The sequence below is a fragment of the Aquarana catesbeiana genome, linkage group LG05 (genome assembly GCF_042186555.1).
Source record: "Aquarana catesbeiana isolate 2022-GZ linkage group LG05, ASM4218655v1, whole genome shotgun sequence".
NCBI lineage: Eukaryota > Metazoa > Chordata > Amphibia > Anura > Ranidae > Aquarana > Aquarana catesbeiana.
In genome coordinates, this window is record NC_133328.1 from 353,819,542 (window position 1) to 353,963,720 (window position 144,179).

Genomic DNA, 144,179 nt, shown 5'->3' on the forward strand with positions numbered 1-144,179 from the left:
GGATGCTCCTTACATCTGCACAACTGCTCCCGCATGAGACCTGGCCGCCAAAACTTCCATAGGGTAGGAACATTTCAAACAAAATTGATCCTATGAATGAGGAGGACAAAAAAAAAAACTCTGCCTCTGGCTCAGCCTCAAAGTTTATGGGAGTGAGGTCCTATAGCATAGGAGCAAGGACAGAGCTACCCAAACATATGCTGACATGGAGACTGCCAGGAAACCATAGTTTTAAATTAGATGTCTTGAAAGTTAACAACTCGAAAAGCCTAGTAAATAAAGTACCTCCTGCACATAGATTAACCTGCGAGATGAGGGGATGTCCTGCTTAATTCAATCATATCTAGGGGGGCTGGGATTAGTGCACTACCCCTGTATAATTTCCTCCTCTATGCAGAAGTGACTTCCACTTTATGCCTACAGTTGCTTTGCATTTGTTTTTATAACCCAATGTAAAAAATTACTGACACTGTATTGGTTTGAAACAAACCATGTTATTTGTTAGCAACCCTTATTATCTCTACAAGCTGTGTATATGCACGGTACTGCTGTTTATTGGTTACTGTTTATGTTCCACATTATAGTACCTTGCTACTAAAAAAGAAAAAAAATCTAAATCTGTATATTTCAGTAAATAACTCTGCTACACGCCTGCCTGCTTAACTCAATATTTTCACTATAAAAATATTGTGAAACAAGCCCCTGTGTGACTGTAAAAAAAAAACATATCTCCACTTTATACATACAGGAATACCAAAAGTACATAAATGCATGAGTAATACTCCTAGCAGCCCAATTGGTTTCACCATTGTTAGCTTTGTGAAACTTCAGTGATTAAAATGTTACATCAGTTGGAGACAGCATTTCAATTCTTTGTACTACACACTGGAGATGTAATGTGAAAAATCCACAGGTTGAGATGTCCTGAGTATTGCTTTCTTGTGGTGGTTGACATTGAGTCTTTACATAGATCCATACCATATAAGGTATGCATTAAGGCCATTAGATATTCCCCCTAGCAGATGCGCATAAGGAATTTACCATTATTAGAGTTTGTACTGTATAACTACTTTGTCTTAAAGAAACTGTCACCAGTGCAGTACAGTGTCATCATATGACTGGTGTGGTGGTGATCAGGGATATTGACTGATGACAGTATGTAAAAAAAAAAAAAACATAATATATATATATATATATATATATATATATATATATATATATATATATAAATACATTTTTTTAAAAAGTACTTTTTTAAAAATGTTTTATTTTTTTACTTTTTTTGTTCACATCCTGTCATCAGAGTAGTTAATTGTCACCAGAGTGACATTTTACTACTGGGGGGGGGGGATGATCAGGGATTTTTGTTTTACACTGTTATTGCTTATTCAGTGATGATCACTGTATAAGCAATAGCTTTAGCTGCCATGAATGGGTTCCCCCATTCATGAACAGCTTGCTTTTGATTGTGATCTGTAATTGGCTAATCACATGGTACAGGTAGCCAGGTACTTTACAGGTACCTGTACTTTACAGGTGCTTTGGTCCAATCACAGACCACAATAATAAGCAAGCTGTTCATGAATGGAAAATCATTCATGACATGTTGTTTACATTGTGATTATGTGATCGCTATGACAAATCATAGCGATCACATGATATTTGGTCACCGGGTTTCGGTAACTGCTGTGATCTGCTGTGTTTGGTGGACACAGCGGCCACAGGAGGGAAGCGCTGAATGTCCCAGCGGGCACGCAGCACACTCCTAAACCTCAGCAGGCTCAATCACATACATATACGAGACCAAGCATGCACATGCCACCCCACCTAAATATATCTGCAGGAGCAGGGCAGCAAGTGGTACGCTAAAATTGGTTTGATACATTGATGATGCACTAGTGAGTGGAGAGGTATCCTGGAAAAGTTGGTTGAATATATAGATGAACTGAGCATTAACAACATTTTTTTCAAAGAGTGACTAAAAAATTGATGTTTTGGTCTTAAAAATATAAAAACAGGGAACTATAACCTTTCAGAAGCCAATAGCCAGAAAAAGACCCTGTTCTATTTCACTAGTCCATCATACAAGGGCCCTCAGTAAGTAAATTGAAAGTAGGTTCAGATCAATGGGTTATCGTCATAGGGCTGTGTTATTAAGATGAAGGCACTGGAAAAAACCAACAGGACATATTGGATCCCCCTAGAAGGATTGAAAGTAAGTATCAACTAGGTATGATATCAAAGGTTGGCATGCATTGGGGAAACGTTGGGCACTGTTATCAAAGTTGTGGCATATTCTCTTGTTGGTCAATAAAATTGCAAAAATGGTGGGCCCATATCCAAATTTGATAGCCAGGCAGACTACCAATCTTCAGAGCATGTCCACAGTAAATGCTTCCATAAAAATGGGAGAGCTCAAAAGCTACCTAACCGTATGCTTAGATGTCACCATTGTCATATTTGTATATACAATAATTATATATACAGTATATACATACTGTCATCCGAGATTCCAAGATTTTTCTCTATGGTCATATAGCTTGGAAATTAGCCCATGTTTGAGCATACAGTGGGGACGGAAAGTATTCAGACCCCCTTACATTTTTCACTCTTTGTTATATTGCAGCCATTTGCTAATATCGTTTAAGTTCATTTCTTTTCCTCATTAATGTACACACAGCACCCCATATTGACAGAAAAACACAGAATTGTTGACATTTTTGCAGATTTCATAAAAAAAGAAAAACTGAAATATCACATGGTCCTAAGTATTCAGACCCTTTGCTCAGTGTTTAGTAGAAGCACCCTTTTGATCTAATACAGCCATGAGTCTTTTTGGGAAAGATGCAACAAATTTTTCACACCTGGATTTGGGGATCCTCTGCCATTCCTCCTTGCAGATCCTCTCCAGTTCTGTCAGGTTGGATGGTAAACATTGGTGGACAGCCATTTTTAGGTCTCTCCAGAGATAGTCAATTGTCATTGTCTTGTTGGAAGGTAAACCTTCGGCCCAGTCTGAGGTCCTGAGCACTCTGGAGAAGGTTTTCATCCAGGATATCCCTATACTTGGCTGCATTCATCTTTCCCTCAATTGCAAACAGTCGTCCTGTCCCTGCAGCAGAAAAACACCCCCACAGCATGATGCTGCCACCACCATGCTTCACTGTTGGGACTGTATTGGACAGGTGAAGAGCAGTGCCTGGTTTTCTCAACACATACCGCTTAGAATTAAGGCCAAAAAGTTCTATCTTGGTCTCATCAGACCAGAGAATCTTATTTCTCACCATCTTGGAGTCCTTCAGGTGATTTTTAGCAAACTCCATGTGGGCTTTCATGTGTCTTGCACTGAGGAGAGGCTTCCGTCGGGCCACTCTGCAATAAAGCCCCGATTGGTGGACAGCCATTTTTAGGTCTCTCCAGAGATGGTCAATTGGGTTTAAGTCAGGGCTCTGGCTGGGCCATTCAAGAACAGTCACGGAGTTGTTGTGAAGCCACTCCTTCATTATTTTAGCTGTGTGCTTAGGGGCATTGTCTTGTTGGAAGGTAAACCTTCTGCCCAGTCTGAGCTCCTGAGCACTCTGGAGAAGGTTTTCATCCAGGATATCCTTGTACTTGGCCGCATTCATCTTTCCCTCGATTGCAACCAGTCGTCCTGTCCCTGCAGCTGAAAAACACCCCCACAGCATGATGCTGCCACCACCATGCTTCACTGTTGGGACTGTATTGGACAGGTGAAGAGCAGTGCCTGGTTTTCTCAACACATACCACTTAGAATTAAGGCCAAAAAGTTCTATCTTGGTCTCATCAGACCAGAGAATCTTATTTCTCACCATCTTGGAGTCCTTCAGGTGATTTTTAGCAAACTCCATGCGGGCTTTCATGTGTCTTGCACTGAGGAGAGGCTTCCGTCGGGCCACTCTGCCATAAAGCCCCGACTGGTGGAGGGCTGCAGTGATGGTTGACTTTCTACAACTTTCTCCCGTCTCCCGACAGCATCTCTGGAGCTCAGCCACAGTGATCCTTGTTTTCTTCTTTACCTCTCTCCCCAAGGCTCTTCTCCCTTGATAGCTCAGTTTGGGCAGACAGCCAGCTCTAGGAAGGGTTCTGGTCATCCCAAACATCTTCCATTTAAGGATTATGGAGGCCACTGTGCTCTTAGGAACCTTACGTGCAGGTTTTTGTAACCTTGGCCAGATCTGTGCCTTGCCACGATTCTGTCTCTGAGCTCTTCAGGCAGTTCCTTTGACCTCATGATTCTCATTTGCTCTGACATGCACTGTGAGCTGTAAGGTCTTATATAGACAGGTGTGTGGCTTTCCTAATCAAGTCCAATCAGTATAATCAAACACAGCTGGACTGGACAGAAGAAATGGACAGCACCTGAGTTAAATATTTTTGAGTGTCACAGCAAAGGGTCTGAATACTTAGGGCCATGTGATATTTCAGTTTTTCTTTTTTAATAAATCTGCAAAAATGTCAACAATTCTGTGTTTTTCTGCCAATATGGGGTGCTGTGTGTACATGTAAAAGAAAGCAAGAAGCGCCAATCTAAGTGCAGTATACCCAAAAAATGTACACACAGCACCCCATATTGACAGAAAAACACAGAATTGTTGACATTTTTGCAGATTTCATAAAAAAAGAAAAACTGAAATATCACATGGTCCTAAGTATTCAGACCCTTTGCTCAGTGTTTAGTAGAAGCACCCTTTTGATCTAATACAGCCATGAGTCTTTTTGGGAAAGATGCAACAAATTTTTCACACCTGGATTTTGGGATCCTCTGCCATTCCTCCTTGCAGATCCTCTCCAGTTCTGTCAGGTTGGATGGTAAACATTGGTGGACAGCCATTTTTAGATCTCTCCAGAGATAGTCAATTGTCATTGTCTTGTTGGAAGGTAAACCTTCGGCCCAGTCTGAGGTCCTGAGCACTCTGGAGAAGGTTTTCATCCAGGATATCCCTATACTTGGCCGCATTCATCTTTCCCTCAATTGCAACCAGTCGTCCTGTCCCTGCAGCAGAAAAACACCCCCACAGCATGATGCTGCCACCACCATGCTTCACTGTTGGGACTGTATTGGACAGGTGAAGAGCAGTGCCTGGTTTTCTCAACACATACCGCTTAGAATTAAGGCCAAAAAGTTCTATCTTGGTCTCATCAGACCAGAGAATCTTATTTCTCACCATCTTGGAGTCCTTCAGGTGATTTTTAGCAAACTCCATGCGGGCTTTCATGTGTCTTGCACTGAGGAGAGGCTTCCGTCGGGCCACTCTGCAATAAAGCCCCGATTGGTGGACAGCCATTTTTAGGTCTCTCCAGAGATGGTCAATTGGGTTTAAGTCAGGGCTCTGTCTGGGCCATTCAAGAACAGTCACGGAGTTGTTGTGAAGCCACTCCTTCATTATTTTAGCTGTGTGCTTAGGGGCATTGTCTTGTTGGAAGGTAAACCTTCTGCCCAGTCTGAGCTCCTGAGCACTCTGGAGAAGGTTTTCATCCAGGATATCCTTGTACTTGGCCACATTCATCTTTCCCTCGATTGCAACCAGTCGTCCTGTCCCTGCAGCTGAAAAACACCCCCACAGCATGATGCTGCCACCACCATGCTTCACTGTTGGGACTGTATTGGACAGGTGAAGAGCAGTGCCTGGTTTTCTCAACACATACCACTTAGAATTAAGGCCAAAAAGTTCTATCTTGGTCTCATCAGACCAGAGAATCTTATTTCTCACCATCTTGGAGTCCTTCAGGTGATTTTTAGCAAACTCCATGCGGGCTTTCATGTGTCTTGCACTGAGGAGAGGCTTCCGTCGGGCCACTCTGCCATAAAGCCCCGACTGGTGGAGGGCTGCAGTGATGGTTGACTTTCTACAACTTTCTCCCGTCTCCCGACAGCATCTCTGGAGCTCAGCCACAGTGATCCTTGTTTTCTTCTTTACCTCTCTCCCCAAGGCTCTTCTCCCCTGATAGCTCAGTTTGGGCAGACAGCCAGCTCTAGGAAGGGTTCTGGTCATCCCAAACATCTTCCATTTAAGGATTATGGAGGCCACTGTGCTCTTAGGAACCTTACGTGCAGGTTTTTGTAACCTTGGCCAGATCTGTGCCTTGCCACGATTCTGTCTCTGAGCTCTTCAGGCAGTTCCTTTGACCTCATGATTCTCATTTGCTCTGACATGCACTGTGAGCTGTAAGGTCTTATATAGACAGGTGTGTGGCTTTCCTAATCAAGTCCAATCAGTATAATCAAACACAGCTGGACTGGACAGAAGAAATGGACAGCACCTGAGTTAAATATTTTTGAGTGTCACAGCAAAGGGTCTGAATACTTAGGGCCATGTGATATTTCAGTTTTTCTTTTTTAATAAATCTGCAAAAATGTCAACAATTCTGTGTTTTTCTGCCAATATGGGGTGCTGTGTGTACATGTAAAAGAAAGCAAGAAGCGCCAATCTAAGTGCAGTATACCCAAAAAATGAGAATTCTCATTTTTTGGGTTCACTATATCCATTTATATGCATGTATTTATGTAATAATTTTTATATATATATGTTTCTTATACCTATACGTTTCTAAATAATCAATAACTCACACTTTTCCTTTTTTCTATATCTATCTTTAGGTTTTTTCTTTCTTTTTTCATCATTATTTACTTTATTACTATATTTTATTTATTTATTTTATTTTATATTATTCACAATTTATCTTTTTATATATATTTTATATATATTTTTCTTATTATTTTCTTATTATTATTTTCCTTAACATTTACTACTTATTATTTTTCTTATTATTTACTCAATTTTTCCCGTTATCATTTAACTTATTTTATTTTATATATATTATTTTTTATTTTATTTTATTATTATTATTTTTATTATTATTTTTTTTCTCATTTTTTCATTTTTCATATTTTTTTATTTATTCAATTTTTTTCTTCTATATATTTTTCATCTTTTTCTTTATTATAAACCATTCATCATTTACCATTTATTATTTTTCACCACTTTTTATTCATTCATATTTCTTTTTCCCTTCATATATTTTTATCTCCTTCAACATTAACTTTTTCTTCATTCTATTCTTATATTTGCTCAGTGTACCTAATTCTTATACTCCATTTTACCTTTTCATTGTACTCAGTATGTTTGTGCTCGGTTCAATTTGTTGCCTAGCAACCGACTCCTCAGTTCTCATATAAAGGACACTTGCTCCACTAGCTTGTTAGATCTGAAGAAAATGCAGAAGCATTGAAACGCGTCATCTGACACGTCCATACGTCACTTCCGCCCTTTGGTTCCTGGAACATTGTTTGCGCTCCACGCCAGTCTCCATCCGGTTCCTGTTTCCTGCTACGGCCCTGGCTCTCCATGTCCCATTAGATGCCGGCTCTCTTTGCGGACACCCGGACCCCTCCATCTTCCTTGCAGCCCAGCACCCATAGCAGAGACCTCACAGACCACCTGCACACTACAGCGCTGACAGCTTCTTCACCGGAACCTGCACTATGCACCTTTATAACATCTGAGGAGGACTTCCCTGGACCTATTATATGTCCTTGCCTGTATTTATCCTGTCCTTGTGAGTAGCCATTTGGCTGTTGTTTTTATATATTTTAATTAAAGTCTTTATGATACTGCACTTAGATTGGCGCTTCTTGCTTTCTTTTACATTATCTTTCAGAACTGTTTGCTTCCACTCTCAAGTAAGCTGCCGCTGGTGCACAGTATCAGATTCCTTTGAACTAATTTTTTCATGGATTTTATATTTTTTCATTGACTATTATTTTTGTCTCTCTCTGGACGCTTTGGCTGAGTTTATATATATACTTTTACAGTTTTGATTTTGCATATTCAGGAGATTTAGTTACACCGCCCCTTTTATCCTGGATTTGTTTTTATGTTCATGTATATTATTTTTTATTATTCATGTTTGATGTGTGTTTTTGCGCCACTTATCTCTTTTGTCTGCTGTGTGTACATTAATGAGGAAAAAAAATGAACTTAAATGATTTTAGCAAATGGCTGCAATATAACAAAGAGTGAAAAATGTAAGGGGGTCTGAATACTTTCCATCCCCACTGTATATAGAGTTGAACATCTACATCAGATTATTTGCATTAGAATACTTACATTGACATACACAGAACTGTATAAAGGACAACTTTTTCATATGAATAGAGATCACATAAAAGGGCGTTATCTACCTTTATATTTATAAGATACTTTGAGTGGAATGCAAGTTCAAATACAAATATAAGTACAAATTATTATATATAAGTACAAATTTATTATATTACAAATAATGCAGCTCAGTTTCCAGTCAGAAATTATAAGGCTGAATCAGCACAGATGGGGAGATGGACAACCCTGTCTGTTTTTAATATTGATGGAAATGATGGAGAACAATTTTAATATTTATTGGATTTACAAGCAAAAAGTACACACACCCCATAGTGTCTTCTTGGCAGAAACAGAAAGCAAGAAATGGAACAATTTTGAAGGAATAATTGAGGGAGATATTTCTTAGGAAGTATGCAAGTAGAATCTGTCTTTTTAAACCTTACATGTCTAGGGTCTTATGTTCTCAAAGGCATTCAGAAAGAAGGCTGTGGATGCCTACTAGTCTCTAAAGAGATTTCAAAAGATCACCAAATTATTTCACTGTAAGCAAAATAACCTACATGTGGCATAGAATTAAAATGTCTGCTAATTTGTGCAGGAATGGCTGGCCCAGAAAATTCAGCTTAAGAGCTGACTGTTTGATGCTAAAAAAAACTCAGAGAACATTAACATTTAATTGCAGCATTTTTAGGTAACTCTTTAAATGAAGGTGATGTCAAAATCCATACATCTATAATTCAGACAGAAATTGCACCAATTTAAAGGGGTTGTAAAGGTTTGGATTTTTCTTCATGAAAATAACAAACATGTTATACTTACCTGTTCCATGCAAGGGTTTTGCACAGAGCAGCCCCGATCCTCCTCTTCTGGGGTGCCCCACTGGCACTCCTGGCTCCTCCCCTTCTTAGGGTGCCCCCCAGAGAGCCGCTTTCCATGAGGGCACCCATGCAGGCACGCCCCCGAGTCCCGCTGCTGCGTCCATTGACACAGACAGCAGCACTCGACCATTACATCTATTGATATTTCTGTTGGATAAATGATTGAAAGGGCAATTTTTGTCTTGTGTTTTATTCAAGTAGGTCACTTTTATCTGTAGGTGCTGTGTAAAAAAAGATCAAATTTTTGCCTGTCCAAATATGTTAAAAAGTCAACATTTTCCATGGTGTGTACTTACTTTTTCACATGACTGTACTGTGTTTTTGATATAATAAAATTGAAGTTGTAAAGGGGATAGCTTAAAGCATTTTATTTCTTCAGTATTTCTTTCCTTTGTAGTTATATATTTTCTCAGCTAACTTTATGGAAATGTTTCTGTGGCTGGGTGTTTAAAATATTTTATTTACAGTACAACTAAAGGCAAAACGTTTTTAGTTTGAGCAGAGTGGCAAGGGATTAGAGCACCTATTGTCCCGTTTACCATTATCAGTGGATGAAAGTAAAAAATCACTAATTTTGGGTTTTCCCAAGAAAAGTAATAAATGGGAAATCTTCCAATGGGGACACTAGTTCTGTTGACCTGGGGAGAGTGATTCCTTTAAGTTGCATGGATTTCAACTCATTTCCTGTTTTGGCTATGAGACAGGAAGTGAAGGTGAATGTTCCCAATGGGACACAGAAAAAAGTAGTATTTGATACAATTTTCTATTTTCCTGATGTCAGTATGACAGCATACATGTGATAAATAACAAGCTAAAATATATAAGCAAACTTTATTAAAATAGACGTGGAAGCTTGAACTGTCAATCCAGCTAAGTCCATTGACGTACGAACCCCTAGATCTTTCTTGTAGTACCTGGGGCAGGTGCACTGCAGCAAACAGCCTGCTGCTTTGCAGATGGTCTCCATAGACATTTTGCATGCGCTGCCCTGATTTTAGAGACATAGAGATGGACCTAGCTTAATGAGTCTCTACCACTTCCGGAGGATCTTGACTGGCCACACTGTATGTTTTCTGGATGACCTTGATACTCTAAGATGACAAGGTTTTGCTGTAGCTTCCTTCTCTGAATTTGCCTGTGACACTTGCCATATCCAGCTTGTGTAGGTAAGGTACCGTGTCTTCCAGGAAAGGGATGGAAGCACCACTTTGTAAGATGAAAAAAGATTGGGACAAAGGTGCTTGAAGGGCATAGGCCCTAACTTGTCCAGAAGGAATAAGATGTAGGACTCTGTAGCCCCAAGTGCAGATCCAATACTCTCACCCCTGAAGTTATCGAGTGAAATTGCCTCTTGAGTGATGTCCCACTGAGTTAGGTTGTCTGTTTGGCAAACAAACTCCTAGAAAGGAAATCCTGGACCAGAATGAGATCGCCCTGGGGAACATTATTTCACCTCAGGGCAAAGTCTCAGGACTGACCTCCTGAAGAGGTCCCCTGGCAGCTCACAATTCCATTTTTCCTTGTGAAAGGTGAAAAAGGATCAAATTTGAGCCCTTACAGAACTAGGCTGAGCTCTAAATCCAGATCTGTGTAAAGAAATGATAGCAATTGGGCAACCTCCGAGCTGCTAGTATCAAAATTCTGCTCAGCTGCGAAGGCTGTGAACCTGTTCCAGACCTTGGAGTTCCAGACCCGTTCCAGCACTTGTTGATGTCTTTTCTGGAACCATGCCTGTATTTACTGCTGCTGGAGGATGGCCCAAGTCCTCCAATCCTTCCCTTTCAATTTCCAGTCCATCCTGGTACAGTTGTTGCAGAAACACTGGTAGCTAAAGTGATTGGTCCGGACTGAGCTCCATGGCTAGGATAAACCCAAGGCCTGCAGGCCAGTTAGCCATGCTTCTTATCACAGTGAGACTCTCACACAACAGTCTCCGCTAGAACTCCTTGACTAAAGGCAGTAAAGGAAAGACATCTGCCAGGTGAGGCACCTTGTGAATGGATGGGGATGCAAACAGGTTCAGCTGAGGGAGGCCCCATACTTGAGTGATATGGGCAAGATTTTCAAATTAAAGACCCATTCATTGGGAACCAAAAATACCACTACAGTCCCTTTTAATAACCTGGGTGGCCAAAAGGTACACCACCCATAGCTCCTAAAGATTACCTTTGATCAGGGATATGATAGTTTTATTTCTCTCTGGAACCTGCCGTCAGTTCCCCTTTGATTCTGAATGTATGGCACTGCTGCTGCGTTGACCCCATGCAGAATAACCAATCAAGCCCAAATGTAAGGGGACAGAGCAGACAGTACTATCCCAACTGTTTGGATTTTCTGTACATTAGAGACTCCCCTGCATTGGAAACTCCACCTGCCTTGCATTCTAAGATGACTTCAGGTGCAATCCACCCTGTAACACTGACATCATGGTGACAATGGTCCAGGATAATGCGCCTACAGGGCTGGATTGAATGAGGGTTCTAGTAACTAGTCGGGTCTGTACTAACCGTCTTCACACTTCCTATCCAGCCAAAACTTCTCAGGCTGGCCAGAAGAATTCTCTTTTGAACTAGTAGGTGATCTAGACTCTGGGCCAGTAGTACAATGCCATCCAAGTAATGATGAATCCAAAGTACCCCCACTTCCTCAGAGGGACTACACAGAGATTAGAACCTCTATAAAGGTCATCGGTGAGGTGGAAAACCCTGAAAGGAAGGAACATGAATTGGAAATGTCCATCTCCCATGAGTTTCTTTAAATTCAATAATGGTCTCCATTCTCCGGTATTCTTTGTACAGGATGCTGAGGAGGATAAAAGCCTGTAAATTTCTCTAAAGGAGGACTTAGAACCATTGTCCTTTGCAGTCACATAATATTGATGTACTGAGAAAGGACATCCACCTCCTGAGTGGAATGTGCTACTCTGTTCAGTTTGAAAAAAAAATTCTGGAGGGTGTTGTCAGAACCAGGTAAATCGAGTTTTACCGTAGAAGCCCCCCACAGATCCAAAAAGTGGGCTTTACCTTCTGTGTGCACAATTGGCAACCCTGGCCCCCACTCCACTAGCCTGGGGGGAGGTCTTCTGTCAACAAGAATCCTGCAGGGGATGAAGGTACCAAAAAGGACCATGGCTGTGCGGCCTTCTAAAAGTTGCCCTTGCACACCCTCACATCTGCTTTTGAAGTTTTCCATTCTGGCAAAAGCATCTTGAGTCCTGGAATATAGAGTGGGCCAAACTAGCAGAGAGAACTCACCGGAGACTTGACCTCCTATGAGGAGGAAGGCAAGACTAACTACCATTTTTTCTTGAAATAGTGCTTAACGTGGCAACGTACATGTAACTTTTGATTGTAATCAATAAAGAACATTCAAGATTCCAAGAATGTGTGCCACTCTATGAAACTTAAACATTGTTATACGGCAATCAGGAGCCATATCCGTCAATCTGCACTGAAAACTGAGGACATACAGGGTTGAGTAGCAGTGAGTTTTTTGGAACAGTCACAACCAACTTTTGGTCAGAGTGAAAAACTTGTCATCATACAGGCACTTACAACCACCCTGTCTGAGGACAGGTATGTTGACCAAGGACTGGTCCTTATAGCCCTCTGCATTGTCACTGAATGCATCACTGCCTTAGGAGAACAACAATACCAACAAATGCTACTACATCCACGAAATCCACTGAGCACTTGAGTTCACCAAGAGCATTAATAACCTGCTTTTTGGCAATGGTGATGGTGACTTCGAGATTGTGGAATCCAACTGTATTGTGCTTGCCACAAAGTCCTGCCATCACTGGCTTACAAGGGTTCCCTGCCTCTCGACATGAGTCTCCTAGATCTCTGTGAATTCATCTATCAGGGACACAACCAACAGAAAGAAATCTGCCCTAGGAAGAATAATGCTCCTGACAAAATGCATAATGTTAACTTACAGTAGTGGGATACAATGCTGTAATGTACTGTATGTGTTAGTGCAACGCATGTTAAGTATGTTAGCACATTGCAGTGCCATTCTTTTGACCTGAGAAGTGGCATTTTCTTCCAGGGTAGGGTATCATTTTGTCACTGCTTACTTATGTAAAACTTCATACCATTACTGCCACTCCTCTTGAATCAATCTCTTCACCCTTTCTTTCGTCGGGAAGAATGGAAGGCATTGTCTTGAAATCGTGAAGTATGTTATGACTTTGAAGGCAGCTATCTTGGTCATCCCATTCCGGGCCTGCTTAACCACCCTAATGAAAGACTGTACCTGAGAGACACTCAAAACCTCTTTGAGGAGGATGGTTGACCCTCTTCTGCCTCTGGTGAAGCCAGGTGTAAGGCAGGGGTGAATGGCTTGCATAAAGGTACCCTCAGAGCCGGGAATAAAGATGGCTGTGATGGGATCGGGCACTCCTTGGTTAGGAGGGCTAACTGTGATGCCCAGAACACATCTGCAGTGCTGCATCCTTGACATTGTGCTCAGAGTCTGTTGGCATTAGGGGCTAGAGAACTCAGTTAGAGACTCATTAACTACTTGGCTATGAAGGGCCATGACACTGCTTTGCCCTTATAGATGTCTAGGTGGTAAATCCACAGACATGTTAGTCTGGTAAAAGATCCACGCTGCAGGCACTTTTTACACTTTTGTTGCTGTTAGCCCTCAGCGGAGGAGGAATGCCAACACTGGGAACATTATGTTTATCCTGGACGAGACCTACGGGGCTGGATAAGTCTCTGTCCACAACAGAATCTTCATGACATGGCGATGCTCTTTTAGCTTGACCCTAATCAAAGGCCACGCTCATGGAACCCCACTTTTTTTTTCTTCTTAATTACCACACTGATGGTTCCTACCTGAGCATATGGCACTTTTGGTTATGAGGCAGAAGGTTCATATTGAAGCAGAATGCCAGCCCTGCATAGAAATTAAAATGAAGAAACTCAGAGGAAGGAACTGACAGATCATAGACAGGTGCTCCAATCACCTCCTTCCTCCTCTATTACCATTCACTTGCAGCATAAGAAAGGTAAAGCAGAAGATATTTCCAGTGCCAATCAGGAAGCCAAATGGTGCCAAATTTTGAACCTCAGGGCTCTAAAAGGTTTCAGGAATACCTTTTGACACACCCCCATGTGCCTCCAAAGCTGCCCCTAACTCAGAGCGATGCTCTCATGTTTTTACCTCGTGCATGTGTGATCTTTGACATGCTATAGCAAACATGGCCATTACACTAGGTCCTTTTAAAGGTGCATATGTAGACACCATAGCCAGGCTTGAGTCCCGAAACAGCCACAAAACCATCACCGGATCATGCACAAATGTCAGGTCACAGGGAATGCTACAGGTCAAAGGAAAAAAATGCAGACAAAAAAAATCACTTCCATAAAGGAAAAATGACAAAGCCTAACAAAGGTAGAGGCCAGGGAGAAACAACAAAAAGGGATAGCACAAATCTGTGGGACAAAAGAAAAAGCAGCACTAACTCCAACACCAGGATTCAGCTAAGGTGTTGAAAGAAACACATGCAGCATGGATTCCAGCATCCAAACACCAGCTCAGGTGTGCTACATAAGGTTCTCACATCTCTAGTTGAAGAACTCCTTAGCCCCAAAAGATCATCAGAAGGGGCTCCCCACCTTGTTGGTGCATTTAACAACCTAAGATTCTTGACTGTACCAATGAGATGCTGAACCCAGATGGACTCCGACTCTTGAGGACAAAAAGCAGAATGGGGGAGGTTGTTCTAGCTTTCCTTTTATAGATTTAAACAGGTCCTGTGGGTGGAGCAGGAAAAAAAAAGGTTTCTATAGTTCTACTTTAATTACCTAACAATGTTATTAACATTTTTTCTTGACTTTCCCTTACCCCTTTCAGAAGAAGTTTACAAGTCAGTGGGTTTGTTTTAAATACATTCAAATATTCAACTGAGGACCAAACATAATGCTATATTTATATTTTGGCAGTCCCATCACCAAGTGATGGTGTTATGTTTGTGAAATCTGTGTGCCAATCGAGCAGCTACATTACTGAAATATAACACCTTTCTGTATTCCAATATATCTTGGTTACATACAATACTGGGTAATCCATCACCATTATCCCTGGAGAAAAATAGAACAAATGGTTTACAGACTTCATGATTCTTTCTTGTAACTTGCAATGGTGGTTACTTGGTTAGCATTCCAAAATGCAGCCCTGGGTCCAGTTACCATCAGGGTCACAATCTGCATGCAGTTTCAATGTTTTTGTGTGATTTTTTTTTCAGGTGCTCTGGTTTCCTTTCAAAAAATCTTATTGGTTACAGCATTTCTAAAACCAACTATTAAAATCTCATATAAGCCGTAACATGTTAATGTAATTTAAAAAGTGAGTTTCTATAATTTTAAACTGAGATATAGAATATATATATATAGATATATAGATATATATATCTATATATTTATATATAGATATATATATCTATATATATCGATATATATATATATATATAGATATATATAGATAGATAGATATCTATCTATATATATCTATATATATATAGATAGATATATAGATATATATATATCTATATATATATATATATATATATATATATATATATATATATATATATATATATGGGACGGAAAGTATTCAGACCCCCTTAATTTTTTCACTCTTTGTTATATTGCAGCCATCTGCTAAAATCATTTAAGTTAATTTTTTTTCCTCATCAATGTACACACAGCACCCCATATTGACAGAAAAACACAGAATTGTTGACATTTTTGCAGATTTATTAAAAAAAAAAAAAAAACTGAAATGTCACATGGTCCTAAGTACTCAGACCCTTTGCTCAGTATTTAGTAGAAGCACCCTTTTGATCTAATACAGCCATGAGTCTTTTTGGGAAAGATGCAACAAGTTTTTAACATCTGGATTTGGGGGATCCCCTGCCATTCCTCCTTGCAGATCCTCTCCAGTTCTGTCAGGTTGGATGGTAAACATTGGTGGACAGCCATTTTTAGGTCTCTCCAGAGATGCTCAATTGGGTTTAAGTCAGGGCTCTGGCTGGGCCATTCAAGAACAGTCACTGAGTTGTTGTGAAACCACTCCTTCGTTATTTTAGCTGTGTGCTTAGGATCATTGTCTTGTTGGAAGGTAAACCTTCGGCCCAGTCTGAGGTCCTGAGCACTCTGAAGAAGGTTTTCGTCCAGCATATCCCTGTACTTGGCCACATTCATCTTTCCCTCGATTGCAACCAGTCGTCCTGTCCCTGCAGCTGAAAAACACCCCCACAGCATGATACTGCCACCACCATGCTTCACTGTTGGGACTGTATTCGATAGGTGATGAGCAGTGCCTGGTTTTCTCCACACATACCGCTTAGAATTAAGGCCAAAAAGTTCTATCTTGGTCTCATCAGACCAGAGAATCTTATTTCTCATCATCTTGGAGTCCTTCAGGTGTTTTTTAGCAAACTCCATGCGAGCTTTCATGTGTCTTGCACTGAGGAGAGGCTTCTGTCGGGCCACTCTGCCATAAAGCCCCGACTGGTGGAGGGCTGCAGTGATGGTTGACATTTCTACAACTTTCTCCCATCTCCCGACTGCATCTGTGGAGCTCAGCCACAGTGATCTTTGGGTTCTTCTTTACCTCTCTCACCAAGGCTCTTCTCCCCCAATAGCTCAGTTTGGCCAGCTCTAGTAAGGGTTCTGGTTATCCCAAACATCTTCCATTTAAGGATTATGGAGGCCACTGTGCTCTTAGGTACCTTAAGTGCAGAAGAATTTTTTTGTAACCTTGGCCAGATCTGTGCCTTGCCACAATTCTGTCTCTGAGCTCTTCAGGCAGTTCCTTTCGACCTCATGATTCTCATTTGCTCTGACATGCACTGTGAGCTGTAAGGTCTTATATAGACAGGTGTGTGGCTTTCCTTATCAAGTCCAATCAGTATAATCAAACACAGCTGGACTCAAATGAAGGTTTAGAACCATCTCAAGGATGATCAGAAAAAATGGACAGCACCTGAGGTAAATATATGAGTGTCACAGCAAAGGCTCTGAATACTTAGGACCATGTGATATTTCAGTTTTTCTTTTTAATAAATCTGCAAAAATGTCAACATTTCTGTGTTTTTCTGTCAATATGGGGTGTTGTGTGTACATTAATGAGGAAAAAATGAACTTAAATGATTTTAGCAAATGGCTGCAATATAACAAAGAGTGAAAAATTTAAGGGGGTCTGAATACTTTCCGTCCCCACTGTGTATAATATATAGATATATATATATATATATATATATATATATATATATATATATAGAGAGAGAGAGAGAGAGAGAGAGAGAGAGAGAGAGAGAGAGAGAGAGAGAGAGAGAGAGCCTTGCAGTTACTTGCAGTTTTAGGGCATTTCTGTACATGAAGTTGGGAATTTGATGAGAATTAATGATCTCTACAATATTTAAAATGTACATGTAGATACATATCCATCATTCAATCAGAGAGGCATCTGATTGATTCCACATTCATTTTTCAGCAGGACAATGAGCCTAAATATACAGCCAAAGTCTAAAATAATTATCTTCAGTGAGAAGAACAAAGCGTCCTGGAAAAGATGGTATGGCCTTCACAAAGCTCTGATCTCATTATCAGAAAGTCTGACTGAGATTATGCAAGGAGACAAAAACAACTGAGAAAGCCTAAGACATTGGCCCCCAAACTCCCATTGGGGTGAATGCAGCCCCTTGCTTGCCTTTAACCAACTCTTGTAGCAATATTCCTCCCACTGACACCAACAACTGGGAATTATTCCTCCCACCAACACCAGTGTTGGGGCACTACTCCTCTCACTGACACCAACAATAGGGCATTGACCACACTGACTTAATCACAAGTACTAGCTATTTTTTTACCCTTACTGTTTAACACCCTAAGGCATTTTTTACTCCCAATGGCCACAATCCAGCTCCACAGAGTCTTAAAGTGATACTAAACACACACTGTTTAATTTATGATGTCCCTTCTATTTCTGTATGTGGATGATGGCATTGTAATTATTTTAATAAATAAAATCTAAGTACCTTTTTCATAATTGATATACAGCTGTCACATGACCCAGATCTTTCCAAGTCTGTCTGCAGGGAAACATAAGCAGGAGAAGCTTTTAGTCCTCTGCTGCTGGTCACATGTTCAAAATAAAAAAACAGCATTTGTGTCAGGAAAAGCCTTCCTGCAAGCATTCTAGCAATAGAAAGATTAAAAGGATGCCTGTGCACAGAAGTGTCGTCTGGCGCACGCGCATCCGCAATAGCGCTAAAAAAGGCGCACGGGCGTGCGCACGGGTGCGCGCAGGAGCATGCGCGCGCCCCCTATGACAGCACTTGGCGCCAAAGATGTACTATAAAAAGGGGACTGTTCCATTGCTGCCTTGCTGTCCGGTCTACAGAGTTCCTGAAGACCCCTGCTGCTTAATTACTTGTGATCTTTACCCTGAAACCTGTTACCTGTTTGGACTGTTCCTGACTACCCTGTTTGCTGCCTGCCCCAATCTCGGCTTTGGACTTTGACTACTCTTCTGGATTGCCCTTCTGTACCTGATCTGCCCGCCTGTGTTTTGATCCGGTCTGCCTGTACCCTGCTGTCTACATCCTGTTGCTGGACTACAAGACTCCTCCCTGCTGTCTGCATCCTGCTGCCAGTCTACAAGACACCTCCCTGCTGTCTGCATCCTGCTGTTGGACTACAAGACACCTCCCTGCTGTCTGCATCCTGCTGCTGGACTACAAGACACCTCCCTGCTGTCTGCATCCTGCTGCTGGTCTACAAGACACCTCCCTGCTGTCTGCATCCAGCTGCTGGACTACAAGACACCTCCCTGCTGTCTGCATCCTGCTGCCGGTCTACAAGACACCTCCCTACTGTCTGCATCCTGCTGCCGGTCTAAAAGGCTCCTCCCTGCTGTCTGCATCCTGCTGCTGAGCTACAGAGCACCTTCCTGCTGTCTGCATCCTGCTGCCGGACTACAGGACACCTCCCAGCTGACTACAGAACCCAGCCCTCTGCTCCAGTTTTCCAGTCAGGCACTTGTGCCCCTTTGTACTCTCGAGCCCCTGTCATCACTACCAGGGGTTCCCGAGTCGGAGGTATACGAGAGGCCGTTCCCCGCATTCCGGGCTCTACCTACCAGGTACGTGACAATTTGGAATACAGCATAAAAATAAATAAATAATATCAATAAACTGTTTTAAACTGTCATACAATCATATATTTGAAATTAAATCTGTATTATTTTCTGGCAATAACTTGGTGTGGGTGGATATCTGCCAGTCACGGGTTGTGTCATGCCTCTGCAGCCTGTATCTTAGAATAATAGAGAGTTGAAGCTTCCATTAATCTACATCTAATACCCCCCCATTGTATTTATCTGCTTAGTGGGCATGGAGGAGAAGGTAGGGAGTGGAAAGTCATTTACCACTGTGGGCTGCTCAGATGTGATGGGGGGGGGGATGCTCAGCATAGAAACTCACTGAAAACTGAGCATGTGCAGAGTTGCTACCACAGCTGCAAAATCCCTAGCTGAATTGGGGACGTGAACAGAAGGTGGAGAAAGAGAGCAGCAGGCTCAACCATGTGTTTTCCAGAATACAGAAAAGGATGAACAGCATTAATGCAGTATTTATTGACAGTTTTTTATTATGTGGGTTTAATGACACTTTAAGAACAGTGAACTTGCCATTTGTTTAAAAAACAAAAACAAAAACAAAAACAAAAAAACACTGGCCTAAATATATAAAACTGTCATGAATAAATGTTGTGTAAGTGTACCTTGTAGAATTGACCCTGTTTAAAGTCATAGGGTGGATGCACACATACACACAAATTTAAATATTTCATAACTGAGATAAAAAGCAGCCACTTCTTTTGAAAATTCTGCTTGTGTTGGGTGAATGATTTTTCTTTGAATCCTTCACCCAGCACTAGTGTGTAGATCAGAAACAATAAAGATAAATCAAAAGTCCTTATATGCATACATGTTCCAGCTCATTAGTAGGGATGAGCTTCGTGTTCGAGTCGAACCCATGTTCGACTCGAACATCGTCTGTTCGCCCGTTCGCCGAATTGCGAACGATATGGGCCGTTCGCGCCAAATTCGTATGGCGCGTCATGGCCCATAATTCACTGCGGCATCGCAGTGCATTGCTGGCTGATGATTGGCCAAGCATGCACTATGACCCGCATGCTTGGCCAATCACAGCGCGGTCTGAACAGAGAGTCGTAATTGGCCAAAGCCAAGTAGGTTTTGGCCAATTATGGCTCAGGGGATTTAGTACACGCCCCACACTATATAAGGCCGCCTGCATGGCGGCCCTGTGTAGTGTGTATTCCGGCGTTGAAAGAGATAGACAGAGAGACAGTGTCATTTGATTTGAGTTAGATAGATTAGGCAGAACAGTCAGTCAGTTTAGCTGCACTTACAGTGTATTGTGTATATATATGCATCCCAGGTGTTGCATATATATATATACACTGTATTCAGTTTAGCTAGATCCGTTCTTGTTATCTTCCTACTGACAGGCAGGCTTGTCTTGTTACAGTATTTACAGCTACCCGAAGAAAATTGCTAGTGTTCTTTTGATCCTATTAGTACCACAGTCAGGCAGCTAGACTATTTACAGTTAGTGCAGTGCGTCCTGCTCACAGTGTTCAGCTAGATCTGTTCCTGTTATCTTCCTACTGACAGGCAGGCTTGTCTTGTTACAGTATATACAGCTACCTGAAGAAAATTACTGGTGTTATTTTGATCCTATTAGTACCACAGTCAGGCAGCTAGACTATTTACATTTAGTGCAGTGCATCCTGCTGACAGTGTTCAGCTAAACCTACAAGTTAGTGGGGTGCGTCCTGCTCACAGTGTTCAGCTAAACCTACAAGTTAGTGTGGTGCATCCACCTCACAGTGTTCAGCTAAACCTACAAGTTAGTGCGGTGCGTCCTGCTCACAGTGTTCAGCTAAAACTACACGTTAGTGGGGTGCGTCCTGCTCGCAGTGTTCAGCTAAACCTACAAGTTAGTGGGGTGCGTCCTGCTCACAGTGTTCAGCTAAACCTACAAGTTAGTGGGGTGCGTCCTGCTCACAGTGTTCAGCTAAACCTACAAGTTGGTGTAGTGAGACCTCTGCACAGTGTTCATCTAAAGCTACAAGTTAGTGCAGTGCGTCCTGCTCACAGTGTTCAGCTAAAACTACAAGTTAGTGCTGTGCGTCCTGCTCACAGTGTTCAGCTAAACCTACAAGTTGGTGTAGTGAGACCTCTACACAGTGTTCATCTCAAGCTACAAGTTAGTGCAGTGCGTCCTGCTCACAGTGTTTAGCTAAAACTATAAGTTAGTGCTGTGCGTCCTGCTCACAGTGTTCAGCTAAAACTACAAGTTAGTGCAGTGCGTCCTGCTCACAGTGTTCAGCTAAACCTACAAATTCAGCTAGATCCGTTCCTGTTATCTTCTTACTGACAGGCAGCCTTGTCTTGTTACAGTATTTACAGCTACCTGATTAAAATTGCTGGTGTTATTTTGATCCTATTAGTACCACAGTCAGGCAGCTAGACTATTTACAGTTAGTGCAGTGCGTCCTGCTCACAGTGTTCAGCTAAACTTACAAGTTAGTGGGGTGCGTCCTGCTCACAGTGTTCAGCTAAAACTACAAGTTAGTGCTGTGCGTCCTGCTCACAGTGTTCAGCTAAAACTACAAGTTAGTGTGATGCGTCCACCTCACAGTGTTCAGCTAAACCTACAAGTTAGTTTTTTGCGAGCTCTGCACAGTGTTCAGCTAAAGCTACCTGTAGAAGGTTGGTGGTGTTCTCATACTACAGGCAGGCAGTTGATTTTGCTAGCTGCAGTATCAGTACATATATATATATGTATATATATCCCAGCTTAGTGCAGCTACAGGCCATTAGTATGTCTGGAAGGCCAAGAAGGAGAGGCAGACAGTCACAAGCCAATAAGAGAGGGCAAGCAGGCTCTGTGTCTAGTGCTGGTCGTGGAGACGGTGCATGCTCATCAGCACGTGGCCGTGGGACACGCTTGGCCTTTTTTTCGGCAGCTGGCCATGTTGAGCCACAACATGCGGAAGACTTGGTCGAGTGGATGACCAAGCCGTCCTCATCCTCCTCATCCTCTCTCACCCATGCCCAGGGTACTTTGTCTGGTAAAGCAGCGGCCTCTTCCCTCGGCTCAATGTCATCAGTGACTCCTTCCCTAGCCCCACCATGTCCTCCTGAGGAGTCCCTCGAACTGTTTGACCACAGTGTTGGGTACATGCTCCAGGAGGATGCCCAGCGTTTGGAAGGCTCTGATGATGATACTGAGCTCGATGAAGGCAGTAACATGAGCACGGACAGAGGGGGTGCCCAAGAAGGACAGCAATCTGGCAGTCATGCTCCCCCTGCTGCAGCATACTGCCAGGTTTGCTCCAGTGATGAGGAGGGAGGGGATGATGAGGTCACTGACTCAACGTGGGTGCCTGATAGGAGAGAGGAAGAGGAGGAGGAGGAGGAGGCAGCACATCACCAATGAGGCAGGATGCCCTCCAGGGGCCAGCCTAAGGGCAGCACATTGACTGCATCACACCCCAAAGCTCCACATGTGCAGGGCGCTGCAGTCTCTGCGCGTTATTCAAAAAGTTCTTTAGTGTGGGCCTTTTTTGAGACGAGTGCATCAGATTGCACCGCTGCTATTTGCAACATATGTCTCAAGCGTATCTCTCGTGGCCAAAACATCTCCCGCTTGGGTACCACATGCTTGACCAGACATATGTTGACCTGTCATGCAGTTCGTTGGCAAGCGTATCTAAAAGACCCACACCAAAGAACAAAGAGGACCTCTCCTTGCTCCTCATCAGCTGAGATCTCCAACCCCACTATACCTTCAGTCCTCTCTGAGACCTGCACTGAGAGGAATGAAGGTGTAGAATTAGGTGTGTCACAGCCAAGTACTTGTGGGCAATCTGCTTTCGGTACACCGACGTCAGATTGTACCAGGCAAATTTTCCTGCCCCAGCTGCTGCACCACCGAAAGAAGTTTGCTCCCAGCCATCCACATGCGCAGCGGTTGAATGCTAGCTTGGCAAAATTGCTAGCACTTCAACTGCTGCCTTTTCAGTTGGTAGACTCTGCCCCCTTCCGTGAGTTTGTGGAATGTGCGGTTCCTCAGTGGCAGGTACCCAAATGCCACTTTTTCTCACGGAAGGCGATTCTGGCTCTCTACCACCATGTGGAAGGCAATGTCCATGCCTGGCTGGACAGGGCGGTCAGCGCTAAAGTGCATATTACCGCTGACTCATGGTCCAGCAGGCATGGACAGGGACGTTACCTAAGTTTCACGGCGCATTGGGTGACTCTGCTGGCAGCTGGGAAGGATGCAGGACAAGGTGCAGTAGTGTTGGAGGTTGTTCCGCCACTACACCTCCAAAATGCTAATGATTGTGACACACCTCTCTCCTCCACCCCCTCCTCTTCTTCTTCCTCCATGGCCTCTTCCTGTGCTTTGTCCTTGGAACCAGCGGTGCTCCATAGCCGTTCAAGGGGCTACGCAAGTACGCAGGCCAAAAGATGCCATGCGGTGCTTGAGCTGGTGTGCTTGGGGGACAGGAGTCACACTGGGGCAGAGGTTCTGTCAGCTCTGCAGGGGCAGGTTCAGAGGTGGTTGACGCCACGCCAATTTAAGGCAGGAATGGTGGTTTGCGACAATGGCACCAACCTCCTCTCTGCCCTCCGACAGGAACAAATGACCCATGTGCCCTGTTTGGCTCATGTTCTTAACTTGATGGTGCAGCGGTTCTTGGGCAGGTCCCCGGCTTACAGGATGTCCAGAGGCAGGCCAGGAAAGTCTGTGTGCATTTCCGCCGGTCATATAATGCCAATGCTCGGCTGACGGACCTCCAAAAGGAGTTTAACCTGCCCAAGAACCGCCTAATCTGTGACATGCCCACCAGGTGGAACTCAACGTTGGCCATGCTGCAGCGGCTGCACATGCAGCAGAGGGCCATCAATGAGTACCTGTGCGTCTATGGCACCAGGACAGGGTCAGGGGGGCTTGTTTTTTTTTCCCCACGCCAGTGGGCCATGATCAGGGATGCATGCACTGTCCTGTCACCATTTGAGGAGGCCACGAGGATGGTGAGCAGTGACAGTGCATGCATCAGTGACACTGTCCCCCTTGTCCACCTGTTGGAGCACACACTACGTGGAATAATGGACAGGGCACTTGAGGCAGAACAGAGGCAGGAAGAGGAGGACTTCCTTAGCTCTCAAGGCCCCCTTTATCCAGACAGTGTTCCTGCGTGCCCACCGATCACGCAGGAAGAGGAGGAGGAGGAGGAGGAGGAGGAAGATTGTGTCAGTATGGAGGTGGAGCCTGGCACTCAGCATCAGCAGCAGTCTTTAAGGGATCAGTCCCAAGAAACACATGGACTTGTACGTGGCTGGGAGGAGGTGGCTGTGGACCATGTCGTCCTTAGTAACCAGAGGACTCCGGACCAAATGCCTCAGCAAACCTACGCTGCATGGCCTCCCTGATCCTGCAAAGCCTGCGTAAGGATCCTCATATTCGTGGTATCAAGGAGAAGGACCAATACTGGCTGGCAACCCTCCTTGATCCACGTTACAAGGGCAAGGTTGCAGACCTTATCTTGCCATCGCAGAGGGAGCAGAGGATAAAACATCTTCGGGAGGCCTTGCAGAAAGGTCTGTGCAACGCGTTCCCAGAGACTGGGAGGTTACAAACTCCTGTTTCTGGACAACGTGTTGCTGAGGCTTCGGTCAGTCAAAGAAGGAGCGGTGGAGAAGGTGGCCGTCTGACCGATGCGTTCAGACAATTTTTTGGTCCGCAGCCCCAAGGTATGATCGGTTCCAGCAACCATCGCCAGCGTCTGTTTTACATGGTGCAGGAATACCTAGGGGCAAGATCTGACTTGGACACCTTTCCCACCGAAAATCCTCTGGGTTACTGGGTCTTGAGGATGGATCACTGGCCAGAGCTTGCACAGTATGCAATTGAGCTACTGGCCTGTCCTGCATCCAGCGTTCTTTCGGAACGCACATTCAGTGCTGCTGGAGGCTTTGTAACCGATCACAGGGTGCGTCTGTCCGCCGACTCGGTCGATCGACTGACCTTCATAAAAATGAATCAGTCTTGGATCACCACCAGCTACCAAGCACCTTATGCTGATGTAACCGAATAATTTTTTTGGAAATCTCAGATCCCTTCAAAGACTGCCTATACTGATGCTGAGTGACTATCCCTGAGAAATTATCCTCTTCCTCCTCAATCATCATGCTGATAGCTTGTAAGAACATTTTTGGTTCTGGGCGCCACCTACCAGTGCCTAAGGCACAATTTTTCAGCCCCTGTTTAACAGGGGCGTGTAATTACAATTTTTGATGCAATACCTTGCAGCAGGGCTCGTTTCTGCGTTACAACTAGAGTATCTGTGAGGGGTTGCAGTGTTGTTGCACCAGTGCCTAAGGCCCGATTTTTCAGCCCTTGTTTAACATGGGCATGTAATTACAATTTTTGATGCAATACTTTGCAGCAGGGCTCGTTTCTGCGTTACAACTAGAGTATCTGTGAGGGGTTGCAGTGTTGTTGCACCAGCACCAGTGCCTAAGGCCCAATTTTTCAGCCCTTGTTTAACAGGGGAGTGTAATTACAATTTTTGATGCAATACTTTGCAGCAGGGCTCATTTCAGCATTCCAACTAGAGTATCTGTGAGGGGTTTCAGTGTTGTGGCACCAGCACCAGTGCCTAAGGCCCAATTTTTCTGCCCGTTTAACAGGGGCGTGTAATTACAATTTTTGATGCAATACTTTGCAGCAGGGCTCATTTCAGCATTCCAACTAGAGAATCTGTGAGGGGTTGCAGTGTTGTGGCACCAGCACCAGTGCCTAAGGCCCAATTTTTATGCCCCTGTTTAACAAGGGCGTGTAATTACAATTTTTGATGCAATACTTTGCAGCAGGGCTCGTTCCTGCGTTCCAACTAAAGTGTCTGTGAGGGGTTGCAGTGTTGTGGCACCAGCACCAGTGCCTAAGGCCTAATTTTTTAGCCCCTGTTCAACAGGGGCATGTAATTACAATTCTTGATCTAATATTTCACAGCAGGGCCCATTTCTGCACCCACCAAGAGCGAGTGAGGACTTACAGTGTTGTGGCACCAGCACCACCACCACCACCACCAAAGGCCCAATTTTTCTGCCCCTGTTCAACAGGGGCATGTAATTACAATTCTTGATCTAATATTTCACAGCAGGGCCCTGTGAGGGCTTACAGTGTTGTGGCCACAACAACACCTAAGGCCCAAATTTCTGCTGATTATATAGGGCAGGCCCCTACTTTCACACATCTAACTTACAAACGACTCCTACTTGCAAACGGAAGGAGACAACAGGAAGTGAGATGAAATCTACCCCTAGGAAGGGAAATTCTCTCCTGTAAGAGTTAATATGGGAAAAACATTTCTCATTTCCACTGATGCTTTCCAATCCATGTTCCACAAAAAAAACCAAATTTTCAAAAAACATTTGTCATTGGGACAAAAAGTGAGGTGAAATCTTCTGAAGAGGAGGAAAGACAGCAAAACAAATGTCACAGGGGTGATAACCCTTCCCTATGTTTTCCAAAAAGCTTAAAAAAAATTTTTTGGCTGGAGCTAAACACGTTAAAAATGTACCCGTTCAAAATTACAAACAGATTCTACTTAACAACAAACCTACAGTCCCTGTCTTGTTTGCACCGCCTGTATACTGCTGTTCAGAGTATATAGGGCCTGGTGGCCCCACACCTTTCCTTATTTTAATTTGGGTGCGGGGTTTAAGACCCAAAGGGCCTGGTAAGGGACTGGGGGGTACCCATGCCGTTTGTCTCACTGATTTTCATCCATATTGCCAGGACCGGACATTATATTAAACCCGCAAGCAGTTTTAAATGAGATTTTTTCCTTTAAAAATGACATTTGGTGCAGGGACTGTTCTAAACACGGGAAACATGCGCCACTTTACAGGCATACTATAGACACCCCCCAGGTACGATATTTAAAGGAATATTTCACTTTTTTTTTTTACTTTAAGCATCATTAAAATCACTGTTTCCGAAAAACGGCCATTTTTAAAAGTTTTTTTTGCATTGATACATGTCCCCTGGGGAAGGACCCGGGTCCCCAAACCCTTTTTAGGACAATACCATGCAAATTAGCCTTTAAAATGAGCACTTTCGATTTCGAACGTTCGAGTCCCATAGACGTCAATGGGGTTCTAACGTTCGTGCCAATTTTCGGTCCGTTCGCAGGTTCTGGTGCGAACCGAACCGGGGGGTGTTCGGCTCATCCCTACTCATTAGCTATACATGTTGAAACTGTGTTAGCATGACAGCCAGGTAGTTAGCATTTCAACGGGAGAGGTTTTGTTTCTCTCATAGCAGTTCTTTTAACCACTTGCTTACTGGGCACTTAAACCCCTCTCCTATCCAGACCAATTTTCAGCTTTCAGTGCTCTCACACTTTGAATGACAATTACTCAGTCATGCATCACTGTATCCAAATGATTTTTTTGTCCTTTTTTTAATACAAATTGAGCTTTCTTTTGGTGGTATTTGATCACCTCTGGGTTTTTTATTTTTTGCGCTATAAATGAAAAAAGACCGAAAGTTTTGAAAAAAAACAAATTTTTCTTCATTTCTGTGATAAAATTTTGCAAATCAGTAATTTTTCTTCATAAATTTTGGCCACAATTTATAATGCTACATATCTTTGGTAAAAATAACCAAAAATTAGTGGAAATTATTTGGTCTGTGTGAAAGTTTTAGAGTCTACAAGCTATGGTGCAAATCATAAAAAATTATCACATCTGATGTACTGGTGGCCTATCTCACTTCTTGAGACCCTAACAAGACAGGAAAGTACAAATGCCCCCCAAATAACCCATTTTTGGAAAGTAGACATTTCAATGTATCTAGTTAGAGGCATGGTGAGTTATTTGAAGTTGTAATTTTTTCCCACAATTCTTTGCAAAATTGAGATTTTTTTTCCCACAAAATTGTCATTGTAATTGCTTATTTCTCTCACATGGCATGTGTATACCACAAATGAAACCCCAAAATACATTCTGCTACTCCTGCTGAGTATAGCGATACCACATGTGTGGGACTTTTTCACTGCCTGGCCACATACAGAGGCCCAACATGCAGGGAGCACAAATTACACATCACATTTCTCAACCACCTATTACACTTTTGAAGGCTCTGGAGCACCAGGACAATGGAAACACCCACAAAATGAGCCCATTTTGGAAAGCTAACACCCCAACGTATAATATATGAGGCCTAATGAGTCTTTTGAACAGTTCATTTTTTCCAGAAGTTTTTGGAAAATGTGGAAAAAAAAATGAAACCGCATTTTTTTACACAAAGTTGTCCGTTTATAAGATATTTCCAACACATAGCATTTAGATAGCAAAAATGACACCCCAAAATACATTCTGCTACTACTCCTGGGTATTATGATACCACATGTGTGTGACTTTTTCACTGCCTGGCCACATACAGAAGCCCAACATGCAGGGAGCACCATCAGGTGTTCTAGGAGCATAAATTACACATCACATTTCTCAACCACCTATTACAGTTTTGAAGGCCCTGGAGCACCAGGACAATGGAAACACCCACAAAATGACCCCATTTTGGAAAGCTAACACCCCTACGTATAATATATGAGGCATAATGAGTCTTTTGAACAGTTCATTTTTTTCCAGAAGTTTTTGGAAAATGTGGAAAAAAAAATGAAACCGCATTTTTTTTATACAAAGTTGTCTGTTTATAAGATATTTCCAACACATAGCATTTAGACAGCAAAAATGACACCCCAAAATACATTCTGCTACTCCTCCTGAGTATTACGATACCACATGTGTGAGACTTTTTCACTGCCTGGCCACATACAGAAGCCCAACATGCAGGGAGCACCATCAGGTGTTCTAGGAGCATAAATTACACATCACATTTCTCAACCATCTATTACACTTTTGAAGGCCCTGGAGCACCAGGACAATGGAAACACCCACAAAATGACCCATTTTGGAAAGCTAACACCCCAACATATAATCTATGAGGCATAATGAGTCTTTTGAACGGTTCATTTTTTTCCAGAAGTTTTTGGAAAATGTGAAAAAAAAATAAAATCACATTTTTTTTACACAAAGTTGTCCGTTAATAAGATATCTCCAACACATAGCATTTAGATAGCAAAAATGACACCCCAAAATACATTCTGCTACTCCTCCTGAGTATGGCGATACCACGTGTGAGACTTCTACACAGCTTGGCCACATACAGAGATCCAACATGCAAGGAACACCGCCAGGTGTTCCAGGGACACATAACATGTACATACCAAGAATTACACCTCAAAATACATTATGCTGAGCAAAGCGTAAACAAAAGATTACCTGTGGTTGTAGTAGCGCAGTTGTACACAGAAGGATAGCACTGGTCCAGGCAGCAGGCAGGGACTTGGTCAGCAATGGCGAACACAATTGTCCAGGCAGCAGACAGGGTTACTGTCCATATAAAGTCCAGGGTCAGTGCAGGCAGAGATATTGTCAGCAGTGCCAAAAATATTGGTCCTGGTAGTAGGCAGGTCCATGTGGTGTGGTCAGTGCGACAGGCAGAGGCATGACGGCAGTAAGTCCTACAGGCAGAAGTAGGGCCTCGTTCAGGACAGAATGGGGACAGGGATAGAGGCTTCTCCCACCCAAATCTCTTTGAAGCCTCCGAGTCTCCAGACCCTAATCTAGGATTGAGAAAACAAAAAAAATTGTTTTCTTCATCCAGAAAAACAATTCTGGAGCCCCTCACATATGTGAGACCCCTGTGTTGAATCCCACTAGTCCAGTAGCAGGGTACAAGATCAGTCCATGAGGCAGGCAAAAAACATGGTCAAACAGTTCAAGGTCAGTTCCAGATCAGGCAGAGGTATGTACAGAATCGTTAGGCAGAAGCATGGTCGAATAACAGTCCAGTGTCAGTTCCAGATCAGGCAGAGGTATGTGCAGAATCGTTAGGCAGAAGCATGGTCGAATAACAGTCCAGGGTCAGTTCCAGATCAGGCAGAGGTATGTACAGAATCGGCAGACAGAAGCATGGTCGAATAACAAGCCAGGGTCAGTTACAGAGCAGGCAGTGGCATAAGGGGTGTGAGGGTAAATTGCAGGAACTGAGGCTTATGTTTACCATACTTCACTAATAATTTACTGAAGTATGGTAACGGCGAAAACATTCACCTATGCAGAGACCTGGTTCGGAAAGGACATTGTGCACAATAAAAAGATGTGTCTCTTATGAATCCTGCTCTGGTACACACTTTACCTTTTTTTTGCCGTCGTTGGCCTGTTGGTTTGGGAGGGATTTTATTGGGAAAGTGGCGTTCGGTGAGTCGACTTAGAACATCTAATCGGATATTTTCTGGTGGGCCGTTCGGGAATATAAGGGCAGTGAAAACTTCCTCCTGGTAGCCAAGGAAGCGTTTGGGGTTTTGGGTGGAGTTACGATAAATTACATATGAATTGTATATGGCCAATTGAAAAAAATAAATTGCAACTTTTTTATACCAATGGTATGTCCGTCTTGTGGCAAGGTATGGTTCCAGCATTTGGTCATTGAAGTCGACTCCCCCATAAACAAATTATAATCATAGATGCATTTAGGTTTTTGTATGGGGCCATTCCTTCCGGGGATTTCCATGAAGGTATCATTGTGGATTGAAGACAACATGTAGACATCTCTTTTGTCCCTCCACTTCACTGCCAAAATCTTGTTGTTTTGTAGACTTGCCGTTTCTCCTTTTCTCAATTTCTTATTGACAAAACTTTGAGGAAAGCCCTTACGGTTCTTTTTTACGGTGCCACATGCTGGCATCTTCTTCTGGTGAAGGTTGTGGAACAGGGGCAGAGACGTGTAGAAGATGATTACGTATAAATTATAGCCTTTTTCCAGTAGGGGGGTATATGAGGTCCCAAACAAGTTTCCCGCTTGATCCCAAGTAGTCTGGGCAATTAGGGGGTTGCAGCTGGGTGTCCTTCCCTTCGTACACTTTGAAGTCATACATGTACCCTGTGGATCGGTCACATAATTTGTATACCTTCACCCCATAGCGGGTCCTTTTACTGGGAATAAATTGTTTTATTCTAAGCCTGCCACTAAATTTAACAAGGGACTCTTCCACACATATGTTTTTGTCCGGGGTAAACAGCTGGGGGAATACTTCAGAAAAATAATTTAGAAGCGGACGAATTTTGAAAAGCCTGTCATAATTTGGATCATTTCGGGGAGGGCACTGGGTATTGTCATTGAAATGAAGGAACCTCATTATCATGAGGTATCTGTTTCTGGGCATTACCTTGGAGAATACTGGCATGTGGTGGATGGGGTGGGTTGACCAATAGGACATCAAAGTGTTTTTTTTTTGGTGAGTCCCATATTAAATGTGAGGCCTAAAAAAACCTTCAACTCCTCCACCATTAGGTCTCTCCATTCGTAGGGACGGGCATGGTAGGACGTTGGATTATTTAAAATAAATTGCTGTGCATAAAGGTTGCACTGGGCCACAATATTTGATAGCATGTCTTCGGTAAAAATTAAATTAAAAAAATGTATTGGGGAAAAATTCTCTGTGTCCACCTGGGCTCCTGTCTGGGCAGTGAAAGGGGGAATGTTGGCTTCTCCTGAATTAGGAGGAAGCCACAAGGGGTTCTGCAGGGCATAGGGAAGGCTGGCATGGGTCCTTGGCCTTTCTTGCCGAGGTACTGCGGTGCTGGTGGATGGCACTGCTGTGCTGGTGGATGGCACTGCTGTGCTGGTGGATGGCATTGCGGTGCTGGTGGATGCCACTGCCTCCTCACCAGAACGCCTTTGTTTGGCAGGCCGAATATCTTCCTCCTCTGAGTCACTCTGTGTTCCACTACTGAGGACTGGCTCATAATTTATGTCCGACTTAGAATCGGAGTCTGAAAGGGAATGTGAAAAAGAGAGCTCCCTGTTGCTCTCGTCGGCCTGGGAAAGTATTTGGAATGCCTCCTCGGCGGAAAAGCATCTTTTGGACATGGTTGCTGGTGGTGATGCGACTACACAGGTGTGTGCTAAGCCTGCACTGATGGGCACTGATGAGGCGGCACTGATGAGCACAGGTGGGCAATGATGAGGCGGCACAGGTGGGCACTGATGAGGCTGCACTGGTGGGCACTGATGAGGCGGAACAGATGTGCACTGATGAGGTGGAACAGATGTACACTGATGAGGTGGAACAGATGTGCACTGATAAGGCGGCAGAGATGGGCACTGATGAGGCAGCACAGATGGGCACTGATTGGCACAGGTGGGCACTGATGAGGTGGCACAGATGTGCACTGATGAGGTGGAACAGATGGGCACTGATTGGCACAGATGGGCACTGATGAGGTGGCACAGGTGCTCACTGATGAGGTGGCACAGGTGGGCACTGATGAGGTGGCACAGGTGGGCACTGAGGCGGAACAGATGTGCACTGAGATGGCACAGATGTGCACTGATGAGGTGGCACAGATAAGGTGGCACAGCTGGGCACAGATGAGGTGGCACAGATGGGGTGGCACAGATGGAGCGGCACAGATGGGCACTGATGAGGTGGCACAGATGGGCACTGATGAGGTAGCACAGATGTGCACTGATTGATTGCACAGATGTGCACTGAGGCAGCACAGATGGGCACTGATTGGCACAGGTAGGCACTGATGAGGTGGCACAGGTAGGCACTGATGAGGTGGCACAGGTGGGCACTGATGAGGTGGAACAGGTGGGCACTGATTGCGAAGATGTGCAAATGGACACTGATCACCGATGTGCACTGATGAGGTGGAACAGATGTGCACTGATGAGGCGGCAGAGATGGGCACTGATGAGGCGGCACAGATGGGCACTGATTGGCACAGGTGGGCACCAATTGGCACAGGTGGGCACTGATTGGCACAGGTGGGCACCTATTTGCACAGTTGGGCACTGTACTGATGGAGCACTGCACTGATGGAGCACTGTACTGATGGGGCACTGTACTGATTGGCACTGTACTGATTGGCACTGTAAAAAGGTTTTTGGAAACTCACAGATCACTGACAGATTCTCTCTCTCCTCACACGCTGTCTCTGTGTGAGGAGAGAGAGCCGGCAATGAGAGATGATCTCAATTGTTTACATTTGAGATCATCGCTCATTGGCCATCGCGCTGTAAATGGCCACTGTGATTGGCCATTTACAGCGATCTTGGACACAGCCAACACAGAATTTCCCCGATGCGCGCTCGTGAGCGCGCACGGGGAGCGAGAAAAGGGGAGGCTGTCATATGACGGCCTCCCGGGAATTGACATCCGCGATGTAGCCTTTATTCGGCTATGGCTGGATGTCAAGTGGTTAATGGAGGCTACAATGATTTGGGATGAAAGGTGTTTTCATGTTTTAACCACTTCAGCTCTGGAAGGTTTTCCCCCCTTCCTGACCAGGCCATTTTTTGCGATACGGCACTGCGTTACTTTAACTGACAATTGCGCGGTCGTGTGGTGATGTACCCAAATAAAATGAATGTCCTTTTTTTCCCACAAATAGAGCTTTCTTTTTGTGGTATTTGATCACCTCTGCGGTTTTAATTATTTGCGCTATAAACAAACAAAGAGCGACAATTTTGAAAAAAAAAATATATGTTTTACTTTCTGCTATAATACATATCCAATTGAAAAAAATCTAATTTCTTCATCAGTTTAGGCCAATATGTATTCTGCTACATATTTTTGGTAAAAAAAATCCCAATTAGCGTATATTTATTGGTTTGCGCAAAAGTTATAGCGTCTACAAAATAGGGCATAGATTTATGGCATTTTTATTTATTTTTAATTTTTTACTAGTAATGGGGCGCGATCAGCGATTTTTAGCAGGACTGCGACATTGCAGCGGACAAATTGGACACTAAGTGACACTTTTTGGGGACCGCTGACACCAATACAGTGATCAGTGCTAAATAAATGCACTGAAACTATATAAATGACACTGGCAGGGAACATCAGGGGCAATCAAAGGGTTAAGTGTGTCCCTAGGAGGTGCTTATTAACTGTGTGGGGGACGGATAAACTGGAGGAAAAGAGAGATCTGTGTTTCAGCTAAGCTGACACACAGGATTTCTCTTTTGTTCCCTGACAGATCAGCGGCCTGCCTTGTTTACATAGGCAGACAGCTGCTCCGTCTCTCCTCTGAACAATTGGCAGTGACAAATGACAGTGGGAACGGTGCTCTGGCAGCACGTGCGCGCCCCCTACACCGCATGCACAAAATCACGTACCCTACTGCAGTATATATGCGTTGGGTGGTCCAGAAGCAGTTAAACTGATGATGATAACATATACAAATGTGCGTATGTATTTGGTTTATACTTAACAAAAAATCAATAAGGTGCATGTGGTACACTAGTTTTGCAGCGCACTTGGTTTTTCTACACAGCTTACGAGCATTTGTTACCTTGAATGTACTGTATATGACCAGAAATGAGTAAAGCATGTAGGGTGGGTTGATGAGTTATTCCTCTGACACATTCTCTTGTGTGTAATTTTAGCTTCAGTTACTAACCTCTTTTATAATCGTGATTGATTGAATGATTGCTTGATTGCTATAACTGAATTGTGATCAAAGAATTTTGGCACATTGAGAATGGTGGACAGGTCTTTATTAGTTAACTACTCTATAATAACTACTCTATATAACATTGTAACTGTTTCATGTTAATTTTAGACAGTATTTTGTACTCTCCACTTTTTTTTTTTTTTACATATATTATGTTTGACAATGAAGGTATTTTGTTTTTCCATTGCTGTTACATTTGAATAAGTTCACATATAAACACAAAAGCAATCCACTAGGTGTCACTATGATGTACAAACTTAATAATGATGATTTGAAGGTACAGGTATACTGAATGGAGTCTGTGCTATTGAACATTTAAGAAAAAGAAAGCTTTTTTATACACGAAGAATCTAGAAGTTAACACGCAAAGTATTAGTAAAAAAATCCATAAATTACCATTATCCTTCTAGGATATATAATAAAAATAACTATCTGTGAATATACTGAAAACTATCAGTGTATAATTTAAAGCTATAAGCCAAATATGTAACCAATATGCAGGGCTTTTTCTCTGGCGGAAGGCACCGGAACGCCTTTCAACCACCTTTGCCAGAGCATTCCTTCCTCCCCTCCAAATTGTATAGCCTGTGCCCTGCCCTGTTGCCCGTGGAGGGATCAAACACAGGGGCACCTCCGACAGAGCACTCCCCCTGTATCCTGTTTGTAGCCCCGGCTCCTTCTCCTCCTATGTAGCCTGCTGCAACTGCCCTGAGGGGTCGAATGGCTGCAGCTTGTGAGAGCGGAGGACAGAGTGATCTGTCCTCCGCAGCTCTGCCTCGCCTCTCAGTGCTGTCTGGGAGATCGGTTTGGCGCCATGTGTCACGGTATCTGATCAAGTGAACGTGGATAGTGGTAGGTAGCCAGGCGTTCCTTCTACTCCTCACTAGCCTCATGTAAACTGGACTGGTCTGTTCCTGTTGTGAGCAAAATGCTACTGAATGGGGTTGTGCTGTGGACTGGTCTGGGTAGTCTCCTGACTGGGCTGGGTGGTCTGCGAACTGTGCTGGGTGGTCTGCAAACTGTGCTGGGCGGTCTCTTTGCTGAGCTAGGCAGTCTCTTTGCTGGGCTAGGCGGTCTCTTTGCTGGGTGGTCTCTTTGCTGGCAGTCTATTTTCTGGGCTGGGCGGTCTCTTTACTGGGCGGTCTCTTTGCTGGGTGGTCTCTTTGCTGGCTGGTTTCTTTGCTGGGCTGGGCGGTCTCTTTGCTGGTGGTCTCTTTGCTGGGCGGTCTCTTTGCTGTGTGGTCTCTTTGCTGGGTGGTCTCTTTGCTGGGCGGCCTCTTTGCTGGGCTGGGTGGTCTCTTTGCTGGGCAGTCTCTTTACTGGTGGTCTCTTTGCTGGGCTGGGCAGTATCTTTGCTGGGCTGGGTGGTCTCTTTGCTGTGCTGGCGGTCTCTTTGCTGGGCTGGGCAGTCTCTTTGCTGGGCAGTCTCTTTTCTGGGATGGGCAGTCTTTTTGCTGGGCTGGGCAGTCTCTTTGCTGGGCTGGGCGGTCTCTTTGCTGGACTGGGTGGTCTCTTTGCTGGGTGGTCTCTTTGCTGGTGGCCTCTTTGCTGGGTGGGCGCTCTCTTTGCTGGGTGGTCTCTTTACTGTGCTGGGCAGTCTTTTTACCGGCGGTCTCTTTGCTGGACTAGGCTGGGCGGTCTCTTTGCTGGATGAAGCTGGACAGTCTCTTTGCTGGACTGAGCTGGGCTGTCTCTTTGCTGGACTGGGCTGGGCTGTCTCTTTGCTGGACTGGGCTGTCTCTTTGCTGGACTGGACTGGGCTGTCTCTTTGATGGATGGGGCTGCGGCTGTCTCTTTGATGTACTGGGCTGCAGCTGTCTCTTTGCTGCACTGTGCTGCGCTGCGCTGCTCTGCGCTGCGACTGCTTCTTTGATGTACTCGTTTCCCTGTTCTCTAAAGGGGTGGTTCTAGGGGGCGGTTCTAGGGCTGGGTAGGGGCGTGACCTAGGAGGGGGCGGGTGAGTTCATGCACCTTTTCTCTGAGAAAAAAGCCCTGCCATTATGTATGTAATCAGTGACCAACTGCAACTAACTGACTATCATTGCTTGCACATCTTGTAGATGTTATGTGATTAGCTGACATGGATTATTGTACTTTGTACTTTTTTTATTCCTATTTGCACTACTTTAAAAAATATACCCACTTATAACACACAAAATAGTATCTCTTAATAAGTCAAAGAGAACATTTTTAAATGGGTAGAGTTCAGTAACACCTAATAAATTATAAACACGTTCTAATGGCGCTATATATATAAATACTGTATAATAATAATCTGGCTGCTCCATAGGTGAAATCTGCTTGGTTGCTATTTCCCTTTGTGCTGCTGTAAGTGCATTTAACCTTTAAGAAAATATGTATTTCTTATGTATTTCGCAAACAATTTTATCTGTTATGTATAATGGAAATTCTGAATATTTGATTGTTTTTTTGCATAATAAAATATTGATGATTTTATGATGATGATTGATTTTCTGAAAATATACATTTTTAAACATTTTATAAATTTCATAATCTATACTAGTGTTCTTCAACCTTTTTTCAGTCAAGGCACCCTTTAGAATCATGCACAATCCCGGGGCACACTGGTGTGAGGGCTCGTTCACACCAGGAGGTGCATCTGAGCGCACTTTTTTTTTTTTGCATTTTCACATGTTGCATTCTTTTTATTAATGAGCTGCTCTATTTATGTGAAACACACAAAAGGGTGTCTGCATGTTTTGTTTTTTTTTTTATTGCACAGCACCAAACACTAGACTTAATGGAAAAATATGTTTTGTTTTGGATAGATTCGTTATGTTACTCGTTTTGTTTAGATGATTTGTTTCATTTCATTTCATTTCATTTTGTTTATTCATTTTGTAACAAATTTCAAATTTTTGGAACAATTCAAATTCAGATCTGTCGAAAAATGATCGACCGATTTGAATTCTGTGTGAAGAATAGCTGGTTGTTAAACCAGTAGAAGAAACGCTGTTTTTTTGTGCAAGGCAATGCTATAATGTGCTAGTATTTATTAAGTGACTCCACCCCTAACCTATTTAAGAAATGTCAGATGGAGAAGCAAGCAATTGGAGGGGAGCCTTCAATGAGGTGTTTTTTTCTTTTTTCGGGTCTGGTGGTGCAGCAGGCAGCATGATTGATGATGGCTCTATATCTGGGAGGGCATTGTTTTTAACCTCTTAACTTTTTAAAAAGGAATAAAGAATATTTTTTTAAGAAATGAATTGTCAAAAGCTTGTGTACTGTCACCGCTGATCACAATGTAAACAGGAAGAGCCATTGATCAGCTTTTCCTCTCTCGCATCTGACAGACGCGAGTAGAGGAGAGCCAATCGGATCCCGCCCAGGACCACCAGTTTGCCCCCGCAGACCACCAGGGAAATGGAAATCTGTGCCAAGGCAGCTGCCAATCAATACCCAGGCAGCTGCCAATCAGTGCCCACTCACAATGCCTACCACTGCCAGTGCCACCAGGGATGCCTATCATTGCCGCATATCAGTGCTGTGTATCAGTGCCCATCAGTGCCATGTATCAATGCCCATCAGTGCCCATCAGTGCTCAGCAGTGCCGCCTATCAGTGCCACCCATAAGTACCCATCTTTGCAGCTTTTCAGTGCCCATCAGTGTCGCCTATCAGTGCTCATCAGTGCCCACCAGTGCCACCCATGAATGCCCATCAGTGCCGCCTATCAATGCCCATCAGTGCTGCATATAAGTGCCACCCATCAGTGCCACATATCAGTGCCCATCAGTGCCGCATATCAGTGCCCATCGTCGGTGCCTGTCAGTGCCCGTCACTGCCTGCTCATTGGTGCCACCTCATCGGTGCCACCTTATCAGTGCCCATCAGAGCCACCTTACCAGTGCCCATTAGTGAAGGAGAAAAACTTACTTATTTACAAAATTTTATAACAGAAACAAAAGCAAAACTTTCAAAATTTTCATTCTTTTTTATTTGTTTAGCAAAAAATAAAAACCGCAGAGGTGATCAAATACCACCAAAAGAAAGCTCTATTTGTGGGAACAAAATGATAAAAATCCTGTTTGGGTGCAGTGTAGCATGACCGCGCAATTGTCATTTAAGCAGCGCAGAAAGCTAAAAATTGGCTTGGGCAGGAAGGTGTATAAGTGCTCTGTATTGAAGTGGTTAATTTTGCCGTGGGGTTCCCCTTAGAATCTATACCAGACCAAAAGGGCCTGGTATGGATTGGTGGGGAACCCACGCCGTTTTTTTTTTTTCTGACTTTTCTAAGGCATTCTATTGTTTACGTTTCAGCATTCAGCAGGGAAGTTCATCGACAGCTAATGCATCACCAGTTGTTAAGGACGCGGTCAGCTTCCTTGCCCGCTCCTTAACAACCAGCTATTCTTCACACAGAATTCAAATTCACGCGTGTCTGCAAAAGGCAGCACATTTATGTGCGGTACGGGAAGACAAACAATTTCACATCTGCTACCGTACTGCACCTGGTGTGAACAAGCCCTAAAATGTACTCTGTGAGGCAGAGTTCAGTGGTCTGTAGGTTGTAAACCCCCTCCCCTTCCCCCCAATTCCACTACTCCCTCCTAGCACAACTCCACTAAATCCCCCTCCTAGTACAACCCTTCCACCCAAATCACCCTCCCTTCCTAGCACAAATTCTGTCCCTACAATAATGGCAGCAGCCGAGAGGGGGAGAGAGCCAGGAGGAGGTGTGGGTGGTGCTCTCTATCACCCCCCCAGCTCCCCTCCTTCTTGTACATTTGGATCTGAAAGATCCCCTGGTAACTGTTAACTCCTGTGTACAGAGGAGGCAGAGAGCTGTGCCCCACTGCTGCTCCTCTTTGTAATCTTGCTGGCAAGTCCTTAGTAACCGATGATGTCATTTTTTGGTAGGACGTGATCGGGCGGCCAGCTCAGCTTCCTCTTTTGCCGGCAAGAGTACAGAGAGGAGCAGAGAGCAGGGGAAGGTGCAGGCACAGCCCTGTAGCTCTGGAGTTAGCCATGCTCTGCCCCTCCTGTGGCACAAGGGCTAACAGTGGATCGCTCAGATCGGGCTGTTGCTGCGGAACCCCTCATGGTACCCCAATGCACTTTTTCTTAACTTGTTTATTATTTAAGATATTATTTTTATTATATAAAATATTAGTAGGGCTTCATCTCAAACATGCAGTTCAGTTAGGCTATTTTCACACTGGGGCGTTGGGGGCGTCGGCGGTAAAGCATTACCATCATTTTTGCGGAGGTTTTCAGCCGCTAGCGGGGCACTTTTAACCCCCGCTAGCAGCTGAAAAAGGGTTAAAACCGCCTGCAAAGCTAGCGGTTTGGCGGCACTGCCCATTGATTTCATTGGGCAGGGGCGCTGTAGGAGCGGTGTATACACCGCTCCTACAGCGCCCCTGCCCAATGAAATCAATGGGCAGTGCCGCCAAGATGTGGCTTGCAGGACTTTTTTTGGCATCCTGCCAGTGCACCACTCCAGTGTGAAAGCACTCTGGCTTTCACACTGGAGAGACAGGAGAGGCTCTTTACAGGCGCTATGCAGGCGCTACTTTTAGCACTATAGTGCCTGTAAAGCGCCTTAGTGTGAAAGCAGCCTTATGGTCGACCATTTCAGCACAGGATGTCTTTGAAAAGGGCAGCTAAATTAGTGGTAATCTGAGCATCAGAGTAATCACATGTTAAAATTTTACTGAAAGGCTGAAAAACTTTAAAGACATTGCAAATAACACACAAGGGTTTAGTCAACAAAGGCAAAAAGGATGTTCACTTTGCAATGGAATTTGCACTTTACAAGTGAATTTTCCCTTATCTTGGTGAATGAGGGGAAGCTCTGCTGACTTCCATCACCCAATGTGCAAGCAAAAAATACAGTTGTTTTTCCTGCACATGATAGGGTAATATTTGCAGAGTGAATTTTTACCAAATTCACCAAGCTAAGGCAAAATTGACTTGCAAAGCATACATCTTATGTGCCTCTGGTACAACAACCCAAAGGTTTGCTCTTCAGCTGCTAAAAAGATTTATTTTAAACAAAAGTTGTAAAATATTGATCAGACAGCGAACAGAGTGATTAACAATTATAAAAACTGTTGGAATACAATGTTCATGTATTTTGTGCAACAATGACATCAGCCAGTAGATGGCAGTGTTTATAAGCTTTTAGCTTCATCTAAGATTAAACACTATATGTCTTCTTCCTGGATAAAAAGGTTCCTGTTTCCTATCTGCAGTTAAGCAGTAAAGCTCATGTGGACTGTGCACTGTCTGTTTGTTCTGTAGGGCTCTGTCATGGTCCCTGCCTGCCCATCCTATGCCCCTGCATCCCAGAGATCTGCCCTCCTTCCCTGGCCTAGCACTCCCCACTGCTGTTCACTACATTGCCGCCCGCCACCCGCACATAGCTCCCATCGCCTGTGTGCTGGGCACCAGGAAGCTGCTCCCCCGGGCAGTCTGCCTCAAGCTGGACCTGCATGTGGATTCCCCACATGCAGGACAGATGGCCGGAACCTCATGCTCTCCCCACGGGCACAGCGTGGTACCGCTCTCCCCCTGCTCAATGTCTGCTGGGGACAAAGGCTATGCTCCCTGTGTGGGTCCAGAGTGGAGGGGCAGACATTGTTGCCAGGGTGACCCGACGCCAAGCTGGGGGTTGCCTGGACACCAGCAGGCACCCCAGCTCTGGAGATAAATACCAGAGTGGGGCCCTGGGCAGCCAGATCCCTCCTGGTCCCTGCTCTCTTTCTCCCCTCTTGGTCAGTCTGTGTGGTCCTGGGCTGCGGCCAGAGACGACAGACTGCCCCCTTTGCCTCACTGGTTACCAGTGTTCATTTTGGCAGTAAATTTCAATTTAGTTTTAGTCTTAAAACTAAAATGGCATTTTAGTTTTAGTCCCATTTTAGTCTTTGGACTAAAATGCCATTTTAGTTTTAGTTGTATTTTAGGCATCTCAGTTGTTTTAGTTTTAGTCGTATTTTAGTCGACTAAAATAATATTAATTTAGTCGACTAAAATGTTTTAGTCGTTTTAGTCAACAAAATTAACACTGCTGGTTACTCCACCAAGCCTGCCAGTCCTTTGCACCCAACCCTGAAAGCAGGTTAACCCTGTGCCTGCCAGCCCTGCTGTGTGTCCTCTTGCAAACAAATTAACCCTATGCCTGCCAGCCATGTTGTGTGCCCATCAGCGAATGAATTAATCATGTGCCTGCCAGCCCTGTTGTGTGCCATCCTGACAATGGATTAACCCTGTGCTTGCCAGCCCTTCTGTGTGTCGTTCTGTGAGAGGATTAACCCTGTGCCTGCCAGCCCCGCTGTGTGCCATCCTAAGAGCGGATTAACCCTTTGCCTGCCAGTCTTGTGAGTAGAGAGACCCTTTGCCTATCAGAAATCTGTCATCACTGCTGTGTGCCCTGACCTGTATGTGGATTTACCCCTACTTGACAGAACTCTGCCATCTCTATTGTGTGCCGAGACCTGTGTGCAGGTTAACTCCTGGCCTGGCAGAACTCTGCCATCCCTACCGTGAGTCCAGCCTGTTGTGGATTAGCCCTTATCTGCCAGAACTCTGCCACCCTCGCTGTGTGCCCGGCCCTGTCTTACTGACTTTTGACCCCTTTGCCTGTGAGCCAACCCCTATACAAAAATGTTTTGCCTTTCATGTCTTCTTTTTTCCCTTTTTTTTAAATTGAATGTCTTTATTAAGGTTTTTTAAAAGTGGGATAACAAAATAACACAGGCCAGTAATTGCATTAACAGCAATATGTAAAGAAACAGTATTTAGCAAAAAATACAGGATAATATGGCTCAGATTTTTACATAGGCACATTGTTTAACCACTTTAAGACCAGTCGCCGCAGTTGTACTGTGGCAGGTTGGCTCTCCTGGGCGAATCACCGTCATTGTACGTCGGTTGCTTTAAGAGCTCTAGGGGGTGTGCGCGTGCCGCCGGAGCCATGATCACTCCTGAGAGAGACAGAACAGGGATCTGTCAATGTAAACAGACAGATCTGCTGTTCCTAGTAATTAGGAACAGCGATCTCTCTCCTCCTCCAGTCATTACACTCCCCCCACAGTTAGTAACACCTCCCTAAGGAACACTTAACCCCTTGATTGTCCCCTAGTGTTAACCCCTTCTCTGCCAGTGCAATTTATACAATAATCAGTGGCTATTTTTAGCTCTCTAAATGTCACTGGTCCCAAAAAAGTGTCAAAAGTGTGCGATCTCTCTACGCTGCAATGTCGCAGTCCGCTAAAAATCGCTGATCACCGCCATTACTAGTAAAAAAAAAAAAATTATAATAAAAATGCCATAAATATATCCCCTATTTTGTAGACACTATAACTTCTGCACAAACCAATCAATATACGCTTATTGTGATTTTTTTTATCAAAAATATGTAGAAGAATACATATTTTTTTCAAAATTGTTGGTCTTTTGTTTATAGCGCAAAAAAATTAAAAAACCCAGGGGGTGATAAAATACCACCAAAAGAAAGCTCTATTTGTGGGGAAAAAAATATAAATTTTGTTTGGGTACAGCATTGCATGACCGTGTAATTTTCAGTTAAAGGAACACAGTGCCATATCGCAAAAAACAGCCTGGTCATACAGGGGGCAAATCCTTCCGGTCCTTACCTAGTTAAGAAAATGATGACTATGTTACAATTAGGGTACTGCTTAAAATTGTTCATATTCCTCACAAGGTCATGTAAGCTGTATTAGAATTGTATACAACCAAATACTGAATGTTAGTAAGGCCCACTAGCCCTGTGTTACTGACTTTTGACCCCTTTTCCTGTGAGCCAATCCCTCTACCGTTCAAAAAAAGCCTTATGCTGCATACACACGACTGGCTTTGCCATCAGAATAAACTCCAAAGGTTTCTCCGTCGAAACTCGGAACACGGAATTCCATTCAAGCAGTCTTGCCTACACACGGTCAAACCAAAGTCCGACCAAAGTCCGACTGTCTAGAACAAGGTGACGTACACCACGTACGACAGGACTAGAAAAAGGAAGTTCAATAGCCAGTAGCCAATAGCTTATGTCTTGTACTTTCTTCAGAGCATGCGTCGTTTTTGGTCTGTTGGAACAGCATACAGGCGAGCGGTTTTCCCAATAGGAATTGGTTCCGTCGGAAATATTTAGAACATGTTCCATTTCTAGGTCCGTCAGAATTTTCGGAAAAAAAAAAGTCAGATGAGTCATATACACAATCGGAATAGACAATGAAAAGCTTCCGTCTGACTTTTTCTGTCGGACATTTCGCTCTTGTGTACGCGGCCTTATCGGTACTCCTACTTTCCGTGTGTGTGTTCTGTCCCACCTACACCTCCATCACAGGCTATACACAGAATTTTTAACAAAAACACACAGTAGAACATTGATTAAGTACGTTTTCTGGTCACCGATAAACTGGAAGTCAAGCCATTAGAACGAGGGCAAAATATTGTGAATCTACCATATAATTATCTTCTAAAATCAGGCCACATGGCCTGACTGTCTTGTTCAAAAGATGAAAGAGGAATCACTACTCATGTTGGAAGGCTCAATTATCCTATATAAAATATGAAGCCTACAATTATATTGGATCAGTCTTTTATCTGTGAAGGCCAGAGCAACAGGTTCACTTTAATGCCAGCCTCATAGCAAGAAAAGTATTTGACTCACTCCCCTTTATTCTATGTGACGGAGAGTCCTTTGCTCTGTATAAGCTAAATATCACATTTGATATGTCATAAAAGAGCAATGAAAAAGCAAATGTAAGCGGGTGCAGGAGTCAACATTAAAGTGAACCTGTAACTAGTATTTGGTTGTATACAATTCTGATACCGCTTACATAACCTTGTGAGGATTATGAATCATTTTAAGCAGTACCTTAGTTGTAACATAGCCATAGTTTCCTTTAACACTGTCCCTATGTAAAAATCTGAACCACAATATCCTGTATTTTTTGCTACATACTCTTTCTTTACATATTGCTGTTAATGCAATTACTGGCTTTTGTTATCCCACTTTTAAAAAACCTTAATAAAGAGATTCAATAAAAAAAGGGAAAAAAGAAGATATGAAAGGCAAAACATTTTTGTATAGCTATAAAAAAAAAAAAAATATATATATATATATATATATATATATATATATATATATATATATATATATATATATATATATATATATATATGCCTTTTTTCCCTTTAATATAAGTTATCACATTCCCTCTGTTCTCAGCTGCATTAGAGCTGGGGGGAGAGGCAGCAGCACACTGAGCTTCCCAGTGAATAGCTGTGCAGTGGAGCCGGGTCAGATGAAGTCTGATCATTGGAGGAGATCAGGCTGAGTTCCCACCACATCTAGAGAATAGGGATGAGCCAAACACCCCCCTGTTCGGTTCGCACCAGAACATGCGAACAGGAAAAAAGTTTGTTCGAACACGCGAACACCGTTAAAGTCTATGGGACACGAACATGAATAATCAAAAGTGCTAATTTTAAAGGCTTATATGCAAGTTATTGTCATAAAAAGTGTTTGGGAACCTGGGTCCTGCCCCAGGGGACATGGATCAATGCAAAAAAAAAGTTTTAAAAACGGCCGTTTTTTCGGGACCAGTGATTTTAATAATGCTTAAAGTCAAACAATAAAAGTGTAATATCCCTTTAAATTTCGTAGCTGTGGGGTGTCTATAATATGCCTGTAAAGGGGCACATGTTTCCCATGTTTAGAACAGTCTGACAGCAAAATGACATTTGGAAGGAAAAAAGCCATTTAAAACTACTCGCGGCTATTGCATTGCCGGTCCGACAATGCACATAGAAGTTCATTGATAAAAACGGCATGGGAATTCCCACAGGGGAACCCCGAACCAAAACAGCGTGGTAAGTTCTCTAGTAGGGATGAGCTTCGAGTTCGAGTCGAACTCATGTTCGACTGGAACATTGGCTGTTCGCTGTGTGACGGCGTCTCCTCGTCTGACGGATCCCACCCCCCTCTGACACACGGGACATGACGGGACTTCCCTGTGGCATTCCCCGTGACATCACAGGGAAGTCCCGTCAAGTCACTGTGCGTCAGAGGGGGGCGGGGTCACAGGGTGGCCCCGCCCCCTGTTATTTAAGAACCGTCAGACGAGGAGACGCCGTCACACAGCGGGAGCCTCCCTCCATGCCAGCATGGATGCGGAGCGGCCCGGAGAAGAAAATGAAGAAGAGAAGAAGAGAAGAAAAGAAAAAGATGAAGAAGAAGATGAAGAAGATGAAGAGAAGAGCGGGAGCCTCCCCCCATGCCATGGGTGCGGAGCGGCCCGAGGAGAAGAAGATAGAAGACGCCGCGGAGAAGATGCTGGATGAGAACGCCGAAGGAAGAACCAGAAGAGCCAGAAGAACCAGAAGATGAAGGAAGAAAGAAGAAAGAAGAAGCATTTAAATAAAGGAATTGTCAAAAACTGTCTCTTGTCATTTTTAACATTTTTGACAGTTTTTTAGCGAAATGGTAGGGGTACAAAAGTACCCCCTTACCATTTCACACAGGGGGGGGCCGGGATCTGGGGGTCCCCTTGTTAAAGCCAGGGTTGTGGGCCCTTGTCCTCATCAACATGGGGACAAGGTGTTTTGGAGTGCTACCCCAAAGCACCCTCCCAATGTTGAGGGCATGTGGCCTGGTATGGTTCAGGAGGGGGGGCACTCTCTTGTCCCCCCCTCTTTTCCTGCGGCCTGCCAGGTTGCGTGCTCGGATAAGGGTCTGGTATGGATTCTTGGGGGGACCCCACGCCGTTTTTTTTTTTTGGCACGGGGTTCCCCTTAAAATCCATACCAGACCTAAAGGGTCTGGTATGGAATTTAGGGGGACCCCCACGTCTTTTTTTTTTTTAATTTTGGCGCGGGGTTCCCCTTAATATCCATACCAGACCTGAAGGGCCTGGTATGAAATTTAGGGGGGCCCCCACGTCATTTTTTTTTTTAATTCTGGTTCGGGGTTCCCCTGTGGGGAATTCCCATGCCGTTTTTATCAATGAACTTCTATGTGTATTGTCGGATTGCAATGCAATAGCCACGAGTAGTTTTAAATGGCTTTTTTCCTTCCAAATGTCATTTTGCTGTCAGACTGTTCTAAACATGGGAAATATGCGCCCCTTTACAGGCATACTATAGACACCCCCCAGCTACGAAATTTAAAGGGATATTACACTTTTATTGTTTGACTTTAAGCATTATTAAAATCACTGCTGCTGAAAAAACGGCCGTTTTTAAAACTTTTTTTTGCATTGATCCATGTCCCTTGGGGCAGGACCCAGGTCCCCAAACACTTTTTATGACAATAACTTGCATATAAGCCTTTAAAATTAGCACTTTTGATTTCTCCCATAGACTTTTAAAGGGTGTTCCGCGGCATTCGAATTTGCCGCGAACACCCCAAATTGTTCGCTGTTCGGCGAACTTGCGAACAGCCAATGTTCCAGTCGAACATGAGTTCAACTCGAAGCTCATCCCTACTAGAGAACTTACCACGCTGTGCTCTCCTGCTTAGTGTGGTCAGTTTTTAATAGGAAAGCAGAGGTACTGGCAGGAACACCAGGGATTTCACATAAAGGAAGCAATACAAAGAGAACAGGATACTTTTTCATACAAGTACATTGTATAGCAGGCACATATCAGGAATATGAAGTGTTGGGGGAATAAACACTTTAAAGTCTCCCGTTAAAAAAAATAAAAAACATTGTATACATACCTGCTCTGTGTAGAGGTTTTCCACAGAGCAGCCCCAATCCTCCTCTTTTCCAGTCTTTCATTGGCACACCCAGTCCCTCCCTTCTGCTGAGTGTCCCCAGAGCAAGCAGCTTGCAAGAGGGGCACCCAAGCAGGCTCACTCCCAAACTGTCCATTCACACACAGAGCCGTGGCTTGGCCTTGTCCCCTCTGCTTGGCTCAGTAGCTGTGATTGACAATGCCTATTGACTCCCACAACTGTCTCAACCAATGAGGAGGCAGAGTCCTCGGAGAGCTGAGGCATTTAAGTACATCTCTGGATTGAAAGGGGGGCTCATGTTATTGGTATTGGGGGGGCTGAGGGGGATGCTGCACAGATCCTTACTTCCTGTCCATGTGATAACAAACTAGACAGGGCTTAAAATCATTCCTCCCTCTATCCAAACTGACTGGACATACATTTTATTTATAGCATCTTAGCAAAAAAATAAAGTTTGACCTTATATGATACAGTGTAATTATAAAGAATAAACCCCCCCAAAAAATGCATATATAGAGACATGTGATACATTTAAAAAAATACACTTTATCAAAATGTTCTTAAATACAAATAAAACAAGTTCCTCCGTGCTAAAAACTTATCAAAACCATTCAACACCCCCTATAATTATAAATAATCTGCTATATTTATCATGATCAACAAATCTTGTTCAAGCATATTAATGCTGTATATAGCAGCAAACTTAGTCCCTGAACTATGTATACCTAGTCCAAGCATTTACACTTCCAAAAAGTATGACAGCATCGTATAAGCTTGTCATATCAAAGCTATATCATGGATGCATCCATATTTAGCAATAATGTCAACCAGTATAACTGTGTTAACATAGTTGTTCTCCTGGAATTGTAGCAAATATGTAGGAAACATTTAACAAAAATGCTCAGCACAAGCAGAAAAGCAAGTAGTCTAATGCCCCGTACACACGGTCGGACATTGATCGGACATTCCGACAACAAAATCCTAGGATTTTTTCCGACGGATGTTGGCTCAAACTTGTTTTGCGTACACACGGTCGCACAAAGTTGTCGGAATTTCCGATCGGCAACAACGCGGTGACGTCAACCACGTACGACAAGACTAGAAAAGGCCAGTTCAGAACCAAGCGCGGCACCCTTTGGGCTCCTTTTGCTAATCTCGTGTTAGTAAAAGTTTGGTGAGAGACGATTCACGCTTTTTCAGACTCGTGGCTTTCAGATCATTTTCTTCGGTTCAGTTTGTGCTTGTGGGTTTGTATCTGCTCTTCAGTGCGTGCAGTCAGTTCGTATCGGAGTCTTCTGTGCGATCTTGCCCGCTCGTTGCTGTTTTTCAGGTCGCTCTTCACAGGCCTTGCTGTTCTTCAGTGCGTTCTGTTACTTCGTTCTGAGCAGCTGACCATTTTCTAGCCATGTTGCGTATACGTACTCCTCGTAGAGTTCGTGCTGTGTGGGGGCATGGTGTTGGGGTCCTGACCTTGACACAAGTTCAGTCCATGAACAGGGTGGGGAGGAGTTCATGGACCAAGAATTGGTTGCTTCAGCGTGACCAGTTCTCTCATATGCCTTTGCTCCGTGAGATCCGTGAGAATAATCCTGATGATTTCAGGAACTTTCTCAGGATGACAGACCCTGTATTTCACCGTTTGTTGGCTTCGCTGACCCCCTATATCAGCAGGCAGGATACCTGCATGAGGCAAGCCATCACTCCGGAGCAGAGGCTTGTCTCTACCCTGCGGTACTTGGCGACGGGGAGAAGCCTGCAGGACTTGAAGTTCTCGACAGGCATCTCCCCCCAGGCTCTGGGGATCATTATCCCAGGGACCTGTTCTGCCATCATCCAGGTCCTGCATAAGGAGTATATGAAGGTAAGATTTTTATCCTTTTATATCACATTTTATTGTATTGAATGTTTGCTAATATATTGTATTTCTTTCCTCGTTCCCTAATTACCATGATTGTAATATGCTGTGAATGTCCCCTTTCTCCTCATGCATGCTTGAATTTTATGGTGTTTTTTTTTGTCCTTCATACATATTTGCCTTCACTTACCTCTCCAGCGTGCTCTCCTGGCCCTATATTCACCTCATGTAGTCACTTAACAATGTATTTTGTCAGCTCCATAGTAGTGCTTTACCCCAAACACCCCCTAAAATGTTTAGAAATGTGATTTGTGCTTTAAATTCAGGCAGAGTGCCAGAGGCTTTTTTTGTAGTGTCCCCAAATCATTTTTATTAACCCTCCCTCCCCCCAACTGCTAAGTCAGCTGATACCAATTCTCTATCTATCCTCAATCATCTATCTGCTGACTTTGCCAAACCCATACACACTATACCCATCCCTTTAGTGGTCAGATTTATGGATGAATTCCCCAAAACATGTAGTGCAAGGGCCTGCCTGTATACTTTCAAATGGTACTGTTTAAAGTTTTTGTATCCTATTATTATCTTGATAGGTAATAGCAGAATGTCCAAATGTGCTCAAATGTGTACAGTGTGTACTTATATCTTTGTATTATGACACTTCTTACCTGTCCAGTGGGCTGCCAATAGTGTAACTAAGGAGGGGCTGTTCCAAGTAATACCCTGTATTTAGGCATTCATCTCTCAATGAAGGGAAGAGGGTTACCTGTCCAAGATTCCCCCCCCCCTATAATGTGGGAAATGGCCCATGAGAGGGGGGGGATATCATAGGTGTACCTTATACTTTGGTGTTGTAAAATTCCCCTTAATAAATGTTATCTGGATGTTGGCCAAGAATGTTTGTGTCTAATATGCTTTCCATGTTTATGTGCAAAAATACAATTTTTTTTGTTTTCCTCAACAGTTTTCTTCCACGCCACAGGAATGGCATACTGTGGCCTCCCACTTTGCCCAGCGGTGGGACTTTCCTAACTGTGGAGGGGCAATTGATGGGAAACACGTCCACATCGTCCCCCCACCCAACTTGGGGTCGTACTATTATAATTACAAGGGGTTTAATAGTATTGTGATGTTGGCGGTGGTGTCGGCTAATTACAACTTCCTGTATGTGGACGTGTGAAAGAATGGCCGGATGTCCGATGGTGGAGTCATCGCCCAGACAGAGTTTTACAGGCGTCACCAGAATGGCAGCTTGGACTTGCCACCTCCAGAAGAGAATGTGGAAGGACTCCCATTCGTCTTCGTTGCGGATGAAGCATTTGCGCTGGGGGACCATCTTATGCGGCCATTCCCGATGAGGACCCTCACCCCGGAACAGAGGGTTTTTAATTACCGGCTGGCCAGAGCCAGAAGAGTGGTGGAGAACACATTTGGAATCATGGCCAGCCGGTTCCACCTATTTCTTACACCCATCCATATGGCGGAGTATAAACTTAATCATATAATCCTGGCGTGCTGTGTTCTACATAACTTTTTACGGCAACATTCGGCCAACTATGCTGGCTCAGTTGGGCCAGAGGCCAGAATTATAAATGAAACAACCCTGACGGCGCTTGAAAGTGGCCGTCCTGGCTTGCCCTCCCTGAGTGCCCGTGATGTCCGGTTAAGATACCTTGAGTTCTTTGCGGGTAGGGGGGCCATCAATATGCCACAATTTGTGAAGCCTTTATCAAATTAAAAAAAAGCAAATCTTTGGTGACATTTACTGCTTGTGTTTGTTTTAGCTGACCCTGAGAGAAATGTGGTGAGTCCTGAAAATGGTGTGATTGTGTAACATTACAAAGCACCGTTGGGTGTTATTTACTAAAGGCAAAGACACTTTGCACTACAAGTGCACTTGAAACTGCACTGAAACTGCACTTGTAGTGCAAAGAGGATTTGCCCTTAGGAAATAACCCCCATTTTCACAGAAAGCAGCAATTACATCACCACAAAAGTGTTGTAGCGTTCAGACAATAATCCACACATTCTTGATTAACAATCTTTTTAATACCTACACAATCACATGTGCATTTAGAAAAGGTTTTTAAAACAAACCAACATGTTTGTTGTATAACAATTTTTGGGGTGGCATTATCAAAAATAGAAATGTCCATTTAAGATAAAACAGGCATGTGTAAAACCAACAAGAAAGACACAAATCTTGAACTTACAAAGTTCACATTTGGTAGAACTTGAAGGCATTATCAAACATGGTTATTTAGGAACTGTGTTTGATATTGCGTTCAGATGGGGTGAAGTCACCCCAGGAAAAGCCAAATTTGGAAGATGCACACAAATTTGCCAATGTCAACATGTGCTAGCTGCCATCACGGGGGATCAAGGGACGTGTTTTGGGGGAGAAACCCCTTCCTCTCAGCTACTTTATTATTGAGGAAGGGGTTGCACCCCCAAAACGCCTACATTGATCTCCCGTGATGGCAGATAGCACATGTTGACACACTGTGTGCATCCTCCAAATTTTGCTTTTCTAAAAATCGCTAAAACATTTTGAACTTTGTAGCACACAAAAAAAAGAAAGTGATTTGGAGGGGTTTTAAACTCGCCCCAAAACATCAATGATGTTCTTATTTTTTTGAATAACATCATTGATGTTTTTCTGGAGGTTTTCCAAAGCTAAATTACACCCCATGATCTCCCAGATCAGGATCTGGGCACTTTCTGATGTGAAAGGATCTGGATCCACAACATCACGATCACCTAAAAGGAGAGAAAAAAAAAACAAAAACAGGTATCAAAAATATGCCGGCATCCATCTCTTATCTGAGCCTGTGGTCGCAGACACTCACCTGTTGTGGTGACTAGTTCCACCACGTCTTCTTCCTCCTCCTGCTCTGCTTGTGTTGGGAGGATTTCCCCTTCTTCCAGGGAGGGCTCTGGTCTCCTCGGATGAGGGGTGTCCTCCGAGTCTTTTCTCCCCTATGTAAAACAAAAATGGTATACTTAGCACACAGATATTTGATGGCAGAACTATAAATAGGAAACATTGCATGGAAGTGGGGTACAATTGTCAAATGTAGCATTTTCAGTGTCCTTTGTCAAGCTGCAAAACTTTACCTGTTTAGTACAAGCTTCACAGATGGAGACCCCCCTATAGTATACACTGGAGCACCTGTGTGCCCCCCCTAATAAAAATGGTGTTCTGGTGTCCCACACTAGTGCTCCAGTGTCCAGATGTGAAAACAACTGCTCAGTGTCCTCTCCTTACACAGAATCTAGTTTGCATTTCATTCTAGTAACAAAGCCATCTACACAACCCAATTAGTTTCATACAAGTAGGGCGTAAAAAATGTGCCCAAATGCATATGGCCAAAACAATGGTGTTTTATAGGCCGAAAGAAAACTTTTGGATACGAACAAATAATGTGCCCATGAACATGAAAGTTGCCATTTTAAAATGTACACTTTAAAGAAAAGCACATGGAGCAGCACGAACGTAATAAACATAAAGAATAGGAACACAGCACAACTACTTACTTTTTTGCAGCACTCTCCGGATCTTTCTGTACTGCTCATGTTCTCGTAATTTGAGGTCCGACCTCTGCTTCCTGAGCTGATCTTTCGATCGTTGTACCCTGAAATTCCGGTGCAGACTCCTGAGCACTTTCGCCATGATCTTGGCCTTTCTGATATTGGGGTTGGGGTAAGGTCCATACTTCCCATCATAGTCGACCTTCTTCAGGATATCAACCATCTCCAACATCTCCCCAAACGACATATTTGAGACCTTAAATCTCCTTCTGTGTCACGTGATCCGGGCTTTCCTCCTCCTCCTCCTCGTTCCTGTAATTAGCATGCACCTGCTGTGTATCCGCCATGTGCTCTTCCCCCGCAAAACGAAAAGGGGTGGGGAATAGACTAGAAAGAACGTCAGGGGTGGGCGGAGTTACACGCATGTGCAGTGTGTATAAAGCGTAACACGCGTGCATATTACGTACGATCTGTACGGAAGGAGCATCAGAGGCGCTGATCGTGTTAACGAAGGTAAGAGCCAAACTTGGGCCTATACTGCTTCTAGATTGAGGCCTATATTGTAACAAGATTAGGAGAGTTTTGCCTGACATTAGGGTTTGTCTTGTGTTGTGTCTTGCAGTGAAAATGGATATCTTGAACGATACCAACTTCATGGCAATATTCATTGACATGTTCAGGGAGCTGCTTGCTGTGGGAGATAAACCACCCACATTATAAGAACCAAACAAAGAGGAAGGCAGCGCTGGATCAATTGTTGAAAATTGTGAAGCAGGAGATCCCCACGGCAGACATCACCTATTTGAAGATCCTAATTGGTGGCCTGAGGAGCACATATGTAAGGGAGCGCAAGAAAGTCCAGAATTCGCAGAGATCCAGAGCAGCAGATGACATCTATGTCCCCAGGATGTGGTACTATGACAAGCTGCATTTTCTGGCAGGTCAGACTGAACCCAGGTCATCACTCTCCAGTCTTCCTTCCACGCTTCCTTCCCCCCCAGCTGAGGCTTCTGATGCCCAACCTGGGCCTTCCAGGCAGCAACATGTGGAGGAGCCCAGCTTGAGCCAGGTATAGCATTCCTCTAAATATTTCTGCTTGTCCAATCAATGATATTAACTAGATGTTAGCTTGGAGTACTAATTTATGATTGTGATTGATGAAGCAAAACATTACAACCATGTCCCTTTTTCATACACAGGGAAGTTGCAGCCAGGAGGTGGCCAGGCCGAGCAGGCTGCCTGATATGCAGGTCCCTCCCCTACACCCGCAAAGAGAAAGTGGCAGGAAGAGGAGTACCCTGGGAAGGCTGCCATAGGCCTCTTTTGGAAAGCTACAGAGGCCCTGGGAGCACCACACACTGTGGAGGAGGACTTTTCTGGCATAATTGCCAGTAAAATGCAGCAGATGGAGGAGGGCCAACAACTCATGTGTGAGTCATTAATGTTGGAAGCTCTCAATAAGGGGTTGAGGGGCCAAATAACATCTGATACCCACATTCGTGACCTCACACATGGTCCTCCTCCTCCAGGTCCTACTACTCCTCCTCCTCCTCCTCCAGGTCCTACTAGTCCTCCTCCTCCTCCAGGTCCTACTCCTCCTCCTGCCACATCTCCAACAGCAGAGCCACAGACAGGAAGGAAGCGTGGAAGGAAGACCAGAAAGTGATGACCCTGGATCCAGTCTGGTCTGGCAGAAGATGCAGCCTCTTGTGGTACCACAGCCTGGGGACACAGATGTCATCTGCTGCTTTCCAGATCTCTGGGACTTATGGACCACACTGCACTCCCTTACATATGGACTCATCATGCAACCAATTTTGATGTTCAAGAATTGATGTCTGCCCTGGGGGTCCAAGGCTTCGCTAATTTCTGTTGTTTATCCAGCGTTGCCTCCCTCTTTGTTTGGTTCTGAGCCCTTAATAAAGGAATTTTTGGTTTCAATTATACTTGCCTATGTGTTTTTTCCTTCAAAAAGGACAGTTTGTTTGTGAGGATTCAGGTACATTTCAAATATACAATGTGAAATTAACAAGAGACACCAACACCAAGCAATCTCCTTAAAAATTTAATAATACAAGATAATAATGGTGTTGTGGTAACTTGACACACAAAACACACACAAAAATATTCTGGAGTAAAACTAAAAATAAAATAAAACAAAGATCAGCCTTGGAAAAAATACAAACCTAAAATAAAAAAAAAATCTGCCTTTAAAAAAAAAAAATATATATATTTTTGTCAGATGTGACAAATCAAAATATATTAAGGGAATCCCGATCAATAATAAAGAAATAAGTTTGTGAGAAGTCTGTGTGAATATGAGCAGCAAAACTACTTCATTCTTCTCACATTATAAAGAAGAAGAGAGTGCGCTGTATTAAACCATTTTTAACATTGCACCGTGACAAAAGTGTTGTATCCATTGAGAACGCTAAGTTTACCAGACCGAGCTGTTCCGTCTCGGAATTTCTTCTGAGCATGCGTGGCACTTTGTGCATCAGAACAGGCCACACAATGTCGGAATTGACGCGATCGGATTTTGTTGTCGGAAAATTTTATAGCCTGCTCTCAAACTTTGTGTGTCAGAAAATCCGATGGAAAATGTCCGATGGAGCCCACACACAGTTGGAATGTCCGACAACACGCTCCGATCGGACATTTTCCATCGGGGGATAAATCCTTCCAAAATCTCAGACTCATTGTAGGAGAGACCTTGCACTCCATGAATGTAGTGATCTCTTATATGACATAAATTAATTCCTTACCCAAATCTTAACTTCTCTGTCTATTTGCTCACTCCAGGTTGTTCTTACAGGGAGATGATGAATTTGTAATTAAACAGTGCTTCAATTGATGTAACTGCTAGTGTGAGAATCTACCAATGGTTCTTAAGTTCATTCTGCTTTGCAATGCAGGCTTGACACTGGTAAGTGCAAGAAGAAGAAGAACATGAGCATGAAGAAGAACATTGGACGTTCAATATTTTTCTCATTGACACATATTTAACTTTTTTTTTTTTAATTTACTACTTTAATACTTTAAAGTCACAACTTAATATGCTAAACATCTACAGCCATGGTCAAAAGTTTTCAGAATGACACAAATGTTAATTTTTACAAAGTCTGCTGCCTCAGTTTTTTTTTATGGCAATTTGCATATACTCCAGAATGTTATGAAGAGTGATCAGATGATTTATAATGAATTACAAAGTCCCTCTTTGCCAAAAAAATTAACTTAATCCCATAAAAAAAATTTCTACTGAATTTGTAAAGAAGGCTTCAGGGCGCCCAAGAAAGTCCAGCAAGAGCCAGGACCGTCTCCTACAGCTGATTCAGTTGTGGGATCGGAGCACCACCAGTGCAACACTTGCTCAGGAATGGCAGCAGGCAGGTATGAGTACATCTGTATAGGCAGTGAGGCACAGACATTTGGAGGATGGCCTGGTGTCAAGAAGGGCAGCAAAGAAGCCATTTCACTCCAGGAAAAACATCAGGGACAGACTGATAGTCTGCAAAAGGTACAGGGATTGGACTACCGAGGACTGGGGTAAAGTCATTTTCTCTGATAAATCCCCTTTTTGATTGTTTGGGGCATCTGGAAAAAACCTTGTCTGGAGAAGAAAAGGTGAGCTCTATCATCAGTCCTGTGTCATGCCAACAGTAAAGCATCCAGAGACCATTCATGTGTGGGGTTCCTTCTCAGCCAAGGGAGTGGGCCCACTCACAATTTTGCCAAAGAACACAGCCATGAATAAAGAATGGTACAAAAACATCCTCCAAGAGAAACTTCCCCTAACCATTGAAGAACAGTTTGGTAAGGAACAATGCCTTTTCCAGCATGATGGAGAACCTTGGCATAAGGCAAAAGTGATAACTAAGTGGCTTTGAGAACAAAACATAAAAATTTTGGGTCCATGTTCAGGAAAATCCGGTGGGTGAAAAAAAAAAAAAAAAAACACAAATTCTGATAAACTCCAAGCATTGATTATGCAAGAATGGGCTGCCATCAGTCAGAATGTGGCCCAAAATTTGATTGACAGCATGCCAGGGCAGATTGCAGAGGTCTTGAAAAAGAAGGGTCAACACTGCAAATATTGACTCTTTGCATAAACTTAATGTCATTGTCAATAAAAGCCTTTGATACTTATGAAATGCTTGTAATTATACTTTAGTATACCATAGAAACATCTTACAAAAAGATCTAAAAACACTGAAGCAGCAGACTTTGTGAAAATTAATATTTGTCATTCTCAAAACTAATCAATATTTGCTCAACCATGTTTTTACTTAAATCATATGCAAAACTGGATTTGATGGATGAATCTATAAATCACCAAAAAGACCACACCAAACATTGTTTTTATGGCAGTTTGCATTTTGTTCTCTAAAGTTAAATTGTATTACTAAGGGGAATAGTACATGTCAATGATGTTTAATCCTGAAATCCTTTCTAACTCTTCTCCTCAATACACAACACATGCAGTGCTAATGTGCTCCTGCATGCAGATATGTTACATACAAGAGTGACCCAAATGGCACAAATCAATGTGACTCAAATGACTAATAATCTGCCTAAAAAATGTCTCAAGCTGCCACAAACTGACTGTTATGAAGTCTAGGGATAAGTGAATTGATTTCTATGTTAGGTTTCCTTACATCCCCCAGGAGGTAAGACCTATTCTGCAAAAAGTCTGGCTCCTATATTATCAGTTGAGCTTGGACTTAACCTTGAAATAAATTTGTATGCTGCCTTTATACATGGGACACCTTTCAAAGTAATAATATGTTTTGAAAGCTGTGAACAATTTGTGTCTATGGGAAAAACACAAACAAAGAAAAAAAGGCACAATACAGAATTCACAGATCACACATTTGCTATCCGGTAACACACACAATTTTTCTTTTTCTTTTTTTTTTTCTTAAATAATGTATAAAGGTGAAATATAATAAAATACTAAATATAAAATAATATTGTTCATATACATTAAGGAACATCACAGAAACTTCAACTGAGACAGATCTTGTACACATGAATAGGGATGAGCTGAACACCCCCCTGTTCGGTTCGCACCAGAACATGCGAACAGGAAAAAAGTTTGTTTGAACACGCGAACACCGTTAAAGTCTATGGGACACAAACATGAATAATCAAAAGTGCTAATTTTAAAGGCTTATATGCAAGTTATTGTCATAAAAAGTGTTTTTGGGACCTGGGTCCTGCCCCAGGGAACATGGATCAATACAAAAAAAGTTTTAAAAACTGACGTTTTTTCAGGAGCAGTGATTTTAATAATGCTTAAAGTCAAACAATAAAAGTGTAATATCCCTTTAAATTTCGTAGCTGGGGGGTGTCTATAGTATGCCTGTAAAGGGGCGCATGTTTCCCATGTTTAGAACAGTCTGACAGCAAAATGACATTTCAAAGGAAAAAAGTCGTTTAAAACTACTCGCGGCTATGGCATTGCCGGTCCGACAATACACATAAAAGTTCATTGATAAAAACGGCATGGGAATTCCCCACAGGGGAACCCTGAACCAAAATTTAAAAAAAAATGACGTGGGGGTCCCCCTAAATTCCATACCAGGCCCTTCAGGCCTGGTATGGATATTAAGGGGAACCCCGGCCAAAATTAAAAAAAACTGTCTCTTGTCATTTTTAACATTTTTGACAGTTTTTTAGTGAAATGGTACCATTTCACACAGGGGGGGCCGGGATCTGGGGGTCCCCTTGTTAAAGGGGGCTTCCAGATTCCGATAAGCCCCCCGCCGGCAGACCCCCACAACCACCGGCCAGGGTTGTGAGGATGAGGCCCTTGTCCTCATCAACATGGGGACAAGGTGTTTTGGGGGCTACCCCAAAGCACCCTCCCAATGTTGAGGGCATGTGACCTGGTACGGTTCAGGAGGGGGGGCACTCTCTCATCCCCCCTCTTTTCCTGTGGCCTAACAGGTTGCGTGCTCGGATAAGGGTCTAGTATGCATTTTTTGGGGTGACCCCATGCCATTTTTTTTTTTAATTTTGGCGCGGGGTTCCCCTTAAAATCCATACCAGACCTGAAGGGTCTGGTATGGAATGCCGTTTTTTTTTTTAATTTTGGCGCGGGGTTCCCCTTAAAATCCATACCAGACCCTTTAGGTCTGGTATGGAATTTAGGGGGACCCCCACGTCATTTTTTAAAAATTTTGGCCGGGATTCCCCTTAATATCCATACCAGACCTGAAGGGCCTGGTATGGAATTTAGGGGGACCCCCACGTCATTTTCTTTTTAAATTTTGGTTCGGGGTTCCCCTGTGGGGAATTCCCATGCCGTTTTTATCAATGAACTTTTATGTGTATTGTCGGACCGGCAATGCAATAGCCGCGAGTAGTTTTAAATGACTTTTTTCCTTTGAAATGTCATTTTGCTGTCAGACTGTTCTAAACATGGGAAACATGCGCCCCTTTACAGGCATACTATAGACACCCCCCAGCTACGAAATTTAAAGGGATATTACACTTTTATTGTTTGACTTTAAGCATTATTAAAATCACTGTTCCTGAAAAAACGGCCATTTTTAAAACTTTTTTTTGCACTGATCCATGTCCCCTGGGGCAGGACCCAGGTCCCCAAACACTTTTTATGACAATAACTTGCATATAAGCCTTTAAAATTAGCACTTTTGATTTCTCCCATAGACTTTTAAAGGGTGTTCTGCGGCATTCGAATTTGCCGCGAGCACCCCAAATTGTTCGCTGTTCGGCGAAGTTGCGAACAGCCGATGTTCGAGTCGAACATGAGTTCAACTCGAACTTGAAGCTCATCCCTACACATGAATAGTGACAGCTATGGTAACAATACAAGATCTTGCATGAAGATTGGTTAAGCATATTAGAAATAATTCTAGATTTGTCAGGAAGCAGAAAAAATTATTACATGCAGGGATGAGAGCTCCAATGTACTTGATTCTGCAAACCCTGTACTGGTACAGTACAGAGACAAAATTGTTCAAAAACTGTTAAATTGTGTTTTGGTGTACAAGAAGGGAAAAATCAAGGAAATAGGGGAGGGGGATGTTAATGAGGGAACCAAAAAAACACAGCACACAACCTCCAAAATTAATAACTTTTTGTGCCCCACAATATTGCCCAGAGAATGAGGGCACACTATCTGCTTTAGTTATCTTGTGGTAACACAAATTATACCCACTGATAAGCTGCGTGTCATCACATTTGATTTAATATTTCCTAGTGTTGCAGCTTGTCACAATGCACAGTAATGCACTACTATGTGTTGTTTTACACTGTGTTGTTCAAAAAAATGCAAACATCTTTTATAGTGTATTTTGGTGTATTAAATTGCTAATTAAAATGAACACTACACATGTTAACATGTGCAATTAGATCTTTGCAGTGTGTTATCACATGTGCAGCTTGCAACGCGCTAAGATGCATTGCATTAAGGCAGCCCATTTATTTTTCATGCATTGGCAATGCAGCACATCACACCGAAAAGGACTGTGTCTGTGCCTAATTCTTTTGTTTCCCCACAATTTATATTTGGTCTCACAGTGGAACATAACAACTGGGCTAAAAAAAAAAAAGGAAACTAATAACCATGAGGTGACACAATGCCGTTCTAATTTAAAGCCTATTTAAACTAAAACAAAATTACATATTTAATGTAGTGCAGCTTTCCAATCCTTATGTAAAGTTACTACATTTGTTTACTTCCGATTTTTTGTCTTCATTTTCCCTGGTGATCCAGTCAGTAACACTCTTCCTTTCTTAGGGTGGCTACCCTACTTATGGAGGGACAAAGGAACCACCCTTAGATAGCAGCAATGCCTGGCGAGGATAATGCTAGATAGACTACTACAGTAATGGCGAACCTTGGCACCCCAGATGTTTTGGAACTACATTTCCCATGATGCTCAACTACATTGCAGAATGCATGAGCATCATGAGAAATGTAGTTCCAAAACATCTGGGGTGCCAAGATTTGTCATCACCGGACTAGTACATTTGGATGACCTTGATATTATTAACAAACTAAAGCTAAACTCTAGCTAACACTTTTTTAAGTAGTTAGAGAAACAGTTTTTTACCTTTTGGGATAAAGGTTTTAGATACATTAATAACAGCTGACCATTGTAAGCACCCTTGCCAGTGTTAAATGATTTGTTCTCAGGTAGAAACACTTACAAGTGGAGCAGCCTGAGAGGAGTGAAGGGGGGCATGGGAGATGGAAGACACTAACAGGTGAGCACGGGGACACTGACAGAAGAGCAGCCAGCATCTGACAGGAGGACGCGGGACCCATTGACAGAAGGACTGGCAGGCACGCTGTGAGTGAGAAAGCGGGACACAATTATACGACTGACGGCATAGGAGCATATTTATAGTAACTTGGAGCACTGGGAGTAATGTTTGTAGTAACTTGGAGTACTGGAAGTGATAGTTGTAGTAACTAGGAGTACTGGGAGTAATATTTATAGTAACTTGGAGTACTGGGTGTAAAAATTGTATTAGCTTGGAGTACTGGGAGTAATTTTGTAGTAACTTGGAGTAACTTTGAAGTAACTTGACTTGGAGTACTGGGAGTAATTTGGAGTACTGAGAGTCACTTGAACTAACTTATAGTATTAGGAGTAACTGTGAGTAATTTGGAATAACTTAAAGTACTGATTAGAGACTTGGGTACTAGGTAGTGACTTGGAGCACTGTGAGTAACCGTAAATCATTTAGAATAACTTGGAGTATTGGGAGTAATTTTGGAGGAATACTCAGAGTGACTTGGAGTGCTGGGAGTGACTTGGAGTGATATGGGTGACTTGAAGTGCTGGGAGTGACTTGGAGAACTGGGAGTGATACAGAGTACAGGGAGTGACTTGGAGTACTTGAAGTAATGTGGAGCACTGGGAGTAACTGTGAGGAGCTTGAAGTGACAGAAGTAACTTGGATTAGCTTGGAGTATCAGGGTAACTTGGAGTACCGTAGAGTACCGTGAGTAACTTTTTGGATTCCCCATTAGAGTTGCGGGTAAGATGTCCAAGAGGAGTGATGATGCGATCCAGTGCACATCTTGCTCCATGTATGTGTTCCTTGAAAAGCTATTCGATGGAAAATACTTCTATGCGAGATGTGAGCTAGTTGTTTCTCTGGAAGCCCAGGTGCTGGAACTAGAGAATCAGGTGGCAATACTGCAAAGCATCAACAACCTGGAAAGGAGCTTGGACGTAACCTAGCAGGTGCTGGTGAAGGCCAGCAAATGAGAATGGGAATATGGAGGTACAGAAGCCAGAGGTATATAGCTGGGTTACAGTTAGAAAGAGCAGTAGAGGAAAGAGCCTTAGGGAGGCTAGTCCTAAGTTGGTCCATCCCAACAAATATGTCAAGCTGCCCAATGTTAAAGATATCAGCTCAGGGGTGGCACTGCTGGAGCAGGTGCCCTCCCCTAGTTTCCAGGGGAATAACTGCTCCAGTAAGGAGAGGGGCAGGGAAACAAGTGGTATCCAGGACCAATTTTGCTATATTTATTCATAAATTATATAGAGGTTGGCATAAATAGCTCAATCTCAGTGTTTGCTGACAATATAAAAATAATAATAAACTGGGTGGGCAACTACATGGCACATGAGGTTTCATGTTGACAAATGTAAAGTAACGCGCCTGGGCGCTAAAAATATGAACGTAGGTTACTCGTTAGGGGAGAACCTCCGGGGGGAATCCTGAATGAAGAAAGATCTGGGGGTCCTACTAGAAGACAGACTAAGCTATAGCATGCAATGCTATGCTGCAGTAAGCAAAGCAAGCAAAATATTAGCAAGCATTAAAAAAGCAATTTATTCGAGAGATAAAATTATAATCCTACCACTTTATAAAACTCTGGTCCAGCCACATCTGGAGTATTCAGTCCAGTGCTGGTTACCATTACTTATGAAGGATGTGTTGAAACTGGAGAGAGTCCAGAGAAAGGCAACAGAATTAATATGGGGACTGGAGGACCTCAGTTATGAGGAATGACTTCAAGCACTAAACTTATTCTCTTGGAGAAGAGACGCTTGAGAGGAGATAGGATAGCGATATACAAATAACTCACGGGTCACTCAATGAAATTGGAGGAGATGCGGTTTAACCTTAAACTGCATAGGGGGGTTTTCACTGTCAGGGTGGTAAGGATGTGGAACTCCCTTCCACAGTCGGTGGTGTCTAAGTATACGTTTTAAAAAACTCTTTGACATGCATCTTAGTGAACATAATATACAGAGATATGGGAAATGATTATCGAGATGAACACGCACACACCCACATTGTTTGAAATGGATGGACTGGTGTCTTTTTTAAACCTTACAAACTATGTAACTTTGTAAAATATTGTTATTAAAAAAATACCCAAACTATATAGTCATATACTGTACCAATTTCATATTTAGTAATTAATTTCTTTATATATTTTGTGAGTAAGCAGGATTGGAAAAAGACATCTGTGCCTGGACTCACGTAGTACTAGACACTCATAAAATCCAATAGAAAAGTAAAAAATCTGACACTAAGACATCTTGACATGAAAACTGTTACTTTATTTCATCTATCAAAACTTAAAATGGAATCAATTTCTCTAAATATTAACGCTTTTTAGCCTATTACATAGGCCTTAGTCATATGATTAAGGCCTATGTAAGAGGCTGAAACATGCTAATCTTTACAGGAATTGTTTCCATTTTAAGTTTCAATGGATAAAATAAAGTAACAGTTTTTATGTCAAGATTTCCTGGTGCTGGATATTTTACTCTCTATCTTTTTACATATACGTAAATGTGCATTTTGTTTTCTCTAATTTCATATGCATCAGTAACCTTACATATTAGGTATTTAGCCCAGCTATGCATATATATTTAAATTACCTTGCCAAGATTAAATTCGCGTGCAGTTTGTGAGTTGTCCTGCACTTAAGGCTGACTTTTGGGATGAAATCAGACCTGAAATCGTGAATGGAGATGCACAGGACTCCTGCTGTGAGCCGGAGTGTGCTGCAGTGTGAACCCAGCCTAAAAGCAAAAAGCTATTATCATTTTCTTTTGGATATAACAGTAATGTCTGAAATGTTTAACTTTCAATGGGGGCCTTTATTTTTTAAATGGTCTCTGTCATAGGCACAGTCTCTGACAACTGAAGCTTGTGTCCCTGGACACCATTAATCTCTATTGCTGTTAATCTGTACATGTGTATTTAGAAATTGAAAGTAAGAAAGCTACATTCAGAGGTCATTTTGGGCTCTGCATCTTCTTCCATTTATCACAAAAGTTTCTTTTATATCTTAAGAATCCTTATTGTCCAGCTCCTTGATTCTAAAACACTAGTCACATTATTCTTCATTTGACTAGGAGGGTATTGACTGGCTTTATATTTGCCTGCCACTACCGGGTAGCCATGTTAACTCAACTATGCTCTTGTACACTTTAAAAGGATTCTATGTTGCTAAAAGTGGACAAAAATTTGATAATTATGCAAAATTCAACATAATGAGCACTCACATTAAAATTAATTGTATGCATCCTGTTTCCTTCCTAAGCCATATGTACTATAAAAGATTAAGTCATAAAAGTACTGCAATGAAAAAAAAATGTCATCCTGTTATGGAAAAATAATTTAACTACACTAAACACAAGCGTTTGTGCAAAAAATATCATTAAAAGGGTAATTTATGAAATAAAAAACAGAATCCTCTTTGTGCAGTTTATAAAAATTAGATTCATATAACTCTAAGTTCCTCTTGGATTACTCAATTCTTATAATTTCTAAAACATTTAAATTTTTGAATATTTTCTTAAGTTACCCATATTATTTAGGCCCTATTCACACGGCTGTCAATAAAAAAAAAAAAAATTAATAGAGACATTCACACAGGTGCGTAAAAATGCATTGCCTTCAGATCTGTAACACAAAATCCAAAATCCAAAAAGCTTTACGTGTCTGCATAAATAAACTGACATGTCACAACATAACAGCAACAGAACTATTTTTCAAAAAAGCTGTACATTTAAAAGCAGTCCTTGAGCTCCAGATTTGTGAGATTGCATGCTCTGCTCTATGCAGAAGGAAGCATTTCCTCAGTCTCCTCTCCCCAGTGATCAGATTAAAACACTTCCTAGCAAGTTACAAGGTGAAGGATGCAGCAGGATGCATACTACATTGGGGAGGTAGGGTATGTCTTTTTTTTTTTTTAGCAAAGAAAAGCAAGAAAAAAAAATAGTCCACTAGGTGCTGGTAGGCTATGAAAATACAAAATAAATCTGTTGCTGTACATAAAACATTTACTGATATTTGCCAGGTCATGTCATGTGCATCATCATAATTGCTGATTTTAACTTTTTTTTTTAGTTCTGGATAGAATGGAGATTAGAATCAGGACTTCTTGCTGTCTGCACCCCCATTAGGAAAATTCACCCTCTATATTTATCCTGGTGACCATTATCACTGAAAGTGAAAGAGAAATAACATCCCACATTTTGGGTTGTCCTCAAAACAGGAATAGAGGGAAAATGTTCCAATAGGGACACTAGTTCTGGTGACCCTAGTGAAAAACAGGGATTCCCTCACTTTTGGGGGGGATTTCCTTTAACTTCCTGCTCTGGTTATGGGATAGGAAGTAAAACAAAATTAAAAAGAAATGTCTACTTTAAATGTAGGTAGATTAAAGGTAGATCTAGGAAAGTGTCTACACACAGTTCAGCCTAAAATAAACAATCTTTAAATTTTAATGTATATGAGCATTGTGTCTTTAAAGTTTAGTATCTACCATATATGCAACATATTTGAAAAATCAATGCTATAAGGCAGTGGTCCCCAAACTGCGGGCCGATGTGGCCCTTTGCTTGCCTTTATCCGGCCCTTGGGTTACTTTTCCTCCCACTGATAAAAGCCATTATTCCTTCCACTTACACCAACAATGGGGTATAATTCCTGGTGGTGACATCAATAATGGGGCACCATTTCTCCCATTGATCCCAATGATTGTGCACTATTCCTCAAACTGACACCAATAATGGGGATCTATTCTGTCCACTAACACCAACAATGGGACACTATTTCTCCCAGTGACACCAACAATGGGACACTATTCTTCCACTGACACCAATGACGGGACATCATTCCTCCCACTGACACCAATGATGGCACACTATTCCTCCCATTGATACCAGTGATGGGACACTATTCCTCCCACTGATACCAATTATGGGGCATTATTACTCCCACTATTATCAATGATGGGTCACTATTCCTCCCACTGACACCAATGAGGGGGCACCATTCCTACCACTGACACCAATGATGGGACACTATTCCTCCCACTGATACCAACGATGATGCATTATTCCTCCCACTGACTCCAATGATGGGGCGATATTCCTCCCCTAATACCAAAGATGCATTGTTTACTCCCACAGATGCCCAATGGCCACAGTCTGGCCCCCCTAATGTCTTAAGGACAGTAAACTGGCCCTTTGTTTAGAATGTTTGGAGACCCCTGCTAAAAAGGAAAGGTTTCAAGCTTTTGTTATAGTATTTCACTGTCATTAGCAAAAGGGAATTACTATATCTATGTGCTGGCACTTGCTGATAAAATGAAAATAGTTACCATTTTTGTGCTGGTATGAATATGTGTGTGTATGTGTTTGTTTAATTTACTTTTTGTTTTCACTTTAATAGTAATTTTTGCAGATAAAGCACATTGTGTGTTTTCTGCTTTTCTATTGCAAGCTTTTGAAGTTATATACACATGAAAAACTTTGTGTGGCAAATCCCAAGTAACCTTTTTTAACAATGTGAAAAGCTACTCATGAAAGAAAAAAAATATATATTAATAGTTAGATTTTTATAACAGTTTACAACTTTTGCTTCCACAACTTTTTATGTTATATATCAGCACAGATTGTATTATTTGCAAGTTTGATATTTAGTTTTTGTCCTTATGTTCATTTACATTTTACAATTAACTGTGTTAATACCCTGTCTGTGCTACTCTTTTTAAAATAAAATGTATTTTGTTGTACATACCAAATATATGCATATGCCAGCACAAACAAATTATTCAGCGCTCAGTGTATGATGGAACAAAGTAAAGTTCGGTCCAAATAGGAATCAAAGAAGTACTCAGAGGAAATGTGGATGGTCACACAGTCATAGGCATCTCCTCAGGAAGGATCAAGAAATTCCATGTATACATACAAAAGATCGATGGGGAGGGCACCAGATCAGCATGGATAAAAACATCACTTTTATTCTATAACACACTTACATGTAAAACTCTGATCCCTTGTTCCAATGGTGCATGCGAGCCATGCCAGATGGCAACTGCAATCATCCCCAATCATTTCCAGGCCCCGCCTCTTTCATCAGATTAGCCTTAGAAACACGAGGTGGTCCGACCCCTCCTGTCCATCTCGGTCCCTGTCAGCGGTGTTGTGAAGGCTTGAGACGCCGCAGCCATTTCCCCTTGGGGTGCAAGTCCCTGCTCACATTCTCCAGCCATTGCTCCATCCATCTGATGATTGCAGTTGCCATTTGGCATGGCTCACACTCACCACTGGAACAAAGGATCAGAGTTTTACATGTAAGTGTGTTATTGAATAAAAGTGCTGTTTTCATCCACGCTGATCTGGCGCACTCTCCATCTATCTTTTGCAAATATATGCAGATGTTTTTAACCTCATCTTGGGATATCACCCATCTTGGGAAATCACAACTGCCCTCTTCACTATTTCCAAAAATGTTTCCTGTTCCCTATCTGCCCCTCTCCATCACCTCCTCCTATTGTGGATGGAAGCCTGTACCACTTCTACATAGCAACTAGAATTTTACTTTCTCCATCAACTCATCCCCCACAGTTATAACCTTGTAGTATCACTTGCCCTCCCATTAGATTGTAAGCTGTCATAAGCAAGGCCCTCCTAATCTTCTTGCACTTGTATTGTTTTGAATTGTATTGCAGCTGTATTGCCTCTTTATACAATTATTATTATTATTATTATTATTATTATTATTATTATTATTATTATTATTATCCAGGAGATTTATATTGCGCCAACAGCAGCACTTTACAATATAAAGGAGACAGTACACTTACAATACAGTTCAATACAGAAGGAATAGGAGAACTCTGCTCTGCTCTTTGCAGTGCAATCTATTGCTACCATAAAAAGACTGTAAAATATTAGTAATTATAATAGTAATAATAATAATAATTTCAGATTTACACTGGGGGATTCAGCCTCCAGTCCTGTATTTATCTCTGGCAGTGAGATCAAACGCTCAGACCAAATGTTGGTCTTTGTTTTGTGTCTTGCCCACAGCAATACACCTTATTTACTTTTATCAATGATAGAAGTGAGATAGTCTCTCCAGATCAACAGGTATTACACCAGCAGCATGTGTGCAGTTACCCTTTAGTGCAGGGGTCTCAAACTGGCGGCCCTCCAGCTGTTGCGAAACTACCCATGAGGCATTGCAAGGCTGACAGTTACAAGCATGACTCCCAGAGGCATGATGGGACTTGTAGTTCTGCAACAGCTGGAGGGCCACCAGTTTGAGACACCCTGCTTTAGTGGCAAGTCTCTACATTATGTGAATTAGTCCCTTAGTGACCAATGTCTTTAAATCTTCATACATCTATATACATCTCTATAGTGATCACCCCCTCATGTGTATGTGGATTAATCCCTCAATGACCAATATCTGTTATTCACTGTCTGTGCATTGACCTCTCAGTAACTAGTCTTTACAGTATATGCATTAAACCTTCAGTGATTAGCCTCCAGAGTATATGCATTATCCCTTCATGGCAAGGCCAGATTGTATGGGCATTAACCCTTAAGTAATTAGTCCCAAGAGTGTGTACATTGATTCCCCAGTCACCAATCTGCAGTGTATGTGAATTAGGGTAGTCATACATGGTGCAATTTTCTTTCCTGCAACGAAGGATGCAGGAAAGAAATGTGCTTGATTTCCCATATCCTGCCTTACACATTGTGTATATATATATATATGTATATATATATATATATATATATATATATATATATATATATATATATATATATATACATACACACAAATGTGAAACATACAGTGGAGATGGAAAGTATTCAGACCCCCTTAAATTTTTCACTCTTTGTTATATTACAGCCATTTGCTAAAATCATTTAAGTTCATTTTTTTTCCTCATTAATGTACACACAGCACCCCATATTGACAGAAAAACACAGAATTATTGACATTTTTGCAGATTTATTAAAAAAGAAAAACTGAAATATCACATGGTCCTAAGTATTCAGACCCTTTGCTGTGGCACTCATATATTTAACTCAGGTGCTGTCCATTTCTTCTGATCATCCTTGAGATGGTTCTACACCTTCATTTGAGCCCAGCTGTGTTTGATTATACTGATTGAACTTGATTAGGAAAGCCACACACCTGTCTATATAAGACCTTACAGATCACAGTGCATGTCAGAGCAAATGAGAATCGTGAGGTCAAAGGAACTGCCTGAAGAGCTCAGAGACAGAATTGTAGCAATGCTCAGGTCTGGCCAAGCTTACAAAAAAATTTCTGCTGCACTTAAGGTTCCTAAGAGCACAGTGGCCTCCTTACATGGAAGATGTTTGGGATGACCAGAACCCTTCCTAGAGCTGGCCGTCCGGCCAAACTGAGGTATCGAGGGAGAAGAGCCTTGGTGAGAGAAATAAAGAAGAACCCAAAGATCACTGTGGCTGAGCTCCAGAGATGCAGTCGGGAGATGGGAAAAAGTTGTAGAAATTCAACCATCACTGCAGTCCTCCACCAGTCGGGGCTTTATGGCAGAGTGGCCCGACGCAAGACACATGAAAGCCCGCATGGAGTTTGCTAAAAAAACACCTGAAGGACTCCAAGATGGTGAGAAATAAGATTCTCTGGTCTGATGAGACCAAGATAGAACTTCTTGGCCTTAATTCTAAGTGGTATGTGTGGAGAAAACCAGGCACTGCTCATCACCTGTCCAATACAGTCCCCACAGTGAAGCATGGTGGTGGCAGCATCATCCTGTGGGGGTGTTTTTCAACTGCAGGGACAGGACGACTGGTTGCAATCGAGGGAAAGATGAACGCGGCCAAGTACAGGGATATCCTGGACGAAAACCTTCTCCAGAGTGCTCAGGACCTCAGACTGGGCCGAAGGTTTACCTTCCAACAAGACAATGACCCTAAGCACACAGCTAAAATAATGAAGGAGTGGCTTTACAACAGCTCTGTGACTGTTCTTGAATGGCCCAGCCAGAGCCCTGACTTAAACCCAATTGAGCATCTCTGGAGAGATCCAAAAATGGCTGTCCACCAATGTTTACCATCCAACCTTACAGAACTGGAGAGGATCTGCAAGGAGGAATGGCAGAGGATCCCCAAATCCAGGTGTGAAAAACTTGTTGCATCTTTCCCAAAAAGACTCATGGCTGTATTAGATCAAAAGGGTTCTTCTACTAAATACTGAGCAAAGGGTCTGAATACTTAGGACCATGTGATAGTTCAGTTTTTCTTTTTTAATAAATCTGCAAAAATGTCAACAATTCTGTGTTTTTCTGTCAATATGGGGTGCTGTGTGTACATTAATGAGGAAAAAAATGAACTTAAATGATTTTAGCAAATGGCTGCAATATAACAAAGAGTGAAAAATTTAAGGGGGTCTGAATACTTTCCGTCCCCACTGTATATACTGTATTTGTTTATATTTTTTAACTTAAGAGTCCATTCACACTTGTGCGACTTCAGAATCACGTGATTTCCATTGCGACTTTACAGATGAGATTTTGATGCAGCTTTGTTGGGCCTTTGGCTTTGACCACTGATAAAATACATGATGCAAATTATTTCCTGTTGCAGCGATTTCCTGTTCCTCTTTACTTCCTGGTTTTTGCTGAGATGGTGTGGAGTGAGTAAATTTGTTGGCGTCCCATTATGTTGCTGCAGTAGTTGTCGCGGCTGCTGTAGCAGTGTTACTTGAAGAAGACGAGGAGGAGAAGCAGAGGAGGAGAAGGTGTAGGTACTGGATCCATCCTGCCATTGCCAATTGGGAATATAGAGGACAGTTCTGGGTCCTGCGTGCACTTAAAGAAAAGTTCTTCATATACTCACGCATGTCAATTACAAGAGGAGAACGTGTGCATCCAGTCACTGGACTCTACTAGATTTTCACATGGTGAATTTAGCAAATGGCCACCTTTTTTCATTTATTTTCAGTTTTGACTAACTACTTGATTTGCTCTCTAACCATCTCGAGCGACTAAACACAAGCTTTAGAAGGAGTATTCCATGTGTGGAAAGGTTGAAAATGACATTGGGGAAAGTTTTACGACTGCACCCTGCCCTTCTCTTACATAGTTGGAATGTATTTTTTAGGGTGGGGGGCTTACTGTAGGGTTAGGGTTAGCCTAACCCTAAGCTCCCCTAAGCCTAACCCTAATCAAACCCTAAAGTAAGATAACCCTAGCCTAACCCTAAAACTATCCTAACCCTAACACTAACTGTAAGAAATCAGCAGCTGGGTGACCAGATATACAGTTGTGCTCATAAGTGTATATACCCTGGCAGAATTTATGATTTCTTGGCAATGGTTCAGAGAATATGAATGATAACAAAAACTTTTCTTTCACTCATGGTTAGTGTTTGGCTGAAGCCATTTATTATCAATCAACTGTGTTTACTCTTTTTAAATCATAATCACAACAGAAACTACCCAAATGACCCTGATCAAAAGTTTACACACCCCAGTTCTTAATATCGTTTATTGCCCCCTTTAACATCAATGACAGCTTGAAGTCTTCTGTGGTATTTGTGGACGAGGCTCTTTATCTTCTCAGATGGTAAAGCTGCCCATTCCTGTTGGCAAAATTGCTGTAAATTCTTGGGCTGTCTTGCATGAATGCACGTTTGAGATATCCCCAAAGTGGCTCAATGATACTGAGGTCAAGAGACTGAGATGGCCACTCAAAAACCTTAACTTTATTCTGCTGTAGCCAATGACAGGTCGACTTGGCCTTGTGTTGTGGATCATTGTCATGTTGGAATGTCCAAGTACGTCCCATCTGCAGCTTCCTAGCTGATGAATGCAAATGTTCCTCCAGTATTTTTTGATAACATACTGCATTCATCTTGCCATCAATTTTGACCAAATTTCCTGTGCCTTTGTAGCTCACACATCCCCAAAACATCGGCAATCCACCTCCATGTTTCACAGTAGGAATGATGTGCGGCAGGATACTGGATACAGGGCAAGATCAAGAGTAAATGGCTACAGAGCCAGGCAGCAGCACAACAAACAGGATACAAGCAGGAGCAGCCAAAACAATGAGGCCTAAAATAAGTAGCAAAGGTAGAACTTAGGTACCCTCCCAGCAGGTGTGGCCAGGTGGAGCTGATCACTGGAACATGCTACCTCACAGAAGCTACTTTATTCCCAACTCTATGCGCATGAAGGCAAATTCAAAGCAAGTGGAAGTGGTCTGAAAATCCAGGTGGTGAAGAACAATTCACAATCCAATATGACACAGGCATGGAGGTAGGCAGAGTTTGAATACACTGTTCTATGGAGTACACAAGGGACATGTCAGGAATGGCATAGCACGTTACATATTTTGACTGCAGAATATACATTTTAACCACTTACCAACCGGCCCATAGCCGAATGACGGCTGCAGGGCGGTTGGATAACTCTGGGTGGACGTACTATGACGTCCTCCCAGAATTCCCCTCTCGCGCGCCCCCTGGGGCGCGCACCCGAACACATCCATGACCGCCTGGTCCAGAGGACCCGGCGCATCACGGATCCCGGTAAATGGCCGCTGATCGCGGCCGTTTACCATGTGATCGCGCCGTCAAATGACGGCGCGATCACATGTAAACAGACCGGCGTCATCTGATGACGCCGGTTCCTCTCCTCCCCTCCTGTGTACCGATCGGTACACAGTGAGCGGGGAGGGGGATGGATGGATGTCTGCAGCGCTGTGGGCTGTATGTGTAGTGCCCACAGCGCTGCACAGAGACATCCATCCATCCATGCTCAGCCATCCCTACTACTATGCAATGCTGTGCAATACTCTGCAATACCCCCACAATACTCTGCAATGCTGTGCAATACTCTGCAATGCCCCCACAATACTCTGCAATGCTGTGCAATACTCTGCAATACCCCAACAATACTCTGCAATACCCCCACAATACTCTGCAATGCTGTGCAATACTCTGCAATGCTGTGCAATACTCTGCAATACCCCCACAATACTCTGCAATGCTGTGCAATACTCTGCAATACCCCCACAATACTCTGCAATGCTGTGCAATACTCTGCAATACCCCCACAATACTCTGCAATGCCCCCACAATACTCTGCAATGCCCCCACAATTCTCTGCAATGCTGTGCAATACTCTGCAATGCCCCCACAATACTCTGCAATGCCCCCACAATACTCTGAAATGCCCCCGCCATACTCTGCAATGCCCCCGCCATACTCTGCCATGCCCCCGCCATACTCTGCCATGCCCCCGCCATACTCTGCCATGCCCCCGCCATACTCTGCCATACCCCGCCATACTCTGCCATACCCCGCCATACTCCGCAATACCCCACCATACTCCGCCATACCCCGCCATACTCCGCCATACCCCGCCATACCCCGCAAAACCCCGCCATACTCCGCAATACCCCGCCATACTCCTCAATACCCCGCCATACTCCGCAATACCCCGCCATACCCTGCCATACCCAGCCATGCTCAGCTGTACTCGCCCTCTGTATGTGGCCAGGCTGTGGAAGTCTCACACATGTGGTATCGCCGTACTCAGGAGGAGTAGGAGAATCTATTTTGGGGTGTCATTTTTGGTATGTACATGTTATGTGGTAGAAATATTGTATAAATGGACAACTTTGTGTTAAAAAAAAAAAAGCGTTTTAACCACTTCCCGCCCGCCGGCCATCATACAACATCCTTGACTTTGTGCGGGGATATCTGAATGATGGTTGCAGCTACAGGCATCATTCAGATATCAGCTTTTTCAGCCAGTGATTCCCTACACCATGAGAATGATCATAGCAGCTGTTCCACTGCTTGATCGTTCTTACGGGAGGCGAGAGGGGATGTCCCCCCCTCCCGCGCTTCTACCGACTCACCGCTACGATCGAAGCCAGGATCCTTTTTTTTTTTTTTTTTTTTTTATTTCAGGTTTCCCAGCCTAGAGGTGAGATGTGGGGTCTTATTGACCCCATATCTCACTGTAAAGAGGACCTGTCATGCCATATTCCTATTACAAGGATGTTTATATTCCTTGTAATAGGAATAAAAGTGGTCAAAAATTTTTTTTTGGGGAAAAAAGCATCAAACTAAAATAAATAAAGTAAAATGAACAATAAAAAAAAAAAAAAAAATTTTAAAGCGCCCCTGTCCCTGTGTGCTCGCATGCAGAAGCGAACGCATACATAAGTCCCGCCCACATATGAAAACGGTGTTCAAACCACACATGTGAGGTATCGCTGCGATCGGTAGAGCGAGAGCAATAATTTTGGCCCTAGACCTCCTCTGTAACTCAAAACATGTAACCAGTAAAAAATTTTAAAGCGTCGCCTATGGGTATTTTTGAGTAGCAAAGTTTGGCGCCATTCCACAAGCGCGTGCAATTTTGAAAGGTGACATGTTGGGTATCTATTTACTCGGCGTAACTTCATCTTTCACATTATGCAAAAACATTAGGCTAACTTTACTGTTTTGGTTTTTGTAAAGCACAAAACAGTTTTTTTTCCCAAAAAAAGCGTTAAAAAAATTGCTGCGCAAATACCGTGCGAGATAAAAAGTTGCAACGACCGCCATTATATTCTCTAGGGTCTTTGCTAAAAAAACATATATAATGTTTTGGGGTTCTATGTAATTTTCTAGCTAATAAATGATGATTTTTACATGTAGGAGACAAATGTCAGAATTGGCCTGGGTGCTCCAGAACGCCTGAAGGTGCTCCCCTGCATGTTGGGCCTCTGTATGTGGCCACGCTGTGCAAAAGTCTCACACATGTGGTATTGCCATACTCGGGAGTAATAGCAGAATGTGTTTTGGGCTGTAATCTGTGGTATGCATATGCAGTGTGTGAGAAATAACCTGCTAATATGACAATTTTGTGGGAAAAAAAAAAAGTAAAAAAAAAACCTTGATTTTGCAAAGAATTGTGGGAAAAAATGACAACTTCAAAAAACTCACCATGCATCTTTCTAAATACCTTGGAATGTCTTCTTTCCAAAAAGGGGTCATTTGGGGGGTATTTGTACTTTTCTGGCATGTTAGGGTCTCAAGAAATTAGATAGGCCGTCAGTACTTCAGGTGTGATCAATTTTCAGATATTCGCACCATAGCTTTTGGACTCTATAACTTTCACAAAGACCAAATAATATCCACCGATTTGGGTTAATTTTACCAAAGATATGTAGTGGTATAAATTTTGGCCAAAATATATGAAGAAAAATTACTAATTTGCAAAATATTATAACAGAAATGAAGAAAAATGTATTTTTTTACAGATTTTTCGGTCTTTTTTCTTTTACGGCGCAAAAACTAAAGAACCCAGCGGTGATTAAATACCACCAAAAGAAAGCTCCATTTGTGTGAAAAAAAGGACAAAAATTTCATATAGATACAGTGTTGCATGACTGAGTAATTGTCATTCAAAATGTGAGAGCACCAAAAGCTGAAAATTGGTATTGTTAGGAAGGGGGTTTAAGTGCCCAGTTGTCAAGTGGTTAAAGATTTTAAAATGCAGCAAAAGGAAGTAACATTTCTATATGAATAATGTTTTAAAATACATTGTAAAAACACAGCAGAATTTTTAAAGGTCTACCAATGCTGGGGTTTTTTTTGTGTTGGTTACATTCTCTCTTATATAAGACAACAACAATTTCCCAGCGCCAATATATGGACACCTGAGGAGCTAAACTGTAGTATATGGTAGCTAGGAGGGGGAATATGATACCAGTGCAGCTAGAGTGACCGTAACTATCCAAAACAGGTATAGAGGCACTCATGGGTCTTGCAGAGGAGATAGATCAAACAACAGCACTTTTACTGTTGGCGTTTTAATGATTTGAATTTCTTTGTTGATGGGCACCTGCCACCTGGGCATTTACCTCAAACATTGAGTGTAGTGGCTACGAAGGATGAGCCAAACACCCCCCCCTCAGTTTGGTTGGCACTAGAACATCTGAACAGGCAAAAATTTGGAAGAACAAATGAACACCATTAAAGTCTATGGGACATGAACATGAAAAATCAAAAGTGCTCATTTTAAAGGCTTATATGAAAGTTATTGTCATAAAAGTGTTTGGGGACCATGCAAAAAAAAAGTTTTAAAAACTGCCCTTTTTTCGGGAGCAGTGATTTTATTAATGCTTAAAGTGAAACAATAGAAATGAAATATTCCTTTAACTATCGTATCGGGGGGGGGGGGGGGGGGGTGTCTATAGTATGCTAGTATGCCTGTAAAGTGGTGCAGTTTTCCCATGTTTAGAACTGTACCCCAGTAAAATGACATTTCTAAAGGAAAAAAGTCATTTAAAACTGATCATGCCTGTAATGAATTGTTGGGTCTCGGCAATATTGGGTCCCTTAATATTCATACCAGACCCAAAGGGCCTGGTAATGGACTGGGGGGGGACCCATGCCATTTTTTTCAATGAGTTTTATCTATATCGCCGAGACCCGACAATTCATTACAGCCACGATCAGTTTTAAATGACTTTTTTCCTTTAGAAATTTCTTTTTGCTGTGGTACTGTGGTACTGTTCTAAACACGGGAAAACTGCGCCACTTTACAGACATTATGTTTAAAGGAATATTTCATTTTTATTGTTTCACTTTAAAGCATTATTAAAATCACTGCTCCCGAAAAAACTGCCGTTTTTAAAACTTTTTTTGCATTGATACATGTCCCCTGGGGCAGGACCTGGATCCCCAAACACTTTTTATGACAATAACTTGCATATAAGCCTTTAAAATGAGCACTTTTTATTTTTCATGTTAGTGTCCCATAGACTTTAACCAAATTTGCCATAAACACCGCATATTGTTTGGTGTTCGCCGAACGTCTGAACAACCAAAGTTCGGCCCGAACTTATGCTCAGGTTGAACCGTTCGCCCATCCCTAGTGGCTACCCATGTAGCCCCATCTACTGTATATAGGTAAGTAAATGAAGAAGAAGCAGATGCCAAACACCTGGAATGGCTTTTATCCTCATTCCTATTCTATGTAATCAAGCAATCTGTCATAGATCTTTATGAAAGTTGCATGTTGATACTCTTACAACGTCAGCAGGCTGAGTCTGCCAGAGAGGAGTAACAAGGAGATAAAATACTGTCTGCCTCTGAACTGCTCACCTTCACTAAACAAACCTTGAGAACATTCTGTTAGTATTTAATTGTGGAAAACATACAATACACTTTCCAACTAAAGTTTTACCTAAAAATGTTTATATCACGTCCTATAATTGACTTAAAATGTATTAATTTGGCAGATTTAGTCTGCATGATGAATTATTGAAACCATTTTGGAACTGAGCTCAATGCAACTCTCATGTGAAACACAAATTCTCCCTGCCAACATCTGATTGGTTTGGAAGCAGCAATTCATTATTCAGAGCAATTTAAAAAATTGTGATTTTTTTCCCCTGAATATTCATACTACAAAAGTCCAAATCATTTTTATTTTTTCTAGCTTTGAATATTTGCTGTCTATTGCTTATCATTTACTGTTATGGTCAATTGTGTCCCACCTCTTTCTTAAGTTCCATGAACAAGGTTAGCTCTTTTTTTCATGTTTTTTTGTTTTCTAAGTGAGATAATGAAAATGATAACTGAAAACAAGTAAAGGGTTGTAAATTATTAGAACAAAGGAATTCATCTGTGTAACATCTTCTGTGTGGCTGCCCATCTTTTTTCATTGTTTGATTCTTACCATGTGAATCACCAATTTTGTTGTTTGCAGTGACAAACCATAAGCTGTAAATCTTGTCTCAGTTGAGTTTCTTTCTCATGCTTCATGTGTTTCAACACGACTTAATTCAAGTTACTGAAGTGGATCCCTGACTCCAGAGAAACCACTTCAAGCTTGGCTGACATCATAAATGAAACTTCTAGGAAACTCATTTGCTCCAATATTTTAAAGTTTTCTTCAGCAAAGGATATTGCTCTAATTTATATATTATAAATAATTTTGACTATCTTCAATACACGAGTCATCTATAACTTGTGAGCTTTTTAACCACTTCCCATCCTGTGTATAGACATATGACGGCTGCAAGGTGGCTCTCTCATCCTGGGCGGCCATCATATGATGTCTTTCCCTTCCCCCACAGTTAGAATCACTCCCTAGGTAACACATTTAACCCTTTGATCACCCCCTAGTGTTAACCCCTTCCCTGCCAGTGATATTTATACAGTAATCAGTGCATTTTTATAGCACTGATTGCTGTATAATTGTCAATGGTCCCAAAAATGTGTCAAAAGTGTACAATTTGTCTGTCACAATATCGCAGTCCCGAAAAAAAAAATCGCTGCCATTACTAGTAAAAAAAAAATATTGTGTTTTTTTCAAAATTGTCTCTCTTTTTTTGTTTATAGTGCAAAAAATAAAGACCGCAGAGGTGATCAAATACCACCAAGGAACGTTCTATTAGTGGGCAACGGTGCTGCATGACTGCACAATTGTCATTCAAAATATTACAGCGCTGAAAGCTGAAAACTGGTCTGGGCAGGAAGGGGGTGAAAATGCCCTGTATTGAAGTGGTTACACATACCTTTGCATACATCTTTTAATACTTAATGTAAAGGTAAACAGTTTCTGAACACGAGACAATTTTGTTTCAAGTTGCCGTCTGAAATATTAGGATGCTGGAAATAAATTCCAAAGATTAGTCAAGCTCTGTTGATCTCATTGGATCACCCTCTCTAAATAACATGAACGAGTGACCTCTAACAACATTCATTAACTATAAAAATATCAGAGAAGCAAATAAAAGGCAAGAGCAGATTTACTGAATTGTTAACTAAACTCTGTCAAATTTCCTTGTATTACTGATTTATTTTTCTGTAGTTTAATGTGGCACCATGCTAGTATATTGCTGCTGCCATACAAATAAGCACCTGCCTATTGCTCTGCATATTGCAGATGAATATATTCTATATATACAGAACTATTTAATAATTATCATATCATAATAATTTTCATGTGAGCATTTATTGTGTATCTAATGAAATCATAAAACCAATTAAGTTAAGCCTTTGAAAATGGAACAGTACCAAAAAAAAATTTGCTATATCTGCTGTGTGATATCCAAGACACTCTTTGGCTAATAATCTTAAAGGGGTTGTAAACCCTCATGTGTCTTCACCTTAAATCATCCTAAAAAACTTCTGACACTGACCAGCCCTCCAGCCCCCCCCCCCCGTTTTACTCACCTGAGCAGTTCGTTCCCTCGGTGAGACGCGCTGTACCTCTCTGCCTGGGGTTCTTGGCTCCTGATTGGATAGATTGATAGCAGCTCAGCCATTGGCTCCAACTTCTGTTAATCAAATCCAATGACGTGGGCACCGGGGGGCAGGGCCGAGTCCGGCATTCTGTGTCTATGGATGCAAATACTGGTCTCGGGATCGCACCCGCAAGGTAACCTCCAGGGAGAGTGCTTCTCCTAGGGGGTATACCGATGTAAGGAGGAGCCGTGAGCGCCCCCGGGGGACCCCAGAAGACGAGGTTCAGGGCCACACTGTGCAAAGTGAACTGAACAATGGAGACAAGTATGATATGTTTTTTGTTTAAAAAAAAAAAAGAGGGTTTACAACCCCTGTAAAAGATTTGGTGATCCCACTACTGTGCTGTTCAATTCTCTACAGTGCTGGAGGATCTGACATGAGGATACAGAAGGACTGCCTCTACCAAAATGTTTGCCTACACACCCAGAGACAGTGCATAACAAAGCATTGAAAGTCATTAATAGAGAAAGTCAGTTGCAAGGAGGCCACATGCAATACTGGTGACAAATCTTTTGCCCTCTGCCTGTCTTTTTTTTTTTTTGGCGCTGCTTCCAGCATTCAGTTTCTATTTAAAGATGGAGCCAATTAAATTACTAGTATTTATGGATTTAAAATCATTAGAAGTTCATAGAACAGGTCTATATAAGTAGTGATGAATGTAATTGAGATGGGTTGCAGGAAGGCCACAGGAAATATTCCTGACAAGTCCATTGCCCTCTGTCTGTCTTTTTTTGGCATGGCTTCCATAGTTCAGTTCCTCTTTAAACATGGAGCCTATTAAACTACTGGTATGTATGTATTTAAAAAGATCAGCAGTTCAGTTATATATATATATATATATATATATATATATATATATATATATATAGAGAGAGAGAGAGAGAGAGAGAGAGAGAGAGAGTGAAATTGAGAGTCTTCATTTCCTCAAAAATTCTGAGATTTTGGTAACATTTTGCCACTTCCACAGGTTTAGGAATGCTGCTATCCTGGACCAGTTCTTGTGCTAAAAATGTCCCCTTTTTTAACTTCATTTTTTTTCTTCATAAACATACAACATGAACAGTAAGAAAAGTAAGTGTCAGTACACAAATAACAATCAAATGCACAAGCAATTAAAAAAAAAAAAAGAAACAACACAATTACAAAATCCTTTTTTATAAGCAGACTTCACATAAACAGCTAAATGAGTGAAAATTAGAGATTCTATTTTAGTGAAAATTTGCTGACAATTTTGAGTTGATTTGGCTGGAATTATTCCACTCATTGCTATACACAAACGCAGCTAAAATTTAAAAAGCATGAGGTGTCCTGAGTGAAATAAAAAACTGGGTATGGCAGCACTATAGGAACTGTAATGTAGCAAATAGTACATCTGTGCTATTAATCAGTTCTCTTAATAGCTTGAAATAAGCCATATGATTGCTACACAATATGGTATAGTTCCTGTAAGTGATGATTTCTCTTGAATGTGAACAAATAATTTATTATTTCTACACCAGGCATTTTGAGATTTATTAGCATCAAAATTACTTTTCAACTTCAATCTACATTCTGGCCTGATTCTCTAAAATGGACAAAAACATAAATATTTATTTCTTGTTACCATGGCAACAGCCATTTTCTAAATAGGATTTCCCCATCCCCGTCCCTCTTCTAATGTAAGTGTTTCTCTGCCTTTCTCAAAAAGTCTGTGCAGAATTTAAAACATAAAGTTGGTGAAAAAATAAAAAAAACAGGTCCGATTTCAATTCTCATCTTCTCTCCTGTGTTATCCTTTGCAATAACTCCTTTCTCTCACTGGAGGTCCATCTTCTGGATTAAATGATACCCCAAATGATCAATCTGAAGATGTCAAAAAAAGATAAGAATTAAAGCAAAAACATAGAATACTCACTGGGTGGGCCTCAGGGGAGGAAGTGTCTTGGGGGAAGGGGAAAGGAGCTCAGAACTGAACTTTAGGCCCCTTTCACACAAGTGTGATTTTTCCTCCGTATGCATGACAATGTAAATCACATTATTCTCTATAATGCATGTTCACATCAATGCAACATGGTGCATTGCGGTGTTTAAAAATATGCCTGTGTTTCTTTTAGAGCAGCATAGATAATTTTCAGCCCAATAGACTTCCTTGGAAGTGCATTAAAAAGCATATTAAAAAGGGGCGGAGCCGACGGCCAGAGCGGATGGTGGTGTGAGAGAAAAGCTCTGCCACAACGGGGAAAGTACAGCAGCTCACAGCTCACAGAAACACCCAATTTCAATCTCCACAGTAAGGGGAGACTGAGGAGCATACCTGGAGCAGAATGAATAAAGAAAGGAGAGAGAAGGACTGAGAAAACTGAGACTTCTTCCCCCTGTAGCGAGCAGGACAATTCAAGATGGCACCGGCAATGGGAGCCGTCCTCCCTCATCTCCATCCAGCATGCTCAGCCATCCACTGCCATCCGAGGGTGAGTCACCTGATACAGGCCATCCACTGCCATCCTCTGCATTTAATAGCCCTGTGAAGCAAAAACAAGGCTAGGGGAGGAGGGAGGTGTACAGAATGACACAGGCACAGAGGGGAAAGAAATAGAGGAGGCATCCTCATATGGACAGCATCTAGATCCATTCCCTACCACAGGGCAGCCCATCATAGACAATACCATGAAGGAGATGCTTCAAACATTGTGGGGGGGCCCTCCAGCAAGACATGGCATCTTTCATGAGATCCACAAAGAGGGAGATGACAGAAGTCTGTAGTAGAGTGGAATATGTGGAGAAAAAAAAAGGAGGAATTTACTTTAGTGCATAATGAACCAGTGGATGTCCATTTTGACATTGAAGATGAGATCAAATCCATGCACCTCAAAATGGTGGATATCGAGGACAGGTCACGCAGGAACAACATCAAATTCAGGGAGATCCCTGAATCCATCAAATCAGCTGATCTGTACTCGTACCTCCAAAAGCTCATGACAACAGCTCTCCCATCTCTGGGACCTGCTGACATCGCCATAGACAGAGCCCATAGACTACCAAAACAGTCATACCTGCCTGAAAAGATCTCCAGAGATGTAATAGCAGGGATCCATTTCTACCATGTAAAGGATCAACGAACGCGATACGCCAGACAACACCCTGCACTCCCAGATCCATTTGCAGGAATCACACTCTATGCCAATTTGTCGCAAGCTGCTATGACAGCAAGGCACAACTTGGTACCCATTCCAAAAATGCTGAAAAACCACAAAATCCTCTACAAGTGGGGCTTCCCGGCCAAACTACTAGTGGAAATGCATAATGAATCGCACTCCAACACATTGCTGGAGAAGAGAATGGAGCTCCTCCAGAAATGGCATCTACTCCCTGTGAATGGCAACCCTGCAGATCCTGAGCCCTTCCTGGAAAAGCATCAATACAGCCGCCAAAACAAGAGGAGTAGATAATCCCCTACCGCTAGAGCATCTGTAGCTCATATACATGCCTTAATTTCCCCCTCAGGGTCATTAAACCCTTGGTGCCATTCTGATTTACTACATGTTTTAGTGTCCACTAAGATATCACCCGTTGTTCGGCTGATGTAAGTATTGTTAAAACCCCCACTGTCTTTTATGTGATGTTTCCCGTGATCTGTTCTTTTCAGCAGTTTATGATTATATATTTCAAGTTACTGATTATCTCAGTTTGGTTTATTTTTTCTAAATTTTGTTTTTTGATGGCTATGCAAAAAAATTTACCTCAGAATATAGACATTTCAAGCAAAGATATCACTGCTCTTACCAAATTCTACCACTAGATGGTAGCAAAGAACCTCCTACCATCCAAATGAACCTTAAGTTATGTCATACAATGTGAGGGGCCTGAACAGTCCCTATAAGTGCAGAGCTTTATGGAAGAAAGTAATGGACTTACAATGTGACATCCTATGTGCGCAGGAGACATAGTTCTCCAGTATCAAATAGGCATGTGCGATTCGGTTTGTAATAAATAGATTTTCATATTAATTTGTTAGTATTCATACAGTTGGATCAATGTGAACATCCAAATAGCTGAAAGAACCAAAATACAAAAATTACGAAATTATGAATAAGCAAAATAACGAACATGCGAAAATATGAACTTACGAATGGACAAACTTACGAAAATACGAAACTCTGAAACAGTAAAAGAAAGAAAATTACTATAACGAATGATTTAAATTTGCGTATTTTCAATCCTTTGTTCATAATTTCGTATGTTCATATTTTAATTTGTGTGTTCGTAATTTTGTTTCTTCGTGTTCTCGAATCGTTCTTTTGAATGGAGAGTATAAGTATATCTTAATATATATGTTCATAATTTTGCGTGCTCGAAACGTTCTTTCGAATGGACTATGTAACTATGTGACAGTGTATTAGTGAGTGACAGTATCTTACTTAATATATTTAGCCAATCAGGTTATCCCTTTTGTGTCTGAGTCACATTGCATTCCTGAATCTTTTTAGATTCAGTTGAGGAGGAGACTGAGTCAGGTCTCGTGACTGAGGGAGTGGACTGGAGTAAGTACAGGACTTATTAGAAAAGCAAGCATAAGATTATTATTCTATTCTTATTTCCTACGATAGTATGAATCAACGAAAAAGGCAATCTCACAAAAGTAACACTTACTAAATTAAGAGTAGTGTACCGAATAAACAAAAATCATTATCTAACAAAATTACCAATCATTTTGTATCAAAGAAAATATAACTGTTACGAAAATACGAATGAGTCCGAATATGAAACCTTGAGTCTTACGAAATTACGAATCGTTAGACTAACGGAATTACGAATCATTTTGTATCAATGAAAATATATCTGTTACGAAAATACGAAGGAGTCCAAATATAAAAACCTGCGTCCTTCGAAATTATGAATCGTTACGAATCAACAGAAATGTAAAGAAACCAAACAAAACAAATGTTTTTGTTGTGCACATGTCTAGTATTAAACCTCCAAAATGCTTGCATGTCAAATTTCCACACGTGTTCACAGCCAATGATACATCTAAATGAAATGGAGTACTGATTGCTATCAAAGACACTTTAACCTTTTCTCTATTGCAAGAACATATCGATCCCCAAGGCTGCTTCATCATATTGGTTGCAGAAATTAATCACATCACCTACACTCTGGTGAACCTGTACGCATCCAACATCAAACCTCTGAAGTTTATCTGCAAGGTCATTAAGACTGCTAAGCAATTGCAAAAGGGTAATTTACTATTGTGTGGGGACTTCAATATGATTATGAACGAGGAACTTGACTCCTCATTAATGGCTCAAAGGTGGAGGCCAACTTTAGGATCATTATGCCTAGAAGAGAGACTCTTTGATCCATGGCGATGCCTTTGAACAACGAAAAGGACTATACGTATTACTCAATGGTCCACAACAGCTATTCAAGAATAGATTTTTTTCTTACAGATATGTATACCTTGCAGAATATATGTAAAGCTGATATCCACAACATCACGTGGTCGGACCATGCACCTGTAACTATTGATGTTGTGGATACAAGCAAAATATCCCACAAACAAACCTCTATGGCACAACAATACTTTCCTTCTATCACACCCCAAGATTAGGGATGAAATCGAAGGAAAAATTAATGAATATTTCCAAATTAATGACAATGGAGAATATTCCCCACTGACAGTTTGGTGTGCACACCAGGGGGACCCTTATCCAAATTGCTTATAGAGAAAAGAAAAAAAAACTGCAGCACATATCACATTTGCACAAATCCATTGCTGAATTAGAAGCTCAACACAAAAACCCCAACTCCTCTTCTACCCTCATACTAAAAAGCCTTACCTCTTACCATTTTTTTTTTTAATTTAACGCCATTCTTCATAATCCAAGAGACATAGCCAACACATTTAAAGATTTCTATGAATCCCTCTACAATCTTAAAAAGACCCATTTACTCACCAACAGCTGCCCTCAGTAGATGACACCACACTCCAGAAACTGAATTCTCCCATTACCAGTGCAGAAGTTGAGGCAGTTATAAAATCCCTCCCTATGCACAAATCGCCTGGAGCGGATGGATTTTCTGATGAATAATATAAGGCTTTTACCACCCTCCTTACTCCAAAACTAGTGGAGGTTTTCAATACGGCAACAAAGTCTGGCTCCTTCCCGAGCGAAATGCTCCAAGCAGTAATAGTCACTCTACCTAAACCAGGCAAAGACTTGTCAGTCCCCTAAATTTTTAGTGCCATTTCACTACTGAATGCGGACCTTAAAATATACACCAAAATTTTAGCCAACAGGTTAATGGAAATCACCCCATCCCTCATAGGCCTAGACCAAGTTGGCTTTGTAAAGGGCAGGCAGGCAGGCATTTGACGGGACTAGGAAAATGCTAAACCTACTGCGTTTTGCAGAAGTCACCCAAGAACCTAGCGTTTTCCTGGCCCTGGATGCAGAAAAGGCCTTTGACAGGGTCCATTGGGGATACCTGTCTAAGACTCTAAATACATTTGGAATATCTGGTTTGATCCACTCAGCGATCATGTCATTATACTCCAACCCCACAGCCCAAGTCTATACCTCCAGCTTACTCTCTGACCCATTTGCTCTATCAAATAGGACGAGTCAAGGCTGCCTATTATCTCCGATCATCTTTTCACTTGTTTTGAACCGCTAGCTGAATACATCTAATTCAATGATGTAGTGCAAGGTATCAAAGTAGGCCATGAAAGTCACAAACTAGGATTATTCACTGATGATATCATACTAACTATATCTAAGGCCAGAATCTTCTATCCCGGTAGTAAAATCCTTACTAAACAAATTCGGAGAGGTCTCCTTTTATAAAGTCAACACAACTGTTATGCTAAACATACGCTAAACATACCTGAGGAAAAAGTCAGCCAGCTCAAAAAGAGGTTCCCCTGCAACTGGGATTCCCCCTCAATTACCTACCTTGCTATACAGCTAACCTCAACTTCCTCTAGATCAGGGATATGCAATTAATGGACCTCCAGCTGTTGCAGAACTACAAGTCCCATGAGGCATAGCAAGACTCTGACAGCTACAAGCATGACACCCAGAGGCAGAGGCACGATGGGACTTGTAGTTTGGCAACAGCTGGAGGTCCGCTAATTGCATATCCCTGCTCTAGATTATATCCCAGTAATTACCCTCCTCTACTTACCAAAGTGGAAGAGGAACTAAACCAGATTGGCAAACTACCTCTGACATGGATTGGGAGAATAGCTGCAAACTAAATGCAAGTCTTGCCTAAATTGTTATACTATTTCAGGACTCTGCCTATTCCCATCCCTCAGACATTTCTCGCAACTAACGACTTGCTTGCAGGAAGTACATTTGGGCAGGGAAAAACCCAGAATAGCCCTAACAAATCTGTACAAACCTAAACAACTTGGGGGTGTAGGTCTTCCCAATGCTCAAGAATACTATAAAGCCGCAGTACTTGATCAAATGTGGTACTGGTTCTCTTGCCAAACAGATAATAGGTGGTCCGATCTAGAAAGGGAGGTCACACCAGGACATAACCTTCCTGCCTTACCAATGGCCACCAGCCTTCATCATAGCCCATCAATCCCTCCATACCCGACCATTCAAGCCACCACGACCTCACTGGCAAGACAAAAATTTGCTGACACACCAGTTTTCAAACTAACAGTCCCCCAAGCATCCTATATCTAATCCCAGGACTATCCATTCAATCCTGGGAAAAAAAAGGGGCTTATTTCACCGCATCCGATTTAAACGAGCCGGATGCACTGGACAGGTACAAAATATACCAAAAAAAGCACTACATGGCTTCAAACCAAGTCCACCCCATAGAGTTACCTCTGACACTATGGAACTACTTAAGGAACAAACACCCAACTAAATCTAAAGGGATATCTTTATTTTATAAATCTGCTTCTATATACAAACTAAACTACCAAGCATGGTGAAATGGGAACAAGAACTACAAAAATAATTCACATTATGCCAATGGCAGCTAGCTATAAAATATAGTGGTAAGTCCTCAGCATGTGTGGATCACTGGGACAATGCACAGAAGATGGTATCTCACACCTTTATGCATAAATAAAATGGACCCAACTACTTCCTCATTGTGCTGGCGAGACTGTCATTGTACTGGAAATCTCCTACACATACTTTGGAGCTCTGACGTGATACGTCCTTTCTGGAAAGAGGTCTCATCTCTTATCCAAGAAACTACAGGGTACAAATTTGCCATAACCCCTTCATTAGCACTCTTAAGTCTTGGTATTGAGCATTTTCCCCCTCTATCGGGGAAAGTGGTCATTCATATCCTATTTTCCACACGTATCACCCTAGCAAAGGAATGGCGCTCAAAGGCATCCCCAAAAATTGAAGCAGTAGTATCCAGAATGAATGCACAATATACAATGGAAAAAATGTTTGCATATAAAGAAGGGAGAGCCTTAGTGATCCATAAACATTGGGATATTTGGAGAAAATCCTCAAAAGCCTCCTCACATATATGATGTATGAATTGTTCATTCTGTGAATATTGATATATGATATAACCATATAAAATGTTCGCCTTCCAGTGGTAGTTATGATGGAAATTCCAGTTATCCAGATTAAAAAGTATGAGTATATGATCTAAGATTCACTAGAATATGTGTATTGCTCTACACCCATAGCAAAAGTTTTTGTTTATTAGTTAACGCTATTATGCATATGCAGCATCTACGAGATAGAGCTCCAGAGATCCTCATGAGGGTCAGGGGCGGGCCTCTTACTAACATTTAACCAAGAGCCTGCTCACAGTGTGTACCCACATGGGGTGACAGGTTATACCTCCTATTGAGGTCATTTTCTTCTGCACTATGAGAAGCCTGTATGTATTTGGCAATGTTTAAACCTTGAGTTCCTCTCTTTTGTTATCACTTTGTATACATAATATGATGTACAAGCTGTAACCTACCTTGTACTGTACATTGTGAAAATCAACAAAAAACTAAGGTTAAAAAATAAAATAAAAAAGTGTATATAAAAAAAATGCATGTACATGAATTGTTGGTGCGTTTTGGCTGGGTTTTGTATTTAACAACCAGTTTCCCTTCCTACAAAAAAAAAATACATAAAGCATAAAAACAGTATAAAAAATGTGTGTAAAAACATGCTACAAAAACACATTTAAAATTCATGATTATGCAACAGCACTAGTGTGAACCTAGAATTAAGGTCAAGATGTAGCCATTCCTTGAAATGCCTTTAGGTTTATTGTAGTGAGATTTTTATGGTTTGGAAAATGTATATTCTTTAATAGCTATAAAAGTAATTATAAAAATGTCATTTAATGCAGCTATCCTTTAAACACATACCTATAATGAAAGAGGGAGGGCAGCGCTTGAAGTTTAACAAGCTTGGCTAATAGTGCGTTTGCAGACAGGGTAGATGTTGACAAGAGGAAGGAGCAGAGTGAGCAGAATTGCTCCTTCACTCACCAATCAAAGAGATTAAGGTGAGCAGAGGACTCTACTAATGTGTTGTCACCAGACTGATATCCAGCACAAGTAAAACTTACCAGGCATAATTATAAATCCTTATGCAGATAAGTTAAAATATGTTCATTGCAAATGTGTACTTAGCAATATGCCTTTGAGCTTTATGTTTTATGTTTAAACATGCTAACTCACCTTTAATACATCAAACTTGTTCCCATTCATTGTCACCTCAGAAGTTTCAACTCAGAACAGTCCTTCTGGGACTTGCTGAGAAGCTATCAATCTCAGGAAAAAGAGCAGAGTTCTTCTTGAACCTCTACATAAGCCCACTAGTTAAGCCTTCATATACCATAAGCCTAAGCTGCATTTTAGAGATAAAAGTCTTTTTCTTTTTTATACAATCAGTTGAAGCAAGAATCATCATTTTGAAAATGGTGAAAGTACAGTATATACAGTGTGTGTGTATGTGCGCATGTATAATTTTTGTTGCTCTTTTTGTTCGTGTAGTGTAGTATAATGAATGAAAGAAGTATACTATGATATATGTCATATGTTGATGCATTTTGTCTTCAGTACACCCCATTACTTTTCTCTTAGCATAATGTATTCATGACCATTAAACCTCTAGCGCTAGAAGCAATTTTATTGGATTATAGACACAGCCGGTGTCTCGATTCACATAAAGGCTCATCCAGTTTTAAGAGGAAGGAAAGAATTACATGGTTGTTGGTTATTGAATTTAAAGGTCACTTTCCTGGGACACTGTGCACCTCTCCAGAGAGTTTAAAATTAAATTACAACACTCTTTATGTGCAGTAAACCTCAAAAAGAACATCAACAATCCCATCAACAGCGACAGTAAAATCTAGGTCTCTACCAATTTCATCATAATACCAAGTAATTATTGTTTTTTATCTGAAGTCAACCTAGAATTCACATTATTCTTTTCAGTCTTTCTCTTTATTTTAGAACCATTATTTGGTTGTTTTGTCACACTGAATATTATCCTATACAAAAGCACTCAGATTATCTTTTTGCCATAGTTATGCAGTACTTTGTCTAGAATATTTTCATTTTCCAATTTATTTTTCATTATACAAACTATCCAATTTAAGGGTTCAATTCTTCTTATTGGCAGACAGATTTTTTTTTTTTTACTAGAATGTAAAAATAATTGCCAGTGATGGACTGCTCAATGCTATTTCTGAAGATATTTAATGATCTTGTGTCTGATAATTTTGAAAAAGGCGTCTGAAAGACTAAAGTGCCCATGCGGAATAATTCTCCCCGCATTACAAGAATGTATGAATGATTTCTAAATTTTACAATCAGGCCTCACAAAGGGAGGCAAATGTGTAGTCTAAATTGCTGGGTTTTTTTCCTCTTAATTTTAAGACTTAATTAGTTTCATGCCAGGTTTTAACTTAGGTAGCCATTACCATTTAATATTATTTTTTTTCATAGTGACAATTTTGTCAAAAATACATTTACATTATGCTTTTAAATACAAACAAAAATACACTGGCATTATATAAATATATATATATAGTGACATGGGGAATTGTTCAGCTCAGTCCACATCAGGCATTTATAGTTAAGGGCCTGGTAGCCCAGGTTTATTATAGGGAAAAAACAAAAGTCCATCCAGACATTAGACATTAATGGCTGTGTGTTGAGTTATTTTGAGGGGACAGCAATTTTACACTGTTATACTGAGGGGATGGCAATTTTACACTGTTATACAAGCTGTACACTCACTACATTACATTGTAGCAAAGTGTTATTTCTTCAGTGTTGTCACATGAAAAGATACAATATATAATACAATATTTACAAAAATGTGAAGGATGTACTTACTTTTGTGATATATATATATATATATATATATATATATATATATATATATATATATATATATATATATATATATATATATATATATATATATATATATACACAAAAGGCTTACACAAAAGGCCTATTTCATTCAAATATTGTTCAAAAATCTGTACAAATCTGTGTTAGGCCTCATGTACACTGCTACTGGTAAATGGACGTTTAGGAGCAGTTGGGCATTTTTTTCAACTGCTCCCGAACCCCCCTCTATGCTATCTTTTTTTTTTTTTTTTTTAATTCTTTATTTATATTTTATAAATACAAAAACAAAAACCATACATCAACACACAGCTTAAAAACATCTCTAAAGGCCCCCTTAAGCGAGAATCCCACCCCCCTCCTTCACCTATCTTGCAAATACTTACAAGGATACTAGAAAGCACTGTTTTCCTCTAATAATTCCCTGTCTTTAACCCCTTTATACTTTAACAAGTAATCTCCTTAACATAACTCCACGTCTTTTTGAACGTCCGCCACCCTTCCCATTTATCTTTTCGTTCAGTCACACCGTCTGGATCTGTTCCTACCCAATCCACACTCTCTATATTATAAATTTCGTTAACACAAAAAATCCAGTCTCAAATTTTAGGACTTTCCATTTCCTGCCATCTTTTCGGTATCTGACTCTTTGCAGCATTCAGCAAAATAGGAACAATAGATGTTTGATATTTTTTGACTAACTCAGCTGTCCCATGGAACAAACACGTCCATGGTTCTTCCAATATAGTTTTATTAGTAATTTGCTTTATTAGCTGTAAGATTTTCTTCCAAAATACTTTAATGATGGGGCATTCCCACCATATATGTGCCATTGTTCCTATGGCTTTACACCCTCTCCAAACATTCCACGGATTTCTCCGGTTGAAATTTGCTAATTTTGTCTGGTGTCGCATACCACCTCGCTAAGCACTTAAAATTTGTTTCAATCATTTTAGTGTCAACTGAGGAACCGTGTGTCATTTTCAAATTTTTTTCTAAAGTGTGTTTACTACATTGTATACCTAATTCATTTTCCCATTTCTTAATGTAGGGTGGCACATCCAGTTCCTCTCTAGACATTTGAATTTTATAAAGTCGTGAAATATTATTCTTTGATTTTTCTCTCTTACAGAGCTGCTCCAGCAGCCTGTAATCTTCTTCCCCTCTAATAGGCTTCGGAAGTTTCTCAACAAAGTGTGTCAGCTGGATGTACCGCCATGCATCAATCACCATTAAATCTGTCTCTGTTTTTAAATCTTGATAAGTGCAAATTTTCCCTTCTTTGAATATAGCTTTTAATTGTGCGTTTCCATTCTTTATCCAATTCCCTCCCACCTCCCTCATCCCCAGTTCAAAAAATGTATTATCCTTCAAATAAATCAAGGGTGAGTTGTAATCCCATTTATTTTGTGTGAATCTGGTCCCATAATTTTAGTGTATTAAGTGTTAACTCCGGTGTCTTTGTGCCTAGTGCTCTATATTGTGGAGGGTTCCATATTATGTGGCCTAGATGTGTGCTGCTCATACTATGTTCAATGTTGACCCATCTCTTATCTGAAGCCTCCCTTGACCATTCCATAACCCATGAAAGTGTTGCTGCAATGTAATACTTTTTAAAATCCGGTGTAGCTAAACCTCCCTGTTTTTTCCCCCTGCTCAGAACCGTGTATGCTATTCGTGATTTTTTTCTTACACCAGACAAACTTCACAATTATATTTTCGGGACCAGCACCATATTTACCGTGTTATTGCGCCCAATCCAAGAGAGAGGACGCATTCATATTTTTTTAGTTTTCTTCTTAATCTCATCTAACAAAGGTATATAATTTATTAGATATATTTTCTTCAATGAGTTAGACAGTTTAACTCCTAGGTATTTTATGTCCTTTCTCCAAGGAAAATGGAATTCCATTGAGAGTTTTTCTTCTTCTTGTTTATCTATGTTTATATTTAAGATTTCAGAATTTCTGAGATTTATCTTAAAGTTTGAGATATCACCATATCTTTTTAAAATCTTCAGCAAGTTTGGAATCGTAATCCTTGGGTTGGTGATGTAGAAGAGAACATCATCGGCGAACACCGCAAGTTTATGTTCCTCTGTCCCTATCTTTACCCCACTACAGTCTGGGTTATTTCAGATAGAAGCCAACATTGGTTCCAGGGTTAATACAAATAAAAGAGGAGACAGTGGACACCCTTGTCTAGTTCCGTTCTCCATCTTGAAAGGTTTCGAAAGAACCCCGTTCACTTAAACGGATGCCGGAGGGTGATTGTATAATACTTGAAAGGTTTCGAAAGAACCCCGTTCACTTTAATGGACACCGGAGGGTGATTGTATAATACTTTTATCCATTTAATTAATCTTGGTCCTACTCCCATAGATTCCAATGTTTTTATCATGAGTCCCCAGTCTACCCTGTCGAAAGCTTTTTCGGCATCCATCGACAGGAATAGACCTGGGGACTCACCGAGTATTAATGGACTCAAAAAGAAGCAATGAACGCACTCCGTTGTCCCTTCCTTCTCTTCCAGGTATAAATCCTACCTGGTCTGAGTGCACCAGGATAGTCATCTTTTCCTTCAACCTGCCAGCTAGAACCTTGGCAAAAAGCTTGGTGTCTGCATTCAGTAGGGCAATGGGCCTATAACTAGAACACAGCGTATTGTTCTTACCCTCTTGTGGCAGACCTAGGCGGGACAGAGGCTGCTGGAGAGGACTGAATGCCAGCCTCTTGCCTTTTGATTATGGGCCCTGGATTTTCAAGGGAACAATAGTCTTTGTGAGGTGAATTAGAAATCCAGTCTGAACTGTACTAGTCGGACTCAGTCATGTATATATGTATATATTGTATGTTGTCTCATTCTGTTGTAGACTCTTTGCTGCGATCATTTGGGATGTGTGTCCCTGTAGAGGGAGGGGGGATTCCTCCAACATTCCCCTGCTGATAAGACTGTTTACTGAGGAGAAGTTTGAACACACCTGACCTGTGTGTCCTTAGTCTTTGGACAGTTTAACCCGCCCTCTTTTCCAAGGGTGGGGGGAAGAGTCTCTGAGTTATTTTATGTGTTGTGTCCATGTGTGATAATAAAACAGTCCATGTTAGCAGTGAAGCAAGTGTCGCCTTGTTTTGTGCTCGGGAGCGGATGAAATATCTGATATCTGTGTCCAGACTGGGAGGAAGTGGTATATGACAGAAGCACTCAAGTGGAGTGTGGGACGTTCCGTGACATTGGTGGCAAGACACTTCCTGCAGTCTGGGACATCCAAACCTCCACCTGGATCCAAGATCAGGATAGCAGACTTCGGTTACCCCAGCGGAGATATGGACCTGGCATCAGAGTTCCCGGGGCTGCTGCGGATCATCCTTTCAACATACAACAGGACTGTGTCTGAGGATGAATACCTGGAGCTTAGGCAGCAGATTCGGGTGGAGCTCTGGATTGGAGCCCTCCAGCTCGCTGGTATAAAACAGGGCAAGTGCTTTCCAACCCAAGAGCAATGGGCCAACAGGCATTGCGGATGGCATTCCTGGGAGAGCGGCCCCAGAAGCAATGAGCGACTGAGTTGGACAGGCTGGTCCAGCAGGAGATAGAGCTGGACAATTATTATCGGGCTCTGCAATGGCATGCAGAGCAGGGATATTGAGGGGAGACAACAGAATGCTCTCCAGAGGGATATGACTTTGGCGGCCCTGGATTGCTGTGGGAGAGCCTTACAGATCATTTTGTGTTTGGCGATGAAGGGGAACCTACCCTTGAGGACCTGCGAGATTATAGAGAGGCTATGCTAGGTCTTGCAGGGGTCTCAGAGCTTAAACCTGATTTGGACCATTTGCTAAGGAAGGAACAGCATCTGGAAAGGGCATACAGGAAACTGCTAGAACATGTTCAGCAGCATGCCAGAGAATCGGCAGTGGAAAATCTGGAGATTGCCGTCCCCAAACCTGAAGTGCTGACAACAGGGCAGAGCTCTGCTAACCTCTGCCCAGCACTGATAGCATCTTCTGGATTCCATGGACAGGAGATGGTGAACCTCTATCCCCAGACATCAGTTGCAGAGACAGAGGATTTGATAGACTTTTCTGCTGAGGAAGAACAACCTGATGAGCCTCCAGCAGAAGAGCTGCTATCAGGGCCAAAGTTCACTGTGCTCTGCTCAGCACCAACAGTGGCTTCGTCCTTCTTGAGAGAAGAGGTAGTCAGCCTTTCTCCCACAACACTGACAGGGACATGTGATTTTCTGCCAGCAGCATCTATGGAGTTACAACAAACTTCTCCAGCTGAAGATCTGGTAACTGAACAGAGCGTCCAAGACCTCTGTCCCACACTTTAAGCAATTCCAGAGACTGGGGATTTAATAGACATTTCTGTAGAGGAGGAACCATCTAGGAAACCCCCAGCAGAAGTGCTAGCAACCGGACAGAGGGTCCAAGACCTCTGCCCCACACCTGCAGCAATTCTGAAGACCCAGGGTGAGGAGGTGGCAGTCTATCGCGAGCTGCAGATCAGGATCCAAGGAGAGAATGTAGTCATCACCTCACAACTGCAGCTTGATCTGGTGTCGGTGGATGGGGCTTCAGTCCCCACCTGTATACCCCAGGGATGCTGGGCAGTTGGCCCAGATCCCCAACAGCATGATGGAGTGAGCCCAGTCACCCTGTCTTCTCTCCAGCGGCAGAAAGGACTCCAGGGAGAAGGGCCAGTCCGGGCCTCTCCCCAGCGGCGGATATGTTCTCTGAGAGAGGCAGAGGTTGGCTGGGTGAGTAATACTCTGTTTGGAACAATTTGTTTGGGGTACTGTGTGGGTACAGGCAGTAGAGGACTGGAACTATGGACTAACTTCGGAGTCAACCCGTCTGGGGTCTCCTCCTGTGTTAGTCTCCTGCCGAAAGGGGAGAAATGTGACAGACCTATCCGGGACAGAGGCTGCTGGAGAGGACTGAGTGCCAGCCTCTTGCCTTTTGATTATGGGCCCTGGATTTTCAAGGGAACAATACTCTTTGTGAGGTGAATTAGAAATCCAGTCTGAACTGTACTAGTCGGACTCAGTCATGTATATATTTATATATTGTATGTTGTCTCATTCTGTTGTGAACTCTTTGCTGTGATCATTTGGAATGTGTGTCCCTGTAGAGGGAGGGGGGATTCCTCCAACATTCCCCTGCTGATAAGACTGTTTACTGAGGAGAAGTTTGAACACACCTGACCTGTGTCTTTGGACAGTTTAACCCGCCCCCTTTTCCAAGGGTGGGGGGGAAGAGTCTCTGAGTTATTTTATCTGTTGTGTCCATGTGTGATAATAAAACAGTCCATGTTAGCAGTGAAGCAAGTGTCGCCTTGTTTTGTGCTTGGGAGCGGTTGGAATATCTGATATCTGTGTCCAGACTGGGAGGAAGTGGTATATGACGGAAGCACTCAAGCAGAGTGTGGGACGTTCTGTTACACCTCTTTTAATATCAGAGTTATTGCTGCAAATAGTGCATCTCCCTCCATTTCCCAGTTGGTACCCAAGCCGTTCCAATAATGGCAAAGCTTCGGAACCAAGATTTTTTTGTATGTTTTAAAGTAATAAGTAGTAAACCCGTCTGGTCCGAGACTTTTTCCCGAGGGAGAATCCTTTAACGCTGTGTAGATTTCCTGCTCTGATATAGGTCTGTCCAAGTCAGATCTATCTCCTTCAGTCAGATTTGGCAATTCTGCACCATTCAAAAATTCTTCCACCTTCCTTTCCTCTCTTTGTTCCTGTTGTACCTTTTGTCTTACAGCATACAGGGCTTCAAAGTACTTTCTGAACTCTTCCTCTATCTCTTTAGTTATATAGACTACCTCACCATTTTTATTTTGAATTTTCTCAATAAAATTCATGTCTCTTTTCTTTTCCAATAACCTTGCTAGGTGTTTACTTGACTTATTTCCCCAAAAATATCTATCTCTTACTAATCTGTTGAGGAACCTCCTAGAATCTTGCTCCATACTATCTTTACGTTCCTCCCTTTTATTTATCAATTGGTAAAAACATTCCTGATGATGTCCATTATGTTTTTTATGTTCTTGTTCTAATCTCTGTATTTCCTCAATAAGGTTTTCCCTTTTTTTTATTCTCTCTTTTTTTTTCCCAACCCCGATAGAGATGAAGACACCCTTGATATATGCTTTATGGGCTTCCCAAAGTGTGGAATCTGGTATTTCCCCTGTATCATTGACCTTAAAGAAAAATTCTATCTCTTTCTGTACTGTTTCTACCACTTTATCATCTTTTATGCCGCGTACGCACGAGCGGACTTTTCGATGGGACTGGTCCGACTGGTCTGACTGTCATCTCCGCTCCAAAGTTCCTGCAGATAGGTCGGAAGATATTTGTATTTCCGTGCTCTCAAAATAAACTGGGGGGCTCCCCTAAGTCTATTCCATATCTTGGCTTTATCTTCGTATGAATGAAATTTAATGATTACATCCCTAGGTGTTTCCTGACTCAGGTTTGGAGGTTTTCTGATCCTATGCACCCGATCTATCTTTAGGACCTCATCTTCCCATCTGTCCAGGGACGTAACTAGAAATCACAGGGCCCCATAGCAAAATGTTGTATGGGCCCCCCCACAAAAATAGCAAAACAGTGCAAAACAGATGACAGTCTGCCACTCCCTACCTCCTGTCCAGACTCCAGAGCCTCCTCATGTGCCGAAAACGATGTCCCTTCACAGGACCCCTTTACATTACACAACCCCCTGCACATTTGGACCCCTTTACACTACACAACACCCTGTATCACTGGGCCCCTTTACATTACACAACCCCCTGCACATCTGGATCCCTTTACATTACACAACCCCCTGCACATCTGGACCCCTTTACAATACACAGCACCCTGTACCCTGAAGCCTTTGGCTTCACACTGGTGTCCTGGAGTTTGTCGCAGTGCTGGGGTATACGCAGTTTTTCTGCATTTTATCCCAATTTTTAGCTGCAGTCCCACAGTTTTCTATTAGTTTGTATAATGTTACTGTGTTTTCTGAAAGCACACCAAAGTTGCGGTATAGAGGACAGTTGGTGCGCTTTCAGAAAATGTTGCAAAAATGTGTAACCTAATAGAAGTCTGTGGGACTGTAGTGAAAATGGAGTTAAATGCGGGAAAACTGTGTATACACCTGTACTGCAACTGAACTACAGTGCATCAGTGTGAATCCACTTGAGTCCTGGTTCACATATATGCGATGCAAGAATCAGCACAATTCTACTGCGGATTCCTGCATTGCATGTCGCTTGCCGGCAATCACACTGCCCTTTGCAAACTGCTATGGGTGTCAATGTAAAGTTAATGACATCCGCAGATCAGTTTGCAGATCGCAGTGCGAACTGTAAAATAGTGCAGGAATGGGATCGCATAGGTGTGAACACCCATGTGATCCGATTCCAGTGCGGAACGAAAAAAGGGTCCTGCACCATTTTGGAGCGAATGCAATGTGATTTCAGCCATAAGTTTGTATGGCTGAACTTACATTGCACAGACATCGCATGCAATTTGCACAGCAATGCGGTGCGAATCATATGCAATGTCTGTGATCGCACTAGTGAAAACCCTGGCTAAAGAAACATGATGTGGCCATCAATTAGTATGGGCTGATTAAAAGAAAATGCTTTGGATGGAGTTAATTCTGCTGGAGGACATCAGAGGAAAGAGGGGGAGAGAAAAAGATTTGGGAGAGAGAGAGGGCAGAATCTGGACACTGACAGTGCTGCTAACTCACTTGGATGTTCCCAGGATGCTCACACTTGCTTCTGTAGCTGTCGGCTACTTGTGTAAATGTTCCCGCCCCCACATTCCTTTGAGACACAGCACACGGGCTGCACGGAGCTTGTACTGACACAGGAACAGAGGGAAGGGAGGGGGCAGAGCCGATGCAGCCTCTTCCATTTCTGTGGAGGGGGGGAGGAGTTGTACTCGCTGGGCTGTTAGAACGTACTGTAGAATGCACAGCAGTATGTCAAGTACAGCCGACATCCCTATATTTTTGCCCAATGGGTCAGTCCACCTGAACTGGGATCTCCCTGCGCACATCACCGCTGCTGCTACCATGCCTACCTGTTGTCACTGTTTCATACGCTGCCTGACAGCGTGCGCCATACGGTGCAGACCGCCCCCACCACCGTTAGTACACCACTGCCGGGCCCCACTCGGCTGCGGGCCCCATAGCGCCCGCGTGGGTCGCTATGGCGGTAGTTCCGCCACTGCGTCTGTCCAAGATTGGATTACATTTTTTTTCATTTTGATCACCAGATCTTCTCTCTGTTATTCCGGTGGGGATCTAATCCTCAAGTTTTGGCGGCGACTTTGATTTTCTTGCTCTTCCAGTTTATATACCAAATCTCAGTGATCACTTTGCATTTTCCTCATTTATGTTTTTTAATTCTAATATTTCTTTGGCCTGTTTTCCTGATACTTCCTCTGCCTCCTCTACTCTCCACAGCAAATAGCCTATATCTGTCCGTACGTTCAAAATCTCCGATTTGATCGAATTTTCTAATTTGGTGAACATTTCCAGCATTTCCAATTTTGTTGGGATTAATGCGATATTTCTTTGTTCTTCCATTTTACTGAGATCAAGTTCTCCTTCCTGTTCAAATTCCTCCCTAGATTTTTTCTCCTTGTTCCCCTATATGTTTCACCAGGTCTTTCTTTTTTTCTTTTGTTCCTGGATTGTACTGGTATTTAAACTCTCTTTTGGGGGTCTTGGGTTCTGTTGCTCTTTGTGATCGACCTCTCATGTTACCTTTTTTTTTTTTTTTATTTACTTTTTCACCCTTCACTGTTCTATATTGTCAAAATAGTGTTAAACGGGAGTGCAATTAGGTTTGCTCCTAGGGGGTTAACAGTATCCTTCCATTTATTCAAAGAACAGAGAGGTACACTGGTGAAGGGAGACAAATCCAGGTAGGCTTGCCGGACTCAACTAAACACTAGGGATTTAGTTCATTTGTAATGAGGTAACCCTCCTGTTTTCTCCCAACCGTAATATCACCCAGAGAAGTCTTTTGATCTACACAATGCGGTGAGGAAAGGTTTGTATTTATCGCCTCTTGTCATTCACTCTTGCTGGGGGTATTATTCTGTTGTATTTTGTCAGGATCAGCTGTCTAGGTACGCTGTGCTTTTCCCTGACTTTAACTAAAAAAAAAATGTCCGTAGGCTCTTACGTGATATGTCTGTAGAAAAATAGGCAGCAGCTGGTAACATGCACTTTCTCCAAGAGCCTGCTAACTCAATTTAATGTCCTCAATATATTAACAGGTGTTCAATACTCCGTTTGATTTACCCATCCAGCTAAGTAATAAGCGTATTGCTGACACAAGAAAACAGGGAGACAAATAAGCAAAGTGAGTCTCTCTACCCATTTCCTAGGATCCACACCCTATATCAACATAATCAGCATGACTAGGTCCATATTTCTTTAGTAGAGCATTAGCAAAGTATTATACCGTAGAGTCTATATAGCCAAGTTCTTAAAAAGTCTCTTTAATATACTTTAATGCTGCTTAGTACTACAGTGCTCCAGGGTATGTAAGGGTTAAATTTCATACCTGGGGAGGGCTCCTTCTCGTTTTCCTACCCTCCAGAGTTGATCTGGACCAACCGTTTCTATGTGCTGTGAAATATCGGTTACATTGTGCCAGAGATGTCCTGGCCCGCTAGTTGCACAAACTGTCAGGGTGTGTGTCATCCATTCATCTTTCCCCTCTTCAGACAGGGATCGGCTCAGAAGCGAGAAAGAACACGGGGGGGTTCGAGGGAGGCAGTGCTGTAGATCATCAGACTGTATGACGGTAGGCTCCGTCTGAACCAGGAGGGATGTCCAAAGACTCAGTCGCCCCCCAAGGCAGTGATGAGCGTATTAATGCCTTCAAACCTGTACTCCTCTCCCGTCTGTTCCGAACGAAGGCCCGCCACCTCCGGCGGCTATACTGGGGGTTTTTCCCTGGGCTTACTCTGACAGTGTCTCAGCAGGCTCTCAACCTGATCTGTCTCTGTTTCGTTCAGTTCCTCCAATCCACCCCCGCTCCCTCACACCGGTGCCGCCATCAGGCCCCTCCCCCCACTCTGAAGCGTCACGTCAGTATTGCATCCTCCTCTCCCTCTATGTCATCTTATCAGTACATGTACACTGGTTTGTTTATAGTCATTTCTAGGCAGTTGTGTTTAGAGGTTTTTTTGGAACCTAAAAAAATGCGTTCAGAAGTTGTGTTTAGAGACATTTCAAATGCCAAACGCGGCTAAACGTGGCAACACACATTTAGCCGCATTTCATTTACAGGCGTTTTTCAATTATGACTATTTTGGAAAAAAAAATTTTTTTTTCAAACGCTTCTAGATGCAAACATGGGTAAACGCAGCTAAACTTGACCAAACGCGGCATGTAAACGCGGTTGAATGGCCATTTTTAGACGCTGGTTTCTAGCTGTCAAGTTAAATCATTCAGGAGAGGTTGACCAACGTCCAGTGTAAATGAAGTCTTAGTGAGGCTTCATGTCTTTTGTCGATATAATCCATCCACCTCACAGGTGTGGCATATCCAGATGCTGATTAGACAGTATGATTATTGCCTTAGGCTGGCCACAATAAAAGGCCACTCTAAAATGTGCAGTTTTACTGTATTGGGGGGTCCGGGGTCCAAAAATCAGTCAGTATCTGGTGTGACCACTATTTGCCTCACATAGTGCAGCACATCTCCTTCACATCACATAGAGTTGATCAGGTTGTTGATTGTGGTCTGTGGAATGTTGGTCCATTCCTCTTCAATGGCTGTGTGAAGTTGCTGGATTTTGGCAGGAACTGGAACACACTGTTGTATACGCCGATCCAGAACATCTCAAACATGCTCAATGGGTTACATGTCTGGTGAGTATGCTAGCCATGCAAGAACTGGGATGTTTTCAGCTTCCAGGAATTGTGTACAGATCCTTGCAACATGGGGCCGTGCATTATCATGCTGCAACATGAGGTGATAGTCATGGATTAATGGCACAACAATGGGCCTCAGGATCTCAACACGGTATTTCTGTGCATTCAAAATGCCATCAATAAAATGCACTTGTGTTCGTTGTCCATAGCATACTCCTGCCCATACCATAACCCCACCGCCACCATGGGCCACTCGATCCACAACATTGACGTCAGCAAACCGCTCAACCAAACGTGCCAACACCTCATGTTGCAGCATGATAATGCATGGCCGCGTGCTGCAAGGATCTGTACACAATTCCTGGAAGCTGAAAACATCCCAGTTCTTGCATGGCCAGCATACTCACTGGACATGTCACTCATTGAGCATGTTTGGGATGCTCTGGATCGACCTATACGACAGCGTGTTCCAGTTCCTGACAATATTCAGCAACTTTGCACAGCCATTGAAGAGGAATGGACCAACATTCCACAGGCCACAATCAACAACCTGATCAACTCTAAGCGAAGGAGATGTGCTGCACTGCGTGAGGAAAATGGTGATCACACAAGATACTGACTGGTTTTCAGACCCCCCGACCCTCACAATACAGTAAAACTGCACATTTTAGAGTGGCCTTTTATTGTGGCCAGCCTAAGGCACAGCTGTGCAACAATCATGCTGTCTAATCAGCATCTTGATATGCCACACCTGTGAGGTGGATGGATTATCTCGGCAAAGGAGATGTGCTCACTAACACAGATTTAGACAGATTTGTGAACATTATTTGAGAGAAATAGGCCTTCTGTGTGCATAAAAAAAGTTAGAAAAATAAAAAAAATAAAAAAAGGGCAAACACAAAAGTGTTGCGTTTATAATTTTGCTCAGTATATATATATATATATATATATATATATATATATATATATATATAATATGATCTAAATTATAATGTAATCCTTTTCTTTAGCACTATAAACATAGGAAAAGGACTTTGGCGCCCTTGGGTTGAATCAAAATAATTCCAGGAATCGGCATATTATGCATAGGTGTTGATTGACTAAAACTGGAGGGTGCAAAATCTAGTGCAACTGTGCATGGTAGCCAACCAGCTTCTATCTTCAGCTTGTTCAATCAAGCTTTGAACAAAAAATGGAAGGATTGGTTTATATGCAGAACTGCACCAGATTTTGCACTCTCCAGCTGTAGTAAATCAACTTGGTCCAGCTTGGACCAATATAACTATTTACAATATATGAGTTACCTGGCCTAAACACTGCTACTAACAGTGATCGCCATTTGCTTCTGGGTCCTGTTATGAGAAGTTGCTCTCCTGCATTGACAACACAGGAGGGTTGCCTCCCTGCAATGGGTATGATTGCAAGGACACTGTAATATAAAGGGGACTGCACTGTAAGGGGGCACTGTAATCATTACAGTGCAGTCCCCTTTATATTTATATCATAGTGTCCCTGCACATTACAGCATGGAGGACCAACACCCCCCCCCCCCCCGGTCCCTGGAAAAATTGGCTGCTCAGTCTAAAATGCCGGGGCCTATTTTTTGTCCCAGTCCGGGCCTGACCATGTTGAGCGTCCAACCTCCTGTATTTATATTGCATTGTGCTGGCTGCTCAGTATGAGACCCAGAAGGAAGTGGAGATCACTGGAATAGCAGTTTCTGCTTCCGTGATCTTCAGCTTCCAGCATCATTGGCTATGTATAACATGCTGATGCTTGAAATTATTCTTACAAGCTCTTGTCTATTGTTGCCTGACTAGTGTTTAAGACCATCTCAATCTCTAGGGAAACTATATCTATATTCACAACCCTTTACCTTGTCATGTCCTGCCATGCTACAGTATAGCATTTACATAAGCCACTGATATATTAACACTGCTATTACTTTTGGAACATTTACTGTGTCCCATGAACAGTTGCAAGAATGAATCATGGTCCTACTCAAGGGGAACTCAGGAGCTTAGCTGTGAACATATGACCAAGGCAAGATCTACACCATAAAAGACAACCATGGCCATCATAGGACCTTTATAATGTGCATGATTATGGTCCTAATGGACTCTCCCCCTTTTTGGCTTTGTGTGCAAAAGAATTCACAGGCAGGATGTTTGAGCTTGAAAATAAACAGATATAGCAAATCAAATACTATAGAGGAAACTGCTGAAAATAAAATCTTCATAGTGTTCAACTCAACTCTTGGGAAAAGAAATAGAAGTACTTACCAAATGAGTAGATTCTAAAATAGCACAATTTAACGTTATCTTTCGTCTTTCGCTGTTACCTCCCCTATCAAAACAACAAAAGAATCTTATCTTCTCTAAACCATGCTAATTTAAATAGTGATAATGGCAGATGATTATTTATCCAACTAGTTGGTTGTGGTTTTATCAGAGGATGATCATGATTACTAGGGATGGGCCGAACACCCCCCCCCCCCCCCGGTTCGGTTCTCACCAGAAGATCTCGGACAGGAAAAAAGTGAACATGGGAACCCTATTCCCTATTTAAGTCTATAGACACGAACATGAAAAATCAAAAGTCCTCATTTTAAAGGCTTATATGCAAGTTATTGCCATAAAAAGTATATGGGGACCCGGGTATTGCCCTCGGGGACATGTATAAATGCAAAAAAAAGTTTTTAAAACTATTGTTTTTTCAGGAGCAGTGATTTTAATAATACTTAAAGTGAAACAATAAAAATTAAATATTCTTTTAAATATCATTGCCACAGCAATAATAACATTTAAGGAAAAAATGTAATTTAAACTTGCTTGCGGCTATATTGTATTGCGGACTTCTGGCAATATAGATGAAAAATCTATGAAAAAAACGGTGGGTCCCCCCCAGTCCGTACCAGATGGTCTGGTATGGATTTTAAAGGAAACTCCACGGCAAAAAAAAATTAAAAAGAGACGTGGAGTCCCCCCAAAATCCAAGCATGCAGCCTGGAGGTCAGGATAGGGGGGACGAGCGAGCGCCCCCCCCTCCTGAACCATACCAGGTCACATGCCCGCAACATGGGGGGGCTGGGTGCTTTGGGGCAGGGGGGCTCTGGGCCCCCCACCCCAAAGCACCTTATCCCCATGTTGATGGGGCCAAGGGCCTGTTCCCGACAACCCTGGCCATTGGTTGTTGGGGTCTGCAGGCAGGGGGCTTATCGGAATCTGGAAGCCCTCTTTAACAAGGGGGCCCCCAGATCCCGGCACTCCTCATATGTGAATGGGTATTGGGTACCTTGCCTATATAACAGCTGTCAAAGCCAAAAGACAGCAGTCGCCAGGAGGCCTCCTATGGAGGCGGAGCTTTTTTAATTTTTTTTTATTTTTCGGGTCTTAGGGTGGCATGATTAAAGATAGTTAGACATCGAGGGACACTTTTTTCTTTTTTAATAAAGGAAATGTCAAAAACTGTCTGTTGTAATTTTTACTTTTTGACACTTTTTTTGGTGAATAGGTAGAGGTACAATGTAACCGATACCCATTCACATGGGGGGCTGGGATCTGGGGGGCTCCCTTGTTAAAGGGGGCTTCCACATTCCGATATGCCCCCCCACATGCAGACCCCAACAACCACCGGCCAGGGTTGTAGGGAAGAGGCCCTTGTCCCCATCAACATGGGGTTAAGGTGCTTTGGGGGGACCCCAAAGCACCCTCCCCATTTTTAGGGCAAGCGCCCTGGTATGGTTTAAGGAGGGGGAGCGCTCGCTCATCCCCTTCCTCTCCTGGTCTGCCAGGCTGCATGCTCGGATAAGGGTCTGGTATTGATTTTGGGGAGGACCCCAAGCCATTTTTTTTTTAATTTTGGCGTGAAGTTCCCCTTAAAATCAATGCCAGACCCAAAGGGTCTGGTATGGATTTTGGGGGTATCCCACACAGTTTTTTTTTTCTAATTTTGGCATGGAGTTCCCCTTAAACTCTATACAAGACCTAAAGTGCTTGGTATGGATTTTGGGGGGATACCATGCCGTTCTTTTTCTTAATTCTGTCATAGGGTTCCCCTTAACCACTTCAATACATGTATTATATACTCTTCACTGCACTATATACCCTGCACTGTATTATATATACATCACTGACTGCACTATATATTCTCCACTGTATTATATATACTACACTGATGGCACTATATACTCTCCACTGTATTATATATACTACACTGACTGCACTATATACTCTGAACTGTATTATATATACTATACGGACTGCACTATATACTCTGAACTGTATTATATATACTACACGAACTGCATTATATACTCTGAACTGTATTATATATACTACAGGGACTGCACTATATACTCTTAACTGTATTATATATACTACACGGACTGCACTATATACACTGAACTGTATTATATATACTACACGGACTGCACTATATACTCAGAACTGCATTATATATACGACACTGACTGACTGCACATTACACTACCTGCCTAATCTCCATCTATTCACTATACACAGCTGCTGTGTAAGCAGCAGCCTTATATAGTGTGGGGCGTGGACCTAGCCCCTGAGCCATGATTGGCCAAAGGCACCCCGCCTTTGGCCAATCATGGCTCTCACAGCACATCGCGCTGTGATTGGCCAAAGCATGCAGGTCAGGTGCATGCTTTGGCCAATCAGCAGTGGTCAATGCACTGTGAACTCACAGTGCATTATGGGGCACTTCCAAACTTGCCGCAAGCTCCCCATATGTTCGTTTGTTCTACGAACAAACGAACAGCTGATGTTTGAGTTGAAATTATGTTTGACTCAAACATCGAGCCCATCCCTAATGCTTACATGGTCACTTAAGGCTCAGGATTAGAGATTCAATGCTGTATAAAGCCTAGTACACACTACATGCGAGGTTAGTCCAGCGAACTCCCCTACTGAGCTGTTGTGTTCTGACATGGGGACAGCCACCCCTGCCAGAACACTCCAATCAGCGCTCTCTGCCATTGGTTGAGAGCACTGATCGGGAGCCAGCCGAATGGGCCAGGCAGACGGGCAGAATGTCTTACTTTTTTTTTTTGAACCGGCAAATATCTCCCAACACTCTGCCCATGAGTACAGGGCTTAAGTCAAAAGTTCTCTGCGGATTGAGCCACTTTAGCTTAAGGCCGGCCATACACAGAGCAAATTTCAACGGGTTGCAGGAAACAAATTTGCTTGATGCCCCCATCAACACAGACAGTGTTGATGCAGGAATCCCTCCTGTCGGGCCATTGTCTTCTCCCGGCAGTACAGCCGTCCCTGCAGGGAGAAGACAGTGATTATCACTAGTGGCTATAGCAGTTGCTACCGAGAATCGCAAGAGAAACCGGCAGGTTGGTTGTACCCAAGTTGATCGATCGATCAACTTGGTACATTCAGCCTGCCCATTAACAGTTTGAATCTTGGATTCAAACCATGTTTGGTTGGCCTTAGTTGGTTGCTCACTGACCCACAACAGCGTGAAGTGTTCTGTTTTACTGATGTGTGGACTTCTGTTGTGACATTGGTGGGTTTCCCTATCTTCCCTAACATCTTTTCTGACAGCTTTCCTGTAATCTGAAGCATCTTGTCTGAAGGAATAAAGGGGAATGGCATCTCTCATAAAAAAAAAAAAAAAAACTTAGAACAGTCTGTAATTACAGTATATGTATTGTGATGAGATGATAAAGGATTGATAGGGTAGGCTGCTAGGGATGTTGTATATTTCAAGCTGCTGCTGTATTGTTCACAGTGTCATTTCTAATTATAAAACAAGAGTAATTCTAAATCTCAGAAACTTACTGGTGCACTTGCTAAATACATTATTCAGCAGCCTTTTTGTTCTGTACTTGTCAGCAAAACTGACTCTTGTGACATTTTTATTATCAATCAGGGGAAAAACAGGTAAGTTAACGAAATGAAGGTGTTACAGAATAATTAAGGTTTTTTAACAGCAATTTTTACAGTTTACTACAAATTTATTCTGCAATTTGTCCTTATGCTAACGACACTAGAATCATAATTTTTGGTGCAAAGCATTTTTTTTTATTTAGCGCTACAAACATGAACAAATCCAAAATAAAATCTGCCAAAAAATGGAATGAAGAACATCCTTGCTGATTACATGGGAAGAACACGGCTTTCCTTGTGTAGTCATTGGATATCTGTGGTACAGTAGCTGTGTGCTGTGCTCTGTTTACTAGGAGAACAAAGAGCTCCTGATATGGAGTGGGTGGCTGTCACAGCAGAGTAGTGTGCTGCTGGTTACAGAGGGAAAGCCACACTATCCTTGTTTAAGGGCTGAGATATCAGTCTCCCAGCTCAGTCCTGCACAGTGAAGGAAACAGCCAGGGGATGAATAGGCAGGAGGGCTCTCCCCATGCAGCACGATGTCCAAGGCAGATGCTTCTTCTGCCTCTGTCTCTGCCTCAGCCCACCGTGGGAAATAGTGTTGCTGATGTTTCAAATGTTGAAACAAAGCTTACCAATCTTTTTTTCACACTTTTTTTTTTTTAATTCAGACTATGAAGTATAAAACAATTTGCAAGACACCGTAGTTTAAAGTGGGAGTAAACTCCCATGGATGTTTTTTTACCTATAGGTAAGCCTATAATAAGGCTTACCTATAGGTACTGTAAATATCTTCTAAACATGTGCCATTTAGGAGATCTTTACTTGTGAATGGTCCAGTGCATGTGCTCTGAAGGAACGGTATACCAGCGCCGTTCTGTCAGAGCCCTGTGCCATGAATAGAGGCTCATGCGTGCGTGTCATCAAAGTCCAATCAAAGGACCAGAGTTTGCCAACCCAGAAGGAAGAGCAGGTGAAGATGGAAGCCCTGTCAAGTGGTGACAGTGTGCCACTGGAGGGCTATGTTTTAAGGTACATTTTCCATAATGTGCTAGTTGCTAGTATGCAATGCATACCAGCACATTATAACATTGCTTTGCAGGAGGAATTTTTCTTTTTTTTTTTTCTGGAGTCCAGCGACGTCGGCTGTTGGGTGCTGCCGCCGCCGTTGCGGGTGTGGGAACCCGGCAGTGTAGCCTTATGGCTTCACGTTGGGAACCCTAATGCGCATGCGTGGGACTCCATTCATCTCTCCTCCACTGGACTGGTGGCAGGGGGAGGAGAACGAAGCCTCACAGTGATGTCAATATCCGCAGCTTGGCTCCCGGAAGTGGTAACAGGATACCTATCAAAGACAGGTATTCTGTCCCCCCTCCCCCCGGAAGGTGCCAATTGTGGCACCGGAGGGGGAGGAAACAAATGAGCGGAAGTTCCACTTTTGGGTGATTTCCAATAAAGCCCAAAATAGTTCCCTGTTTAGCAATCATAGGTCAGGACTTCAATTCTTGCATTGTAGGAAAAAAAGAAAAAGGAGAGGCACACGTATGTCCATTGATGGGAACAATGCAGTGGATGCAATTGGAATTTGCCAATTAATTTTGAAAGTCAAGCTCACCAAACAGCTGAAACAATAGACATTATGAAGATGTATAAATTAAAGGGTTACTAAACCCTCATTTTGTCATACTTACCTTCTCTGTGCAGTTGGTTTTGCACAGAGTGGCACCAAGGCACCAATCCTCCTCCTTTGGGGCCCCCCAGCGGCGCTTGGGCTCCTCTTCTTCTCAAGTGCCCCGTTGGAGAAGCATTCTCCTATGGTACAGCTGTGCGGGCGCACTCCCACGTCTATTGACACAGACAGCAGGACTTGGCCCCGCCCCCTGGCACCCACAACAGTGGGAGCCAATGGCTGCTATCAATCTATCCAATTAGGACATGAGACACCGGCTAGAGCTGGCTTGCTTATCTCCGGGGTGAGAAAGAATGTGTTCAGGTAAGTAAAACGGGGGGGTTGGGGGGGGCTTCTGCATCACAGAAGGTTTTTCACCTTAATGCATAGGATGCATTAGAGTGAAAAAACATGAGGGCCCCTTTAATGTAAATGCTGTCAGCAGCAACTAACTCACAGCTAAAAGGTTTAATAAAAAGTTTGCCAACATTAGGAGGTTAGTAGATTTGCAGCTCTTGTAAAATGTATTTTGCTGAGTTATGTAATAATAACTATAAATACATATAAATTACTGTATATGATACAGTATGTATAGATACATAAAGGGTAATTCCCCTTTCTTAGGAAAAAAATAGCAAATAAAAAACAAATACAGGCGGTCCCTGGGTTACGAACAAGTTAGGAACTGTAGGTTTGTTCTTACACCAAATTTGTTTGTAAGTAGGAACAGTACATTATTAAGTGTAACTCCAGCCTGTACAGTGATGTGGGATGTTCCGGGTGCTTCTGCGCATGCAGTCATGTTGTTTTGGGCTCTTGTGGCCATGCAGTACTGCAGTGTGGGATGTGTCTGGTGCTGCAAGATGGTTGCTGGGTTGTATCCGGGATCAGTGTGGAGCGCAAGCGGCCAGCAGTGATGTCATGCCACCTCCGTTCGTAAGTGGGAGTCGTTCGTAACTCGGATGTTCGTAACTCTGGGACTGCCTGTAATATGGTAACTACACTCAGGTGCGCTACTATTGTCAAAATAATCCAGCCGAGGGACCTCCCTTAGCCTGCATATGTGTATGTGCTATACCTTAAGACAACAGTGATAATAAGACTTGGAGAAATATAGGGGTGGAGGCGTAGAGACAGTTGCTGCCACTTGCCAAACCACGCATGCACACCTACTAGTTGGAAGTTGGGACTAATTTGGCACTTATAATAAGATAGGGTTGAGAAGAGATATATAAAAAAGTATAAACTTTAATAATCACAAAACACATTTGAAAAATAGTACATACATAACATACTAAAACAGATTAAATACACCGCACTTAACACAAACATAAACGGATAGAACCGTAGAGTTTCTTGTGGAGAGGGGTATCTAAGATTGTTTCCTCAACTGGTTTCGCAGTTAAAACCGCTTCTTCAGGAGGGATAGGTCAACTCAGACGGATTCAATGGGATAGTAGGACCCCATACAAAACCCCCCATGGCGGACATGGGGGATTGTGGACAGATTCAAAGGGGTGGCTAATCAATAGTGATGCATGGGCTGCCTGTATCAGGATATCCTGTATGGTATTGGTAAGTAGTTGAGAGCGGTCCCAAAAAGTGGTAAATAATGAATCGGATTTCAGGGATGCAGTAAAACAGGACCAAATACAATTAATGGAACCCTCAATTGACAGCCAGGTCTTAAGAGAGAGGATGATCCAGAAGGGCAGCCCAGCCACAACGTCCATTCAGGCTCAGGGCGCTAGGGCAGAGCTACCAAACCTGACGTCACCACACAGCAGATGACTAGCTTCAATGCGGCAGCATCGCTAAACTTTTCCCTTTTTGATTTTCTGCTAAAACCCTGATGCCGGTTATGTTTTTTTTTTTTTTTTAATAAAGAAGTTTTACTTAATACGCTATGGAGATTTTCCTGCTTTTATAATCCACATATGGCAAGGGACACAACTGAAGTCCATCTGGCTATATAGAACCAACAGTGTCTGTGAAGGAGCGAGTTTGAGTCACCAGATCAGCTGTTCCACCCGATCAGCTGTTCCAATCTATGGGACCCCAGCACACCGCTACCCCGGTGCCAGTGGAGGATCTTGAGCCGATGGATGATTGAATAAGAGAATTTCATCAGCTGTTCCTACCTGTGGGAATTGACACATTTGAGTCCGAAAGGCCCCCGTAATAGGGGTCCCACGGATCTGGTAAGCGGCCGCCTTTTTCAATTTATTACAAGATCCCGGTTCGCAGAAAAAGGATCATTTTATCCCAGAAAGCATATACCATATTTATCGGCATATAACACGCACTTTTTTCCCCTTAAAATCAGGGGAAAATCGTGGGTGCGTGTTATAGGCCGATCCCCGACGATTTTGTGTGATCGGAGCGATCGCGGCAATTGGCGCGATCGCCGCCGACATACACATCCGTGTGTAGATTCAAATATGGCGCCGAGACTGCAGGGACTCGGCGGAGCCGAGATACACATACCCGAGTGTTCTCGGCTTTTTTCGGAGCCGCTCACAGTCACGCCCAGTCCCGTCATTGGACCTGTGTTATGTCCATCATAGGTCTGGGCGTGACTGTGAGCAGCGCCGAAAAAAGCCGAGAACACTCGGGTATGTGTACCTCGGTTCCAACGAATCCCTGCAGTCTCAGCGCCATATTTGAATCTACACACGGCTGTGTATGTCGGCGGCGAGTGCACAAAGCTGCACTGACAAGGCTGCACTGGAGCAAACCTGCACTGACAAAGCTGCACTGGGGCAAACCTGCACTGACAAAGCTGCACAGGGGCAAACCTGCACTGACAAAGCTGCACTGGGGCAAACCTGCACTGACAAGGCTGCACTGACAAAGCTGCACTGACAAAGCTGCACTGACAAGGCTGCACTGACAAGGCTGCACTGGGGCAAAGCTGCACTGACAAGGCTGCAATGGACACTGGGGCAAGGCTGCACTGACACTGAAAAGGCTGCAGATGGACACGATAAGGCTGCATTGATGGGCATTTTAATGTAAGTTTTTTTTCCTTAAACTTCCCTCCTAAAAGTTTTTTTTCCTTAAAATTCCCTCCTAAACTTGGGGTGCGTGTTATACGCCGGCACGTGTTATACGCCGATAAATACGGTACTTCTGTTACAGGACTTTTTATTTGCCTTCCCTCAACCATTTATTTTCTCAGGGGATGTTTTGCTACATTATAACCATATTATTACACTGAAGGCACAATATTTAACATTTATTTGTTACTTATTTTCACTGTTGTCTTAAGGTATAACACATAAACATATGCAGGCTAAGGGAGGTCCTTTGGCCGGATTATTTTGACAATAGTAGCGCACCTGAGTGTAGTTACCAAATTGATAAAACTGAAAATTCCGGTTTTTGTAAGGTTGAAGCACTATTAGTCATTTGTCTCAATTTTTTTCAGTTCACCCACTGCACAATTTATTATTTTTTATTCAAAAAATTTCACTTTAAGAGTGTAAAGTTATGGAGAAATACTTACAGGTTTCTTCTCTTCCCTAGCCTGTGACTGGACATTGAACAAATAGTAGAAAACTGATGACCCCGTTCATTTCACTCTGCGCTTTCATCCTATAAATAATCACCTAGTCAGCATATTAACTGATTGATTCTTTGTGTGGCTTCTCCTGATCCCAGTCTGAGCTCTGATTACAGCGACTGCAAGAAACTAATAAAAAATCAAATTCAGGTATTACCAGTACTTGCATTAAAAATACATTTGGGATTTTTCAGTGAAAGCAGATCCATGTTTTTTTGTGTTCTGAACATCTGTCTGAAGTTTAACTTTAAAGTGTAACTCCATTTTGTTGAGAAAAAAAACATTCCCCTCTGGGTGATCTATGTACTTTACAAGGATTTTAACAAACTTTGTTGCAGATTTCCACCTTTTCTTATTCTGAAATCACTCTGGGCTCTAATGAGGAAAATTACAGGGTCTGCGTCCTTTTAGATGTGATTTTCTATTGGGAGTATCTCGACAAAAATGACATTTTTGTTGCAGAGGATGCCTAAAACCTGACTTGTATCTTAGTGTGGGAAAATCATTGAGCCAATCACAAAAGCAGGACTGTTTCTGGGGGGCGTTCTGTACACATTCTATGTACAGAACACCTCCAGGTTGCCATATTGCATTGCATTTTACAGAAAATTACAGAACTGCAGATTGAAAAGGAAAGGTAATTTTTAATAACATTCAATTACAATATTACTTGTGCTGCAATTGTGTATGCCATATTACAGGCAGTGGTACTGTATATCGCAAATAATCTGCGCTAACCCAAACTTTTATCTTATTTATAAAGTGGTATGAGTTAAGCAACAAAGTATTACTTAAAGCGGCTCTTCAGTCATTTTTTCAACTTTCCATCTATTAAATCTTCTGCTCTTGTTGTTTTAACTTTGCATAGTAGAACATTTTTTTTTCTGCCAGTAAATACCTTATACAGCCCACTTCCTGTTTCTTGTCTGGTCATTGGCCTAGGTTTATGACATCATGCACAGCTCTCTCTCACTCTTGTGAGAGTTTGCCAGGAAGGGAGGTGGGATGAGTCATAGGAGGGCCAATGAACGCTGCAGGGCTGCAGACCTGGAGGTGTGCCTCTGTCAGGGGTCATGCAGCCTCATAGGACAGTCAGAGGAGAATAAAAACTCCTCCTACAAGCTTTCACCAGTGCTCGGCCAGACACTGATAGAAGTCACAAGATTGCTATATACTGCTGACTTTACTAAAATAATTGCATTTTCATGTTCTGTGTACTGTGGGGGACCAGACATAGGGAATGCAGGGTACTGGGTTTAGTAACACTTTAAAGGATAATTTCACCTTTCATAACATGTTACATGTTACACCCATATTCGGGATGTAACATGTAACATGTTATGAATGCACCAGCTGCAGGTCCCCTGCCCATCCAGACAGGGCTTCATGGCAGACTTGCATAACATTTGGAACTAGATGGACAGAAATATAAATCCATTGGCAGGTAAAATATCCTCCATATATGTATTTTTCTGCGGATTTAGTTGTCTGCTTGAACTTCAGCTTTTCTTTTTACAGATGTATGAAAGACACTAGAATGCATTGTAAATATACCAAGGGTATGGGGGTTGCTATCATCATTCTCTACTACTAAACTGAGGAGAAACTTTAAAGGTTATTTTCAGAGCAATCATAACTGGTTTAGAGTGGGCACATTTATGTATGTGCAGACAATATTTTTAACATTTGTCACTTTTAAACCAAGGGCACTTTTCTGTTTTACTACTGCTCAGAAAAAAAGACATCCGAGATTGCTCTCTTGTCACTTTTTAAAGTGGTTGTAAACCCAGAGAAAAAGAAACAAAAACAAAAAACCTGTAAGACAAAGGCTTAATGAGCTAGTATGCATTGCATACTAGCTCATTATAAAATACTTACCTTGGAATGAAGCCTTCCAATGGCACCCGCACACCGCTGAGACAGCTGACATCTTCCTCAATGTTTCTTCTGGGTTTGCGGGCTCCAGCGCTGTGAGTGGCCAATGACATCACTCCTGCGCATGTGTGCGAGAGCCACCGTGTACCTTCAGAGCGCATTCGCTGATGACGTCACCAGCTGCATGCACTTTGAATATCTCCTAAACTGTGCAAGTTTAGGTGATATTTACAGTACCTACAGGTAAGCCTTATTATAGGCTTACCTGTAGGTAAAATTAAAAAGTACGTTTTTACTTTTTAAAGTCTATGAAACATCATCCAGTAGGACATTTTTACAATATGAACATAAATGTCAAAAAAGGCATTTGTCTGTGAAGCCTATATAGGTGGCATTATTCCTGGGGAGAACTGTCACTATGGGATTTAACTTTGTAACAAGTATTGTGTTGGCAAATTGATTAGGAAATGTATGTGGGTTTTGAAAGGAGAGCTAACTTAAATTGGGGTTCCACCCAAAAAAACAAAAATACCTAAAAAATTGTAAAAAAAAAAACAAAAAAAATTTGAATATTTTTTTTTTTTTTTACTTACCTCTAAATGCCTGTTGCTAGGTGGTCCCTCGTAGTCTGCCTATTCCTTTGCCTGGGCTGGTGACATCACTTCCCCCCAGGCACAGGAAGGGCTCGGCTCTGCTGCCTCCCTCCTGTCAATCATCTGGGACCCACTACAGGTCCCAGGTGATTGAGCGGCCAATCACGACGCACGGCGCCGCTCGCGCATGCGCAATGGGTGCCAGGCTGTGAAGCCACAGCCCGGCGCCCACAGTTGAAATGTCGGCGCCGACGAGCGGAGGGGGGGACGAGCGGGGCTTCGATCCCCCACATCGCTGGACCCAGGGACAGGTGAGTGTCCAATTAAAAGTCAGCAGCTGCAGTATTTGTAGCTGCTGACTTTTAATTTTTTTTTTTTTTTAATGGAGCCCCTGGGTGGAACTCCTCTTTAAATTACTATTTAGAGCGAAACACCTGGTGAAGATGGAAGCCTCTGCAGCATTGACAGGGTGCCGCTGGCAGGATTTATTTCAAGGTAAGTCTCTCATAATGTGCTAGTATGTGTTGCATATTGCCTTGCAAGAAGGATTTTTTTTTAAAGAGTTGACTACTTGACTAGCTTGTTTTGTATTGATTTAATTTCAACCTCTAGCAATATGCTTGCAAGAAACATGCTGACAAAAGGAGAGAGCACAGAGATGACCTAATCAGTAGATTGTTGTTGATCATACAATCACATGCTGAGGTCGGGGAGGAGACCTAGCTGTATTTGTACACTGCAAAAGAGTAAAGTCAGTTCGCCAGGCTGGCTGTGCTATGTGATTGGCTCTGTAAACCTTAGAACAGGATGGACAGCTCACTGTAAATCCTTTTACAGATAAAATAGCTTCCATATAGGTATTTCATCTGCGAATTTAGCCGAGTTAACATTAAATCTTGATGCAGTGGTGGCCCGTCCATTAGGGGCACCCAAGTGCCACCCCCTCTATCTATGGCCACTGCTCCCATGCTCTTTTATCCATGGCCACCACCCCCTATTCATGCATCTGACCCCTTTCAGGATGCGGGGTGCATGAATTGCAGCGGCAGGGGAGTGGGTTTTTTTTAAGCACCTGATTAGAGCCAGAGGCTCTAATAGGCTTCAAAATAGGGTGGGCTTATGACACAGAGGTTACAACAACAAATTAAATATTCACTATTGAAACACAGATCCTCAATCCGGCCAATCAGAAGCAGGTTTGAAACCCATTTTCTTATTGGCCGAAAAGAGAAGAGTCCCAAATGGTTGCCGAGGAGGAGGGAGGAAAGGGAAGCCGCCGTAATGCCCAAAGAGAGCAGGGGAAGGGGAAGCCACTGCCGAGCAGGGGAAGCCACAGGAGAAGCCGGGAGAAGCGCTGCTCACCATAGAGCAGGGTAAGCCACCAGAGAAAAAATTACCACTGGCCACAACTGTCTTGATGTAACCCACTTTGTAAAATCTATTGAAGAAGTGGAAGTTCTTTGTGCACTGTACTGTGCTGCCCTTCTTATCTTGATATGATCCTCTTTTAAACTCTGTTTCAAAAGTGTTAGTTCTTTTTTGTTAACTCAAGTCCATAATTTGTTGCACACCCATAGAGTTTGTGAGTTAGCAGGGAATTTTGATACATGTATGGGCAGGGTGGTTGTACAGAAGTGATCTACAGATCTGTCATATTTTTCCCAAATGATCATTGCCTCCAGCTATATCCAGCAACACTGATCAGTTTGTTCTGATGGTGGGAAAGGCCCCCTGCCATCAGGACACAATAGCACAGAGGGAGTAATTTCCCCATTTACATCAAGTGTGTGGATGGGGAAATCTGGACATTTTTTTTTTCATTCAACCCACTGATTGAACAAAAAATTGATTAATGTATGGCCAGCTGCTTTACTGACATATCTTGATGCAATACATTTTGTGACTTTTGTTAAAAATGTATGTGTCTTTTTTGTAAATTGGAGTCCTGGCTTGACCTTCTGCTCTCTTTATTACAAAGTCTTGACATGCTGTTCTGTCTTGGTAACTATAAGAGATGGCAACAGTTTATCTCTCATCTTCGATAAACATAAACATTGCTTAAAGAACTGGACAAAAATTGCACATAAAGAAAAAATATTATTATATTATTAAACATTTCCTTTCCATTTTAATCTGCAGCCGCTGTAATTTTCTGAAAATGCAACGTAATATGGCTACCTGGAGATGTTCTGTACACAGAATGTATACAGAACACCCCCCAGAAATATAATTTCCTGCTTGTGTGATTGGCTCACCAATTTTCCCAGAAGTCTACACTAAGATACAAGTCAGATTTCAGGCATCCCCTGCAACAAAAATTACATTTTTTTTTACTCCCAATAGGAAGTCACGTCTAAAGAAATGCAGGCCCTGCAGCTTTCCTCATTAGAGCCATGCAGGTGCACAGCTGATTGAAAATTATGAAACCACTCCGATTAGACTCACTTTTCCACATGGGCACAGAGGAACAAACAGGGATTTCTTCAGAATAACAAAAGGTAGGAATCTGCAACAAAGTTTAAAAAATCATTGCAATGTACATACTGTATATCACCTGGGGGAATGTTTTTTTCCTCAACAAAAGTGGAATTACGCTTTAATGATATAAGGCCAGTGCCATGGTTTCTGCACAGGGCATAAACATGATCACTCAGTCTCTTGTATGTCAATTAGTACCTTAAACTGAAGAGTTAGAACGACAATAGATGAGCAGCTATTTTACTGAGAACTATGGATTTATTTGCATATCAAAGAACACTGTGGTTTCTGCAGGGTTCTACAAAGTGCATGAACGTATATGCAAATAACTATGGGTGCATACTTTGCATAACTGACTGTGGCTTAGTAGTTTTTAAGTGAACAGAGCTTCCCTTTATGGTAACATATACTACATATCAAAATTCAGATTTACTGCTCCTTCAACATTCTATGAGATAATGCTGCCAAAAGTGTAGAAGCTTTTATTCTTTAATTGCTATGCCAGCAGGCTTTTTGAACAATTATGAGGTTAAATATGTAATGTCAAATTTGCAATATATGTTTGAGTTGAAATGAAGTGAAAGGACTCAGTCATTAAATAACTTCTTCAGCACTTTTATCTTCACTACTTAATTTAAGATGCTTATAACATCTTAGTCAGTCTTATGGATATCTGCATATATATTTAATTTCATTTCAACTTTAGAACATTTACGGTAGCAGTCATTAACCACAGCTTTCATCACGTCTTGTATTTATTGCACAGTTATAAAATAAAATCATTAGAATGACATTAGCTAAGAAAAAAAAAAACTATCCATTTTTTTTCAGATTTGAGGTGCAGTGATCTAAAGAGCTTTAGAAAACATGCAACTGCCAATTTAATGTAACAATAAAATCTTTTCTGACCTTTTAATGACACTCTATTTAATGCTCTGGATCAATTATGTAAATTAAGTGGTTTACTATTTACTTATCTAATAACAACACCTTGTTATAAAAACAAATGTTGCGCAGGTGCCAATCACTGTGCCTGTTTTATGGACAAAGGATAATGGAACTGCCTTTGTGCATGAATAAAATCTCACCATAGGAGAACAATGAAGGGGGAATGCATTACAATAGTGCAACTGAGGACAAGCAACATTTTGTGTCTGTTATTCACAGGAATATTTTTGGCTACGCTATTGCTGTCTCTAATTATTGTGTATTTTGTGTTGGGCACTTATGCCTTTACTAGATTTATTCTGTAACAACATTTCATTCTATCTCAAACTTTCTCTCTCTCTCTCCCATATCTCTCTCTTTTCCTCTTCCTAAAACTGGCCATACATGGATCAAAATTTGGCCACTTCAGCAGGACCATGGACCATCCACATTTAAAACCATGTATGTCGAGGGGCGTGGCTTAGAGCATGGAGCTGTAGGACGCACATCGCGGCAGCTCCCAGTCCTGACGATCTCCACGGGGTCCTATCTCCTATACCATCGCCCACCCAGCTACTAAAAACGCTCTAATGGGTAAAGGAAAGCCCAGGGACCACTCGAAGCCCGCCGGTGACCGGACACAGGGCGATTTGGGGAATTTTGTGACCCGATCCTCTGCGGCCTACCAGAGCCAGAGAGCCTCCAAGATGGTGGCGGCGCCTTCGTCCCCGACCCGATCCGCACATGCAGACGCCGAACAGGTACTACCCAGAGGCCGCTCAGTCTCCCTCACAGATCTGGAGCCCCCACTATATAACCCACACAGCCCCCAAAGCCTCTCTCAGGCCTCCCTGTGCTCCGGGGATGGATGGGACATGGAGTCACAGATGCGATCCATGCATGCTTACCTCCGCTCTTTACCCACTAAAACTGACTTTGAACATTATGTCTCCCGCATGGAAAAGTCATACAGGAAAGAGATTGCTGAGCTTAAGAGGGATCTAGGGACTAGAATGGAGGATGTAGAAAATACCACTGATGGTATGTGCAATACATTACAGTCCCATGAAGAGATCCTTAATACCCATACTAACATACTACAGCAGCTCATGTACCACCAAGATGACATCGAAAACCACAGCAGACGGAACAATATTAGAATCCGTGGTATACCAGAAACCATAGATCATAATGATTTACATGGAGCAGTCACTGCCATTTTCAACCAAATCCTGCAGCAACCCAAAGATACCCCTATTGAGTTGGACAGAGTTCACAGAACCTCGGGCCCGAGAAGTTCTGATTCCTCCTTTATTCGGGACACGCTCTGCAGGGTGCACTTTTACAAAGTCAAGGAGGAGATCATGAAAGCAGCTAGCACACAGGACTCCATTCGGCTGAATGACACTCCAGTCATGCTGCTACCTGACCTGTTGCGCCAAACTCTGGCCATGCGGCGTGCACTTAAACCGATTACATCTGTTCTTCAGGAAAAAAAGATTAAATATCAATGGCGGTTCCCTTTTCAACTGCGGGTTCATCATGAAGGCAAAACGGCCCTTTTCCGCACACTAGGAGATCTGCCAAGGTTTCTGAGCATTCTGGAGCTACCCCAGATCTCCCTGCCAGATTGGCCCCTTCCTTCTGCTACTCCGGGACTTCCATTCGACACACAATGGCAGAAAGCCAGCAAGAACAAACGATCCAGAAGCTCCCCTCAGAAGTCTCTAGATGGCTGACTGGACTCTAGTCTCTACAAACACCACATTTTTACCCTGCCACCGTGACTATTGTTTTGTTTTGTTTTCTTTTTTCTCTTTCTTTGAAAGAGGGAGAGAAAAGGAAAACGGTGCAGGCCGTCTATCTTTGAACCACTTTTAAGTGGTAATGGTCTCCCTGGACTACCTACCTGTCTTCTACACTATTAGTGTTACAGATCCAGCATCCCCTCCTCCCCTTTTTTTTATATATATCTCTCCTTTTTTTTATTTTTTGCATCATTTTTGCATATGCCTTTTTGTCCCCTCCCATTATACTAGTTGGATGTCCTTTTCAGGATGATCCTTTTTTTTCCTCTATTGTTGTCTGCATTTTCTTTCTGGGGACAAGGTTGGGGTGGATAGGTTCTGCAATTATAGCTTACCTCCCCCCCTATTGAAACTCGCTCTTGACTTTGAGTTAACTTATGGTAGCCTCATAGAAATGCTTCCATGTTTTTTGATGTGTTTAGGAGGGGGTGGGGTTATACACGTTATATGTGTTAAGTTACCACTTATATGTTCTTACCAGGTTACCTTATCATAACAAATTGATGGTTATATACTGTTTCCACCAGTTATTGCGACCCCGGGACCGGGAGGCACTCTAGGTGCTCACCACATCCCCCCCCTTAGGACTTGTAGTGCTTGTTTACGCACTATATTGATATTAGTCTATAAGCATTTTACAGAAATGTTTCTACATTCAAATGGTTACTTAATGCTGCCACATAGTGGCTTATTTTTTTACTTCTTTTTCTCTCTTACTTTCTTCCCTCCTTTTCTTCCCTCCTCTCCTGCTTTTTCTTTCCCCCCTACCTACCCATTTTTTTCACTTCCCTTTCCTAGGGCTGGACGGACCTCGATGCTGACATTATTAACATCTACTGCTACCTCTCCTCACTCATGCTATGTCCTTACTTGAGCATCTAACCTTATCGTCCTATAACTGCAGAGGCTTTAATACCCCTGAAAAAAGAAGCCAGGTGTTATACCATTTTCATAAAGCTAAGACTAAAATCCTGCTTCTACAAGAGACACATTTCCGGGGTTCAGAGATTCCATCCCTTAAAAACCCTCATTTTCCCCAATGGTTCCACAGTATGAACCCTCAGGCAAAATCCAAAGGGGTGTCCATAGCTTTTCATAAATCGTTCCACCCAGAAGTTTTGGATGCCCTGATAGACCCACTAGGGCGTTATTTATTCCTCAAACTCAAATTTAATTCTTCTGTCTTTACAGTGGCTAATGTCTATGGACCAAACCAGGATCAAGGGAACTTCCTATCCAAGGTTCTAAACAAATTGCTATCATTTGGGGGTCCTTGTGTCATTTTAGGTGGCGACCTCAACACAACTCTCTCTCCAACCGTGGACACTTCTTCGGGTAAGTCAGCCATGTCCCACACGACTCTCACACACATAAAGTCCCTTTTAAATTCGGCACAGCTATGGAGGATACAACATCCTCTTGAGAGAGACTACAGTTGTTACTCCGTAGCTCATAAATCTTATAGCCATATCGATTATTTTTTAATCTCCCAGTCATTACTTGACATACCACTTAAAGCCTCCATAGGAAATATTCTCTGGTCGGATCATGCACCCGTACACCTCAGTCTAGCCCATCCACCGAAATCCCGTACCCGGTCCTCGTGGCGACTGAATGACAATTTATTGACTGACTCGGTATGTGTTGCAGCGGTTGAAAAAAGATTAGTGATTTCATTGCAGTTCATCGCCAAGATGATACTAGCCCCCTCATTAAATGGGAAGCCCTGAAGTGTGTACTTAGAGGGACCCTAATCCAGCATGGCTCTCGGTTAAAAAAAAGCTAGAATGGCCAACATCTCACGCCTTTTATCTATGATTAAAACGCTTGAATCTACACATAAACGAGACTCAGACTCGGCAACATATACCGACCTATCTAACGCATGTAGAGACCTGCTCCGTCTACTAGATGCCAACTCTCTTATAGCCAGAGACCGAGGACGTAACCGACATTACACTCTAGCTAACAAATGTGGACAACACCTCGCGAGAGTTCTTCATCCTCGTCCCCCACGCCGACCTGTACCACAAATATGTACATCTGACCAACAAAAAATTATTAACCCCAATGGCATTTCTGACGCATTTAAACAATATTACTCAAACTTATACAATCTCCACACCCCAAATGGGGCGACCCATACTAACGACACACATCTATCCTCCATGCAGGACTACATCTCTGACACAGCTCTACCACAACTAAACCCTGAACAGGCATCTGCCATGGACGACCCTCTTACAGTAGCGGAATTCACTGCCGCTATCAAAAGCCTGAAAAATGGTAAATGCCCAGGCCCCGATGGGTTTTCCCCAGGATTTTATAAATCTTTTGCTCAACATCTTACCCCACTGTTAGCTAGCGCATTTAACTCTATAGACGATACCCATCTCCCCTCCAGAAACCTACTAGCAGCTAATATCTCAGTAATACCCAAACCTGGCAAAGACCCCTCTCAGTGTAGCAGTTATTGCCCCATTTCACTCCTTAACCTTGATATTAAGCTCTACGCCAAAGTCCTGGCTAACCGCCTATCTCCTATCTTACCTTCACTCATACATAAAGACCAGGTGGGATTTGTCCCAGGCCGAGAGGCTAGGGACAATACCACAAAAACCATTCACCTCATTTCCTATATCCAAAAACATAATCTAAAAGCTTGTCTGCTCTCGTTTGATGCCGAGAAGGCCTTTGACCGGGTCAACTGGGATTTTTTATGCCTCTCTTTGCAACAGATAGGCCTTGGCTCCACTTTTGTTTCTAGGGTCATGGCACTATACTCACGTCCCTCGGCGTCAGTCCTGGTCAACGGTTCCTCCTCCGCTTCATTCCAGATTTCAAACAGTACGCGACAGGGCTGCCCCTTGTCTCCCCTCCTTTTTGTCTTGGTGATCGAACACCCTGCCCAGGCCATTAGACAAAATGCATCCATAGTGGGAATTCAGACACCCTCATCTGAACATAAACTTTCGCTTTACGCAGACGATTTATTAGTCTACGTACAACAACCTCATACTACCCTACCCTCACTGATGTAGGAATTTCATAGATTTGGACAGTTTAGTAATTTTAAATTGAACATGTCTAAGACTGAGGCCTTAAACATATCATTACCTCGAACTACCCTTACCCAACTACAGACCAACTTTCCCTTCCAATGGGGTCCCAGGGGCATCTCTTATTTAGGGATTACGATTCCGGCTAATCTTTCCGATTTATATGCTCTAAATTATATACCCCTCCTAACCCGAATTAGGAAGGAATTGGAATCCTGGAACCCCTCTACACTGCCTTGGTTTGGGCGTATCAATACATTGAAAATGGACACCCTGACAAAATTACTATATTTATTTCAAACCGCTCCTATTATGGTCCCTAAACAATTTTTTACATCTCTGCGCTCTATGTCCATACGATTCATATGGCAAAATGGCATGTCCCGTATTCGACACAACTTACTCACATACCCTAAAATACAGGGCGGAGTGGGCCTACCTGACTATGAGCTATACCATAGAGCTGCACTGTTATCCCGGGTCCTAGAATGGTTCCCTCGCCTGTCCCCAAAGCGTCCACCATGGTGGAACAAGATCTATCCACTTTTGATCTCAGGGCATTGCTTTGGGGATATGGACGACATTTACACTCACTCTCCTCTACTTCACCACTGACGATTGCAGCTTTACATTTCTGGTACTAGAAGGGCATACAGTCTCTTCTATCCTCAGACCCTTCACCACTCACTTCTTTATTTGACCACCCTGCACTTCCTCAAGATAAAGGTTCTAACATATTAGGCCCATATTCTCGTTCTATGTGGCCTGTAGTGGGATCATTTGTGAACCCTACCTCTGGTGCACCCATCCTACCAAACACGCAAGGTAATTGGCTCACAGCCCTCCGTATATCCTCCTTTTGCTCTGACCTGTTCTCCTCCTCTCAAATTCACAGACCCTTAACAGAATTCGAACAGCTGTGCTCCCTTACGGAAACTCCCAGACACTTACTTTCTACCCTATACACGATACAGAATATACTGCTACATAACCGACCCCCTTCATACACCAAGAAGTGGTCCACGGAGCTGGGAAGGGAACTTCATTCAGAGGACTGGCAAAAGTCATATCACTTCATGCACAAATCTTCAATATCCTGTTATGCCCAGGAGAAAAATTTTAAGCTTCTTTCCCGATGGTACAGGGACCCTCAATCCCTTAACAAAATTTTCCCCTCGGTCCCATCCTCCTGTTGGAGGTGTGGCTCAGAAAACGGAAGCTACTTACATATATGGTGGGACTGCTCATCTATTCAGCCACTATGGTCCCAGGTTTTTTCCATTTACAGTAGTCTCTATGACCAATCCTTACCACCTTCCCCAGAAATTGCATTACTATCCATGCTTCCTGGTTCCATTACCTCACAGAAACGCTCCCTGCTGCGCTTTTTCTTATCGGCTGCCAGGCAGATCATACCCTTATTCTGGAAAACCTCCACCAGACCCCCACTTACCTTATGGGTTTTGAAAATGAATGACATTATGCGCATGGAGGAGAGGATAGCCATGGATAACGATACTTTTGATAAATTTAAAACTCTATGGCTTATCTGGATTGAATGCTCTACATCGGACGCCCTGAAAACCTTATTGACCACCCAAGGTTAGACACAGATACTCATCTTTAATACTCTTTGCTCACATTGTCGTGCCAAGGTCTGTTCCACGCCCCCCCCCTTGTATCCTGTCCCTCTTTTCTTCTTTCCACCCACTTTTCTTTTCTTTCTCTTTGCCTTCCTGAACTCTAATACTACCTCATAGTCAGTGGTTATAGTCTCTCCTAGACTAATTTATACGTTTTCATAGACAGTTCATTACTATATAATATTGTTGGTTAATGAAGGTCTCCTATCCTGCAAGATTTAATCCAACATTATACATTGGAATAGGATATATTGTAATGTCTTTGTTATTGATAACTGACTACCAGTCTTTTTGTATAAATATTCTTTGATATTGTTAATAAAAACATATTTGACACTAAAACCATGTATGTCTGTTCCCATTAATTAGAAGATGATTTTTCTTTTTTTTTTAACTTTACATTTTTATTAAGTTCTCAGTTGACATTTTCCAACATTGTTAACACAGAAAATGTTTAGTACCTTATAAAAACATTGGGTATTCCATTGTTTAAACATATATAAAGGAACAAGTGAAGAAGTGATCAAGTACAAGGTATTATCATTGTTCTTGGTAATCAAGCTCAACCCTAAAGGGAACAAAGTGTGGGCAGAGATTGTTGGCCAAAGTTTTTATATCCACCGTTAAGGAAGAAAGGAGGAGTTCTATCACACAAAGTATGCAAGTAACTCAAACTTTTGATTAAAGTCAAATATTACAGTTTTTCAGATAGTTAGAAGCTCTTGGATTGTTTAACCAGGCTTGCCATTTACTTTTGAAAATATTTGTAGAATAGTTGTTATATGCTAATAAAAGTTCATATTGTACTTGGGTGTTCAGTCTGGTGATAACATTTGTGAGATTATTAGTATCTGTAGATTTCCACATACTAGAGATAGCAAGTCTTGCTGCTATTAGAGTTTGTGCTCCAATTGTTGATATTTGTAGGATATATCGCAAGATTTATTCCCAATAGTGTTATAGTTAGTTCTATTAAGTTTCCAGAAATAGTAGCTAAGAAGGAGGATAGAATTAGATTTTTCAATTAACTTTTCATGAACAGGCTTGTTGGTATATTTTCACTTGATCAGTGCATGCAACCAATTGGTTACCGCATCAACAGTGTATTTTGATGGCGGGGTAGTCCTGCTGCCAGAATACAATAGCGCAGTGGGGACGATTTCCCCATCTACCTTGCATGTGTAAATGGGAAAATCAGTTCAGTTGTCTAAACAAAAAAAAAAAAAACTGAGCCATGTGCTGCCAGCTTTAGTATATGACATATCTTCCCATCCCTCTCTCCATAACTTTATTGTTCCTCTACATGCTTAAACTCTATAAGACAACCTTAGGAATAACAAAATCTCACATCACTATGTTAGACCTTTGCTCCAGCATTTCCTTAGAGGGCATTTCATTTTTATACTACCTATTTTTTAATTACATCAATCAATGTCTCCAGGAACCATTGTACCTGTTAACACGGGCTGAATGTCAGGAGACAATGGGTGGTTAAAAAAAACGGCCAACATTCGGCCCGTATGTCTGTTGGTCTGTTCGGCCAGCTTCTGTCGGACATGCATGCTGGAAAACCAGTAGCTGTCCGACTCTCAATCAGCGCTCTCAGCCAATGGCAGATCTGAGTGTTCTGGCTCTGACCGCTGGGTTGCATGAAAAAAAAACTGTAGTGTGTACCTGGCTTTTATCAATATACAGTAAATGCTCTTTTTTAAAAAATATCTAATGCTTTTGAAATCCAAATTGAAAAAAAAAAAAAACTAAAATGAACAAACAAGCATTTTTCCCCCTAGCAGATTCTCAGAAAAAAACACCTTTATGTAATACTATGGGGTTTATTTACCAAAAGAGTAAAGCATTTTCACTTTCAATGTAAATTTGACTACCCAACCATGTGCAAGGAAATTTTAAAAAGGAGTATTTTTACTTGCACATTTGGATGATTGAAGTCAGCACAACTTCATCTAGGTCAGTAAGCTTTGCAAAGTGAATTTGAGCTCAGTGAACAAGATGAAATTGTACTGACTCCAATGACCTAATCAGGGAAATATCCATTAAAAAAAATAAATAAATACCGGTAAATAAAAAATCATTGTACATGATTAAGTGTTTTTTGCAAAGTGAATTTTTGCTTTGTTTCAAGTTTAACCTCATTCACTAAAATAACTGAAAATTCACTTTGCAAAGTGAAAATTCAGTTTAAAAGTGTGCATCTATCTATTTATCTTAATATCTCTATCTGCTATTTTTATAATTAGCCCTAAATCATCAACAAAGATCTGATACCTTAATAATACCCAAAGTATTTACCAAGTTTCTTACCAGCAAGTGCATGTTTAGTGATCTATGCTTCAGTTTACTGGTATCATTCACTTTGATCAACCGAGGGTGCAGTACTTATAAGCACCTAATTGTACAGAACCTTGCCAAGTCATGGAAGAGACAAAAGGGGGAAGGGGAGGGGAGGGTGATGAATACATTTACTAAGAGCAAAAAACTGCAGGAAATAATAGGGACAATTTGTAGACCCTTTGTTCCTGTGAATAATTAAAGACATATGATGGATGGTCCCTTTCTTACTAAGTAAAAGTCTTTGTTGTACACGCCATGACAAGCTTTTCAATGATTGAGTCAAAGTTAGCAGCATGTATTCACTTTACACTAAATTGAAATCATTCAGGTATGTTATATGTATTTTCAACATCCATTTTATGATGTTTTGGCTGTTTTAGTTAAATTAGCATTAGCACGGAGTTTTGCAGCCTAAGTAGTATTGCAAATGTCCACATGTTTGACAGCAGGGTCCTTTCATGTTTACCATATTCCTGTATATTTACTTTAAACTGAATTATGAAGTAAAATATAAGTTTACTGTTTGTCTTGTATATATGTGTTCGTATATGGTTGAAATATACAGTAACTAAGTAAATAGATTGTTACAACTGTCCATATAGACACATTTCAAAGTATTTTCTTAACCACTTCAGCCCTGGAAGGATTTACCCACTTCCTGACCAGGCCATTTTTTGCAATACGGCACTATGTTGCTTTAACTAACAATTGCGCGGACGCATGGCGCGGTACCCAAATAAAATTGATGTCCTTTTTTTTCCCCCACAAATAGAGCTTTATTTTGGTGGTATTTGATCACCTCTGTGTTTTTTTTTTAACTATAAACAAAAAAAGAGTGACAATTTTGAATAAAAAACTATATTTTTTAATTTCTGCTATAAAACATTCCCAATAAAAAAATGTAAAAAATCTAATTTCTTCATCAACTTAGTACAATATGTATTCTGCTACATTTTTTTGGTAAAAAAAAAATCCCAATAAGTGTAAATTAATTGGTTTACGCAAAAGTTATAGCATCAAAAAACTACAGGATATATTTAGGGACTTTTTTCTTTTATTATTGTTTTTACTAGTAATGGCGGCGATTAGCGATTTTTAGCAGGACTGCAATATTGCGGCGGACAAATTGGACACTAAGTGACACTTTTTGGGGACCAGTGACACCAATACTGTAAATGCACTGTCACAGTATAAATGACACTGGCAGGGAAGGAGTTAACACCAGGGGTGATCAAGGGGTTAACGGTGTGCCTGGGAGGTGATTTCTAACTGTGGGGGGAGTGGATACACTGGAGGAAAAGAGAAATCGTGTTTAACGATACAAGATATCTCTTTTGTTCCCTGACAGATCAGCGGTTTGCCTTGTTTACATAGGCACACTGCTACTCCGTCTCTCCACAGAATGATCGCCGGGTCCAATCACAGTGGGACCAGTGCTTCGGCAGTGTGCGTGTGCCCTCTACACTGCGTGCACAAAATCACTTACAGATACGTGATTTCACACAGCCGGGCTGCCCTGCTGCAGTATATATGTGGTGGGCAGTCCGGAAGCGGTTAAAGTAGAACACCAACCACATACAGTATATCTTTGGGATTAGAACTCCTGTCTCCACTGTATATCTCTGCTAGATAGATTTCCTCTCACTGTCTATTTTTGTGACATCAAGAAAATAGTTGTTGTAAATAGGTTTCATTGTAGCAAAAAGTAATGCCGCATACACACGGTCGGACTTTCCGACGTAAAATGTGCAATCGGAGCTTGTAGTCGGAAATTCCGACCGTGTGTAGGCTCCATCGGACAGTTTCCATTGGAATTTCCGTCGCACAAAATTTGAGATCTGGTTCTCAAATTTTCTGACAACAAAATCCGTTTGCGTAAATTCCGATCATGTGTACACAATTCCAATGCACAAAGTGCCACGCACGCTCAGAATCAAGCAGAAGAGCCGCACTGGCTATTGAACTTCATTTTTCTCGGCTCGTCGTAAGTGTTGTACGTCACCGCGTTCTTGACATTCGGAATTTCCGACAAGATTTGTGTGACGGTGTGTATGCAAGACAAGTTTAAGCCAACATCCGCAGGAAAAAATCCATGGATTTTGTTGACGGAATGTCCGATCAATGTCTGATCGTGTGTATGGGGCATAAGGGGTAGTTTCCGACCTATGAACACAGATAGCAATAAAAAAGACAGAGGTTATTAACCTTTACCTTTTCTTTTAAAAAAATAAAAATGATTAGGGTTTGGCCTGGGCTGGTATTTAATGTTATTTCAATGTATTTGGTTCAGGAACACATGAAAATATGTTGATCCCTGCCCCCTCCATTCTTACCAGCCCCTGATCCACAAGATTTAGCCCATGAAGTTGCCGAGCTGCTTGTAAATATCTTCTGAATTGGGCCTACATAGTACACTTTCCCTTCAATCCTATGGAGAGATCATACTCTGATTTCCATTCTCCAATGGAGCACTGATAGGATATTGATCTTCTTTGATTATTAATTTTCTGCATTATTCATTTACACATATCTGCAATGCTTAATGAAACTAAGGCTGGGAGACTTCGTTGAGCTTAAATAATAATACTACATGCTGTACTCAGGAAACAGCATACATAGAAAAGAAGGGAAGTTGCTACTAGCTTAGACTTAACCGGAAGATATTTACAGAATCATGATAAAGCAAGAGCAAATAGTTTATGACACATAAGATTTTGGATAGCAAAATTACATTATGGGAATGTATCTTTGGGGGGGGGGGTCAATAAACACACCCCACACAGGGGGAGCTTGTCCTTATTTAGGAATATAGCATAAGTAAGTGACACACTCATGTTGTATGATATCCTGTATTATGGATCTTATAAAAGAATGAACATGGAAATAAAAGCAGTGTATGAATTCTGATCCCTGTTGGGTCATTATATATTACATTGCTCCCTGCGCAGATCTAGCTGTGGCGGAACAGAGGAAAGCCATCAAATAAGGTAATGTAATTAGACAGAAATAAAGGTAATAGCTAGTAATAGAGGTATAGGAAGACAGAGGGTCTTTCAAGTACAAACTTTCCATTTGATTGAATGGAGAATTATTACACAGGATGTATATAGCACCAACAGTTTGCACAGCGCTTTACAACATGAGGACAGACAGTACAGTTACAATACAATTCAATACAGGAGGAATCAGAGGGCCCTGCTCATTAGAGCTTACAATCTAGGAAGGAGGGTCAAGTGATACAAAAGGTAATAGCTATGGAGGATGAGCTGATGGAGAAAATAAAAGGACATTTGATAGGTGGGGCAGAATAGGCTTCTCTGAAGAGAAGGATTTTCAGGGAGTGTCTAAAAGCAAACAGTAGTAGGAAATAGTCAGACAGATTGGGGTAGGGCGTTCCATAAGATGGGAGAGGCTTGGTAAAAGTCCTTGAGGCGGACATGAGAGGAGGTGCGGAGGGAGCTAGAGAGCAGGAGGTCTTTGGAGGAATAAAGAGAATGATTAGGTTGGCATTTTGAGACTAGGCTAGTGATGTAGCCGCGGGCTGAGTAGTGGGTGGTTTTGTAAGCTGTTATTAGTATTTTGAATTTAATTTGTTGGGTGAGTGGAAGCCAGTAGAGTGATTAGTAAAGAGAGGTAGCAGAAACTGAATGGTTGGCAAGGTGGATGAGCCTGGCAGCAATATTCATGCTGCATCAGCAATGAGTGTGCATAAGACCCCTTTCACACTGGAGGCATTTTTCAGGCACGTTAGCACTAAAAATGGCGCCCGTAAAGCGCCTGAAAAAGCCTCATCTGCAATCCAGTGCAAAAGCCTGAGTGCTTTCACACTGGGGCACTGCGCTGGCAGGACGTCAAAAAAATTCCTTCTTTGAGGCACTTTAGGAGCAGTGTACACACTGCTCCTAAAGCACCCCTGCTCATTGAAATCAATGGGCAGCGCCGCTGAAGTGCCTGCAAAGCGCCTTGGCAGCGGCACATTGTGGGTGTTTTTAACCCTTTATTTGGCCACTAGCAAGGGTTAAAAGCACCCCGCTAGCACCCAAAAAGTGCCGCAAAAATTACTGTAAAGCGACACTTTACTGCTGATGCCCGGGCGCTGGCAGTGTGAAAGGGCTTTAAGAGTTACATTATAAAAGTGTTTTACTAAATGCATCATATTTTTTTTCCTGTAAAAGGCACAACCTATAGATCTAACATAATGGAATGTGTTTGTAGTGGAACAAATTGTTCATAATGTGTTACTTTTCCTCTGTGTGGATATGTTGGTTTTATTGTTTTCTAAGGTATGTTAACTTTGTGTAAAATAGTATAGGTACCAAAATAAAAACCACTCGTACTTTACAGTTGCCTATATGGATTAGCTGTTATTTAACTTGACAGTTTCACCAGCAGTATTATACTGTATGTACTATATGTATATATGTGCCTTTAATCTTCTCATAAATGATAGGGACACAGTGAAGTCATGCAAAGGACACTAAAATGCAAGCAATAATAGCTAAAACATGACATAAGGTGGAACTATAGTCAAACAGCTAAATCTGCATTTGTAATTATATATATATATATATATATATATATATATATATATATATATATATATATATATATATATATATATATATATATATAATATATTTATGGTCAAAGCCCTTCAGCCGGGACAGAAATGAACCACATACACAGACTTACAACATAAAGTAGACCTGAAGTGTGCCCTTGTCGGCTGGAAGGTATGCCAAAAAAGGAGGCGTACCCAAGATAAGTAAATAGATGACTGTGGAGAGGATGTTTCCAAGAAGTGCCCTGAAAATGGGATAGGTGGGAGGGTACCGTGCACTGGAACCGATAAAGACCATAGGTGAGTGGTCTGCTTAAGTACCCCCTGGGCTCCTCCCATAAATTCAGGCCACCACACTGGCCTTCCTATTTATGGTTGAAGCCCTTCAAACAGGACAGATATGAACCACATAAATACGCCACAAGAATTACAACATAAAGTAGACCTGAAGTGTGCCCTGGTCGGCTGGACGGTATGCCAAAAAAGGGAGCAAAAATACTTGGGTAGGGAAGTAATTCTCTTTATTGGTCTGGTAACATTTATTGAGCAAGCTTGCTGAAGGCTTGCAACATTTCTATCTGAGGGTTAGGGATATATCGAGCAAAGCAGGCGGATTTCCACCTGCCTATCTTCTTGATGACATGGTCTGGAACCCCATGTTGTGATACGGGTGAGGCAGCTCCGATCCGAAAGGAGTGTCTCAAATAGCACCTAGGGTCAAGATCTAGATTAACCACTTCAGGACCGGGCCTATTTTTCAAACTTCTCCATAGGCGACGTTTAAAAAATTCTACAGGTTGCATGATTTGAGTTACAGAGGAGGTCTAGGGCTAGAATTATTACTCTTATGATCACAGTGATACCTCATATATGTGTGGTTTGAACACCGTTTTCATATGCAGGCGCTACTCAAGTATGCGTTTGCTTCTGCACGGAACGGGGCACATTAAAAATGTTTATTTTTTTTCTTATTCATTTTACTTTTTTTTTTACTTATTTATGTAGCACTAACTCACTGTGGAGCTGCTGGTTTAAAGCGGTCTGTTACCGTCACCTTTGTTACCTCAATTTCACCAAAACCGGGTCTAGGGTCCCGTTGAGTTTAATACCAGACATTGTAGACACCAGACACTTGAGTATCTTTTCCAATGCTTTAATAAAGAGTAACTGAAGGAAGTAGCAGGAAAGAGGTAGAAAAAGAGTTGCAGAGAAGTTCAAATACCTTTTCTTGATGCAGAATTATGAATTGGAATCTTATAGATGAATGTACTCTCCTTTCAAAGATGAAACTTTGCCCACCTGGATAGGTTTCTCTCACTAACCTAGCAACAGGCACGCAGCACGAACAAAAGTCTCTGCCACAGACTTGAATGGAATAGAAACCCGTACGATCCTCTGCCACAGGATGTACTGGTTTATGATGGACAGCAAACACAGCACTAGAACCTTTAAGCCGACGCGGCAGTACTATGCGGTAGGTTAACTTTAGGATGCGTCCTCCAACTGAGTCACCAGGCCCCTCTCCAGACCAGCACTCTGCATGATCCTTCCATGATGGGTCCTCCCCTGGGATCTTCTCAGTTGTCCAGCTTCTTCCCGTAGGACAGACAGCACAGGACCATTCCCTCGCCGCTGTGGTAGGCCCCAGACAGGCTTCTGGGCCCACCCACACGCTGCAGCAAAGTGGTCCTCCCGGTCGGAGGACCATGCGGTAGTACTCCTAACACATACTTGTCGGCCAGGAGGGCCAGCAGGTGGAACGAAACAGCTCTAAAACATGGCGTCTGTCCCATAAATACCCTCTTCCAGAATGCAACACGGAGGACCACCTCCACCGAGTTATCTCCGGGACAGAAGAGCACCCATACGCTTCAGCACGTTGCCTTTCCAACACCGACCCATGGCGACAATGACACCCACAGGCACAGTGTGAAACTACACGCAACACAGCCAAATTGGAACAGAGGCTAAATCTGACTATATATAAAACAGATAACCCACTAAATTTACCTATAAGCGGTAGATGAAAATCTACCAGTGCTACATTTATTTTACTATTTTTTATTTTTACACTATTCTTTAAAAAAAAAAAAAATTGTGTCACTTTTATTCCTATTACAAGGAATGTAAACATCCCTTGTAATAGAAAAAAAAAAGCATGACAGGACCTCTTAAATATGAGATCTGGGATCAAAAAGACCTCAGATCTCATATTTACACTAAAATGCAATACATAAAAAAAATGTTGTTTGGGAAAAAAAAAATGTCCCTTTAAGAGCTATGGGCGGAAGTGACATTTTGACGTCACTTCCGCCCTGCAATGGTATGGAGCTGGGTGGGGGCTATCTTCCCCTCACTCAGCTCCATACCACAGAGGGGACAGGATCCAATCGCCTCCGCCGCTGCCGGAGGCTCTGGTAAGCGGCAGAGTGAAGCGGAGAGCCGCAGGAGGGGGGCCCTCTTCCACAACCAATACAAATGATCTTGTGGTGAATCTGCCACTTAGACCACTTTTATCTGAAAGCGGACCGCCCGCTGAAGAAGTGGATACTGGGGTTATGGCAGCTAGCTGGCAGGCGGTCCGTAAGTGGTTAACCAAAAGGATCCTGACATGTCTAATGAACTGGCTGCCACTCAGAGGGCCGGTGAGGAAAGGTAGCAGCGTGCTGGATTTCAACTGGTTGGGCAGATGGGACAACAATCGGTCGAGGATTGCTACCGGGCACCAGGCATTCTGGGTCTGGAAAAGCTTGATGTCGACCCCGGGGCCGGACTGTTGGGTTTTGGACACTACGAGGTGTAAAACAGAGTAATCTTGAAGGTGTGCCAGGTCGCCTCTGCGCAGTACCTGGCAGCTGGGGACATTAATGGTGATTTAGCCAGGCTGTAAAAAGTCTCAGAAGGCAAGGTAGATGGCCGCTTGGATGAACAGGCTGGGTAAGAAACCAAACTGAAAATGTGACAGGGTGGTAGACATGTCCCTGAAGATGGTACTTGTTGTGGGTAAATGCAACTTGCTATTGGCTACGAGCTGCTGTCTCTGGATGCCGCGTAGGAAGGACCTGACTGCGTGAGCTGCGAACAGGGATGGCTTACCAGGGGTAAGGACAAAAAATGGCTGCTAATTAGAGCCTAACAGTGTTATTGGGATATAGCCAGCTGCGTGTAGCAATATGATATAAAGGCCAAGACGTGCTTGATGTCGCCTGTCGCCGCCCCCAAGGAATGAGGCTAGAAACCTGGCATAGGTGTTCCAGGCAGTGTGATAGGCCTTCAGGGTGTTGCAGGACAATGCCTAGTTAATGAGACGGTTGTGTCGAGCAGGTGTTCTTTTAACCCTGCTTGAGCTGTGACCAAGGAGGGATGAGAGAAGTGGTCTGGTCAGCTCCAGGTTCCTGCAAAAAGAATGATGTATAGTTAAAGTGGGACAGTGCGTCGGCCGCGATATTGCACTTGCCCGGGATATACATGCAGTGTACTTTGAAGTGATGCTGTAAGGACAACTGTACCAGTGGTTTTAATCTGCCTTTGTTTATGATTTTGGGCGTGGCCTGATGGTCTGTGGCGAAGACCACCATTTGCCACGTCCAGGTGTGGCCCCAGACCTGGACTTCTGCCACAATGAGATAGAGTTCAAACAGTGAGGATGATTGACTAAACCTGGGAATCAGGAGAATTTCTTGTGGCCATGGTCCTGTGAACCAGTAACGGCCAAAAATTGCAGCAAAGCCTGTAGAGGCTGCGGCTTCCATGACTACCCAAGGTGGTGAAGCTGATGCTAAGGGAATAAACATTGATATACCATTCCAATGCATAAGGAACTCATCCCTCATTGACAGGTCCGCTATTGCTGCTGGGTCCAGCCTGAAAATTTGGTCGGGGTCTTGCACCTATGAGAAAAAAAACAAGAGGTGTGAGATGAAGGACCACCCCTGAGGGATGATCCTCATGGCGAAATTTAGCATCCCTAGCAGGGACTGTAGCTGTCTCCTGGTGCACCCTTGTGAAAGGGCGAAGGTGTGGATAAATTACCTGATTCGGGCAAACTTTTCGGGAGATATCCTAGCCTGCATGGAGCGTGTGTTGAGAGTGATGCCTAGGAAGGTAATGGATTGTGCCGAGCCTTCTACTTTATGATCTGCTATGGGCACGTTGAGATTGCCAAATACCACTCTTATGCCCCGTACACACGGTCGGATTTTCCGATGGACAATGTCCGATCGGAGCGTGTTGTCGGAAATTCCGACCGTGTGTGGGCGCCATCGGACATTTTCCATCGGATTTTCCGACATACAAAGTTGGACAGCAGGAGATAAAATTTTCAGACAACAAAATCCGATCGCGTCAATTCCGACCGTGTGTGGCCTGTTCCGACGCACAAAGTGCCACGCATGCTCAGAAGAAATTCCGACACGGGACAGCTCGTTCTGGTAAACTTAGCGTTCGCAATGGATACAGCACTTTCGTCACGCTGCAATGTTCAAAATGGTTTAATACAGCGCACTCTCTTCTTCTTTATAATGTGACAAGAATTAACTAGTTTTGATGCTCATATTCACACACACTTCTCACAAACTTCTTTCGTTACTATTTATCGGGATTCCCTCAATATATTTTGATTTCTCACATCTGACAACATAATTTTTTTTTTTTTTTTTTACTTTAATGTAGAATCTTTTTTTGTGTTTCTCTTTTTTAATTTTTTTTTTATGGTGATTTTGATTTGTACTCCCGAAAATGTTTGTGTGTTTTTTGTGACAAGTTCCCACAACACCATTGATATGTTGTTCTATTTAATCTGTAGGAGATTGTTTGGTGTTGTTGTCCCTTGTTAATTTAACATTGTACTTTAGAAATGTACCTGAATCGTCACCAACAAACGGTCCTTTTTGGATGAAAACACACACAGGAGAGTAGAATTTACCTTAAAAATTTTATTAAGGGGTCACAACTATAAACAAAGAGGGAGGCAACGCTGGAGAAACTGCAGAAGTGGGTGAAGCCTTGGACCCCCAGGGCAGACATCAATTATTTAAAAGCAAAATTGGTGGCCTGAGGAGTCCATATCTAAGGGAGGGCAGTCTGGTCCAGAAGTCACAGAGATCCGGAAAGCAGCAGATGACATCTGTGTCCCCAGGCTGTGGTCATACAAGAGACTGCAGCTTTTGTCAGACCAGACTGAACCCAGGGTCATCACTCTTTGGTCTTCCTTCCACGCCTCCTTCCAGCCTTTGGCTGTGGTGGTGGAGTTGTGGCAGCAGGAGGAGGAGGAGGAGGAGGATCGTCCATCTCAATGACATCCGTCTTGTGTGTCAGTTCCCCACTCTCCCCCTTACGTAGGACTTTATAAATCAGGTCCTCAGAGATCTTGCGTTGGCCCTCCTGCATGCCCTGCAATTTGGTGGCAGCCATGCAGGCAAAGGCCTCTTCAGGACTGGGGAAGGCTCTGAGGGACGCAGAAGCCTCCTGGATCAGCCTGTATGCTGAATCCTGCACAGGACTGGGAGTGGCCTTCCTGGCCCTTTTGTATGGAAGGCGGAGGGGAGGAACCTGAGACTCAGTCAGGCTGCGACTGGTCCCAGGCTTCTCTTGGCTGACACTTAGCCCCGCCTCCTCCTGGCTGCCACTAATCCCCGCCTCCTCCTGGCTGACACTAATAATCCCCGCCTCCTCCTGACTGCCACATTCCACAGCCTCCTCCTGGCTGAGGTCTTTCTGTGTATGAAAAAGGGACATAGTTTTAGTTTTTTTTACATCAATCACACACAATATTCACCTCCTGACTGCTGCAAATTCAATGTTAACAAGTATAACAGACTATCCTTCTGAGCCCAGCATTTTGCATTCTTGTCCCAATTTTGGGTGCCCACTACTGTCTATTAATATGTAAAACACTTTTTTTAATCAGGAATTAATGATCAATAATAACATCTAGTAAACATCATTTATTTATTGCCCAGAAATCTGTAGAAGAATGCTATACCTGACTCCAGCTGGGCTCCTCCACTTCTTCCTGGCTGGAAGGCCCAGGTTGGACATCGGAAGCCTCAGCTGGGGTGGAAGGAAGAGTGGAGAGGGATTCCCTGACTTCAGTGTGGTCTGACAGAAATCGCAGTCTCTCATAGTACCACAGCCTGGGGACATAAATGTCATCTGCTGCAGCTCCGGATCTCTGGGAATCTGTGACCTTCTTGCGCTCCCTAAGATAAGTGCTCCTCAGGCCACCAATTTTAGCTTTTAAATAAGGGATGGTTGCTGTGGGGACCACCGGCTTCACCAACTCCAGCAGTTTCTCCAGCGCTGCCTGCCTCTTTTGTTTGTGGTTATAGTGGGGGTGTCTCACTTGCCACAGACAGGGCAGCTCCCTGTACTTGTCAATAAACAGGGGCAGGAAATTGTGGTCGTTGAACCCATCCATTTTCTCTGCAAGACACAACACAAGACAAACCCTAATGTCAGGCCAAACTCCCCTAATCTTGTTACAATATAGGCTTCCATTTCGAAGCAGTATAGGCCCAAGTTTAGATCCTACCTTCGTTAGCACGATCGGCGTCTCCGATGCTCCTTCCTCCGCTCACAGATCGTACGTAAGACGCGTGCGTTACGATTTATACACACTGCGCATGCGTATAACTCCGCCCGCCCCTGACGTTCTTTCTATTCTATTCCCCGCCCCTTTTCGTTCGGCGCAGTGGAGGAAGAGCACATGGCGGAGACACAGCAGGATCGTGCTAAGTACAGCAACCAGGAGGAGGAGGGGGAGGAAAGGCCGGAGCCTGAAACGTCCCGATCCAGAAGGAGATTAAAGGACTCAAATATGTCCTTTGGGGAGATGTTGGAGATGGTGGACATCCTGAAGAAGGCCGACTATGATGGAAAGTATGGGCCTTACCCCAACCCCAATGTCCGAAAGGTCAAGATCATGGCGAAAGTGGTCAGAAGTCTGCACCGGAAATTCAGGGTACGACGATCGAAAGATCAGCTCAGGAAGCGGTGGTCGGACCTGAAATTACGAGAACATGAGCAGTACAGAAAGATCCGGAGAGTGCTGCAAAAAAGTAAGTAGTTGTGCTGTGTTCCTATTCTTTTTGTGTTTATTACGTTCGTGCTGCTCCATGTGCTTTTAGGAACTGTTGTACAGTTTAAAATGGCAACTTTCATGTTCATGGGCACATTATTCGTTCGGATCACACATTTTTATTTCGGACTATAAAATACCATTGTTTAGGCCATATGCATTTGGCCACCATTTTGAGGCCCTATACTTGTCTTCAAAGAATTTGGTTGTGTAGATGGCTTTGTTAATAGAATGAAATGCAAACTAGATTCTGTGTAAGGAGAGGACACTGAGCAGCTGTTTTAACATCTGGACACTGGAGCACTAGTGTGGGACACAAGAACACCCTTTTTATTAGGGGGGGCACACAGGTGCTCCAGTGTATACTATAGGGGGGGTCTCCATCTGTGAAGCTTGTACTAAACAGGTAAAGTATTGCAGGTTGACAAAGGACACTAAAAAAGCTACATCTTGGAACTCTGCTAAAATAGACAATTGTACCCCACTTCCAAGCAATGTTTCCTATTTCTAGTTCTGCCATCAAATATCTGTGTGCTAATTATATCATTTTTGTTTTACATAGGGGAGAAAAGACTCGGAGTACACCCCTCATCCGAGGAGACCAGAGCCCCCCCCCCCCTCTGGAAGAAGGGGAAATCCACCCAACACAAGATGAGCAGAAGGAAGAAGACGTGGTGGAAGTAGTCACCACAACAGGTGAGTTTCTGCGACCACAGGCTCAGATAAGAGATGGATGGCGGCATTTTTTTTAGACCTAATTTATTTTGGGTTTCCTCTCTTTTTAGGTGATCGTGAGGTTGTGGATGAAGACCCTTTCACATCAGAAAGTGCCCAGATCGTGATCGGGGAGATCATGGGGTGTAATTTACAAATGGAAAACATCAAGCAAAATATCAATGATGTTATTCCAAAATATAAAAACATCATTGATGTTTTGGGGCTAGTTTAAAACCCCTCCAAATCACTTTCTTCTTTTGTCTGCTACAATGTGCGAAATGTTTTTGTGATTTTTTCCAAAGCCAAATTTGGAGGATGCACGCAGTGTGTCAACATGTGCTATCTGCCATCACGGGAGATCAATGGACGCATTTTGGGGGTGCAACCCCTTCCTCAATTATAAAGTAGCTGTGAGGAAGGGCTTTCTCCCCCAAAACACGTCCCTTGATCCCCCGTGATGGCAGATAGCACATGTTGACATTGTGAAATTTGTGTGCATCTTCCAAATTTGGCTTTTCCAGGGGTGATTTCCCCCCATCTGAACGCAATATCAAACACAGTTCCTAAATACTCATGTCTGATATTGCCTTCAAGTTCTACCAAATGTGAACTTTGTAAGATCAAGATTTGTGTCTTTCTTGTGGGTTTTACACAGGCCTGTTTTCTATAAAATGCACATTTTTATTTTGGATAATGACACCACAAAAATTGGTATACAACAAACATGTTGGTTTGTCAGAAAAACCTTTGGTAAATGCACATGTGATTGTGCAGGTATTAAAAAGATTGCTCATCAAGAATGTGTGGATTATTGTCTCAATGCTACAACACTTTTGGGGTGATGTAATTGTTGTTTTATGAGAAAATGGGGGTAATTTCCTAAGGGCAAATCCACTTTGCACTACAAGTGCAGTTTCAGTGCAGTTGCAAGTGCACTTGTAGTGAAAAGTGTCTTTGCATTTAGTAAATAACAGCCAACAGTGCTTTGTATAAGGTTACACAATCACGACATTTTCTGCACTCCACACATTTCTGTCAGGGTCAGCTAAAACAAACACAACCAGTAAATGTCCACAAAGAAGAGCCTGGGGGGAGATGCCTGTCGAGAACTTGAGGTCCTGCAGACTTCTCCCTGTGGCCAAATACCGCAAGGTAGCGACGAGCCTCTGCTCCGGAGTGATGGCTTGCCTCATGCAGGTATCCTGACTGCTGATATAAGGGGTCAGCGAAGCCAACAAACGGTGAAATCATCCTAAATCCTAAAATCATCAGGATTATTCTCACGGATCTCATGGAGCAAAGGCATATGAGAGAACTGGTCACGCTGAAGCAACCAATTCTTGGTCCATGAACTCCTCCCCACCCTGTTCATGGACTGGACTTGTGTCAAGGTCAGGACCCCAACACCCAGCCCCCGCACAGCACGAACTCTATGAGGAGTACGCATACGAAACATGGCTAGAAAACAGTCGGCTGCTCAGAACGAACTGAAGAACAGCAAGGCCTGTAAAGAGCGACCTGAAAAACAGCAACGAGCAGGCAAGATCACACAGAAAACTCTGATACGAACTGACTGCACACATTGAAGAGCAGATACAAACCCACAAGCACAAACTGAACGGCAGAAAACGATCTGAAAGCCACGAGTCTGAAAAAGCGCGAATCGTCTCTCACCAAACTTTTACTAACACGAGATTAGCAAAAGGAGCCCAAAGGGTGCCGCGCTTGGTTCTGAACTGGCCTTTTCTAGTCTCGTCGTACGTGGTGTACGTGACCGCGTGGTTGTCGATCGGAAATTCCGACAACTTTGTGCGACCGTGTGTAGGCAAAATAAGTTTGAGCCAACATCCGTCGGAAAAAATCCTAGGATTTTGTTGTCGGAATGTCCGAACAAAGTCCGACCGTGTGTACGGGGCATTAGTTTATCCAAGTCTCCTAGGAGCTTGCCGGGTTTCTCAATGAGCATGAAGTCAAGACTGATGCATACAGTTGTATGCAAAAGTTTCTGAACCCCTGACAATTTCCATGATTGTCATTTATAAATATTTGGGTGTTTGGATCAGCAATTTCATTTTGATTTATCAAAAACCTGAAGGACACAGTAATATTTCAGTAGTGAAATGAGGTTTATTGGATTAACAGAAAATGCGCAATATGCATCAAAATGAAATTAGACAGGTGCATAAATTTTGGCACCCTTTGTTGATTTGAATACCTGCAACTACTTAGCACTGATTAATTGGAACACACAATTGGTTTGGTGAGCTCATTAAGCCTTGAACTTCATAGACAGGTGCATCCAATTATGAGAGAAGGTAATTAAGGTGGCCAATTGCAAGTTGTTGTTCTCTTTGACTCTCTTCTGAAGAGTGGCAACATGGGGGCCTCAAAACAACTCTCAAATGGGGGGGGCGTGGCTAGCCAGGGCGGTGTATGGACGCTCAGTGAAAGAGCTCCTCTCTGCCAAGGGCCATTAGACACTCACACAGTGACTTACAGCCTAGAAATTTTACTGCCACCAGAGCGGTTCAGCTGGGGGAACATCAAGGATGACATCCAGGAAAAGAAAAGAGGATACTTACCCCAACAAGCTGCCAGATTACTTCATGTGGCAGTGACGGTCTCCTGAGCAAGATGGCGGCGGCAAGCAGGGGAAAGGCACACGAGGCTCTCACACACAGAACGGCGCTGCACAGGGGAGAAGATCAAGCAGAGCTTACACTTCACCCACCGCTGAGCAGTACTCCCTGCCTCCCTCAGCCTCATCCAGCCCAGCCAAAAGCAAGCCAAAGCTGGATCATACAGAGGAGGATGATGAAGAGGTAAGCTTGCACTCATCTCAGGATGATACCAGAGAACTACAAGACTCCATAACTGACTTCCCCACCGCTAACACACCAATAATGGACACTACACTTAAAGATATGTTGATATCTCTCAGATCCACATTGCATGCTGACATTCAATCACTGACTAGACAATTTAAGTCTGAAATATCTTCAGTGAACAAGAGAATCTCACATGTTGAAACAAAGATGGGTGAATTTGCATGCACCTTCAATGATCTAGTTGATGCCCACAATGATAGAGATGACGACATGATGCAACTGAAACTAAAATTAGCAAATTTAGAAGATAGGTCCAGGAGGAACAACGTTAAAATACGTGGGATACCTGAATCAGTTAAAAATCCTGACCTGAAACCTCACTTTATACAAATGCTGAAATCTGCCCTTCCAGAGGTTCCCCATGATGAACTAGTAGTGGATTGTATCCACAGACTGCCTAAGCCTAAACATGTAGCCGTCCACCTTCCCAGGGACACTATTGTCAGGATACATTTTTATCATGTCAAAGATCAGTTTATGGCAGCCACAAGAAACCGTGATTCCCTTCCAGAGGAGTTCCAAGAACTTTCCTTTTATGCTGACCTGTCAGCTTTTACCATGCAACAGAGGCATCAACTAGCTTCTATCACGAAGCCACTGAACAACCATCATATCACCTATCGGTGGATATACCCAGCAAAACTCATGATAATAAGAGAAGGAACTACACATGTGATCTCTAACATCAAAGATGGCCTCAGCCTCCTGCGAGATTGGCAAATCATTCTCCCTGACGCAGACGTCCAAGACAACCACGGCTAGAAAGAAAGAGGTTTACAAACCAGATCTACTTCTAGGCAACCTCTACAGCTATTGCATCCTTGATGGCCCCGGGGACTGCCACCTTTCGTTTACCTGTTAAACACCCTTCGATTGAGCAGTTATTCGTACCGCACAGATTCTTTTAAGAATCACAAGTTTTGTTTGTTGCTGTTAACTGTTTTCTTTTCTCCAAGAAGTTTCCAAGAATAGGATCCATCTCTGTGCAACCCAAGGAACCACCTACTACACCACTTGAACAGAAACCCCACCTGCAGTATTTCATCTCAGCATATCCGCAACAACCACCACCTGAGAGTTCCCTCAACCGCAAGTTCCACCTTACTGACCACCACACTGCCTACGACTGACCATCGCCTTCCTGATCAGAATCGAGACATTCATTGGCCTTAAGGTAACCGGCATCTATACTGTTGTCAAGACTTATAACTAAGAATAACAGGAATCCTCACCATGCCAATCAAAATTGTATCCCTCAATGTAAAAGGCTTAAACAGCCCATACAAACGGCAAATGGCCTGGAAAGAAGCTAAAAATCTTCACTGTGATGTGATATGTTTCCAGGAAACCCATTTTGCAGCAAATAAATCGCCTAACTTTCAAAATCGCCAGTTCCCGCACATTTTCCAAGCAAATTATACCTCAAAAAAAAGGGGTGTCACCATAGCTATTAAAGATACTGTACAATTCCAAAGTCTAG